Source organism: Hippopotamus amphibius, chromosome 15 (genome assembly GCF_030028045.1).
Source record: "Hippopotamus amphibius kiboko isolate mHipAmp2 chromosome 15, mHipAmp2.hap2, whole genome shotgun sequence".
Lineage (NCBI taxonomy): Eukaryota > Metazoa > Chordata > Mammalia > Artiodactyla > Hippopotamidae > Hippopotamus > Hippopotamus amphibius.
The window spans coordinates 3,207,407-3,332,818 of record NC_080200.1 but is presented as its reverse complement, the minus strand read 5'-3'; the positions used below and the strand labels follow the sequence as shown (position 1 = coordinate 3,332,818).

The window sequence follows — 125,412 nt, the reverse complement described above, 5'->3', positions numbered from 1 at the left end:
CAGCACCCCCACTAGGGCCCTTTTATCTTTTACCTCTGGGGGGTCTTCCACCCCAGTCTGGGCCCTCTACTACCAGCTCACCTGCTCCTCCCGCCTGGGCTCCAGGCAGCTGTGTCCTTGCTCTGAAAGCCTATGCCCCTCAGCAAACGGCGCACACCAGGAGGTACCGGAACGCCACCACCATCCCGAGGCAGGTAGGCTCCCACCGCCTCTGCTCACCCCCGGCCTGGCCAAGGGACTTCATTGAAGCCAAAGCCGTAGCAGCCACCAGCCCAGGACTGGGCTGTGCGGGCGGGGGTGGGGCGGCGTGGGGTGAGTATATGTCCCTTCCTGCTGCAGCGCCCTCGCCCAGCAGCGCCCCACCCCCACCCTGGGTCACGGGTGATCGAGGAGCCCAGGGCAGATGTTCTCGGGTGCCTGGGCCCAGAGGCTGCCACTGAAGGAATAAAAGGGCGCCCTCACAGGGACGGGGACCTAGGGGGCATGTGAGAAAATGTGCTCGAGGGACTTCCCTGCTGGTCCAGTGGTCAGGACTCTGTGCTGTCACTGACGAGGGCCGGGGGTTCAATCTCTGGTCGGTGAACTAAGATCCCACAAGCCACACAGTGCGGCCAAAATAGAAAAGTGCTCAACCCATGTTCAGGTCTTGGTTATGCACTCGAGGCTGGAGACCAGGGGCTGGGGTGGCAGCCACTGGACAAGGGCCCTGTCCTTCCTGGCCATGCAAGGTGGGCTGCACGTGGGAAGGTGGGGCCACAGAGGTCCAGTCCCCCCCGCTTCTGCTCCCCGGGAGATGCTGCCTCTGAACTCTAGCAGCCCAGGTCGTGTCAAGCCCCACGTCCCAGAGCCCACATGACGCCCACAAGCCCCCTTATCTGGCCACCTCCCTGATGGAGGGCTCGAAGCGCCCCCTCTTCTTAGAAATGATCAGGTGCTCCGAGCCCCAGGACGGATGGGCCAGCTCCCCCCAGAGGGTCGCCACGCTGCCAGGGGTCTCAAGGGGCCTGTGCCGGGGGAGCTGGCTGAGGCGAGACACGGGGACCAGTCCAGAAACTTCCCCGAGCCTTTCCTGCCTCGCTCCCTATCATGGATGGCCATCAGAGGGGCTGACGCTGGAAACAGTCCTTCACAGAAACCGAGCTCAGCAACAACCTCAAGTCCAACCAAACCAAAGAGGCGGGCGCCAGGCCCAGGAAGCAAAACCACACCACGGCCTCTGAGCCGGGGCAGAGGGGCTTGGCCACCGGCAGGACAGGGGACACATGGTAGAGGCCACTGTTTAACCAGCAACCGCCGTGTGCAGGGGCCTGGCTGGGCGCTGAATCCACGCGACAGGTGAGGAAAGACAAGCCCAGAGTAGGGGTGCCCCCCGCCCCACAGCGAGGACTGCCCCCAACACCCACGCTCTCTGAATGTCAAGGACAACAGACGGCCCGCAGCACCCCTGCTGGTACTTTTGGAAAGGCCTTGCTCACCCCTGTCAGCCCTGCAGGGCCGGGAGCACTGTCAGAACCAAGTTCACACTCGCTGTTGATGGTAACCTTAAAAATCCTCCGTCCCTGGACAGGCCCCTGACAGCTGCACACCAGTGACACCCAAAAACCAATAAAAGCAACTTTTTTTTTTCATTAAAAAAACCCTTTATAGTCATTTCATGTCGGTTGGAAATCACAGAAATTAGGCAGAAAAAAAACCCAGGGGGACAAACGAACAGCACAGAGTCTCCCCCACAGTTCTCCGCACCCTGGGCGCCAGGAAGGAGCCGGGTAGGCCTCGGGGTGGTGGCACGTGGCGGCAGGGCCTGGCCGCGGGCCGCCCGGCTCAGCTGTCCTCGTCGTCCAGGGACTCCGAGTCCACCCGCAGCCTCTCTCGCTCCTGCCGCTCCTTCCCGGGCCCATCCAGGTCGGGGCCCTCCCGCGTGCTGCTGGTGGGGCACAGCGCGGGGGTGAGCAGGCCCCTTCCTGTCTCCCTCCTACCACCTACACAGCCCCCGAACTCCCTCCCCAGCGGGGGCTGCAGCCCCGCTGCGCACAGGCAGGCCCGGCAGCTCCCCGTGGCGGGCGTCGGGAGGAAGCTCCCCGCCCAAAGCCCAGGCCAGCTCCGAGCCCACAGCTCCCTCCATGGGGCCTGGGGGTCGGTGTGTGGGGAAGAGGTCCCTCTGGGAGCGGCTCAGACACCAGGGTGCCTTCTCCGGAAGTCGCCCCTGCGGCCCCGGCGACACTTACTCGTCGGGTAACGGATCTTCGGAGGAGCCGCCCCCCTGCCCCTCCTCTGAGTTCTGTCCTTCTTCCGGCTCCTTGTCCTCCGTGCCCTCCCCCTTCTGGGACGTGGCCTCGCCATTCACGGAGGCTGAGAGATCTGCGGGGAGAGAGGCGCGTGGGACACGGTGGGGCAGCTGTCGGGGACCTCTCAACCCTGCCCGTGGAGAGCGAGCCGTGCGCGAGCCGTTCGGGCCCTCGACCCGCCTGTGCACCTGCACGCACCTCCGCCCGAGTCCCCGGACACACGGGGGCGGCCGGCTGGGTGTGGGCCCTCCCCTACCCCCGTCCTGGCCCCGACCGAGCAGCCTGAGGGTGGGAGGGGCCGGCACACGAATGGCCTTGGGCAGCACCGGGGAAAAGCCTGCCACGGCCGTGTCCAAATCCAAACAGACACAGGGAGAGACGCCCGCACCCCGCCCGCTGCCCCGCAGCCTCGGCTTCAGCTAAGCCCTTTTGGTGCCGGCCTGAGCGGCTGCTCCAAGCATCTCTCACCAGGACCACGTGACCCCAGCAGGAAGGAACACCCTATCCCCCACATCCACTGTCCCTGCCGCAGACACCCTTTCTCTTCTCAGCCCGCCCGTTGCCCTCCCCTCCCAGACCTCTGCGACTGCCCGTCCTGGGAACGCGCGCACCCCTGGCCGTGCACACTGCCCCCCATGCTATCTGGCTCGGAGGGTCTGGAGCCCGTGAGCAGCGCAGGGGAGTGTGGCCCAGGTGCCCGCTGCCCGGGGACACAGCCGGCCTGTGCAGCCAGTGCTGACAGAGGATGCCATCCGGGCAGTCGGGGCAGGAGCACCGGGCCGTGCCCAGTGCCCCCCCACCAGCTCCTCACCAGCGCTCGCCTCCTCCTCCGCCCTCTCCGAGGGGGCCTCCTCTCCAGCCAGCGCCTCCTCGGCCTTCTCCACCTCGGCCCTCTCCTTCTCCGCCCCAGTCCTGGTCGCCTTCTGGATGGCCTCGATCTTTGGTCCCAGGACCCGAGACTTGAGCCGGGTGTAGACCTCCGCGGCCTTCTCCATCACTTCCTTGTTGGCCTTGTAGCGGCGGATCTGGCCCACCGAGAGGCCTGGCTCAGGAGGCGCAGCCCCTTCTCCCCCTACCCGAGACCCCCACCCCCATCACCGCCACCCCAGCAGCACCTCCTGGGAGCACGGTTTCCTCCTTGCTGACCACGGGCTGCTGTGGCCAGGAGCCCAGCTCCCCCAGCAGACGCATGCCCCCCGCCACCAGCCCCTTCAACCCCTGGGCTCCCACTGTACCTTTTTCAACGTGGCCACCACGTCTGTGTTCTTCTGGAGGATCTGTGAGGTCACCTGCAGGGTCCCTAGTTCCTCTAATGCATTCAGACACCTCTTCACATCCTGCAGGGCGGGGAGGGCAGGATGGAGGGTCAGCACCTAGCTGAGGGGGCCCTAGGGGGCCCGAGAGGGCAGAGAAGGACACCCTGGGGCTCTCCCTGTGGGGGAGGGCTGAGTGGCAGGGAACCCCGGGGACAGGGGGAAGGACCCAGAACTCAAGGGGTCGCGGTGGGCCTCGCATGGCGCCACCTGGTGGGGATGCAGAGCACTGCACCCAGGAGGCCAAGCTGGGCCCTCAGCTGGTGGACGCCCACGTGAACAAGGACCCCATCCGCCCACCCTGGGGGAGCCGGTAGTTGCCTCTGTGGCCCCAGACTTGCAAGGGAACTCAAACAATGAGGGGGTGGGGGGACCAAGCCACGACCTGCACTCCGAGGAAGGTCTCACCGGATTGTCAACCTTCAGGGCGAACTTGATCTCGCTGTGCAGCTTCTGAAGCTTCTCCTCCACGGAAGGTTCTGTGGCCAGGAGAGAGGGCAGCACCCGGGCCTGAGCGGGGTCCCTGGTGACGGGAGCCGGCTCCTCCAGGGCCGTCCCTCCTCCCCTCAGCGACCTCAGGCTGCCACCAGGGCTGGGCAGCCGGACCCTCACCTTTCTTCTTCTCGACCTTCCTGTCTGGCGTGAACCCTTCTGAGCGCTTCCGGGTCCGTTCCACCTTCGCAGGCCTGTGGAGAGTAGCGCCCTTAGAGGGCCCCTGACCGATGTCCCCAGCGAGGGCCGGGGGCCTGTGGGGGGACCTAGAAGGAAACCGTCAGGAGGCCTGGGAAGCTGGGAGGAGGAGACTACAGGCTCCGCTGACCTGGTCTAGGGCAGCACCCGACAGGACCCAAGACATCAGCCTTCCTCTAGGAAGCAAATATTGTGAAAGCTCAGAACTTCTTTTTTCAAACAGGTGGCTAAGGGCTAGTTATATAAATCTCAGCACATGAGTTACTCTGCTCTGACGCTGGCAAGTGGTAGCAGGCACGTTCCTGTGGCTTCGACGCCGCACCTGCTCGGCAGCCTGGCAGCCACATTCCCAGGGGCACGTTCGTTCACTGACGGCTGGGATTCCACGCAGAATGTGGGCAGGGAGGTGGGCTCTGTGCCCCCACCTCAATGGGCCTTGGACTTAACCACTGGTCTGGGGACAGTCTCGCCCCGAGCCCTGGCGACGACGGGGGCCGAGTCATCCTCTGTGGGGGGCCATCCTGGGCGCTGTGGGATGAGGGGCAGCCCTCCCCGGCCCCCCCACCCCCCGTGTGACAACCGCAGATGTCCCCGGACACTGCCTGGTGTCCCCTGGGGGCAGGGCTGCCCCAGGGGAGAGGCCTGCTCTAGGGGGAGGACCACAGACCTGGGCAGTGGCTCCTGCACACCCTGATGGGGCCCCAAGAACCAGATATTTCAACTAGATTCAGTTGCCAAGACTGAATTTGGAAGCTGCGACCCTCCCCTGAGGTGTGGGGACCCCCGGGGGCCTGTGGGAGGAGAGGCAGCGCGGGAGCGGACCTGGCCCGGGGTTTCTCCTCAGGGCGCCCTCTCTTCTCCTTCTGGCTGGGTCTCCTCGCGGGCTCTGTGCTTTGCGGGTGCAATTTCTTGGCTGATTTCTTCACCTGCAGCGACCAAAGGGAGGGGCTGGAGCAGCAGGCAGCATGGGGCTGCCCCCGACCCCGGAGCTGTCCCCTTAGAAACACATCGCGAAGCTCCCTGCTACCACTTTTGCCGGATGGGAGCTGGTGGACAGGGCAGGATGGACCCTGAGTCCAGTCCATCCCCAAGCAGCAGCTTTGCAGGCCCTGAAAGGACCACCCAAAGTGGGGCAGCCCCACCACATCCCTCTTGCCAAGCAACACACTTCCTGTGCCAGAGAACTTGGTCCCCCTTTTATGACAAAAGGGACAGCACTGGTGAGAGAGCAGGGCATTGTCCTGCTCCCCCATCCTCTACTGAGTGGGGTCCTGGTGATGGGCCTGGGAGGTCTGATTCCTGGACTTATCCCAGCCTGCGGTAGCACATGGTACTACCTGTCACCACAAACACGCACCAGAGGCCAAACTGCTCCCACACTTGCCCCACAAGCCATCTCCACCTCAGCAGCCAGAGGGCACCTGTGTGCACCTGCCCCTCCTTGGCCCACAGCCCTCCAGGGCTCCCATCTCCCTGGGGGTAAAAGCCCAAGTCCTCCCTGTTGCCCACAAGGCCCTGCAAGACCTGCCCCGTCCCCTCCCTGCCCTCCCCTCCTCCCTCTCTCCGCCTCGCTCCTCTGTTCCAGACACATGGGCCTCCTCCACACACCAGGCCCGGTCCTGCCCCAGGGCCTTTGCACAAGCTGTGCCCTCTGCCAGGAATGCCTCTCCCCCTGGTATCTTCTCACTTCATTCAGATCCTTACTTAACATCAGCTGTTGGCCTGAAGCCTCTCAGGTCTGCCGTCTTTGGGACGGAAACCCTCTCGCCCCAGCAGCTCACGCCCTTCGTTCTCCCTGGCGCTGAACGCACCACACACTGTCCTCCGTCACCCGCTGCCTGTCTACCCCCTCCAAGCGCCAGCTCCTCAGCAGCGGGGTTCTGTCTCCCTAGCTGCTTCGCTGCCGTGCCCCCGGCACCCAGCACACAGTGGCTGCCGCGCAGACGCCGCCGGACGCACCTCTCTGTCCAGCTCGCCCTCGGGCTCCGAGTCAGAGGAGGACTGGGGGCCGCGGCTCCGGCCCTTCCGGCCCCGCTTCTTGACGGGCTCGTCGTCGTCCTTGAGCTCGTCGCCGCTGCTGCCCGCGCTGCCCCCGGGCGCCACCTCCCCGCGATCGCGCTCGCGCCGCCGCTCCTTCTCCTCCTTCTCTTGCTCCCGCAGCCGCCGCAGCTCCTCCTCCTGCTCCCGGCGCCGCCGCGCCTCCAGCTCGCGCCGGCGCTCCTCGTCGCGGCGCTTCCACTCGCTGATGCGGTCCACCTCGTCGCTGTCGCTGGGGGTGCCGGCCGGTTAGGGCCTCCGTCCCGGGCACAGCGCTCGGCCTGCCCGCCGCCTGTGCCCCCCCAGGGCCCCGCACCCACCTGTCGCTGCTTGAGCTGCTCGGCGGCCGCTCAGGCTTCGGCTTCCGCCCGCGGGGCTTGGGGGGCGGCTTCTCAGCTACGGAAGAGGAAGGGGGGGTGGCCTCTCCCGCGTCTCTCAGTGGGCGTTCCCCCACCCCCAGCAGCACCCCCCAGCCAGCCTACCTGGCTTCCTGCCCCGAGGAGGCTTCTTGACGGACACGTCTGAGTCGGAGGAGGAGGAGGAGGGGGACGAGGAGGAGGACGACGCCGACCGCGCCACGGGCACCGGCTCAGCCTTGGCCCCGTCCGATTCTGCTTTGGAGTCCGAGTCGGAAGCTGAGGGCGCCTTCTGGGGGATGCTGGGCAAGGTAAGAGCGGCCAGGGCGAGGGCGCCCCGAGAGCCCCACCTCCCTCAAATCCAGTGCAAATCGTCCTGGCCCAGAACCCCAGGGACCCCAGGCAGCCCGGACCACCTGGGCCAGGGTGAGAGCTCTCCCTGGGCTGCTCCTCCTCCCATGTAGGTGCAGGAGGCACACGCTCGAACCTGCAGACACACACACACCACGCTCACAGGCCCATACACACCCCCCACACACACAAACACTCGTACACGCGCACACTCAGACACTATGTAAACTTGTACACGCGTGCCTGTACACACACACTCTCATACATGTACAACACACTCCTACACGCACACACATACACACAGCGTACCCATGTACACCCCCCCCCCCCCCCCCCGACAGCTGCGCACGTGCATTCGCTCTCTCTCACTCACGGGGCCCCTAAGTGTGCTTTGCCCCCTTCCGACGCCAGCATCCCAGCATCCTGGTTTCCAAACCGGCCTCTAAGTCCCTCCAGGGGGCAGTGGCAGCTAGGTGGCCCCCTGCCCCGGGGAGGTGCTCTACGCACACAGCGCTCGGAAACCACAGGCAGAAGCCATGAGTGAAGGTGGAGGCGGGTGTCAGCGGGCCCCGGGGTCTCCCTGGAGCCTAGGGCCTCCCTCCTCCAAAATGGACCGACCCCAATCGCAGGCCGTGGAGAGACACTTGAGGAGTTTCCACAGGCCCGTGTGTGGGAACAAAATAAACTAAAACAGCCGTACCTTTTTCTTCCGTCCTGGAAGGGGGCCCCGCCGCGGGGCCCGGACCACGGCTTTCTTCTCGGGCGTGAAGTCCTGGGTGGAGAGAAGGGAGCCGGACGTGGGCCCCCCTCGACCGGCCACCCCTCGGCCCCATGCGTGCATCCCTCCCCCTGTGCTCCTGCCCGGCGTCCGGCCAGCTGCTCACCTGGTCACTGGTCTTCTCTGACTCGGAGGAGCTTTCCGAGTTCTCCTCCTCGGATGGAGACATGCTGGCTTGATCCAGGTCACTGGAGGCCTTTCGAGCTCGTTTTGAGACCGACATCTGGAAGGGAGCAGCCCGAACGGATCAGCAACTGAGAAAGCCCGCAAGCCCACAGAGGGGCCGTCTCCCTCCTGGGCACCCGCAGTCCCGGAAACTTTGGGGGGAGGGGGGCAGGCACCCCTCTGAGAATCTGATAAAAACCAGGGATACTGAACCTAGAAGACATGATGCTCAGTGAGAGAAGCCAGACACAGAAGGACAGATACTGTCTGATCCCACTCACAGGAGGTCCCTAGAGGAGTCAGATCCACAGAGATAGGGAGTAGATGGTGGGGAGTCCGTGTTTCATGCGGACTGAGTTGCACTTTGGGGAGATGGGAAAGTTTTGGAGATGGAGGGTGGGGTGGTTGTACAACAGTGTGAATGTGCTTCGTGCCAACGAGCTGTGCACTTAAAAATGGTTAAGATGGTACATTTCATGTTATGTGTATTTTACTACAATTAAAAAAAAATAAAGAAGACAAACCAGGACTCCTTTCCCCAGAAAAACATACATAATACGTTTCAGAACCAGACAGAGGTGGTGGTCGCACCCCACAGTGAATGTACTAAATGCCGGTGAGCTGTACATTTTAGAATGGTAAATTATTTTACGTGAATTTCACCTCAATAAAAAAAGATTTTTAAAACACACAATTCTGAATTAAGTTTCAGGGCTTCACAGGCTCCCACATGCCCACTCAAAGCCAACCTAAGAAACTGTATAAAAGGAAGAAGTGAGGAGGGAAAGAGGACTGCGCTTTGGACACAGATCTGGGCCCGCTGACACCTGGTCCTCCCCGTCAGGCCTGGGATCGGGTACAGTGCACCTCTGCCCCTGTCCCACCACAGCACAGACTCGCTGGCTCTCTTCACAGCCACTTACTGAGCAGCTCCCCTCCTCCGGGGCCTGACCAAGGCCGGGGTATGATGGGCTGCTCTGTGTTCCCCTAAAACTCACACACTGAAGCCCTGACCCCCAGGACCCCAGAATGTGACTATCTGGAGAAGGGTCTTTGAAGATGTAATCAAGGTAAAATGAGGTATTAGGGTAGCCCTGATCCAATATGACTGAGGTCTTTATAAGAAGAGAAGATTAGGACACAGACATGCACAGAGGGAGACCACGTGAGGACACAGGGGACACACAGAAAAACATCAACCAAAGAATGTCAACTAGAGAGAGTGCGCAAAGCTGACCGGAGGAAAGCCACAGCCGCCCCGCCCCCGCCCCGCCCCCCCTTACCAAAACGGGGAAAGGAACACCAAGGATGAGCTAGGGTGCTGGGTTACGAGGGAGGAGTTCGTCTAAATGTCTCCCTTTTGTGGGGGAAAGGTGTTGCAATGATGACTTATACACAATGTGAAATTGGCCGAAAAGACCCAAAAAACAAAACCTGAATACATACTAACCTACAAATAGTGGTTTATCTCTAAGGGGTAGGCTGGGGGGGGAGGGGTTGTGGGGAAGCATTCATTTTTAACATATTTCTGTTTAACTCCTCCAATGACTGTAAACAGAAACAACAGGGACTTTTAAAAAACGATGCCAGGGGGACTTCCCTGGTGGTGCAGTGGTTAAGGGGGCATGGGTTTGATCCCTGGTCCAGGGGGATCCCACATGCCGCAAGCAGCTAAGCCTGTGCACCACAACTGCTGAGCCTACGCTCTACAGCCCGTGAGCCACGGCTTCTGAGTCCGCACACCTGGGGCCTGTGCTCCAAGACGGGAGAGGCCACCGCAATGAGAAGCCCATGCGCCACAGTGAAGAGTGGCTCCCGCTCTCCACAGCTGGAGGGGGCCTGCATGTAGCAGCGGAGACCCAGCACAGCCAATAGACAGATAGATAAAAATTAAAAAAAAAAATAAAGACAAAAAAAAGCCCACAATGCTAGGGACTTCCCTGGCGGTCCAGTGGTTGAAACTCCGCGCTTCCACTGCAGGGGGCCTGGGTTCCATCCCTAGTTGCGGAACTGAGATCCTATATGCCGCATAGTGTGCCCAAAAAAAACAAAAGCAAAAACAAAACCCTGATGCCTAGTATATCATGAAAAGTTGGGGGAGAAGCTAAAGAGCCAACAGTCTTAACAATATGCTGGTTAGAATTCATCCACATCAGAGATTACTTCTCAACCACTGAAAACTGCACCTTAAAATAATATTTAAGGACAAGGCCAGGACTTCCTTGGTGGTCCAGTGGGCTAAGACTCTGCGCTCCCAATGCAGGGGGCCCGGGTTCGATGCCTGGTTGGAGAATTAGATCCCGCATGCCGCAACTAAAATCCGATGTAGCCAAATAAATAAATATTTAAAAAAAATTTAAGGACAAAGAAATGCTCATCTATTAGGTGAAAAAGCAGAAAGACATAGTGCGTGCATGATTGCCAATTCTGTACTTTACACACACACACCCCCCACCGACGTGAGGGACACACAGGGTCACAGAGAAACACATCAGGATGCTTCTAGTCCTTGGTGCAGAAACCCGCTCAGCTCAGGCATTTTTCACCAGCTTCTTTATCCTTTTCATATCTTCTTAACTTCTCTATGATGAGCGTGGCTTATCATTACAATTGGAACCAAAAGCAAACGTTATTTTCAAAAATCATAAAAAGAATGCCTTACTCTATCAAAAGAATTTGCTGCTAGACCCTGGTCCTTTCATTTTGCACCCAAATATTCGGAAGCGGTCAAAAGGCAGAAAAGGGTGCAAAAAAGGCAGGAAAGTCCAAGAGAACTTAAAACTCACATCCACACAAAAACAGGTACACAAATGTTCACAGCACACTCAGCCACGAAAAGGAGAGACACCCTGACACTAACTACAACATGGATGGACACTGAGGACACGATGCTCAGGGAGAGCAGCAGACACAGGACACACGGTGCGTGATTCTATTGATGGGAAACGTCCAGAACAGGCAAATCCAGACACAGAGAGTGGGTTCGTGGTTACTAGGGGCTGTGGGGGGACTGCCAATGTGGACGGGGTTTCTTTTTGCAGTGATGGAAAGTTCTGGATCTGACAGAGGCGATGCTGGCACCACTTTGTGAATGTACTAAAAACCGAAAGAAAAGGCTGGGGAGGGAGAGCAGGTGGCCAGATGGGACCTGTGGAGGGAGGAGGAAGGGCCCCAGCCCCCCACAGGCCAAGTGTGCCCGCCCCGCCCTACGCCCCTACCTTCAAGGCCACCGCCTTCCGCTTCAGGCCGCTGTTATCACTGCTCTTGTCCGAGTCCGAGTCGCTCTCCATCCTGTCGCTGGCGGCTGCGGTGGTCACGGCTGTGACGGCCATGACCCCCCGGTCCTCATCGTCCTCACTGCCACCTGCTGGGTCCGCTTCAGGGGCCTCGCTGTCGGAGGAGCTCACCGGCTGGGGGCGGGGACAGAGACAGCAGGTCACCACCAGGCCTGGCCCACAGGACAGCACCCACCGGCCAGGTCTCAAGTGTCAAGTGTCTGCTTGCTCTCCAAATGGGGAAACTGAGGCAGGAAGGCAAGATGGGCATGTGTGTGCTGGGCGCTGGGATTCAAGAACTGCGGGGTCTAAGGGCAAATCCTGGGCCAGTGACTTAAGTCTCTCTGTGCCTCAGTGCCCACATCTGAGCCACAGGGCCAATGCCACTTTGGCCTCGCAGGGCTGGCGAGGGTGAAACAGGTGTGGTGTGTACTGAGGACAGTGCCGAGACTGGCAGGAGGGCCATCAAGGTTTGCTTTCTGTAAAAATTATTACTATTCCAATTATTAAGGAGGAGGAAAATGACCTAGGACAGAACCTCTGGGCGTGACCTTCCAGGCACTTCTATTCCTGTTTTAGCTAAAATGCCCGCTCAGGTGGTAACAGCCACAAAAATGGCAGACACGTAGACGGCACTTCTTCCGTGCTAGCCACGTGCCAGGCTCATCTGCACACTTAATCGCCATCTGTGAACGGCCAGGTGCCAGGCACTGTGCTAGGTAGGTGAATGCAGCATGGGCCCTGCCTCCAGGGAGCTTACCATCTAGTGGGAAACTGACCATGGCCATTAAACAGACTGTGTCGGGGGGTGTGGAGAAAAGAGAACCTTCCTATACTGTAGGTGGGAATGTAAATTGGTTGCAGCCACGATGGAAAACAATATGGAGGTTCCCCCAAAAACCAAAAATAGAGCTACCATATGATCCAGCAATCCCACTCCTGGGCATATACCCAAACAAAACTCCAAATCACAAAGATACATGTACGCCAATGTTCACAGCAGCACTATTCACAATAGCCAAGACATGGAAGCCACCTAAATGTCCATCGACAGATGAATGGATAAAGAATATGTGGTACATTATACAATGGACTATTACTCAGCCATAAAAAAGAACGAAATAATGTCACTTGCAGCAACATGGATGGACCTAGAGATTGTCATACTGAGTGAAGTAAGTCAGAAAAAGACAAATATCATATGATATCACTTATATGTGGAATCTAAAATATGACACAAATGAACTTCTCTGCAAAATGGAAATAGACTCATGGACACAGAGAACAGACTTATGGTTGCCAAGGGGGAGGAGGGTGAGAGAGGGAAGGACTGGGAGTGTGGGATGAGCAGATGCAAGCTATTACATATAGGACAGATAAACAACAAGGTCCTACTGTCCAGCACAGGGAACTATATTCAATATCCTGTGATAAACCATGATGGAAAAGAATGTGACAAAGCATACATGTGTTTGTACACCTGAATCACCTGCTGTACACCAGAAACTAACACAACGTTGTAAATCAACTACACTTCAATTAAATTAAAAAAAAATAAACAGACCAGCGCCACACTGGCAACGGGCAGAAAGGAAAAGACAAGCATGTGGGCGTGAACGAACAAGGGAGAGGTGGGTACAAAGCGGTGGGATTATTCTGAAATGGGGGGCTTCTTGGAGGGCCTGACATTTTAGCCAAGGGGTCGTCCCCAGCACGCAAAGGGGTAGGGGCTGGACACGTCCCGGTGTGAGCGAAGGTCCCCTTCAGAACCAGAAAGGTGCATGTGGCTGGGGGGCAGGGAAGAGAAGGCAGTGGCAGGAGAGAGGATGCAGAGGTAGCTGGGGCCGGATCACGTGGACACTAAAGAGGGCCAGGCAGATCAGGTGGACGGACGGCCCCATGAGTGAGGCCCCAGGGCTCTCTTGGGTCCGTTTTTGAACTTGTTTTGGATATTTTATGTTTGTGGCAGAAAACTGCGTGAGCCCCGGTCGTACTCAGCCATCCGCTGCTCATCCAGTGACTGTCACAGGGCACCTACCATGCGCTGGGCCCTGTGCTGCGGCTGTGGTTGCAGGTGAACAGGACAGGGTCCCTGCCCTCAGGGCGCTCACAGTCTAACGGAGTCTAACGGGCGGAGGGGAACGACGACACACACACCCCCCCAAGTAACCAGTTACCACTCGCGAGGGGGCGCCCAGCCTAGCAGAGCATAAAACCTGACCGCGGTATTTCTCGGTACTTCTTTTCTAAATTACGGATCTTGTTTCTTTTTTTTTTTAAAGAAAGAGAGAGATTGAGATTTTTAAAAGCCACATTCTCTGGAAGCAACCCAAATGCCCACCTACTGTTGAATAAACCAAATGTGGGATAGCTTCAGAATGGGATACCAGGACTTCCCTGGTGGTCCAGTGGTTAAGACTCCACGCTCCCACTGCAGGGGCGCAGGTTCAATCCCTGGTCGGGGAACTAAGATCCCGTATGCCGCTTGCCAAAAAAAAAAAAGAATAGGATACCATTTGGCCAAAAAGAGGAACACAGCTCTGACACATGCCACCGCGTGCATGAGCCTCAAAAACCTGCTAAGGGAAAGCAGCCAGACACAAAGCATCAGATAAACGATTCCATCTACGCGAAAAGTCCATGCTACGCAAATCCACAGAACTAGAACACCGATTAGCAGCTTGCATGGGCTGCAGGGAGGGGAGAAGCAGGGGTGACTGCTAATGGGGAGGGGTTCCTCTGCGGGGTGATGGGAACATTCTGCAGTTACACAGTAGTGAGGGGTGCACAGCACTGTGGATGTACTGAAAGCCACTGCAGCATATGCTTTAAGGTGGCGGATTTTACCTCAGTCTTTCAAAAAGAACATCACCAAAAAGCCGCATTCCCTTGGTGTGATTACAGTCAGGGGTCTGTGGATGGGAGCGGGGCAGGCACACTGGCCGGGGGAAAAAAGTGAGGCGGAGCAAAGGGGTATGACGGTGCATGAGGGGGGCTCCAGGGTCACAGCAACGGGACGCACAAGCGAAGGCAGGAACGAGGAGCCGGGAGAGGTGGGAGTGTGTGAAGCCGGGCAGCCAGAGGAGGGCAGGGGGCCCGGGTCAGGGCTGGACAGAGGTTGAGCAGAGGCCTCAGCAGCACATCAAAGCAGAAAGGCAGGAAGGGATCGGAAATGTGGGAGGACAGGTGGGTGCCAGAGCCGAGCTGGGGACAGTGCGGGCGGAGGGCGTGGATGGAGGGTGCTGGGCCGGTCTGTCCGTCTCGGCTCCGAGCCCACCCTGTAGGAGGCCCCTGCTGGCCCCACCGAGAGGCCATGAGCCCAACGCAGGCTTCATGCAGATGGGCTACCCGGTATCCACCCCGAGGCCCAGGACCTCGCCGACCTGGGTGACCCAGGGCCCCCACACACAGCGATGGGGACCTGTCTGCGTGGCACGTGACAAGATTAAAAAGTGCCACAGGGGACTTCCCTGGCGGTCCAGTGGTTAGGACTCCGAGCTTCCACTGCAGGGGGCACGGGTTCCATCCCTGGTTGGAGAACATGCCGTGCTATTCGGCCAAAACAAACAAACAAACAAACAAACAAACATTTATTATCTCATGCAGATTTGGAGGGTCAGGGATCTGGGGGTTCTGGCCCAGGGTCTCTCATGAGACTGCAGTCAAGACATCAGCCAGGGCTGCTTCATCTGAAAGCTCACCTGGGACTGGAGGAGCCACCTCGACGGCAGCCCCCTCCCACGCCTACTGGCTGCAGACCTCAGCTCCTCACATGGGCCTCTCACATCACTGCCTCGGCATCCTCACCACAGCCCAATTTAGCCATGGCCAACAGTTTATAAACAAAAAAGGTAAAAAGTGCCCCATGAAGTAGGTCAAGCCCCAAACCTGAAACCCCGGGAGAGAACCATCAGGCCTTCAGGTGGATTTCCCTCACACCTCTCCTCCAGGGCATCCCATTTCTCCAGAGCACCCTTGGCGAGTGGAGAAGGGAGAGGATGTCCCCAGTTCTTCACAGGGGAAACAGCAGCTCGGAGCGTGCGTGACTAAATGGCAGGTCCAGGGCCCTCCTGATGGTCTGCGGGAGGAACGGGGGCAGCCTCATGGCAGTGAGAGCTAGCAGACACGAGGGACCATCTCTCTCCCAGTAACTCGTGGGAGCTGTCACTCTCACTCTGCAGACAAGGGAAAAGGCCACGTGATTGGGCCAGATCGCAGGGCGGCTAAGCGACAGGGCCAGGGTGCAAGCTGGCTCTGCCGGGCCCCGGAGCCTGGCCCACTGGACACAGCTACTGCCTGTTACAAACGCTGCCTCGCTTCTGTCAAGCACTTGAGCAACTGTGACCCGATCTGTGCCCCGTCAGTCAGGGCAGGGGACCAGAACGAGTGGGCATATTCCACAAGTGGGGAAACTGAGTCTCCAGGAAGGTAACTGACTTGCCCTGCATTGCGCTTTGGGGATAAAGCCGGGAACTTCGCATCTCCTGGGCTCGGCCCACAAGATCTAACTACCTGCCAGCAAAGGTTTTGGGAAATCTGATCTCCATGGAGACGTCTGGAGGACGGGAATGCTGGCGGCTCAGACAGGAAGCAGGGAAAGAAGGCCAAGAGCCAGCCAACCTGCAACCATCCCGAGACCCACTGGTTGAATTAGATGAGCGTTGGTTACTTTCACTCTTTTTTTGTTTTTTCCTGTCCACACCACGTGGCATGCGAGATCTTAGTTCCCCAACCAGGGATCAAACCCGTGCCCCAGGCAGTGGAAGCGTGGAGTCTTAACCCCTGGACCACAAGGGAAGCCCCCTCTCGCTGTCCTACTGGGTCGGGAAGGTGACTGAGGTAGAAAGGGAAGGTCAAGCCCAGCCTGGCCCCCTGGTCCCCACTACCGCGCACCCCTGTGCCGGGGGCCTGATGTGCACTGGCTCATGGCGTTCTCTGCACGGCCCTGTGAGAGCTCGTTCTACCCTGAGCCTCTGTTTCAGGTGAGAAAACTGAGGCTCTGAGAGGTGATGTCAACCCCCAATGTGCACAGTGAACAAGAGGAAGAGCCGGGCCTTGAACCCAGGTCCACGAGTCCACATAGCAGAGCTCTTAACCATGGGTCCCACTGTGTAGAGGTCACTCTCCAGGCCCGCCTGCCCCTCCAGGACCCCACCTGGCTTGTATCGGCCAGAAAAGAGTTTCAGCCTGGGAGACAGGAGGCCTGGGTTTTAGTCCCAGCTCAGCTCGAACCAGCTACTGGCACAGGTCCCTTCACCTCCTCCTCTAGCAGGTCACGAGGATGTCTCAACTGGGATCCTTCTAGGTCAATATTCTCAACCAGGGGAGATTCTGTCCCCCAGGGGGCATTTGGCGATGTCTAGAAACATTCGGATTGTCAAGATGGGTGGGGGGTGGAGAGTCCTGGCATCGAGTGGGTGGGGCCAGGGATGCTGCTCAATGGCCTACAGTGCCCAGGACGCCCCACAGAAAATGACCTGGCCATAAAAGTTGGAAAACTCTGGTCTAGGTCTCAGAGGCCTCACATTCTAGGCGATAAAGCGAACAGTGAGGGCCTCAGCGTGCTCAGCTGTAACGTGGAAAAGATGCCGCCCACCCAGCCCATCTCAGGATTCCTGGGCACAGCCGGAGCCACACTGAGATACCATTTTCCACCTCCGGGCTTGGCAGGGGGGTGTGGGAAGAGGCCCAGCCCTATGCACCTGGTGGGGGCACGTGGAGCTAAGGCGGTCGAACAGAATGAAGCGGTTCTCTGCACGATGAGGGGGACCAATTGGGGGAATAAAGCCAAGTGGAACAGTACCTGCTTCAAAAAAGCAAGTGCTGTAGGGTTTTACGTGAACAAAGAATCTTGGAAGGACACACAAGGAACTGGTAGCTGGGGTTACCCTGAGAGGAAATTGAAACAGAGCGGCTGTGAGGCAGGGCTGACCCCTCACGGTACGCCCTTTTGTAATTCGCAGTCTTGTACCAGGAGTCTGTACTCCCACTCAAAACGTAAAAATAAACTAAAAACTTATAGGATGAAAAGACAGACTGCCCGGGCACCCTCAATGTGGTGCTTCAGAACGCCTGCTGTGGCCTGTCTCCATCAGAAGCATCTAGATAACTCGGGGATGAACTACTTCAAGGTGCTCAGGCCTCAGCCCTAAACCACCACACCTACACCTCTAGGGGTGGGGCCCCGGGATATGCATTTTTAAACCGATCTTTGGTTTGGAGGTGGAGACAGGTCAGAGAACCAAACAGCAGTAACACGTTCTCACACTTACAGCTACTTTCAACTTGGGGAGTCTGTATGGGGCTGGTTTAATGTCAAGGTTACACCATTTCTGAGTTTCATTTCCTTGAGGGCAGGTATCTACGTGGTCCTTCACAGGCCGAGGGAGCGTGATAAATATTAAGCAGTGCGATGCTTCACCAGAAGGCAACAAGCTCAGGACAAGACTAACCAGAACTTGAGCTGGGGCCAGAAAAGGATCTCATGAAACTCAACTACCTTTAAGAACTTCTGATCCGTTTATCCAGGTCGGAAACGTGCAAAGCCTGGAGAGATGGCGGGGACCAAAATGGGGGGAACATCCATCTCCCGGACCCCTCATGGGAGGTAAAAGTAGGACACCATGGAAATCCCCTGGCGGTCAAGCAGTTACGGCTCCACGCTTCCACTGCTGGGGGCACAGGCTCGACCCTGGTCGAGGAACTAAGACCCCACACGTCATGGCTCAGCCAAAAAAAAAAAAAGTCAGATACCATGTGGCGCACATGCACGAAATGCAGGCCCGGCCACTTGAGAAGCAGCTGCCAAGACCTCAGCCCTGGAGTGACCTGTTGAGCGAACCCCAGGTTCTGGATGGTGAGCTCCCAGAAGGCAAGAGGTGTGTCCACTTCACCTAGGGTTCCTGGTGCATAGCCTGGTACGCGGCACCTGCACGGCAGGGGTCTCTACAGGCATGTCTGCCGGATCAGCGGGGAGATGGAGCCACAGCAAAGGCACGTGCAGACCATCTCGAGAGCCCGAGTTCTTAAGCATTTTAAGCAGGACCCGATGCTATAGAACTACTTGGTCCTTTGCTCACACACACCAGACCCTCTCCGACTCCCCTCCCCGCCCCCACCAACCACATGGGAAGCCCACCTCTGTCCTAACAGCTGAGCCTCAAGCCCTGCAGTCAATTCACTTGGCTTCACAGCCAAAGTGGAGCCCACCCCTACCGAGGCTAGGCTATTCCACCTCCCCGCGCCTCCCCTTGTCTGCATCTCACCCCAAGACACCCAGAGCAAGGCACCCCCTCTGCCATCCTTCATCAGCTTTCCACAGCTTTTTTATGTATTTAACTTCCAACTTCTCTAAATTCCCTTTTTTCTCTGAATGTTTCCAAACACTGATTTACCACTGAGATGTCATCTCCATGACTCTTAGCATTCTTTCCCACCTGAGCAAGAGCTCTCACATCTATTAACTACCGCCTTTTTCCAAGTCTGAAATCTGGCAGTAATGGGGGAAGGAAAGGGTGTTACTGAAAGAAAAAAATTTTTTTTCCTTAGAAAACAAAACGTTTCTTAGGAGCTATTACAACGCTGTCATATACTCAGGCTAATCCTAGAGCAGCGGGTCTCACTGGGGGGATCTTGCACCCCTCCACCTGACCCAGGGGACACTTGGCAACGTCTGCAGACATGTTTGTTTGGTTGTCGCAACCAGGTAGAGAAGGAGCTCCTGGCACCGAGTGGGTGGGGACCGGGGATGCCGCTCCAACTCCCATAGTGCCTGGGACGGCCCCCCACAGAGCATGATTAGGCTTCAAACGTCAGCAGTGCCCGGTGGGAGGAACCCTGTCCCAGGGGCCTCTCCTTTTTCGGTAGGACAAGCTTCGACCACCTCTGGTCCCCAATGTACTTGAGTGCCCACCTGGCCTGGGTTCTGCAGCCCCCCGCCGCCTCCCCCAGCACACACTCACCAGAGGGGCGCTGTAGCTGGCGTGGGGGTTGTTCTGGATCTCCCACAGGCCCTCATTGAAGCCTTTCCTCTTGTTGGGTTTTCCGTACTTATCCTTACACTTGTCATAAGGAAACAGGTCCTTGGGTCCCAGGAAGGCTCTGGAAGAAGGAACCACGGGCCGGGCCTGGGTGAGCCAGCCCGCCCCGGGAGGCACCAGTGGGAAACCCCCCCCACCCCCCCAGTGGGGGACACTTACGTTTCGTGTGTACCAAAGAAGAAGATGGGGTACTTGTTGGGTGGGGGCTTCACAGCACCATCAGCGATGTCATCAATCTGTAGTGAGAGGCCAGTCAGGGGGTGGTTGGGCAGCCTCACCCACTGACCCACAAAATCACCAGGAAATCAGCCAAGTTACTTGGGCAAAAGCACGCCAGGAAGGGAGCCTTCCATAAAGGAAGACTCATCACCTCCCAATTAGGCATCTGCCTTCTTCTGGGCAATGCACCCCCCCCCGCCCCCACCCCAATCCCCCCCCCGCCCCCACCCCAATGCATACCTGTCCCCTCCCCTCAGGATGCTCTCTATTCCCCCAAGGTAAGTGTTCCACCTGGGCAAAGCCAATATGGTCCTCTGAACAGCCAGGGGGTGGGGCCAAGCCCAGCTTCTACGAAGTCCCAGGACCCTCCCACGGGACCCCTCCAGCAAAGAGGCGGTCGGTGATCAGTCTCCCAGAGGCTGCAGCTGGCAGCTCCAAGGATGCAGGGGGTGGGGGGTGGGCTGCAGGAGACAGGCCCCGAGCATCCAGGAAGTCCCACCCTCTCCCTACAGGCCTATGGGCTCCAGCAGCTGTCAGTCATCTCCCCACAGGAGGCTAGCTGCCCCTTCACTTCCAATCAGGTGCTTGGAAGCGTTCTGGGCTTAGAGAGCCAGCTGGAGGGGGGGCTCGGGGAGAGGGAGAAGCTGGTACTGTGGGAGGAAGGGAAGTGTCCATAAAGTTTTATCACTCTGGTGCCCCCAAGAAAGTAAGCCTGAACAAATCAAGTTAGAGTGGGTTCTCTGGTCCCCATTAATTCCTTCCCATTTTCTTCAAAGCATGGGGGCTGCTGGAACCTTCCCTGCCCCCCTCACCCAGCTTCCTTCCTCAGTTCTCTCGGCTACTTTTCAAAGTCCTTGGGCCCTGGGCGCTGAAACCCAGACATCCATCCCAAACATCCCATTCCTGCAAAGAAGCCCCCCCAAACTCCATCACCCTAGGACCAGCCTGCCATGCCTTCCAGGACCCCGCCCCTGAGCCTGAGGCCCAGACATCTCAATGGCAGCACCAGCTGTGGACCACTCTCAGGGCTGCCTGGTTAGTGGTCCCTGAGCAGACTCCTGGCATCCTGTGGTGGCCTCTGTGCAACCAAATGTGCAGCTCTGGGTGATGCCCTTCTGCTTACTTCTACCCAGAGGGGGGCGGGGGGGTTCTGTCAGGGAGCGAGGCTGAAACCTCCAGGCACCCCACAGTACTGCCCCAGCAACTCCTGAGCTCCTTCTGTCCCAGCTGAACCTTCAGCTTCGTCCTTCTACTGCCTCTCCCTCCAAATTCCCTCAGTCCTACCATGCACATTCCACCAAATCAGTCCTGGGGTGACTTAGACCTGGGGACGCCACCATCTCCTGGCCCCTCCTCCACACTGGCCTGCCCCACCGACAGTGCCTGAAACTCCCCTCTGCAGATCTGGGACTCCCGCTCGCTCAGGCCTCCCTTCAGACCTGGACGCTTCGAATGATCTGGGTCCTCTGGATCCCAGTTTCCTCCAAAGGGGATCCCCAAAGTCCCTTTGGCCCAGCCCCCTCCCTCAGGTGCTCTCTCTTTCCAGCGTGCGTCCCAGTGGCTGCTCTCTGACACAAGCATCCCTCCACCCCAAGCCCTCCCTCCCCCGGTGCCCCAACCAGCCTTCTCCACCAGGGTCTGGTGGGGGAGTCCTCACAGGGCACCAGTCCCCAGGGTCCCCCCAACAAGTCTTATTCCAACCTCTGGTCTCTGATGCCCCACTTTTTCAGATCCAGTTCCCTCAGCTCCAGCGACCTTGTGAACACAGCCCCCGGCCCTATTTCCAGCCCTGGCCCTCCTGAGCACCTCTCAACCTTGACCTTCAACCCTTCTCCCTTCCCGGTACCCTTATCCCCGGGCCCCCCTCCTACGTGGCTCAGGACCCCCAGCCCCTCAGCACTTGGCTTCCCGTTGCCCCCACCCCGCCCCCCAAAGAGGTCCTTCAGTCCGGGGCACCTTCTTCCCATCAGGTTGAGCCCTCTCCTCAAATCCCAGATTCCTCAGCTCCCCTCACACCCACCAACCTCCTTCAAACTTCAACCCTGGCTCCTCAGAGCCTAGGTCCCTCGACCCCATGTCCCTCAGCTCTGGGACCCCCGAAGCGGGACCCCCAGGCGCGGGCCCCCCCACACCTCCGGCGCTCCGGTCCCTCAGGCCCGGGTCCCCCTCAAAGCCCCGGCGCGCGGGTCCCTCAGGCCCGGGTGCCCCAGGCCCGGGACCCTCAGACCTCCAGGCCCAGGTTCCCCCACAACCCCCGCGCCGGGGTCCCTCAGGCCGGAGACCACCAGACCTTCAGGCACGCGACTCCCTCAGGCCCGGACCCCCCCAAACCCCCGGCGCGCAGGTTCCTCAGGCCCGGAGCCCCCAGACCCCGGGAGCGCGGGTCCCTCAGGCCCGGGGCCCCTACTGCCCCACCCCCCCCAAACCCCCCGTCGCCTGGCCCATCTCCCTCGCGGCCTCACCCGGGCCGGCCAGTGCGGGTAGCCCTTCATCTTGGCGAACACCAAGTCCCCGGGCTTGAAGGCGTGCGGCATGCTGGCGGCGGGAGGCCCAGGCCGCGGGAAGCGGCAGCGGCAGCGGTGGCGGCGGCGGCTGCGGCGGAGGCGGCGGCAACGGGAGGCGAAGCCGGGGGCGGGAGCAGGGCGCCGAGGGGGCGGGGGCGACGGCCTGGGTAGCGGGTCGGAGCGTGTTTATTGGCCTGCGCGCTGCCGGAAGTCCCGCCTTCCAGCCGTCACGGGCGGGCGACGCCGTCGCTCAGGACCACGTGCGGGGGATAGAGGAGCAGGGGGACCAATGAGAAGAGGGGTTGGAGCCGAACAAGTTAACGGGATTGGATAACGGATGGAGCCGAGGGGGCGTGACCCAGAGGCCTAATGGGAGGGGACGGAGGTTAAGGGAGGTGAAAGAGGAAAGGTGGGAGGAGGGAAACAAGCGCTCAGGGAGAGAAGAGGCGGGCAGCCGGACTCCTTCAGGGCGGGGCTTAGGGTAGAGGGGCGGGCCATAAAAAAAAATACCACAGAAGGAGGGGCCTTGAGTAGTAAGCAGGCCATTGGATACCACGGAAAAAAAGGCCCAATCAATGTAGGGGGCGCGTCATTGATAGCCTCCCGCTCCTCTGAGGCGGGGCATAAGATAGAGCTGAAGGCCATTGGGTATCACGAGAGAAGCGTCAAGGTAGAGAGCGGGCATTGGCTACCACAGGAGGAAGGGCTTAAGCGGCTGTCCGCCATTGGATATAGTAAGAGACGAGGTTCAACTCAAAATACAGACGCGCCATTGCCTGCTCGGGAGGGCGGGGCTTAGGGGTAGGGCGGGCCTTGGGGGAGGTGGGGAGAATCTAAGGATAAACAGCTAAAAAATGTACAATTCTTCACTCACGACAACTTTATTGAGCACCGTGTGCCAGAATCACAAAATACCCGATATATATATTAATTCAGTCGCGAAAAATCTCTGTGACTCAGCCTCCCCACCTGTAAAACAGGACTCATAATGGTACAGCTCTTAGAGGGGAGTAAGGATTAAACGCCATCACCACCCCTAAGGCGCTGGAAAAAGTGCCTGGCAGTAGGAAATACTGGAAGCGCTTAGGTGCTGTTACCCCGCCTCTTGCAAGTATCCAGGGCAAAGAGATGTTAATTTTTTTGTAATTAGGACCCAGGGAAGGAACTCTGAGTAAAATAGGATGCTTAAGAAAGAGCTAAATAAAACAACAAGGTCCTAATATATAGCACGGGGAAGTATATTCAATATCCTGTGATAAAGCGTAAAGAAAAATAACATAAAAAAGAATATGTATATGTATAACCGAGTCACTTTGTTGTACAGCAGAGATTAACACAACATTGTCAATCAGCTATACTTCAATTTTTTTTAAATGGAAAAAAGAAAAAAAAAAAGAGCTGAATAATGGCAGAGACTTCGTTCTATCCTGGGGGAACAGAAGTATTTTCTGGAGGAAATAGTTTAACTAGAGTTCAAGGATGACTAGAAATAGACCCAGGTAGTGAGGTGGGCACTGGGAGGGCATTTAGGGCAGAGCAGATAGCAAAAGGGTCCATTAAAGATCTATCATATACCTTGTGAATATCAGTGACACTCTTGAGTTCTATTTTAACTTCTTGGGGAAAAAAAAGTGGAGGGATTTGATCGCAGCGTCCAGAGATAATACTTTAATCTCAAGAAACATCCTTATGCATGTGAAATATATCTCAAAAAGGCAGGTGTGTGGGTTTTTTTACAAAGTTAAACACAGACACCGAATGAGTCAACAATTCCAACTCTATGTATCTACCCAAGAGAAATGAAAATAAACATCCATACCAAAGCTTATCCAACTGATAGTCATAACAGCATTATTCACAAAAACAATAAAGAGGAAACAACCCAAATGTCCATCAACAAGTAAATGGATGAACCAAATAGTATATCCTGATGATAAATTTTATTGCTAAGGCTTCAGCAAGAAAAAGAAACGAAGAACTGATACACACTGCAGTAGGGATTAACCTCAAAAACATTATACTCAGTGAAAAAAGCCAGACATAAGGTCACATACTCTATGACTCGAACATCATATGACATTTCATAGAATGTCCAAAAAAGGGCAAAATTTTCAAGACAGAAAGTAGATCAGTATTTGCCTTGAGCTGAGGGTAGGAATCCAGAGTGACTATAAAGGGGTATGAGGTTTCTTTTTAGGGTGATGGAAATGTTCTAAAAGTAGATTGTGGTAATGGTCCTAGAGCTCTGTAAATATACAATAAAATTCATTGAATTGTAAAATTAATAATATGGGGCTTCCTAGGTGACTCAGTGGTTGAGAATCCGCCTGCCAATGCAGGGGACACGGATTCGATCCCTGCTCCAGGAAGATCCCACATGCCGCGGAGCAACTAAGCCTATGCGCCACAGCTATTGAGCCCATGTGCTGCAACTACTGAAGCCCATGCGCCTAGAGCCCATGCTCCGCAACAAGAGAAGCCACGACAATGAGGAGCCCGCGCACCACAACGAAGAGTAGCCCTCACTCACCGCAAGTAAAAAGAAAGCCGGCACACAGCAAAAAAGACCCAACACAGCCAATTAAATAAATAAATAAATAAATAAATAAATAAATAAATAAATAATTTTTTTTTTAAATGTGAATTTTAGGGAATTCCCTGGTGGTCCAGTGGTTAGGACTCCGTGCTTCCACTGCAGGGGGCATGGGTTCCATCCCTGGTCAGGGAACTAAGATCCTGCAGGCTGTAAGGTATGCCCTCAAAAAAAAAAAAAAAGAAAAAAAAATGGTGAATTTTAGGGTATGTAAATTATATTCTAAAAAAGCTGTTTGCTTTGTTTAATTGCATTGGGTCTTAGTTGGCTACTCCGGCTCTTCGCTGCAGCGCGTGGGTTTCTCTCTAGTTTTAAGCATGCGGGTTTTCTCTTCTCTAGCGTGGGCTCCAGGGCATGTGTGCTGGTGCCCAGGCTTAGCTGCCCTGCCGCGTGTGGGATCCTAGTTCCCCAACCAGGGATCGAACCCACATCCCCTGCATTGCAGGCCAAATTCTTCACCACTGGACCACCAGGGAATTCCCTTATTAAAGCTGTTTAAAAACAACAACAACAACAAAAAGCCCTTAGGCTGTTATGTGAAGAAAAGCTGTAGGTAAAATTACCAGATAAAATTCAGGATGCCCAATTAAATCTGAATTGTCGCTACACAACAACTACTTTTTTAGTATAAGTATGTTCCATGCAGTATTTGTGACATACCTACACTAAAAAAGTATTTATAACACCGGCTACAACATGGATGAACCCTGAGGCCATTATGCTCAGTGAAATAAACTAGTCACAAAAGGACAAATATTGTCTGATTGCACTCATAGGAGGTCTCCAGAGGAGTCAAATTCATGGAGACAGGAGGCAGATGGTGGGGACCAGAGGCTGGGGAAGGGGATGGGGAGTGAGTGTTTAATAGCAACAGTTTCCATTTGGGAAGAGAGAAAGTTCTGGAGATGGTGGGGATGGTTGCACAACAATGTGACTGTCCTTAATGCCACTGAATGGCACATCTAAAAATGGTTAAAATGGTAACTGTGTGATATGTATTTTATCCCAATAAAAATAATTAATATTGAATGCATATATCATCAAATAACAATATCTGACACATAGATCTTTTTGAAATGGTTAAGATTATAATTTTTTTTTTTCCTGCTGCTGAGCATGTGGGATCTTAGTTCTCAGACCAGGGATCAAACCCGGACCCCGGCAGTGAAAGCACCGAGTCCTAACCACTGGACCGCCAGGGATTTCCCTGTAAATTTAAATTATATATATGAAATAATAAAGTATTTGTATGTGAAATTCAGATCTAACTGGGCATTCTGTATTTTTATTTGCTAAATCTGGGCACCCTCGCATAGAGTTGCCCAATAAATGAGAACCTTGGTACAGAGGGGTCTGACCTAGGCCAAGGTACAGATGGGGACACTGAGGCCCAGAGAGGGGAGTGCCTTGCCTGAAGTCACACATCCCGTCCTTCCAAGGGCAAGAATGCCACTTCTCTCGGTCCCCACCACCAAGGCCCTCCTGATTCAGTGCAAACTTCTCCTCCACACCTTGAGCCAGTGCAGAGAACCAGAGGCTTTCTGTACAGACCTGGCTGAGCTATGTCAAGCAGCTGAAAAAAAGATCAGGCTCTGATGGAAGCCCCAGGGGCAGAGTTCCCCAAGAGGGGTTAGGAGGGCCCCGCAAAGAGGCGGGCTGAGTGGAGAGAGAATCCACCCCTTCCCGCCAAATCAGAGGCCACTGATGCCAATGGCTGGGCTGTTAAGTCATCACCTGAGGAAGTGACTTTGCTTCCTGTTCCCTGATGGATGGTGCCCGGCACCTGGCCCGAGGAGACAAGGTGCGGAAGGTGCTTCCATGCCCCCAGAACTGCATGAAATGTCTCCTTCTAATCAACAGGTGACCTGAGCGCCTACTGTGTTGTTGCAGGCTTGATCTCCAGTCACAGCCTGGGTCATCAGCTTTCAATTCTATCAATTTTTTTTTTTTTTTAACATTTGCTTATTTATTTAGGCCGCGCCCGGTCTTAGTTGCAGCCTGCGGGATCTTTAGTTGCTGCTTGTGGACTCTTAGTTGCGGCAGGCAGCTAGTTTCCTGACCAAGGATCAAACCCAAGCCCCCTGCATTGTTGTTTCTTGTTTTGTTTTTTTTACTTTTTACTTTACTTTAATTTTATTTAATTTTATTTTATTTTTTGGCTGTGTTGGATCTTTGTTGCTGCACGCAGGCTTTCTCTAGCTGCGGCAGCTGGGGGCTGCTCTTCGTTGCAATGCACAGGCTGCTTCTCATTTCGGTGGCTTCTCTTGTTGTGGAGCACAGGCTTTAGGTGCGTGGGCTTCAGTAGTTGCGGCACGCGGGCTCAGTAGCTGTGGCTCGTGGGCTCTAGAGGGCAGGCTCAGTAGTTGTGGCACACTGGGCTTAGTTGCTCCAAGGCACGTGGGATCTTCTCGGCCCAGGGATCCAACCCATGTCCCCTGCATTGGCAGGCGGATTCTTAACTGCTGTGCCACCAGGGAAGTCCCTCAATCCTATCATTAACAGATATTTACTGCACACTGACCCAAGCAGAATAATAACTAAGATTTACTGAGCAGCTACTATGTTCCACGTCACATACAGTAAGCATTTAACATGGTTAATTTCATTCCTAATGTCAGTTGTTATTTTTCATCCCTGTTTTCCAGATAAGGAAACTGAGGCAGAGGGATAGCACGTCAGGATTGGAATCTGGGAGTCTCTGACATTGCCCCAGAGTTTCTCCCTACCTGAGGTGTGATGGTATAATTCATTAATTCCTTCCAGTCTCATTCATTCTCCCCTAGGAAGGTGTTGTCAGAAATGCAGAATCACACCCCCCTCAATACCAGGGACATCAGAATCTGACTTTAAACAAGCTCCTGGGACTTCCCTGGTGGTCCAGTGGGTAAGAATTCACACTCTCAAAGCAGGGGGCCAGGGTTTGATCCCTGGTAGGGGAAATAGATCCTGCATGCATGCTACAACTGAGTCCACATGCCACAACCAAATATCCCGCATGCCACAATGAAGATCCCACGTGATGCAACTAAGACCCGGCGTAGCCTAAATAAATAAATAAATAAGCTCCCCATGGGATTTGAGTCTGCATTCTGGCTCAAGAAGTACCCACTGGGGACTTCCCTGGTGGCGCAGTGGTTAAGAATCCACCTACTAATGCAGGGGACATGGGTTTAAGCCCTGGTCCGGAAAGATCCCACATGCCACGGAGCCACAAAATCCGTGCGCCACAACCACTAAGCCTTCACTCTAGAACCTGCGAGCCACATCTACTGAAGCCCATGCACCTAGATCTGGTTGTCCACAACAAAAGAAGCCACAGCAATGAGAGGCCCACGCACTGCAAGGAAGAGTAGCTCCCGCAAGGAAGAGTAGCTCCCGCTTGAGAGAAAGCCTGTGTGCAGCAACGAAGACCCAATGCAGCCAAAGAAACAAAAACAACAACAAAAAAACAATGCAAATCTATTTTGACCATTCTGGAGCCCAAGTGGGTCTCACTGGGCTAAAATCCAATTATGGGCAGGATTGCACTCATTCCGGAGGCTCTAGGGGAGCATCAGTTTCCTTGGCTTTTCCAGTTGCTAGAAACCACCTGCATTCCTTGGCTTGTGGCTACTTCCTCCACTTTCAAAGCTGCAACAGCAAACTGAGTCCTTCTCATACTGTTGTGGTCATCACATCTCCTCTGACCCTGCTGCCTCCTTCTTATGAGGACCCTATGATTACATGGGGCCCATCTAAACCATGCGGGATCATCTCCGCACCTCAAGGTCCTTAACTTAGTTACATCTGCAGCATCTATTTTGCCACAAATGTCACCATATTCACACGTTCTCAGGATTAAGACATGGTCATTTTTAGGGAGCACAGGGATTAAAAGTATGGGCCCTGGGACTTCCCTGGTGGCACAGTGGTCAAGAATCCGCCTGCCAATGAAGGGGACACGGGTTCAATCCCTGGGCTGGGAAGATCCCACATGCCGCCCAGCTGCTAAGCCCGGGCGCCACAGCTACTGAGCCTGCACTCTAGCGCCCAAGAGCCACAACAACTGAAGCCTGCACATCTAGAGCCCGTGCTCCACAACAAGAGAAGCCACCACAATGAGAAGCCACCACAATGAGAAGCCTGCGCACCGCAATGAAGAGTAGCTCCCACTCGCCATAACTAGAGAAAGCTCGTGCACAACAAAGAAGACCCAACACAGCCAAAAAAAAAAAAAAAAAAGCACGGGCACTATAGGGTTGAAGTCCTTTTTGTCTATGACAACGCTACAGCCACATGAATACATAAAAACAACCCTGACCCCTACCTTATATCATATGCACACATAGACAGAAATCTTAAAATGAATTATATACTTAAATGTAAAAATTAAACTACAAAGCTTTTTAAAATATTTTTATTATTATTTTTTTAGTTTTGGCCAAACCCCACGGCTTGTGGAATTTTAGTTCCCTCACCAGGGATCAAACAGGGGCCATAGGCAGTGAGAGCATGGAGTCCTAACCACTAGACTTCCAGAGAATTCCACTACAAAGCTTTTTGAAGAAAACATAGGAGAGGTGGTTTTTTTTTTTTTGCAACTTTGGGATATCTTTGAACACAAAAATCAAAAGTTGTGTAAAAGCTGGGCGATCTTGAGCAAGCAATATGATTTCTCCAGAACTTAGTATTCTCATCTGTAAAATGGGATTCCCATCAGTGTTTGATTTATAAACAGAGCTGCTGTGAAGATTGTGAAGATGACACATAGAATATTGGCACTTAAAGATCGCTCAGCAAATATTACCAATGATTTTTATAAGAAGGAGGGGCTTTGGGAGTAGATTACATCCAGCATGAGAAAGGTAGTCAGGGAAGACTTCCTGGAGGAAGAGGATTACTTCAGACCGATTGGGGAGGGCTCTCTTCCAGCAGAGGTGACTGCCTGGACAAAGGTCTGGAGGTAATAAGCTATGAATAGTTTACCAGGTAGCCAAGGTAAAGAAGGCAAAGTGCATGGTGACAAGAGATGAGGCTCTTAGACCCCCAGGAGCCTCCTGATCTTGAATGCCAGAGTAGATTGATAGCACTTTACTCTCAGGGAAGAAGGGAGGGTGGTCTTGGCCATTGTCTGGCTGTATGATTTGGGGCCAGTCTCTTTATATTCATTTGAGACCATAAGGGATATGATCCTTTATTTCACAGTGCTAACCTGTAATTTTCAATATTTCAAACATTTAGAAAAGATGCAAAGGGTAGCACAAATGAACACAGTATGTTCTTCAAAAAAAAAAATAAAGATTTTTTGGGGATGTGAACCATTGTTAAAGTCTTTATTGAATTTGTTACAATATTGCTTCTGATTTATGTTTTGGTTTTTTGGTCGAGAGGCACGTGGGATCTTAGCTCCCTGACCAAGGATCGAACCTGCACCCCCTGCATTAGAAGGCAAAGTCTTAACCCCTGGACCACCGGGGAAGTCCCAGTATGTTCTTCTACCAGTTAGCTCTCGCTGCCTAACAAATTACCCCAGAATTTAGTTGCCTGAAACAACAAACATTTGGGACTTCCAGGGAATCCCCCAATTCCATTTGTTAAAAGTGAGTCAGGGACTTCCTAGGTGGCGCAGTGGTTAAGAATCCACCTGCCAATGCAGGGGGCACAGGTTCGATCCCTGCTCCAGGAAGATTCCACATGCCACAGAGCAACTAAGCCCATGCGCCACAACTACAGAGCCGGTGTTCTAGAGCCCATGAGCCACAACTATTGAGCCCATGTGCCACAACTATTGAAGCCCACGTGCCTAAAGCCTGTCCTCCACAACAAGAGAAGCCGCTACAATGAGGAGCCTGCGCACCACAATGAAGAGCAGCCCCTGCTCACAGCAACTGGAGAAAGCCCGTGTGCAGCAACAAAGACCCAACATAACCAATAAAAAAAAAAAAAAAAAAAAGAGTCAGTAAGTCCAGCCCATATTCACAGGGAGGGGAATTAGACTCCACCTTTGGAAAGTAGGAGTGTCAAAGACTTTATGGACATATTTGAAAAGCGCCACAACCCTACACCTATATTCAACAATTGTTAACATTTTTCCACATGTGCTTTATGTATGTGTGTGAATATATACATATTTGCTTTTAAACATCCGAAAGTAAGTTTCATACATCCATCATGATCCTTCACCCCTATATACTTTAGCATTTCCTAAAAATAGGAACATTATTTTATATAAGTATAAAAAGAAAATTCATATTTATGCCAAGATATTATTTCCAATTTTCTTCGTTGTTCTAAGATTTTGCAGCTTTTTTATTTTTTGAACTGGGATCAAATCAGAGTTCATGCACTGCAGGTAAAGATTATATTCCTCTAATCCCTTTTAATTAGAATCTTGTTTATTTTTCACAACATTGACTTTCCGGAGCAACCTGGTCAGTTGGCTTAGAGAATGTTTCACGTTCTGGATTTGTCTATTTCCTCATGAGGCTGTTTTTTTTATTTTTTTATTTTTATTTTTTTTGGTGGTGCCACGTGTCTTGTGGGACCCTATTTCCTGACCAGAGATTGAACTCAGGCCCTTGGCAGTGAAAGCGCTGAGTCCTAACCACTAGACAACCAGGGAATTCCCTCGTGAGGCTATTTTCTTTCTCCATCCACTGTGATTCCCATAAACTAGACCTAGAGGCTTAATTCGATTGACTTGCATTTTATTTTATTATTTTATTTTATTTTATTTTATTTTATTTTTATTTTATTTTATTTTATTTTATTTTATTTTATTTTATTTTATGTGGCCGCCCTGCCTGCCATGTGGGATCTTAGTTCCCTGACCAGGGGTCAAACCTGAGCCCCCTGCAGTGGAAACACAGAGTCTTAATCTCTGGACCACCAGGGAAGTCCCATTTATCTTGTATTTTAAAATATTATTTTCGATTGTAAAAGTCATAGAACGCCATTAAAGAAAACTTGGAAACTAGGGGGAAAAAAGGAGAAAAATCCACTGTAATTCCCCCAACCCAAATACCCAGTGTTAGAATTTGCCCTTCTTCCCTGCCTTGTTTTTCCATAGTATGATTTCTACCTACTGTGAACCAGTGGGCGGACAGTGACATCTACTGCATTTTTACTCAGTGCTCTAGTGTGGCGGGCAGACTTCAACCTGGACCCCAGTGGTCTCCATCTCCTGGCATTCACATTATTGTGAAGTCCCCTCCCATTTTGTGGGAGGGTCTCCATCTGTGTGACCAATACCAAATGACAGAAATGATGGTATGGCAAGTCTAATATTAGGCATAAAAAGAATGTGGCTTTGGGACTTCCTTTGTGGTGCAGTGGATAAGACCTCTGCACTCCCAATGCAGGGGACCCAGGTTCGATCCCTGGTCAGGGAACTAGATCCCACATGCATGCTGCAACTAAGAGTTTGCATGCCACAACTAAAAAGAACATGTGCCACAACTAGGGAGCCCTGGAGCTGCAACTAAGGAGCTGGCCTGCTGCAACTAAGACCTGGCACAACCAAATAAATAAATAAGTTAAAAAAAAAAGATTGTGACTTCCTTCTTAGGTACTCCTCTCTCTCCCTTGCTCTCACTCTCTCTTGTTACCCACACAGGTCACTCACTCTGGAGCAATCCAGCTGCCATGTTATTAGGACACTCAAACAGTGTGGAAAGGTCCATATGGGGAGGACCTCAGGCCTCTGATCTAAAGCAAGCAAGGAACTGAGGCCTGCCAACAACCATTTGAATGAGCTCAGAAGCAGCCCCTCCTTCAGTTGAACCTTCACATGAGACCATAGCCCCAGATTGACTGCAACATCATGCGAGCCTTGAGCCAGAACCACCCAGCTAAGCCACTCCTGGTTCCTGATGCACAGACATTTTTAGACAATGATTGATCTTTTAAGCTGCTAAATTTGGGGATTATTTGTTACACAGCAATTACTAACTTGTACATCTCTTCAAGGATTTTCCCCTGGCTGGTAATTTATTCCCATGACCACAGTTCCTTGTAGCTATTAACTATTCCATAGAGGGGATGATCAGATCACACACTGCTTGCTCTTAACAGAGGCTCTACTCTCCCCTTTGCTCACCCTTCTCCAGACACAGTGCTCTGTGAAATAAAGCTACCACCTCAGTGCCTTTACCTTTGCTGTTCCTTCTGCCTGGAATGCTCTTCTCCCAGATGCCCTTGTGGTTTGGCCCCTCATCTCCTTCAGAGGACTCTATTCAAATGTCAGACCTTACCAGCCTGTCTGAAAGAGAACTCCCATCGCTCGATTCCCTTCCCCTACTTTATTTCATAGAAAAGTTATCACTACCTGGCACTATATACTTGCATTTTTTTAATATGTCCCCATTTCTTTTATATATATATACGTATATTTATTATTATTACTATCATTTATTTGGCTATGCTGGATGTAGTCCCTGACCAGGAATTGAACCCAGGGCCCTTGCATTAGAAGGCGAAGTCTTAACCACTGGACCGTCAGGGAAGTTCTTATACTCGTTTAATAGCTGTGTCCCTATTTACTTATAAAGATTTTTTGATGTGGACCATTTCTAAAGTCTTTATTGGATTTCTTACAATACTGCTTCTGTTTCATGTTTTGGTTTTTTGGCCCCAAGGCATGTGGGATCTTAGCTCCACAACCAGGGATTGAACCTGCACCCCCTGCATTGGAAGACGAAGGCTTAACCACTAGACCACCAGGGAAGTCCCTGAGCCCCTATTTCACTATGAGCCCCTCGAGAGCAGGATCCTGTCTGTCTTGTTCCCTGCTGTGACTCCAGGGGCCTGATACACAGCAGATGCTCAGTAAATGTTCCGGGTATAACTGCTCTCACACTCTACCACATGGAGCAAATGCGGCGGTGAGAATTCCTATCTAAACGTGTGCACCCCTGTATGAGTGTATAAATTTTTTTTTTGGCTGGAGTATTTTAAAACATATCTGAGATATCATTTCACCCATAAATACCTCAGAAAACATCGCTGATAAAAAACTTCTTTGTAAATATAACTACCATGCCATTATCACCCTTAACAAAATCAACAATAACTACTTTATATCATTCAGTGCCCAGTCCCATTCAAACTTCCCTGGTGGTCTCAAACGTGTCCTTTTCCTGTGCCTGACCCTTATTTGATGTTACAAACTGCCTCCACCCTTCCCTCCCCTCAATCCTGTTTTCCACTTAATTTTTCTCCATAGCACTAACATCATCCACCCTACCGTAGATTTTATCATAGTTTCTGCCTCTACTACCCCCCCCACCCGTATCAAAAAAATATCATGAGTTCTTCGAGGTCAGGGAATTTTGTCTGTTTTCTTCACTGCTGGTACAGAGCCAACTGTCAAGAAATATTAAAGGAGTAAATCATGATAACGTCTGTCATTTAGTGAGAGCCTTCGAATTTCATCATCCTTACAGTCCTCCTATGAAGCAGGTACTATTCTTTTTTTTAAAATATATTTATTATTTATTGGGTCTTCGATGCTGCACACAGGCTTTCTCTAGTTGCAGCAAGTGGGAGCTACTCTTCATTGTGGTGCACAGGCTCCTCATTGTGGTGGCTTCTCTTGCCGCAGAGCATAAGCTCTAGGCGCATGGGCTTCAACAGTTGTGGCACAAAGGCTCAACAGTTGTGGCTCATGGGCTCTAGGGCGCAGGCTCAGTAGTTGTGGCGCCCCGGCTTAGTTGCTCCGCCGCATGTGGGATCTTCCTGGAGTAGGGATTGAACCCATGTCCCCTGCATTGGCAGGCGGATTATAACCACTGCGCCACCTAGGAAGTCCAAGGTACTATTCTTATTCCCATTTCATAGACAGGAAACTTAAGTTCAGGAAGGTTAAAGTCTTGGCTGCACCAGATTCTTCCTTAATCTCCGTCAACGCTCTAAGGATAATCTCCTATCTCCTTAATTTAAACCCCTTGGGGGTCCGCCATCGTGGGTCCCCAAGCCCCAGCTATGCGCGTGGTCTTAACTCTGTCCCACACTGCGTGCGAGTGGGACTACTGGGGCTGACCACGGGGTTGGGTTGTGGGGGCCCTGCACGCCCCCACATTGAGTTGGGACTTAATCATGTAACCTCTGGGGAGCGAGGGAAGGTTCTAGACGAAGAAAAAGGGCAGGGCCAGCGCCTTCTCCGTGGGGCCGTCGGCATGTCCCTCCTTCTCCTGTCACTCCTTGGGAAACTTGGTGGAAGGCGCCCAAGCACAGCCTCCCGCAGGAAGCGCCCTCGTTGCCCCGGGCAACAGAGTCCAGGAGAACCACCGAGACGCGGTCCGAGGCTGCAGAGCGGTCACTCTGCGCCAGCAAGGCGCGGCGATCTAGAGAGGCGCGCTGGGCCGATTGTCACGTGGGCTGCCCTCGCGAAGGCGGGACTTCCGGCGGCGCCGTATTTTTTTTCCGGTTGTTGGCTCCTGCCGGCCCCTCCCGTACTGGGCCCTGTGCCCCCCCCGCCCCCCGCGGCCCCGCGCCGCCGCCGCCGCCGGGCCCGCCGCCACCATGAAGAAATTCTTCCAAGAGATCAAGGCCGACATCAAGTTCAAGAGCGCGGGGCCCGGTCAGAAGCTCACGGAGTCGGTGGGGTGCGTGGCAGGCGGGGGCGAGGGGAGGCCAGGGAAGAGGAGAGGCGGGAAGGGGCGGCAAAGTCAGAGCATGGGGAGAGACCGCGGGGTGGGTGGGGGCGGGGCAGAAGGGAGGGGGTGGGCGTAAGGGGGAGGGGTGGGCGTAAGGGGGAGGGGAGGCCTCCGGGGGCGGAGAAGGAGGGGCGAGGCTCGAGGGGGCGGGGCTGCAGAAAGTGAGGGGTCCGTGCAGAGAGCCGAGGGGGTGAGGGCGGGCGGTGAGGGAGAGACCGGGGGAGCGGAGAAGGGGCCCTGAAGAGGGATCACCTAAGATCTGGGGGAATCAAGGTGACCAGAGATGGGGGACCGAACCTGGAGAGACAAGTAGAGCTGGGGTTGCAAGAAGTCGTGAGGCTTAGACTCCGTGGCGATCGCGGTCTGGGCATTGGTTCTGGAGCAGGAGGGAGGGCGGAGTGAGGATCTGGAAGGCCAGGGAGCCTGAGGCGTTGTTGGAGGGATGGTCAGGCACTTGGGAGGTGCGGGTGAACTGGGTGGCTAGGGGCGCCGCGAGGCGCTGAGGAAGGTCGGGAAGGAGAAGGGAGGCAAGTGGGCAGAGGCGAGGAGCTGGGCGAGTCTGTGACTGGAAGGAGGTGGGGGCCCTCGTGGGTGATGGCTGACTGAGTGGCCTGGAGAGTGACGTGGGAGGGGAGGGGAGGGGAGGGGAGGTGGCCTGCACTTCCAGGCCTCTGTGACTTGTCCGGGGAGGACTTGGAGAAGAGAAGGGCCAGGGGCCACACTGGAGACTCCATGGTGAGGTGTGAGGGGCCAGTGCTCTGCAGAGGGTAGTGAAGAGTTGGAGCATGTGTGGATGCCAGACTGAGGGCCGCTGGGCTGAGAAGGAGGCCGGGGCGGGGGGCCACGAGCAGAGGGAGTTCAGGAGGGGCTGGGGCTGCTGCCGGGAGCGACAGAGGGGGCTGGGGGACCCGAGGGGGTTTAGGATGGGGAGTGACTGAGAAGGTCAGCCTGGGGAGGGGTCTGTGAGGCGTAACGGAAGGGATTGTGAAGAGGGGCTGGGAGGGGGTCAGAGGAGAGGCAGGGAGGCCGGCTGGAAGGGTTGGTGAGGGCGTCGTGAGGAAGTGGGTGGGTGGGGGAGAGTGGGTGCGTGGCAAGGACATCTGGACATCTGTCACGAGGATTGGGGGTCCCCAGGGTTCTTGGGAGGGGAGCACTAAGTGGGATGAAGGAGGCCCATGAAGGTCAGATCCATTGTAAGGGAGGGAAGTGTAGGTCCTGGGAGCCTGGGGTGGGGGAGTGGGGGGTGAGGAAGGCAACTTAAGAGGAGCCCAGGGAGAGCCGCGGGCCAGACAAGGGGGTCCATTCATTTGTTCAACAAGTAGTGGGTGGAAGTGGAGGGCTGGAGCAGCTGGGACTGCGTGTGACAAGGAGGAAGTGGGGGCTGATGGTTGTGTCAGACTGGAGGCCTGCGAAGAGGGGAGGGCCGTCACATGGAGATCCGGGATTCTGTGACATGCCTGGGGCCAGACTGGAGACACAGGTGTGTGTCCAGCACTGTTATGGCTTGAAAGTCCCTGCCCACTCAGGGCTCACCTTCTAGTCGGGGGGGGGGGGGGGACAAGTAAAACAATAGTTAAGTCATGAAAGATCGGCCCTGAAGTGAAATAAACAGGGTTGAGATAGTGAGCGATGTTGGGGACTGTTAGGTGGTCTGGGAATGCCTCTCTGAGAAGGTGAGCCAAGAGCTGGATGAGGTGAGACCCAGCCGTGTGGAAATCAACGCCTGTCTGTCTGTCTGACACACACACACACACACACACACACACACACACACACACACACACACACACACACACACACACACACACACACACACACACACACACACACACACACAAAGCAGCCCCTGTCCGTCGCAGGCAGATTGCTCCAGGCAGAAGGCGCAGACAGTGCAAAAGTCCTGTGGTAGGAGGCTGGGCCTGTGTGAAGAACAGAAGGGAATGTAGATAGGAGTGAAGGAGGGAAAGGGGCAGCTTGTGAAGGGCCTGTAGGCCGCGGAGGCTGCAGGATGCTGTCGTGTATGGGATGCGGGGGCTTTGTGCAGAGGAGTGATGGGGTTTTATAAGATCCCTCTGGCTGCCCAGAGGAGCCATGAAGCGGGGGAGTGGGGGGTCTTGGAAAAATGGTGTTTTTATGGAAAGGTGGGCTAGGGTGGAGCTACATGACTTGCCTTTTCTTCAGCCTGAAACTCTCAACGGTCAGGAGGGCTGGAGAGAGGGGCCGGGACGGGCAGGAGGCTCCCAGAGGCCTGGGGACAAGAAAAGAGGGCTTCCCCTGGTGTCTGAGCAGAGCAGGAGGCACGAGGGCTGTGAACTCAGAGCCTTGGCTCCTGAGAAGGTTCTAGCACGGTTGATTCCAACTACTGGCGTCGGAGAGAGTCCTGAGGAAAGGGGAAGGGCAGGGCAAGTGAGTCAGACTCAGGCGGGAGGAAGGGCTTTTCTGCTGGAACGTCAGGGCCAGGTGGTTTTCCAACGATGTCAGGTTAGGAAGCCGCCTGTCCCGTAGAGTGATCACCCTGCCTACTTCCCAGGGTAGAGGGGAGATGAAGCCACGCTGTGCAGCTTGCGGGTCTTAGTTCCCCAACCAGGGATTGAACCTGCGTCCCCTGCAGTGGAAGCGCGAAGTCTTAACCACTGGACCGCCAGGGAATTCCCTAAACCAGATCTTTGTAACACACTCCGTGCAGGGCCTGGGTGTGGCCTGGCCTGCTGCCTGAGCTTCTGTGACCCTCTGGGGTTTGTGAAAGGGTGTCTGGAGCCCTCCCTGGGAGGAACGCTGCCGTGAGGAATAGACATGCTGAGCCGCAGGGGCTCCTGGCGCTGCCTGGCACACAGGAGGTGCTCGGTAGATGAAGCCTCTGTGTCTCACCCTCGTAGACAGTAAGGTGGGGCCTCTCGCTCAGGGAAGGGGGTGAAGAGCAACAGCCCTTGTGGACGGTAGGTGTGCTCTTACCTCGTCTGACACGTGAGGACTCTGAGGCCCAGGCCGGTGCAGGTTTTGCCCAAAGGGATGGGCAGACCGGGGCACAGAACCCCTGTCTGCCTCCTGGGGCTCCTTTCTCTGTGTTAGAACCGTCTGGTGGCTGCGGTGGCCCCTGGGGAAGCAGCATGTGTCTGTCCGCTGGGGCAGGAGCAGAAGTGGGAGTGGGACAGATGCTCTCTTGCCTGCCCCCATGTCATCTCGCCGCCCCTCTGCATCTCCTCAGGGAGAAGGCCCCCAAGGAAAAGCCCAGCCAGCAGGCGCTCCGGCAGCCCCGCCAGGGACCCACCGATGAGGCGCAGATGGCGGCGGCGGCGGCCCTGGCCCGGCTCGAGCAGAAGCAGCCCAGGGCGCGAGGCCCCACGTCGCAAGACTCCATCCGGAACCAGGGTGAGCTGCGGCCGTCTTTGGGCCACAGCCCAGGGGACGTGGCGGGAGGTGGAGCCGGCCTCTGCCCCTCTGTCCGCCAGGCTGATCCTCGGCTTCTCAGGGGTCCCAGATCCTGTGCTTGGCTCTGGTTGAAAGTAATTTCATAGCCAGCACTTTGGGGTGGGGGGTGGGGGTCTGCTGTGGCCTGGGTGGCAGGGATGTCAGGGAGGTTGCAGCGGGGAGACGGGAGCTGGGACTCAGAGGAGGAGGAGCACGTGGTCTGGCGCAGCAGCCCGGGGCATGGAGAGGTTGAGGGGCCGGGGGCACCTCCACCTGGAAGGACTAGAATTTGACCCCCGTGAGGATCCAGGCCGAGGAGGGGCGCACCAGCCCACCCGCCGACCTGTCCCTGCCTCTCCCCGCAGTGAGAAAGGAACTGCAAGCTGAAGCGACTGTCAGTGGGAGCCCAGCGGCCCCAGGGACCAACCCGGTAAGAGCATCACGAGGGCAGCACGACGCCCTGGGGCAGCCTGGGAGCCCGCAGAGGGCCCGCATGGGCTCCCTCCTGCATTTTGTCTGATGGGTGCCCAGTCCTGGGCATCTGGCGCTGGGGAGGGTGGGGAGACGCAGAAGAGACATCGGCGTGGATCTAGGTCACCTCTGGCCTCAGGGTGCGGAGGCAGGTTGGGGAACCCCATGGTTGAGGGCAGTGTTGTCTGAGTCCTGCGTGCTTGGCACCCAGTGACACCAGGTTCAGATGCTGGGGGAGGGACTGCACCTCCACTAAGTCCACTCCCTCCCCTATAACCCCACAAAGGTAGATACTGTTATAGTTCCCACTTTTCAGGAGAGAAAACTGAGGTTCAGAGAGGTGAGGCCCAGTGTCCTTGGTCATGCACCTCGAAACAAGTAGGGGCAAGACTGGAACTGCAGTCTGTCTGACTCCAAAGCTTTTGCCCTTGGTGCTGCCCTCTGCTGTCTTCCTCAGATGTAGGAGGGCGCCACAGAAACTGGTGTAATCAGGGAGGCCTTCCTGGAGGAGGCAGACCTCAAAGGAGAACTTGGCAGAAAGGGTGTTCAGAGCAGCACCACCTGTGAGGCCTCACTGAGTTTCAGAATGGAAGGGACCCTGGAGATTACCTAGGAATCGAGGCCTGGAGCGTGTCCAGGGCACGGTGACTCCTGACTCTCCCACCAAATCCCCTTCCTCACCCGGTCGGGGGGGTGGGGAGAGCAGGAGTCGCCAATCAAGTGCTCACTCCGTGTCTGGAGCTGCTCCGTGCTTTCCATTCCTTCCCTTGTTGAATTCTGAGGTGGTCCCTCAAGGACATCTTGTGGACCAGCACACAGGCTCAGTGGGGCATGGCCACAGTGTCCCACTGCTGACAGGCGGAGGGGACAGTGTTGGCACCGGAATGTCTGGCTCCCAGGGCCGCACCGTCAGGACTGTGGCACTCGACAGCTCAGGGTGGCTTCTGTCCACAGTCCAGGCTCAGACACCCTCACCCATCCTCTCAGGTGCCCGAGCCCAGAGAGGAGGGCTCGACCCACCTGGCGGTGCCCGGAGTGTACTTCACCTGCCCGCTCACAGGGGCCATCCTGAGGAAGGACCAGCGGGACGCCCGCATCAGAGAGGCCATTCTCTCGGTGAGTGCTGGCCCTGTTGCTGGAGCTGCCCCGCTGGGAGCCTGCGTGGGCCAGAGCCCCTGCAGTGTCCCCTCCTGTGTATGTTGTGTTTCTAACCTCTCTAAAGTGGGAATACTCACCTGTGGGACAGAATTCAAGATACAGAAGGGTATGTGGGGAAGAGCCGCCTCCCACCCGCCTCGTGGCGACCCTCCCTGAGGCAGCAGCTGTAAGTAGTTTAGGTCCCTTTGCAGAGAGGCTCCAAGTACTTACAAGGTACCTCCCACATGTGCTGCGTTTTTGTTTTACATGAAAGGCGATGTACCATCCAGCCTGACATGGAAACTGCTAGGATTGTATCAGTACAGAAAGAACTTCCACTTTATTTTTTTCCCTTAAAACTCTGTATTTGGAAATAATTTCAAACCTAAAGAAAACTCCCAAGAACGAAAAGAACACCGGAACATCTTTTACCCAGGGTGTGAGTGTCCTATTGCTGTTCTGACAGATTGCTACGAACTCGATGTCTCCAGATAGCACGTCTCTCCTCTTACAGTTCTGGAAGTTAGAAGTGGGACTTGGGTCTCCCCGGGCCACGGTCAAGGTGGCTGCAGGGCGGTGTGCCTTCCGGGAGCCCTAGGGGCAGTCTGGCTGTCTGTACTCTGTGGCTCCTTCTGCATCTTCGCAGCCGGCCGCGCCAGGCCAGGTCTTTCCCAGCTGCCACCTCTGCGTCTCTCTCTCTTCCCCCTTTTAAGGGCCCCCGTGATTCCGTCAGGCTCAGCTGGCTAATCCAAGCTCATCTCCCTGTTTTAAGGTCAGCAGCCTTAACCCCATCTGCCACCTTCGCGCCCCCTGCCTCGTCACTCAGCCTACTCCCAGCTTCCACAGATACCGATGTCATTCTGCCCATCTTATCCACGTTTGCCAGTGGTAGCATTTTTACGCCATGTGCGCAAGCACCCCTCTCTGTTTTCTTCTGAGTGGTTCCAAAGTCTGCGTCCTCTGTAGTGACTGCGTGATGACTCACTGCAAATTGTTCCCTGACTCTTTAACCAGCCCTGGGGGTTTTTTGTTTTTAAATATTTTTTTATGTATTTGGTTGCACCGGGTCTCAGTTGCAGCTTGCTGGCTCCTTAATTGCGACATACGAACTCTTAGTTGTGGCACGCGTGTGGGATCCAGTTCCCTTACCAGGGATCGAACCCCAGGCCCCTGCATTGGGCGCACGGAGTCTTAACCACTGCGCCACTAGGGAAGTCCCTAACCAGCCCCGTGTTAACGAGCACGCAGGAAGTCTCCAGTCTTTCACTAGCGAGGACAGGACTTATGGTGACAACCTTGTCTGTGCCTCACTTTGAGCTGTAGGCTCCATTCCAGAAGTGGCGTTGCCGGGACAAAGGACACGTGTGTAGGGCTTCGGGTAGTTGTCACCCAATGAACCTCCATACGGGGGGCTGTCCTGATTCACACCCCCACCAGCAGTGTGTGAGAAGATACCCACTCCCCGGCCCCCCACCATCATTGTGGGTCACCACACAGGTTTTGTCTTCATCCAGATGTATAGGTAGAAATAATGTCAGCATAGCTCAAATTTGCATTTCCCTTTCTGGGGTCAGGTTGGCTATGTTTTCACATGAGAACGCACCCTTTGCCCATTTTTGTGTTGGGTGGTAGTTTTTTTCTTATTTGTAGGCACTCTTTATAGATTACGAAAACTGGCTTTTGGCCTATGATTCGTGACTATTTTTCTGTAGTTTATTTTTACACTCAGCTTATGGTCACATGGCCACGTAGAAATTTTTTATCGCTGTGTAATTCAATGTGTCATTCTCACTTACGGCTTCTGGGTTTTGTGGCATACTTAGGCCTTCCCCACTTCAAGATTAAAACAGTTCTTTCATGGTTTTTCTAGTACTTTTCTGTTTTGTTTTTTGTTGTTTGTTTTAATATTTAAAGCTTTGACCCAACTAGAATTTATCCCTGTGTAGAATAGGACACATGGAGCTAGTGTTATTTATGTTTCCCAGAAAGTTACCCAGTTTTCCCCAGTCCTCGTTTATTGAAACGCTTGTCTTTTGGCCACTGTGAAATCTCATCCCAGAGTAAACCCCTGCATGGATTTGGTTCCTTTCTGGATGTTTGGTTTCTTTGTCCCTGGTCCGTTCATGGGCACTGGTCCTAATTTAAACGAGGCTGCAGGCTGCCTGGAAACATCTGAAAACAGCATTTGGAGCTGCAGCTCTTCCCCGGGGGGTGGGTGTGCTTGTCCCGAGAAGACTGGAGTTGGGGGCAGTCGGCCTGGCTCAGCTGTGTCCTGAGGACGCCCCCCCCCATCTCACTGCTGCTTTGCAGACCCGCTTTGTCTGCCCTTCCGTGCCTTTTTGTCCTACCCTGGCAACGTAACTGGCAGACTGGGCTGGGTCCCAATTTGAAGCTCCCAGGAGAGCAGGCCCAGTTCACATCAGACGTCCAAGTGACACACATGTGGCTGCTGAAGGCTCACCCCAGTGTAGTTGAGGGAAGGTGGCTGGTGGCAGCGGAGGTGGGGAGGCCCCTCATCTGCCTTCCAAGAGCTGCGGCTGCACTTCTGCGGGGCTGCCCAGGTAGATCTGAGGGGGCTGGGTCATCTGTGCTCTGATACCTCACCTCTGGGGACCCAGCTCTTCACCTCCACCATTTTTTTTTCTTTTTGGCCGCACCACGTGGCATGTGGAACTTCCCTGACCAGGGATCGAACCCGTGCCCCCCGCAGTGGAGGAAGCACGGAGTCTTAACCACTGGACCACCAGGGAGGTCCCACCCCTGCTGTTATCCGGGCAGATCAAATGAGTTTGGGGCTGACGCGGGTGCCAGCCCCGCTCGCCCTGTAACTATTGACTATCCGGGGCTGCAGAAAAACGAGACCGCACGCTGTGGCCGTGTGCAGTGGCCGTCCAGGGCATGAGCAGGTCTGCTGCCCCGTCTTGCTCCTCGCCCTAGCTGTTCCCAGCCCCTCCCCGCTGCGATGCTCTTCGCAGGGTGTCCGGGGGTGCCCAGAGGCTGGGCCGGCCGAGGGATCAGCTGTGGGCCCTGCGACCTCTCCAGAGTTCCAGCTGCAGCTCCTCCCCTCCCCAGGGAAGCAGGCGCCCCCCGAGGCACAGGGGCGTGTCTGAGGTTTCCCCACTGTTTTGCTTCCCCCGGCCATGCACCAGGCAGCTGCAGGTCACCGACCTCTTTTGCCTCCTGTCTCTGCCACCTATTTCTAGAACATCCCTCGTAGGGCTGGGGGATTAGGAGGGACGGTGGCGTCCGCGGTGGCCAACGGGTTCTGGGCATTCAGAAAGCCGCTGCGCCCTTGGTGTGGTGCTCAGCGCTGGGGTTGGGCGCCAAAGCCAGAGCAGAAGGCAAAGGTCTGTGGCACACCGACCCGAGGGGTGGCGTAACCCGGGCTGCCGACAGCCCCTCTTCCCTAGAGGCAAGGGCAGGGCCGAGGCCCAGGCTGGAGTCATCCAAAAGGCTTTTTTCCTCTCTTTTCTGCTGTCGCGTTTGCTTCGGTCCCCCATGCTGGGGCCTGCTGTGAGACCGTTCTTGCTGTTACCGCTGGTGTCACTGCTGCCACCTGAGTGCTGAGACCTGGCCACTCGGCTGGCATGGCCTCCAGGCCCCGAGGTGGATGCTTGCTTTCTTTTTTTTAAGATTGTTTTTTGATGTGGACCGTTTTTAAAAATCTTTATTGAATTTGTTACAGTATTGCCTCTGTTTTATGTTTTGGTTTTTTGGCCCCGAGGCACGTGGGATCTTAGCTCCCCAGCCAGGGGTCGAACCCACACGCCCTGCATTGGAAGGTGAAGTCTGAACCACTGGACTGCCAGGGCAGTCTCGGTGGACGCTTTCCGACTCGCTTTCCTCCCTCCTCCCAGCACTTTTCCACCGACCCAGTGGCCGCCTCCATCATGAAGATCCACACGTTCAACAAGGACCGGGAGCGGGTGAAGCTGGGAGTGGACACCATCGCCAGGTGAGTGGCTGGCCTCCTCCCACCGGGGTGCCAGCTCCTGGGCCTCCATCGTGACCTGCTGAGGGGCCCTGGAGGGAACCGGACCCTGGAGGGAACCCGGCCCTGGGAGTGAGGCCAGGCCCCACCCTTCACTCCTCCGAGCCCTCGGGGAAGGGGCTTGGCCTCCCTGGGCCTCGCTTTACTGAGCCGGGGGTTCCCAGCCCTGGCTTCCCTTTGGGATCATCAGAAAAATGTGAAGCAGGGAGGGTCTCCCCCACTGCCAACTCCTGATTGAGCAGGTCAGGGAGGGGGCCCAGAAGTCTGTGTTGCTCAGGAGGCCCCGAGCTGGCTCTGGGGACCCATCAGCTCTGGGGACCGCTATTCTGGCTCTGCCCGCTCCACCCCACCCTGGTGGCTCCTCGGTGCCCTCAAGGGGAGGCAGGACCGAGGAGGAGGCCAGTGTCAGGGGCACCAGGGCTTGGGCTCCGTGGGGCGTCCAGGGTGCGCTGGCAGCCTCCCTCGGGGTGGTTCTTGGCACACGCCACTGCGGCTCTGAGCTGCCATGCCCCGTCCACCCCAGGTACCTGGACAACATCCACCTGCATCCTGAGGAGGAGAAGTACCGGAAAATCAAGCTGCAGAACAAGGTGTTCCAGGTGAGGGCTACCACCAGTGATGGCACCTGGTGTGGCCGGCGTGGCTGGGCCCGAGGCTGGAGGTGGCAGCAGCTGGCCTGCAGACAGCCAGGGTGGCCAGAGCCGGCTGCGGAAGGGCCCCTGCAGGGATTGGGAGTTGAGGTGGGCAGAAGGTGGCAGGCGGGTAGGGCTTCGTGGGCGCACAAGCACAGTATGCGTACGTCGTGTGCTCTGCCCACCGCCCACAGCATGGTTTTTTTCTTTGAATTAGCTGGGAACACAGCACTGGAGAGAATTTCTTTTTTCTTCTGGCTGTGTTGGATTTTAGTTTTTGTGCGTGGGTTTCTGTGTAGTTGTTGCACACAGGTCTTTTCTCTCTAGTTGAGGCGTGCAGGCCCAGTAGTTGCGGTGTATGGGCTCTGTAGTTTGCGGCACGCAGCCTCTCTAGTTGAGGTGCGCAGGCCCAGTAGTTGCGGCGTGTGGGCTTAATTGCCCTGTGGCATGTGGGATCTTAGTTCCCTGACCAGGGATCGAACCTGTGTCCCCTGCATTTGAAGGCAGATTTTTTACCACTGGACCTCCAGGGAAGTCCTGGCACAGGGGAGATTTTTCACACAAATGCAGACTCCTGGTTTCGGTAGAGAAATCGCAGGGTCCTACCACCCTGGCCATGGTTACCACGCATCTGGCAGGACCCCGCCCTCTCCTGGTGGCCCCGACACACGTCCAGCATCACACAGCCCGCCTCCCCCACTTTTGGGGACTCCCACCCCCCGCTGTCCTTTGACTCGTCATCCTCCTTCACCCTGGTGTTGACCGTTCGGGTCCCAGGCCCTCTGTGACCTCAGCCCGCAGGCAGCTTCGAGGTTTCACCCGGTCCAGGGGCAGCAGCCGCTCTGAGACGGGGGACTCTGGGCCGGGAGGGCGGGATGGATTGTGAGGCTGGTGGGGCACAAGGAGGCCCCAAGGGTCGTGCGTGACCTCTGGCTCGGCTCTCAGGAGCGCATTAACTGCCTGGAAGGGACCCACGAGTTTTTTGAGGCCATCGGCTTCCAGAAGGTGCTGCTTCCGGTCCCCGACCAGGGTAAGAGTTAAAGAGAAGGGCCGTGGCTGCGTCCTGGGGCAGGGTGGGAGAGGCCCGGCTCGGGGGTCTTCCTGCCGTGGCAGAGTGACGTGCCCGTGTGTCCCAGAGAGCCCTGAGGAGTTCTACGTGCTGGGCGAGGCCGCCCTGGCGCAGCCTCAGAGCCTGGAGCGGCACAAGGAGCAGCTGCTGCACGCGGAGCCCGTGCGGGCCGCGCTGGCCCGCCAGCGCCGGGTCTTCCGGGCCTCGCCCCTGGCCTCGCAGTTCGAGCTGCCCGCGGACTTCTTCAACCTCACGGCCGAGGAGATCAAGCGGGAGCAGCGGCTGCGGGCGGAGGCGGTGGAGCGGCTGAGCGTGCTGCGCACCAAGGCCATGCGCGAGCGGGAGGAGCAGCGCGAGATGCGCAAGTACACGTACACGCTGCTGCGCGTGCGCCTCCCCGACGGCTGCCTCCTCCAGGGTGCGTGCGGGGCGCCCTGGGATCGCCGCCGCCTCCGCCTGGGTTCGGAGCAGGCCGCTCTGGTCTGAGCTCGTCCGGGGAGGGGCGGCGGCTCGGGGGGGGGGCTCCCGCGAGCCCCAGCGCCACTCTGACCGTCCCACCCCCTCAGGGACCTTCTACGCCCGGGAGCGGGTGGCGGCACTGTACGCGTTTGTCCGGGAGGCCCTGCAGAGCGACTGGCTGCCTTTTGAGCTGCTGGCCTCGGGAGGGCAGAAACTGTCGGAGGACGAGAACCTGGCCTTCAATGAGTGCGGGCTGGTGAGTGGCGGGCTCCCCGCACAGCGGATCCGGCTTCTCTCAGGCTCTTGCTCTTCCGCTGGGGATGGCATTGGGGGAAGGGGTCCTGGGGCCAGGCTCCCTGGGTGACTCCCACCTTTCCACTTACTTGCAGGGTGACCCTGAGTAACTTCTCTGGGTGTATAAAATGGGAGTGTGCCCAGCGTGTTAGAGTCCTCTGCGGTGCAGAGCCCAGGTGGTGTTCAAAACACAAGGACTTAGTAGGGAGGAGGCAGGAGGGGGCCGGAGGGTGGTGAGACCCTGATTCAGGGAGACCGGGAAGGCGGCCTGGACAGGAAGTCCCAGCTGCTGCCCAATGCTGGCTTGGCTTCAGCCAGGCCGGAGGCGTCCCAGAGCCCAGGTCATCAGAGGAGCCCCTGCTGTGAGAATGGACTGACTGCACAGGTGTGCTGGCACCGGCGGGGTGCAGCCCCGGCCGAGAGCAGCCCCAGCTCCAGCAGGAAGACTTGAACGTGAAGCAGGGGCTCTGTCACGGAAAGGCCAGCGCGAGGCTGAGGCTTCTCACCCCATTGCAGGTGCCCTCAGCCCTCCTGACCTTCTCGTGGGATGCAGCCGTGCTAGAGGACATCAGGGCCGCGGGGGCCCAGCCAGACTCGTCTACCCTGAAACCCGAGCTCCTGTCGGCCATCGAGAAGCTCTAGTGAAATAAAAGCAGGGCTGGCTGCAGCCCCCGTGGGTCTGTCTCACGCTCTCCCCCCCCCCCCCCCCCGCTTCCTCCACATTCCCCTCGTTGCGGGCCCCCCACCACTTCAGGGCCTCCCAGCCTCCTCCGGAATCGCTGGCCCTGCCTACTGTGGGCATGGGGAGGGGCGTCGGGTGGCCGTGGACACGTGCTGTGACCGCCGCCAGGAGAGGGCAGCCGCCAGCAACCTCGTTATCAGAAGCCCCGGGCACCTCCCCGGGCAGGAGAGCGGGCCTGCAGCCTGGGCCCGGGCCCCGTGTGCTGTGGCCGTCCCTGAGGTGCCTGGCGTAAGAGGGAGACGCTGGGCCTGTCAGGACACAGTTCTGTAAAATTATAAACCTGAATAAATAGGATGTTTGACTAGTTTCCTGCTGGTGAGTTGAAGCCGTGGGAGGCAGGTAGGGCTGCAGAGCTGCCAGCGAGGCTTGGCTGTGGCTCTGGTGAAATGGGACCAGGCGGACACCAGGTCGGTACCTGGGCCCAGGAGCCCCTCATGTCCCAGGCAAGCTCTTCACTTCCGGTACCTTCCTAACTGTTGTCCCCACCTGCCTGACAAGCCAGCCGTGCTGAGGGCTGCCCAGGGCCCAGGGCCTTGCAGTCCCCGCAGGACAAGCTCCCCCAGACGTCCTCATCCCTGGAACCCATGAACGCGTTACTTTACGTGACAAAGGGACTTGGCCTGTGACTAAGGATGAGATGGGAGGTTGTCCTGGGTTACGTGGTGAGTTCTAATGTGTAGAAGAAAGCAGAAGAGGTGGGGAGATGTGGAGGAAGGGGCCACGAGCCCAGGCATTCAGTTGGCCTCTAACAGCTGGAAAAGGCACAAACACGGATTCCCCCGCTGGAGCTTCTGGAAGGAACCAGCCCTGCTGAGACCTTGATTCTGACCCAGTGAGGCCCTTGTCAGACTTCTGCCCCCCAGAATCGTAAGAACAAGTTTGGTGTCTGTTACAGCAGCCACGGGGAGCTAACACAGGGAGGCCAAGGCCTGGAGGCGGGAGGCACTTGCTCCTGCTGGGAGACCCCGGCGCCCGTGCTTCTAACCATGCACCTGGACCGTGCCGTCCATTCCCCCTCACCCCCAGGCTGGCCCCTGGCTGCAGTCCCTGCTGGACCCTTGCCTTCGTGGAGGCCAGGGGTGGCTGGTCCTCTGGCCACTGTGAGATTGAAGTTTCCAGGCCCCAAACGTGATTAAAACCAAAATTCCCTGGTAACCCCGCCAGCAGCTCTGTTCTCACATGGGGGCAGGACCTGGGCCCGTCCCCCTAGGCTTCCTCATCTCCGGAACCCAGCACCTTGGCTTGATACTCTGTCCTCACGTCCCTCCCTCAACTCCTACTAGGGGTTGACTGCAGATTGTCAGGTGGCAACTAGAAGGGTTAAAAGCGAGGTGACCACTGCAGGTGGTCACATCACAGGTGGAGTCACACCTGCTCCCTGTCCCCGGGCCAGCACTCAGCTGCACCCCACCCGCAGCAGCTAGTCCTGGATGGGGCCTGGGTCCTCACCCCACAGCTGGGGTGTTTGGCAGCCCCACCCACACAGCTGGAGAGGAAGGGGACCCCTCCAGGAGGACCAGGTGTTCCCAGGAGAGGCAGGCCCGGCAGGGACCCGGCCACCACACCGTGAGCTCCCTGGGGGCGGGGGCGTGTCACCCCATTTCGGGTGTATCCACAGTCAAGGCTCAACAGCCCTCCTCCCTGAGATGCCAGCCAACTCTTGCCCCGACTCTTCCCCCTCGGGAACGGCGGCAACAAAAACCACGTGATGTGAGGGGCCAGGACGGGAGCCTGGTGGCGACTGGGTCTGTGAATTCTGCCAAAACAGCTGCGCCGGGCCCTCCGCACGCGCTCAGACGCCTCTGCGGGGCCTACCATCTACCCCGAGGTGTGGCCTGACTCAGAGGTCGGCTCTGGAAGCCAGGATGCCGCTCCTGGAGGTTGGGAATACCCGCTGCTCACCCGCCCGGGGGGCAGGAAGGATTAACGGCATGAGCGCCTGCCGAGAAGCCCTCACCTTGAACTAGGTCAGCGGGGAGGCCCAGGATTTCACAACAGAGAGATGGGACAGCGCTTCTGCAAAGCGTAAAGCTTTATACAAATGCCACAGGTCCACGCATGGGGAGGCGGCGGCGGACACGCGACAGCCCAGGGCGCCGGGCTCGGGCCCAGGGCGCCGGACACACCACGCACAGAAGCGACAGTGCTGCAAAAGACGACACACATGCCAGGTCAGGCTAGAAAATAGTTTATACACTCCATGTCAAGTCCAGGCACCGCGCTGCACCCGAGGGGCTTCAATTCATTTACAAGCATCTCATCACAGCGCCTGCCAGGGGGCCGGAGGGCACGACCAGGCACTCCCTGGGCAGGTCACCACATCACAATAATGCTTTACTAAAGGGCCGATTAATATGCAGCTGTGGGGGACAATTTTTACAAATATCAAAAAACTAACCACGCATCCTATATAAAACTTTCCAAACCTCCACGGAGGTCTGCGAAGCAGGACAAAGTGCTCTTTACACAGGAATCGGGACGTTCAAGTATCTGAGAGGCGCTGAGACTCCCCTAACCATTCTACATACATACACGGGCCAGTCAGGGCGCTCAGGAGGGGCCGCGCGGGCCGGAGGCCACGAGGCTCTCACTGGCGTCCGTTCGCACAGACCCCCCCAGCTCCGGAAGTGGTTCCACACGGGGCCTGGATGTCTGCAAGGCAAGAGAGGGAGGGGCTTCAGCCGCCACGTCTGCTGTGGGGGCGCGCTTTGGCTGTGTCCACCCCGAGCCCGTGTGCTTCCACAGCACTTTTTGGCCAGCCTTAAGTACCCTTGACCCTCCAGGGCAGGGGGAGCCTGTGGCAACGACGAGGAAGGCGGGCAAGGCCCAGTGGCTGCTCGAGCTCACCCTGCTGCGGACGGCTGGCCTCGGGCTCCCCGCCCCGGGGAAGCGTGGTTCAGAGGCTGCCCCTCACCAGGGCCCGGCGTCCCGCGCCGGACCCTCCCTCCCTGACGCCCTCCTCATCACCACCAGCCTTCAGGTCTCTGGTTTCCTAACTGTAGCTTTCAGACCAGGGCAGGCGGCCCGGGGCCTGGGCTGCAGCCCGCTGCCCCGCCACCACCACACCAGCCCGCCCAGCGCCCTCCGGGGCCTCCTCGCTCAGTCCCCATCAGTCACGAGGGGCGAGCGGGGGAGTCCCCCTAACCACGCTTCCCTTTCCTGCCAGCTTGAAGGGAAAGAGGGGGGACTCTTCTCACCCCCAACGTCAGAGATGTCCATGATCACACAGTCGCCTTCCTCCTCCTCCTCCTCCTCCGTGTCGGCCTGGAAGCCATCCAGGTCCCCGGCTCCGACCTGAACAGACAAGGCGCACAGCCGTGAGCAGCAGCAGGGACGGTGTGACCCCTCCCGCCCCTGCCTCCGTACTCCTGACCTCCTCTACCCATCTTAGCAAAAAACCCTGAGTCTGTTTGATGGGTTACGGTCAAAAGAAACCTTGGGGGAGTTCTCTCAAATGAGCTAATTACATTCAGATTTCTGAAAACTACCCCCATGGTTATTTACCTTATTACAAAAATAACTTACTGGGCTTTTTTTGGCCATGCTGCACGGCTTGGGGGATCTTAGTTCCCCGACGAGGGACCAAACCTGGGCCCTCAGCAGTGAAAGCGCCGAGTTCCAAGCCCTGGACCACCAGAGAAGTCCCTGTTTACTGTTTATGAATTACAAATCTGGGTTTCTGGTCTGGTTTGAAGGAGAGGTCGATAAAGCACACACTCTCTCTGAATTATCAGTTGGAATAGGTGGCTGAGAAGTTAGCTGGTCAGTGTTTTCTTCTCTGCCCAACAGTTCAGGCCCCTCGCATGACGCTTGAGAACTCTCTCCTCTGACTTACGCTCAGACCAGTTCTGCCCGCGGGCGCGCCACCCGCACCCTGTGGACAGGGGTTGGGAGGCGCGGGGAGGCTCTACCAAGGGTAGGATTTCCAATGAGATTCCCGAGCTGTTTTCACTGGCTTCCACCAGATGGGACACAGACAGACTGGGGAAAGCAACAGGACCGGTTTTAAATGTCGCCCATCCACACGCGGCTCGCACTCTGCACTTGGACAAAGAGCCGGCAGAGGCGGTGGAGCTGGGCTTACTTCCATGGGGAGGCCAGGTCTCATACACTCCTGGAGTTCCTCTGCTACAGGAGTCTCTGTTTGCCTGGAAAGGGGACCACGGCACACCAAGGCCGTCGGCTTTGCCCAATTCCCCAGCCTGGAGGCCAGACGGGGCTCACGCTCGCAGTCCCTGCAGCTCTAGTGCAGAAGCTCCAGGCCGGGCTCCTCGGGCTGGGAGCCGCCCAGGCAGAGACGCCGCTGGGGGCGGATGCGGGCCGCTTCCCACGACCTGTTTCAAAAGAGCTGATACAAGGAGAGGAGACTGCGCAGCTCCCCCTGTGCCGGGTAAGCGAGGGGACAGACGGGTCTCTTTAGAGCCTTCCCCAGTCGCCGGGCCTCCAGACAGGAAGCCCAGTGCAGGTGAACGAGGATTTCTAGGAGGAACTCCCGTCCCCAGCCCCGCAGGCATGTGACAGGGTTCAAGCCTCTACACTGAGGACTCAGGATGGTGTCGTGAGTCCTGCTGCGCTGATGGCCACGGGACAGCTCTCCACACTGCTGTCACCACTGCAGGCCGAGGGTGCAGGGCTGGAAAGGGAGCCTTTGGAGTTAGGAAGACACTTAACGACCATGAAGCAGTGAGACTGGAAAGGGCAAACAGAGCCGCTGCCCAAGTAAAAATAACAACATCAAGGCCGAAGAGCTGAGTCACTGTAGGGCCACACACGTACTTGGCGGCAGAACCAGCACCTGATCTCAGCCGGTTCGTCTCACTAGATCATGGTACCTTGTAACCCCGTAAGGTAGCGTGGCTACTTTCAACTCTAAACGAAGAGATTTTACAATTCCCACCAACTGGACTTGGCTGGTGACACAGTGGTTAAGAATCTGCCTGCTAACGCAGGGGACACAGGTTCGATCCCTGGTCCAGGAAGACCCTACATGCTGCGAAGCAACCAAGCCCGTGTGCCACAACTACTGAAGCCCGCACGCCTAGAGCCCGTGCTCCGTAACAAGAGAAGCCACTGCCATGAGGAGCCCGCGCACTGCAAGTAAGAGGAGCCCCTGCTCGCCACAACTAGAGAAAGCCCGTGCGCAGCAATGAAGACACAACGGCTAAATAAACAAATAAGTAAAAATAGATTTAAAAAATAGAAAAAAGTATACTTAGAAAAAGCCAATGTGCAACCATTAAAAACATAAAACAAAATAAAATAAAATTCCCACAAATTAAAAAAGCCCAACCCAATCTAAGATATTCACATATTTACAGTTTAGCCACGATTATCCCCAAGCGTGCGGGAGGATCAGTTAGTGCCTTTACCAAAACACAGGGGAAGCATCCCGCACGCCCCCAGGCCTCCCATCCTGCCCAGGAAGTCTCACCCGCGGCTCCCGCTTCACGCTGGCGCCGTGCAGTGCAGGCCCTGCTCAACACGCACACAGAGCTATCCCCCACCTGCCCTTCCGAAACAGCCAGAATTTTGTTGGTCAAGGTCTCATTGCCCCAGCCTCTCCTGCAGCTGAGCATTCCTGCCAGAGCATTCCTGTCAGAAAGACCCCGGAGGGAGTCTGCCTCCCCACCCAGCTAAACGGGAATCCTCCCCAGGGTGGGCTTGGCCACCCTCATCTTGCTGGCTGGAGGTGCAGCAGCCCTTCTGCCACCGTGAAGACGAGGCCACAAACGAAGGCAGGAGGCAGCGGGAGACAGGAGGAGCCTGGCTCCGGACACAGCGTTCACAGGCTCAGGACCTCTTGTTGCTGGAGGCAAACTCCCAAGCGTTTAAGGGACACAGGGGGCGTTGTACCCGAGGCCTGCACGGCCCCAGGGGACAAAGTGCTGTCACAGCAGGGTGTCCTGCCTCAAGTGCTCAGAGAAGGATGAGGGATGACTCCCTACCACCCGAACAGCTGGTGCTCTGAGCCTCCCTTCCCGAGATGCACCCACTGTGCTGGCCCACGCTGTGGTCCTGGGGCCTCCCCGAGAACGGGCTTTTAAATGCAGACTTTAGCACCTACGCCCAGACCCACTGTGGCCAGCACACCCAGACCCACCCGCTGCGCAGGCTTCCGTGAGTCCCGACCTCGCCGCAGAGCCTCTTCAAAGCCCGTGAAGGGGGAGAAGCCGCACTGACTGCTGTTCACTTGTGTCTCGTCGGATGCAGGGTCCGTGTCACTGACTCTCACAAATCACCCTCTCCCGCCTGGGGAGGGGGCGCCCAGTTTATTCGGAAGCATTTTCTCTTTCCTGGGAGCTCCATAAATAATGAAGCACCACTGAAATGCGGGAATCTAACGTCAAGTGCCTGCCGTGAGGAAACAGGTAATAAGGGCTAAACCATCACTTTCCCCGTAGAGAAATACAGGCCGTGCACACGCGTGAGGACAGCCACCACCAGGAGAGGAAGAGCAGACAGGGGCTCAGGAAGGCAGCTGTGTCCCTCGCGAGGACCCGAGGAGGGGCCGATGGGGGCAGGAGCCCACGAACACTGCTTGGAAAAGGCCACTAAGACCCCCGCCCAACTTTCCAGGTGGCTCCCTGGCCACTTTCAACCAGAGAAGCCGCACTTGCGGTCTTTCTAAGCTCGCCTGCTAACCACATGGACCGTGAAAACAGATTGTTTTGGGTCGAGGTCCAGGGAGAGAAGTGTTGCGGGGCTGGGCCCCCAACTCCTCACCAGGTGGACTCCCCCCACTTCCACAGGCCTCGCAGGGACAGGGGCTGAGGAGTGGCAGGAATGGCCGCCATGACCACAGCGGACCGTTCTGACGGCCCCTCTTGCTGTGACAGTTTAGGAAGCAGGTTTACATCGCACCCGAGACCGCATGGGTCTGCGGACGGCAGGCAGACGCCTAGACGTCACTCTAGGGGCCTTCCTCCCGCCTCCTCACCCCTACGGGCCACACACTAACTAACGTCAGAGGAGCAGAGGGTGGGGGAGGGGGCGCACGCTGGCTCCCCTCCGTCTCCATCACCACCCAGCCTTCAGGAGCAGCAGCAGCGCCCCCGAGGAGAGCCCGAGACGTGAGCAGAAGACCCAGCTCTCACCGCGCCTGCAGCTCACCCTTGGAAAACTGAGTCTCCCAAGACCTCTAGCTGTGTGAGATGCCTGCCTCAAGCGAGGACCCGGTGCTCACACCACACACAGCAGCTATGAGATGAGACTCATTCCAGTAAGAGCAAGAACAATCAAACACGGAGCCAGGCCAAGGCCCGGCCCCAGCCTCCAGGTATCCAGGCAGCCCTGGGGACATCACTCCAGGCGCCAGGATCCCTCAGGAAGCTCGCCCACCCCCAGGCGAGGGCAGGCTCCTCCCGACACGCGTCCCCGTGGGGCCACGCGCTTCCTCCCCCACACCTGTCAGGTTGCAACCACCTGGCTGTTTGCTCTGTGGACCCGTGTCTCCCGTAAGGCGGTGTTTCGCCCACCACCGTCCACAAGGCCTAGCAGGGGACCTGGTGCAGAGCAAGTGCTCAGTAACTGTGTTAAGTGAGTGCAAAAACTAACTACGTAGACCCCACCACGTGGGACAGTATTTGGCGCTGAAAAGAACTGAGCTACCAAGCCGAGAAAAGACAGGGAGGAAGTTAAAGGCACATGGTACGTGAAGGAAGCCAATGGAATCAGTAAAGGGGTCAGGGGCTGCCAGGGGCTGCAGGGAGGCAGGGATGAACGGGCGGGTCCCAGCGGCTTTCGGGCAGTGACGCTCTTCTGCGCGACGCTGTCACGCTCCATACGTGTCATCACACGCAGGTACAGACCCCCAGGACGCACAGCGCCAAGAGGGAGCCCTGGTGAACCGCGGAGCCCGGGTGACAGTGACCCGTGCACGCAGCCGCCTCAGCTGTACCAGCGCACGGCTCCGGCTGGGATGCTGATGGTGGGGGGAGGCCAGGAGTGCGGGGGCAGAGTCGGGGCACGCGGGCAACCCCTGTTACCCTCCCCTCAAGCCGGGTCACTTCAGGCGCCCCGACTGTGCCGCAAGTCTGAAACCGAGGTGCGCCACAGACCCCACAGCTGCCGCGGCCTCACCTGTGCGTCGTGCCGCCGCTTCTTCATGAACTGCGTGATGCACATGCTGCCCGCCGACTTCCTCTTGAGCGAGACGGGCGTGCCCTGGCCGGGCCCCGGGGCGGGCACGCCACCACTGTCCTCCCTGGCGGCCGAGGGCACCGCGGTGACGTAACTCCACTGGCAGGGGACGGGCAGGTGCTCCTGGGCAAAGCTCTTCAGCACCTGCGGGTGGACGTACCAGCACATCCTGTACTCGGGCCTCTTCTCGTACACCGAGTTCTCAGAAATAATGCGCTTGAGCCTGGCCTTGGAGGGGACGGCGGCGTCCTCGCCTGCGGGGGGCGTCGGCGGGCGGGAAGGGCCGGGGCTCGGGGGGCTGGCGGCGCGGCGCTCGGGGCTGCCGGCGTCCCTGCTGAGCAGCCCTCGGCGGCAGTGCTCCTGGAACTCCCGGATGATCACCTTGCTCCCGTTCACGTTCCCGTGCAGCAGCGGGAGCAGCTGGGCCAGGACTGCGGGGGGGGCAACACGGGGTGAGACACGGGGCGGGCCCGGCCCCTCAGTCTGTCACCCAGGCCGAAAGGCGTGGTCGGCCTCGGGGGGGCCCTTGCTTCCCTTCTGGTTTTACTGAGATATAATTCACACGGCATTGTATTTGATTTACATACAACAGGAAATGACCACTGCAACAGGTTTAGTGCAGGTGGCGTTTTATGGGTAGAGTGAAGACACAGGAACTTGGCACTTCCCTGGTGGCGCGGTGGTTAAGACTCTGCACTCCCAGTGCAGGGGGCCCAGGTTCCATCCCTGGTCAGGGAACTAGATCCCGCATGCACGCCGCAACTGAGGGTTCGTGCGCCACAACTGAGCAGCCCACCTGCCACAACTAAGGAGCTGGTGAGCCACAACTAAGAAGCCCGCCTGCCACAACTAAGACCCAGCACAACCAAATAACTAAATGTTAAAAAACAAAAACGCAAAAGTTTAAAAAAAAAAAAAAGAAGAAAAAAAAAGACACACGAACTTGCTCCTGATGAGATTCTGGAAGGCCCAACCTTCATGAGGGGGGTACTCGGGATAAACTGTCCTGCCTCACTCCATGCACCTGTTTCCTCAGTAACAGTCCTCGCGCTCCCCTGCTGAGTCAGGGTCCCTCCCCAGCTGTGAGAAGCTAGGGATGTGTGTGCCCGTCAGGGAAACGGGCTGCCCCTACGGCTCTTGTGAGTGTCACAGAAAGAACACACATGCCCGGCAAGCACTGACTTTTGTTTTTTTTGAAGAACTTCTGAGTCACCAGACCACGTGCCTAGGAAGTCCCCCGCCCCCCGCCCTGGAACTCCCTAGGCCTCGGAGCAGTGGGGAGCCGGAGCCCTCTGTTGCCGCCCGTCCCCGACACTCACTCTGCTGGTCCCTCTTCTCTCTCTTGGAGGCCTTGGGCGTCTGCTCCTCCTCGGGGGGCACGGTCTCCAGCAGGCACGCTGTGAACTGCTGCAGCATCTTCAGATCGGTGCCGCCGTCCTTGTCGGACGCCCAGATGCAGCCTATCTTCACAGGCTGGAGGACACGGAACCTCTTCCCCTTGGCCAGAAACTCATCCCACTCCTTGGCCTTCAGTTTCTGGCGCACCTTGTGATTCTCCGGGTCGGCACACTCCTTGCAGGTTAGAGAGCAGACACTCGCTCAGGGTCCCCACCACCCTGCGCCTGGGCACCAGCCTCTGGACCACTGAGAGCGCAAGCAGGGGTGGGCGGAGCTATTCGCAGAGTCCGGGCCCGCGAGGAATGGCACCTGCTGGGCTCCCAGCCACTGATGGGCGACGAAAGGGGCAGAGAGCATCCTCGGATTGAACAATAACTGGCACTTTCACCCCCTGGTGTCTGCATCTGGCCCCTTTGGCCATGACTAGAGAGTCATGGGTACTTTTACTACCCGGCCAGTAAGCCTCTTAACACCACTCTGGGCTGTCTGGTTAACATGTGATCCTGGAGCTAAAACGTCACTCTTAGACCTCTCCCACCGCACACCAGTGCCACTGTCTAAGGCAGATGCGCTTGTGGGCCTGTCGAGACCTGTCTACTTCGTTGGCTGGAGATGTACAAAGAATACAGTCCCCGCAAGTCTGGTTCTGAGATAAGTCACCCCTCCGGTGGCATGCCCCCATCAGCTTCCCCACAACCCAGCAGGCCTCTGGAGCCCAAGGAAGGGCCCCCTCAAAAGTCCCACTGTCTGGCAGAACTGAGAAAGCCATGGGGTGGGGCTGAGCCTCTGGGGCTGTGGGGAGCGAGGTCCACGCAGAATCGACTGTGGGATGGGCTCGATGTCACCCCCCCAGGTCAGCAGCCACCGAGCTCTGAACCTGTCCCCTCCCATTCACCCCTCACCTCAGTCACTCCTTCATCCTCAGACAGGTACCCGTGGGGCACGAAGAAACCGTCATCCTCGTCCTCATCCTCACCCACGTCGTCATCCTCATCCTTAAGGAGAGAAGAGTGTGTTCACGACGTGTGGAAACAACATGTGCTTCACGTAAAATTTCAACCTATGAACAGCTAAGGAAGAGAAAACCTTCTACTGTCTCGAGTGCCATTCCTACGCACACCCTGAGGAGCAGCCGAAACCCCAATAACCAGTCCCCTCGCGCTGCGGGGGAGTCAGGCAGGACGCAGGTGAGCGAGGCCCAGACGTACGGCAGCGGGAGTGGTGGGGACCTCGGTGAGGCAGGGAGTGGGCGGGCCCATCCAGAAGCGCGTGGATGCCCCCCGCTTCCACTGCCAAGCAGGTTAGTGCCACCAAATAAGGTTTTCCAAGAACAGCGGTAAATCCAGACGTTAACAGGTGCTGTCTGCGCGGGAGGCCGGCCCAGGGCTGCCGAGGCTCTCTGGCCGGAACCCGCACGCGTCCCCGGCTGTGCTCACCCCTTCGCTGTGGGAGAGGGACTCCCCCGGCTCCTCCTCTTCCCACTCCTCGTCGCTGTCCACCTCATAGTCCAGGAGGTCCTGAGGGAACAAACACGCCGCGGTCACTGCTGTCCTCAGGGGTGGAAGGGACAGGCGGAGCGCAAGCGCTAGAACACGCGGGCTCCCCGAGCCCGGGGAGAAGGGCGCACCGGGAAGGCAGCGCAGACGGCCGGGGGCAGCTGCCCGCACACTCACCCTGTCCTGGGCCCAGGGGTCCCTCGGGCGGATGACCGTCGTCCTCTTGTTCCACGTCCCCCAGTAGGCTGGCCGGTGGTTCTCGGAAAACTGCAGGAGCTTCATCCTGCCAAACCTTCTCCTCTTGGGGACGCCGTCCACTTTGCTGCTTTCCACGATCACCATGTCGCTGAGGAGAGACATCCCCGCTCAGAAGGCCCCTCTGCGGAGGGCCTGCCCGCCACCAGTGTCCCTCCTCCCAGGGCAGCGGGCCACAGGCTCTCAGAGATGGGCGGCCCCGAAGCAGCCGCACCACCTGCTCCCTGCGGGCTAACGTTTACTCCAGGGACACGCGGCGAGGAGGAGGCAGAAACCAGATTGTCGAGTTGCAGCCCCAGAGCAGGTACAGAAGCAGAGTTGTGACAAGTAAATCGGCAACTGCCGAGGGACACCCCTCTAGGGAGGCCGGCTCGGAAGCAAGACCCGTCCTGGGAGAGCCGAGCAGCCGGGACAGGCAGCCTGCTCTCCAAAGCCATGGCTTTCTGCAAGGCCACGGGACCCGGGAGACTCTGGAGGCTCCCGGGAAGCCGGAAGACAGGTCTGATGAGGCACCAAAGTCCAGGGCCTAAGGCCCAGGAGGGAGATGACCAGCCAAGGCCACGGGACTCAGCAGCAACCAGAACCCAGGGCTCTGCCTGGGCTGCCAGGGTTTTCTTGCTGTCACCAACGGGCAAACGGCAGCCTCCTCTGGCACTAACCTGTTAAAAAGGTCTGTGTTCCTGTTAGAAACCACAGTGGGGCCAGACCTGAGGGGCTGCCGGCCTTTCAGATCGTTCAGGAAGGAGAATTCATCGCTCTGCTGCTGGAGGAGCTGGTCTAACTGGTCACAGAGGTCTTGGTCGAAGGCGGTCCGACAGCAAGGGGCGAGGACCATGTGCGCTTTAATTTCAAAGGGGGCAAACTTCCCACAGGAACCGGCCAGGGTCTGAAACGGAGAAGGGACGTGACAGCACCCCCGTGTGACGGACCTGCACACGGCAGCCCTGAGGAGGGGCCGTGGACATGAGGCCTGGTGCTTTCCAGAGTCACCTGGGTAGGCAGGTCAAAGGAGACGCATGCACAGGGCTGCTTGAGGGCATTTACATGGGTTTCTAGAAAAGATGAAAACCCCAGGGCCAGAGACCGTGTCAGCAGTTGCCAGGGCTGAGGTGGAAGGAGGGGACTGATGGTGAGAGAGCTGTCTGGGGTGACAGAAACGCTTCAGTTCTTGATGATGGAGGCGACTCTGGGGCCCTGTAGGTTGTCAGAACTCCCTGAACAGTACTCCTGAAAAGGACAGATCTCACTGGATTTTTTTTTTCTCAAAAGACAATCAGACCTCGACGAGGAAATTGAGACCCAGGAGGGTGACTGTTACAAGATGACTCCACACAGAGCTGAAGCCTGATGCGAACCTGAAACATGGGTGTCTGTGTCCTAAAAATCATCCTCAGTAAACCCTGGTAGGTTTTTTTTTTTCCTGGCCGCACTGTGCGGCATGCAGGATCTTAATTCCCTGACCAGGGATCGAACCCAGGCCCCCCTTCACTGGGGGCACAGTCTTAACCACTGCACCTCCAGGTAGGTTTGTGTTCCCTTCTCGGAGCTCCCTCCGCCTGGTGAATGTCTGTGTCAGCGGATCCCAGGCTGGAGGCACGTGAGGACAACATGGGGGGTCGGGAGGAGCGTCTATGTCTCTGAGGTTGGGTGCGGTAAGAAGGCCAGCCTTTCACTCCAGCAGGAAAATGACAGCTAAGGCTGGCGCCCTCACTGTGGGTCGTATGGCAGAATCACCCAGGGAACTGTTAAAAATTCTGATGCCCAAGCCAGGCCCATCAGATTCTCTGGGATGGGATCCAGGCCCCAGTAATTTTTAAAGCTCCTTGGTGAGTCCGATGTACAGCCAAGGCCTAGAGCCAGTAGACTGTTCTCACTAACAGCTGCTGGGAACATCGGGTATCCACACGGGGAAAACACTGGGGACACGCCCCATACCATGGGCAAAAACAATTCCAGCTAAGCTAAGGAACTAAACATAAAAAACACAAGCTAAAACAAACAAACAAAAACATACCAAAACAAAACAACAAACAACCTGGAAAAAATTAGAACGTGTCTATAACCACAAGATATACAAGGCTTTGAACCAAAAGCCAATCACCATACAATAAAAATGCTGACATTAAGCCCACGTGCCTAGAGCCTGTGCTCTGCAGCAAGAGAAGCCACTGCAATGAGAAGCCCAAGCACCACAATGAAGAGTAGCCCCCGCTCTCTGCAACTAGAGAAAGCCTGCCTGCAGCAACAAAGACCCAATGCAGCCAATAAATAAATTAATTAAAAAAAAAAAAAGAAAAAGAAAAAGAAACATTTCTGGGGCTTACCTGGTGGCACAGTGGGTAAGAATCCACCTGCCACTGCAGGGGACACAGGTTCAATCCCTGGGCCAGGAAGGTCCCACATGCCGTGGAGCAACTAAGCCCACGCACAACTCCTGAGCCCACGCACCACAACTACTGAAGCCTGCGTGCCTAGAGCCCGTGCTCCTCAACAAGAGAAGCCACCACAATGAGGAGCCTGTGCACTGCAAGGAAGAGTAGCCCCCGCTGGCCACAACTAGAGAAAGCCTGCACACAGCAATGAACACTCAACGCAGCCAAAAATAAAAAATAAAATAAATAATAAATCTTAAAACAAAAAAACTGAAACATTTGTGTACGAGACACCAGCAACGAGTCAATGAAGAAGGAATGCACTGAAGGAAGTATGTGTAGTGCCCCCCACCAAGAATGAAAACCCTGATGATACAAAGAACCAGAGATCAGGGGAAAAAAGCCAATCCTATAGAAACACGGGCAAGAAACAGGAACCGGCAAGTCACAGAAAAAGAAATAAAATGATAAACAAACATGCACTGAGAATCAAAGAAAAAGGTAAAGTGAGACAAAGATGTTTTTTCACCCATCAGGTTGGCACAGTTACAAGAAAACGCGTCACATCCAGGGCTGGCAGCAGGCGCGGAGGACATATTTTCACGCCCTGTGGGGACGGGAGACTGTCCCTCAGCATCTCCTGCTGGGAGGGCACTTGGACATTAACAAACACAACTCTGTCAATGCGCGTGTTCTGGACCTGGCAGCAAGTCCACGTCCAGAGAGGCGGGTCGCTGACATCCGCTCACTGCAGTGGGGGAGAAACCGTGATGCCACCCACAACATGATACAGACGGGCCGACAGGCCAACGTGGCAAGATTCAAGATGTGGCAAAGTGAACAATGTGGTAACATAATAAATTCACAGTTTGTTACCTACATAAATACACATACAAAGGGATGTAGATGCCCAGAGAAACATCTGGAAGGACACCCTGGCATCAGAGGAGGTGGGTCACCTCTGGAGCATGCAGGGAGGGGGGACGGAGGTCAGAGGTCTCCACAGGCAGAGGCGGGTTAGAAGGTGACCGGTTGGCAGACGGGGAAGCGGAATCCTGTGAACCCCACAGGTTGTTCTATGCTCAACCTTGCCTCCTATCTTGAGCAGAAATTCCCCCAGGGTGAGGACTGGGTCTTCCTCCCTTTCACCTTCCCACACGGCTCCCAGCACAAAACTGTTCATGAAGCAACCTCGAAACACTTGGCAGCTGTAGCAAACCTGCCACTTTTTGCCTTTTTGAGCACACAGTGAATGACAAGGCGGCGAACCTCCAGCCCCTACCAGAGATCAAAGCCCCCGGGCAAGCAGAGGCCCCTCTCGATGAAAGCAGAGCACGCGGATCAGAAGACGTCTTCTTGTTTTTCAAAAGGACCAGCCTGACAAAGCCCAGAAGTAAAGCCAAAGGAAGCCGGCTGCTCACCTTGGGGGCCTGTGGAGTCTTTGGTTTCTGAAAGAACCTGGTGATTTCTGCCTTCTCAGCTTTAATGCGCTGCAATGTAAGAGAAGATGAGGACGAGGAAGAAATGAAGATAAACTATTTTAAAGCAAGCAAAAGCCCCTAGAACTGAACCCCAAGCGTTACGTTGAAAGCATTATTTTGACGTTAGCTTTCAAAACCCACAAGCGGTACCAGGCAGTCTCAAAATGTCAGCGCTGCTCTCGCGGGCTCGAGGAGCAGGATGTCGAGCCAGCAGGCAGCGGACAGGCCAGGTGAGAACAGGCCTATGTAAGCACACGTGTCAGTCCCTGGGGGCCCCCGCTTCCCACCACCTCAGGGACAATATCCGATATCCAGCAGCAATCAGGCAAAAGTCTCCGCGTCTCAAACACACAGGAAAGGTGCAAGTTCTGCAAGATCATTCCACCTTTTCTTCTTCTCTCAACCGTTTCTCCTCTTCCCTTTTCCGCTTCTCTTCCAGCTTAGCCCTATGAGACATCAAACTCAGCTTCACCAACCAGCACAAGGCCCGCGAGGACGCCCACGACGGGAAGTGTCCTGGGAGACTGAGGGGACGAGGCCGGGCTTGGGGCGGGATGGGCGGGGACGAGGGCGGGATGGGGGGGGACGAGGGCGGGGCCCCGGGGCGGGGCGGGGCGCGGGGCACGCACTCCAGGGCCTCCTGGCGCTCCTTGCGCCGCTCCTCCTTGCGCCGCTGCTTCTCCGCCTTCTCCTTCTCGTCCTTCTCCCGCTTCTCGCGCCGCTCCTTCTCCTTCAGCTCCTTCTCCTCCTCCCTCCTCCTCCTGGCCTCCTCCTTGGCGCGCTTGGCCTCCTCCCTCAACTTCTCCTTCTCCTCCTTCTCGGCCCGGAGCTTCAGCTGCCTGCCCAGGCGCTCCTCGTCCTGCACGGGAGACGGGCCACAGCTCAGCCCCGCAGACACCCGGGGGCGGCTGCGCGCCAGCGAGGCCCGCCGCTCAGCGTCCTTACAGAGGGGGCACGTTTCCCATCCATTACGTCTCCCTCCGTCGCGAGAAAGCCGAGGAGGATCAGCCGATTGCCACAGGGCCTTACCGGCGATTCAAAATACGAGGCACTGAAGACACCGTCTCCAAACGTGGGATAAGAGTCAACTTTTACTTAAAGATTAAATGAGCCCCTCTGGGCTGCCTGCGCGGTACCTGCTCTTGGGTCTAAACTGCATTTACTTATCTGCTCAGAAAGCCTGGTGACATTAAGACACAAAAACACCCACAGGTTTTGCCTCCCTACCTTCAACACAGGAACATTTTCATTCCCATCCCCCCTAAGCCATTCCAGACAACAGGGTTTCTTTTCTTTCTCTGGCAATGGGAGAGCGGGACGAGACAAGGACCAGGAAGCTGGCGAGTTAAGCCTTAAAAGGGGGGGGGACGACACACACAGACATTAGCATGTTAAAAAGTAAAAGCAAAGAATTTTTTTTAATCTTTAAAGCCATTTCTCAAAAGAAAAAATTTTTAGGTTTAAAACCATTTCTCGCAAAACCAAACCAAACAAACATTTCTCAGGGTCTGAAAAGAAGATCAGATGTTAAGAAAGGACCAAGAGTGATCTCTATGACTACGGCAGTGCTGTTTCAGCACCAGCAGGAGGAAACAGCTAGTTTCCTTAATATTCTTTAAAGTGGGAACATCTCATTTTATCACACCAGCTCCTCATTCCAAAGAATTCATATGTGGCCTGGGGCACTGGGTTATTATATAATCTTGAATTTGTATTAAACACGTTTCACCTCCTGGAACGAAGGGCATTACCTTCTAACACAGCACAGGGTAATTCTTGAGGACAGGAACCACCCAAGATGGGCTTCCCACCTTTGGCAGGAGCCCAACCGCTCAGCTTTTGGCCTGGGCCTATGAGTATGCCCCTGCGCCTAGAGAACATCCTACCCTCTGCCCTAATCAGCCTTTACTTGCCTCACAAAAGCCAGGGGCGCACGCGGGCAGAGACCTGCTAACATCCTCGCCAAGTACCCTCCGCCCGTGACATGTGCAATGCCTGAAGAAGGGGCTGGTCTGGATCGAGTCACTGAGGAACGAGACCAGCAGCGAATGCTGGTGGTGAGGAGGAGTGTCCCCACTGCTAACTACGAGGACAGGGGGCTTCTGGAATCAGGCCTAAGTCAGATCTCTTCAGCCACACACCTCCTCCACCCCCCTCCCCGCAGATGCCCATCTCTGAAAGTCCGATGAAAAATGAGGTAAACTCTAAGAAGTGCCATCAAAATCTGACCCACGAAACTCAAATGCAGCTATAAGGCCGCGGGCATAGGAGGCACCTGGTGAGCACACAGCCGACTGTGATCAGTGCCCCTTCCATGAGCTGGTGGGGGGAGAAGTCCATGGCCTTCTCTGCAATTCACCCAGCAAGGAAGAAGGCTGTGTGTGAAACGAGGTGACCCCCAGATAACAGAATGGGAGACTCAGCAGGGAACCACCAAACAATAGTCACCCATCTGGGGCAGGGGCCACCCCGGTACAGCACCTGGGAAGGGGTGGAACTTCAGTCTAGGTGCATAGGAAGCTGGGGTGCAGGGAGAGGAACTGGGTTCTTTTTAAGGCAATTTTCAACTACAATGGGGATGCCCAACTATTACGACAGTCAGTACTAATTATAATAAAAGCTTAGAAAAGACTATGTGCAAAACCTTAGGATTCAACAAAGCTGCAAGTGGTGAAACCCACAAGCACGAGGCCCAGTTACGTAAAATGAAGCAAGAATCAAAATCACGGTCAGGACAAGCAGGGGAAAGTGAAAACGGGGCCACAGACGTGCAAAGGGCTTTGCGTCCTATTTACGACAAAAGGCACAGCCGGGGGACTTTCTATTTCAGGGGAAATGTCTTACTCTTTGCAGTCTCATCTTGTTCTTCTCTGCAGAGCCTTTGACCAATTTCTTACTTATCTGAAAGGAAAGACATGGATGTGTAAACACGGGTTGTTTCAATCACTTTAACACGTTTCATGTACGGCACAGTCCTTGGGGAGGGGAAGGAGGACATACCCTGCAGAACAACAACAGCGAAGACCTTTCCAGGTGACTGGTTCTGCCAAACAGAACCAAAACGTCTCAGCTGGGTCAAAAACACCCATGGACGTGCATACGCGTGCATGTGGGGATAAAACTGGAGACCGGGAGGCAGATGACCAAAACGAAGGAGGCCAAGCTCGAAATCAGAAGCCATAACCAGGGGCCTCGGCATCAGGGAAACACAGAGTGGTGGGTCTGTAGGCAACTGGAGAGGAGGCGCCCTGGTCAAAGCGGACGGAGTCTTACAGGCACGCAGCCCGGCACTGCTGCCCCTCCAGGTTTTCCCAAGAGGCTGACAGTGGAAATTTTCTGGGTAAGTACAGGCACACCTCGCTTTATTTTGCTTCCGAGTTTCTGTGTTTTCTTCACAAGTTGAAGGTTTGTGGCAACTCTCCGTTGGGCAAGTCTGTCAGCGCCACTTTCCCAACAGCATCTGCTCCCTTTGTGTCTCTGTGTCACATTGTGATAAATTCCCACAACAGTTCAAACCTTCTCATCATTATTGTACTTGTCATGGTGAGCTGTGGCCAGTAAGCTTTGATGTTACTATTGCAAAGATTACCACTTGCCGAAGGCTCAGACAGCGGTGTTTTTTGCAGTGAAGTATTTTTTAATTATGTACTTTTTTTTTTAGACATAATGCTATTGCACACTAAACAGACTACAGTATAGTGTAAACATAACTTTCAGATGTGCTGGGCAACCAACAGGTCCATGTGACTCACTTTGCTGTGATATTAGCTTTACAGTGGTCTGGAACCAAATCTGCACTATCTCCAAGGTCTGCCTGTAAGGTTTACAAATCGACACCACGTGAGTCAAGTAAGACTCCAGCTAGACTTCTGTGGGCCACCAATCCGTACTCCTTGCCCAGCGCAGATCTGCCTCCTAGAATACGGAGTGAACGCCCAGGAAAAAAGGTCAGCTGGCCAGAGCTGGTAATTGGTCTAGAATCCCTGTGTTCTAGAGCACAGCTTTCTCTATCCGCCCTGTTTCAAACTGGGCATGGGCCACAAGGACTGACCAAGACGCACCGCTGGACTCTCCTGCTGTGCTGGCCAAATGGTCCCAGGTAGGAATACGCACAAGGAGTCCAGGCAACCAGCCTAAGCTACCTGCGGAGCAGGGAATCCTGGAAACAAGACCATTCATTAAGAGCAATGGGGAGAACTCAGGCTGGAGAGAAATACCTCCTGGGCTCATTTCAGACTTGTGGGTGCAGCCAAAAAATGAGAGGAGTTGAAAAACCAAAAAAGCCCATTTTTCCTGAAATTGATATGTCAACAAAACTATGTAAAAACTGGTTTCTCTAACTGGGAAAGCCTCGCCCTAAGACTTCCAACCAAATAAAACATACAGATTGAGACATCCTTCTCACTCGGCATGCAACGCAGTTCTTTCTAGACGAAGACCTCGCTCAGAAGAGGGCCGCGCACGGTCACATGAGAGCCTGTGATTGGCAGAGCGGTGAACCCCGCCTCACTGCGCAGGTGTAAGAGAAAGCATCTGCCTCTTCAGCATCTGCTTTGCCTGCCAAGCCTGCAGACCTCACCCCCGCAACAAAGGATTAAACAGCAGGACTTGTAAGGTGCTGTATCTCTGTCCTTGTCCTTTGCGTTCAAAGATCACAGCACTAAGTGACTGCCTGAGCGCGGCAGGAGGGCATCTGGGGAGCAAGACGCATCTGTCCAGTCTTGCCCATACTTGCGGAAAGTGAGCCGCAGAATCAGTGCCTTTCACACCCTTCCCTGTGCTGTAGTCGAGCAATGAGAGCTGGCGTGACTACCAGGAGCTGGCTTAACGACACCCAACAACCAGAGCACTTACGACTGAATGTAAAACTAGCATCTCTGTTGCTTTACTAGACACTTGGATAGACCTTACTGAACAGATATAATTTTATCTTCTTGACCTTTCGCCCAAGTATTTATAGTATAGAACTCTCTCAACATAGGGACCACACATTTTACCTACCTGGAACTCAGCTACCAAAAACAAGATCCAGGATTGCAGAATGAAGTTGAAACACACATGTCAACTGGCCCAGAGTCAAGGCAGATATAACCACGTCTGTGCAGTAAAATTCCCGCACTTTTTCGGGAGAGTCCTAGGGCCCGCTGGCCCTGATGTGATACACAAGGAGGTCTGATTTCTAAGCCCAGAGCAAGGTAGCGGCAGTAAGTGAGGGGAGGAGTGGTGGCCGTGGAAGGGCCCCACAGCGGCTGGAACCCTGACTGCAGGGGAGGGAGAGCAGGTGGAGGGGAGACACGACCCCAACTGGTCCAGGCTATGGGAGTTGTGAGCAGGCAGAAACTGACACGCCCATTCCCGGGTGCCGGCAGCCCTGCTTCACAACCCAGGGAAACTCATGACAGTTACCCTCCGTCAAGGCCAAGAATTAGAGACAACAGAAATATCCGTCAATGAGAATGACTGAGCAGACTGCAGTACATCACACCATCACAGCACCATCTGCGTATGATACAGCAGTTAAAAAGAGAGAGATCTTCCCATCCCAGGGTATGAAACAATGAAAGAGAAACATATTTACAGCATATGGCTCAGGTAAGGAAACAAAATGACACTGTGTATTCCTAGGGATCTCTCACACGTGCTCACGTGAGCACCACACAGAGAAATACAAGATGATGCTCGTGGCAACCTGGGGGACACAAAAAAGCCAAAAGTGGCTGTAATGTTTCAGTGATTTTTTTTTTTAACACACAGAGAGGGAGGGGATATGGAGAAATATGTGTAAATACAGCTGATTCACTTTGTTGTACAGCGGAAACTGGCACAACAGTGTAAAGCAATTATACTCCAATGATGATCTGAATAAAACAAAATAAAATAAAAAAATAAAACCACACAATCCTTATGGAACAAGAATCTGGAGTCATCAATAACGTAGGCTGAATTACACATCTAACTGCCAGCAAACTGGAGAAACGGTTCTATCCTAGGTGGTAAAAAGCTCTGATGACAAACAACCACACTTTGGCTAATCAGGAGACTCTGAATTAAGTAAAAAAGGTGTTCCTAAATTGTTTTTCAAAGTCAGACTCTCTGGATGCCTGGGAGTACTTTAAAAAACAAAACAAAACCAAACCAAACCAAACCAAACCAAAGCTCTCTCAGAGGGGACACCCCCCCCCCCCCCCAGAGGCCCAGCAAATGCTCAGGGGTTCCAAGTGCAAAGATTTTACAGTACCAAGTCCAGGACTAACTGAGCCCAATAAAAACCACACACAACATGGTAAAAGAAACAATCTGTAAGCCTTCAATGAGTTTCTGCCTACAGTCTGGAGAGGAGGAGGTGGTAGAGGGGGAAAACGGAAAAACAGAAGTATTCCCCACAGTAACAGAGGTCACGGAAAACTTGGGCCCACAGCAGGGAAAGGTGTGAAAGTTAGGTACCAAGCATGAAACCAACCAAGCAACCAGGAAATCCAGCACTCCTGAAAGGTGAGCAGATAAACTAGAAAGCTGAGTGTGTGAGGCTGGAGGTGGGCTGTCTCTGGCCAGGCCCTCAGGCATCTCCTGGTGATCATTCTATTTTGCTCTCGTATCTGTGGTGTCACCCAAAGTCAGGGGGCTCTACTCCCATCCTCTGGGTGACTGGGGCGATTTCCTCCCACAGGCTGGGTGGCGAGGAGGCCTTGAAGACTTCGCCACCTGCAGCATGAATTATTTGCAAAGCTGTCTTCTAGAACACCTCACAACTCCAAGCCTGTGTTCAGAGGCAGGGTTTCCTAAACTCAGCACACTTGGTTCATGTGCTCAGCTGTTTTAGGGCCATTCGGGCCAGTTGACAAGAAGTAACACTGCTTTGTGACAAAGCCCAACTGTGTGGCTTCCCAATCCTCAGGCTAGACTATGGGCATAAAAGAAAACTTAAAAAACAAACAAAAATGAAGCTATTAAGAAGAATGGAAACATGGGTACATGTTCTGTTCTCTGGGCTCACTGGCTGTCACGAGTCATGTGACAAAAGTACTTCTGCAAAACAGAAGCAGCAGTTTGGAACTGGAGAGACAGAACAGAACAAGATGGCTGATGGCCAGGGACTCAGATTTGGATTTTGAAAGTCTGAGTAACAGCTCAGATGGAAGTTTAAAAGAAATGAGTATCTCAGTCAGCCACATTTAGAAACTTAAATGGAAAAAAGACGACCCCACTCTTGATTGATGTTTTGTGAACCTAAAGAGGAAGCCATTTTACCCTTTCTCCAATCTCCTCAAGGAGGTAAAAGACAATAAGTCGAACCATCTTGAAAAATAACTAGTCCCTTAGAGACCGAATTTCAGAAAGCAATCAAGGTTGGTGGTTTATGGTCAATTTAAGCAGGCACAGTAGAAAATGAACGACCCACCCCAGGATCCAATCTTATGTGAAAACCTAATGTGAACACACACAAGTGCTACAAAACCAAATAAACCAAAGAACACTGTTCTACACGCTTTGGCGGGGGGAAGAATTCTTGACTGATTTTTATCAGTTTCACCCACAGGACCTCTAGGACAGGTGAGAACACCGTGCCCATCGGGAACCAACGACAGAAACAGGCCTTTCGAAAGCCACCCTTAAACATGGGGCCAGGACTTTCCTGTTCCCGTCACTCTGGGTGAGGTTTTCAAGATGGGTGGCCATGCCGATGAGAGCTGGCCCTACAGAATGCAACGTTTTATTCTTCCTGCCGTCCTGGGGTCTCTTCACCAATGCTTACCTACCAGCCACACAGCACTGCAAGTCCATGCTGGAACAGGAGGAGTACAAGGAGCTGAGGCTAAAGGCTCACTCGAGGGTCACAGCCGCCCGCTCACATCCATCAGTCACTCCCCTGGCTAAGGCGACTGGCACCGTAATTAGGTGCCAACAAGGCTACCAGCATGGCACCAACACACGGGTGACTCACGGAACCACCAGCACATTGCAGTGTACCCAGAATTGAACACCCCGAATGGCTTTCGAGATTGGAAAGTCACAGGACCCGGTCTGTGGCCCCACTCGCTCGGCCACTGGCCATCGGGGAGACACAGCGTCCCTGGGTGAAGAGTGAGGGGCCAGACCCGGGAGCCTCTGGATTCCGATGGCACCGACTCGGGGGAGATACTCACTCTGTGGACGGGTGTGGAGGCGAGGAGGGGACTGGCGCTGCCGTGCTGCTTCGCAGGCACAGACTGCCCCTCGGGTGAGCTGGCAGGGGAGGAGGAGCTCAGGGACGACTGGCTCAGGACAGAGTCCTCTTCGGGGCTGGACTCCGGCGTCTCGCTCTCGGAGGGCGTGGCCTGGCCTGGAGGTGTGGCGGGGGGAGACCTGGCTCGGGGCCTGGCAGCCAGGACATCCTGCAGGACGACCACAGGCACCTTCCCTTTGAAGAGGACGCCCCCAGCTCCGCTCCAGCCGTCCCGGTCCTTCTCGGAGCACATTCTCAGGCCGCTGGTCGGCTTAGGGCAACTTTGGGGTGAGCCCTTCTGCACGAGTCCCCTCCTCTCTGCGCCCCCGGAGTCGGTACCCCCTGCCTTTGTTTTGCACAGAAGGTCTGAAAGGGCCTCTTCGGGAAATGCCAGCTCATCCTTCTGACTGGCCGTTGGCAGCCCCCTGTCATCCCCAGCTTCGTCTATGACCCCATTTATGTTCTTCTGGGGGGGAGGGGCTGCGGAATTTAGTTTATCGTGGCCCACAGCGCTGTACAGTGGGTCACTCGAGTCCTCCGTCAAATCAATGATGACCACAGTCTGGCCAATACTGGTTTTGACTCGACTTCTTAAAAAGTTATCTAAGGGGCCCTTCCCGTTGACAAGTTTTGGCCTAAAATCTATGTCGGAGCCCACGTGACAGTTGTCCTCCAAGTGGTCCAAAGAGGTCTCTAAAGCGGGGACGTGACCCTGCACAGAAGCACCCTGAGTGCCCCCCGCGTCGTCCAACCCGTCGTCGGCCTTCTCCTTTGGGACGAGATTCAGGCGCTTGAACGGCAGACGAGCTGAAAGAAAAAGAGAAGGAGCCGTCTGCTGAGTGAGAGTGTGAAGGGTGACAGCCGACACTTCAGTGTTCCACGTGCTCAGACAATGACCGACCTTGCTGTGCCTGGGGTGGGGGCAATTTCTAAAGTTTAAAAAGGGGTTATCTTTTCATTACGTACTTTTCCAACATCCTAATTAAAAGCAAAAAAACCCCAAAAAACAAAAAAAAACCATAAACACTGACAAGCTTTCATAGCTGGGACACTGCAAGAATTTCAAAGGAGACATTTTCCGATCTGTCCGAGATCCAGTTCAAATTCCAAAGTTGTTTATTGTGGGTGGAAATCCCATCTGAAGATAAGTGCATCTGGTTCTGAAAAGCAGAAGAGACCCACCTGCGGAAAGATTTCGTGCTGACCCCAGCATCCCAGGCCATTAGCTTTGCTTACCAACGAAACAACTGTCCTCCCACTGCACGCCAGCCGTCTGGCTGGTTCCGAGAGCTACACGGAAACACCTCAAGAGACTGAGGAAATGCAGGTGGGTGACTTCCCAAGGAGCCAACATGTACTCAAATGTCCTAACATCTTATTTACTGTTTCCTAATGTCACAGACCAAGCAAATAAACCTGTTCTTGATCAGTTTATAAAATAATCATGCCCTCGGATTCTTCAGTTTGCCCCTAATTTTAACCTCAGAAGATGGTTGCCCTTCATGTGACGATTCCCACCAACACGAAACTTGCTCTCAGCTGTCACAGAAGGCGAACTGCTACAGGGAACCAGAGAAGCAGGCTTTGAAAACCAGACACCATCCTTTTCGATACAGTCCAGCCACTAACCTGGGCTAAGGGTAAATCCATCCCCCTTTTTACACAGAAGGATTTAGGGACACTTCCTGTAGAAAGTTGTTCAACCAGGGGCAGCTGTGCCTGCCAGGGAACACGTGGCACCGTCTGGAGACATTGGGAGGTTGTCACGACTTGCGAGATGAGGTTAGGAGCGCGGCTAAACTCTCTACGGTATACAGGACAGCCCCCCATGACAAGAAAATTACGAAACGTCAACAGTGCTGGAGGAGAGAAATCCAACTGTCAAGGCAGCCACCTTGGGATGTGCTCCTGGGGACAGCAGTGTAATGAAATGGGCTTCTCAGCTCCCAGCTGTGAGACGCAACTGTTTTCTCCCCTCCGGCCCCTTGATGCTTCTGCTGAGGACCCCAAGAGATGGCCGCTGCTCGAGGGGGATGGAAAATCGAATGGAGAGGACAGGGAAGGATATACACCAGGAACAAAGATTTAGCTCATCCCCAGAAAGTTACCTTGTATTAACTTCTTGACTGGAAAAGCTGGTCTGTCTTTGCAATCCATGGCTGTGAATAAGTTTCAAAGGACAAGTTATTAAGGGCTGGAAATAATGAAGTAGCAAATGTACACGCAGTACCTGCTCTGAACAAACTAGCTGTCCCATGGGGCTGCTTCTGTCCCCACCCCCAGCCCCAGAACCTTTGGCAACGTCTGAGGACATTTTCGGTTATCATGACTGGAGAGGGGGTTACCAGCATCTAGTGGGTCGGGGACAGGGATGCTGCTAGATACCCTGCGACGCACAGGACTGCCCCCCACGACAGAGGATTATCTGACCCCAAAATGTTAACAGGTCGAGAAATTCTGCCCTGGACACGCTCACATCTTCTTGTTTTATTTTGCTTGAGCACTTATCTCTCTGTGACTTTTGTGCTTATGTCTCCCCCCAGCAGAACGCCAGCTTTATGACAGCAGGGAGACTTGTCCCACAAGGTACCTGCAGCATGCACTTAGGGCCTGGCACATAGTGGGAAACACAGTAACAGGGACAATGAAAAGAGGACTAAGTAAAAGCCTAGATGAGAGAAAACATTGTATCGCTGATTTCACCATTAACATGAGCCCAAAACATCCTCCTCCAATCCAACCCCTCCCCACCAACAAATCTGTAAAAGTAGAATAGGGCTTATTTTCTTTTGAAACAGAGTTTACAAAAGGTAATACATCTAAAAGCATTTCGAGCTTGCCAGGCTGGAGCTGAAGTGCTGTCAAGAAATGATAAGGGAGAATGTTTTCCTGCACAGGAAAAAAAATTTTTTTTTCAAAAAAAAAAAAAAGCATAACAGTATCAAAACTGATGCAGAAATGACCATAAATAGAATGAAACCTTTGGATAAATATCTTCAAACAGCTAGAATAAGTTTAGAAACTGAAACTTGCTAGATCTGGCTTGGAAAAGTCTAGTTTAGTTACTTTGGCCAATCTTTTTTTTTTTTTTTTTTTAAGATACATACAAGTGAGTATTTTTTAAAAGCAGATCAGAGCTTTTTAAAAAACTCAACTGTCCATAGATGAAGCTGCTCTCCCCTGCTTTCAAGCTTGGAATACAAGAAAAGTACCCAGTACACTCACATTTCCTTTCTACCCATTTCAAGATAATATCATTCTCAAGTTTTCAGTTACCAAAAACATGGATTTCCCCGCCCCTCAGCTGAAGGATACATAATCTTTAGCCACTTAAATTTATTTCTAGGACAACCACAAGAACTTATTGGCAGGGCCCTGAGTCACCAGCTTTGATGCAAGTGGGACAGAGGTGACCTGGGGCCCAGAAGCAACTTCAGGTCGACATAAAAAGGGATCCCATCCAGGGATTCAGACTGTTCAAAAGTACAATTAACAAAAACCTCTATATAAACTTACCACAGCTCTTTATTCTGAGATTATATCCCTCCTAATTTGATTTGGCATTAAAATATCCTTCCGTTTTATGATAGCGTGGTCATAACAGATAGTCATAACATAATTTAAAAATTTAAATTTTTAAATGAAACATCCTTACTGGGTCAAACAACTGTCCACGACAATCAGCCCCAACTTTATGTATATGAATTCTATGTCTCTTTGAAATTCCAAAGTCTGGAAACAATTAGCACAGCGCTTCTCAACTAGGGGGCCCCTTGACAGTGCCTTGGATACATTTTTGGTTGTAGCAACTGGCAAGAAGGGGCTGCTACTGAGATCTAATGGGTGGAGGCCAGGGATGCTGCTGGACACCCTACAGCGCACAGGATGGCCCCCAACGTCAATAGTGCTGAGGCTGAGAAACCCTGAACTTGACTAGTTGATGTCCCTACCAACCCTTTAATTCATTCAGCCAGCCCGCATGTATTGGGCACCTACTATGTGCCAAGCATTGTGCCAAGCGCTAGGGGTAAAATGGGAGTCAAGCAGAGGCGACGAGCCGTCTGGTCTTCCTTGGTTCACCACCCCACGTTTGGGGGGCCTTCCAGGAGCCAGAGAGCCCCCTCCCAAGACACAGGAAGGAGAAAGACAGGTCTTCAGCACGCATATCCGGCAGCATCAAGAACCCGGGACCCCCACCATCCGGGCCTCTTACCTGGGCTGGCCCGGACCTGCAGACGCAGCTGTTCTGGTCCCCGAGCCCGTGTGACCCCGGATCTCGGTCTCCCCACTCGGCCATAGGGCCGCTGCAGGGTCCAATTTGCCCAGGGGACACAAACGCACTCGGCAACCTGCGAAGCCGGCCCTCTCGCCGCCCCCCCCCCCCCCCCCCCCGCCCCGGGCCTCGGCTTCCCCTCCTGGCCACGCACACACCCGACGCCGCAAAGAGCCCTGGAAGGACAAAATGACGCAAAAGCGCCGGAAAAAAATGGTCGCGGCTGCAACAATAACGTCAAGGAGGCTGCCCTCCGGGTCGCAAGGCCCTTCCCGGGATTGCAGGGGCTCCACGGACGGCACGCCAGGCGTGGAGCAGCGGGCCCGGGGCCGGGAGGCCCGTGCACCCCGAACCGCCGCCTCGGCCCGCACAGGCCGCGCGCCGCGCCCCCCCTTCCCCTCGGCGCGGGCCGGAACCGACCTGCGGCCGCTTCCCGGGCGCCCGGCGCCCCGCACTCCGGCTCCTCCAGCATGGCCCCGGCGGCGTCTCGAGGATCCCTCAGGCGGCGGAGGCGCGGGCTCCGCTCAGGCGGCCGCTGCTGCTCGCCCTCCCGCCCGCGCCGCTGCTGCCGCGGCCGCCGCGCTCGTATTTGGCGGGAACCGCGGCGACCCCCGCGGCCCACTCGCCGATTGGGTGAGGCCGCGTCACGTGACGACCCAACTCGGGAAGAGGGGAGCGCCGGGAGCATCCTCGCGAGAAACGAGGCTTCCATTCCTCCCAGGGCTCCCCTATTGATATTCCCGCGGAGGGCGGGGCTTCCTCTCGGTGGTCTGTCATTGGCAGGGAGCAGGTGCCCTGCGATTGGTGATGGGTGGTGTCAAGTTGACAGCCCGGCACTGTGATTGGCTGAGCTCGTGGGATATGTCTCTGGGAGGAGGGAGGGTCATGCTCTTACGTCATGGCGAAACATTCTACTTAGGGCGCCGGTGACAGCCTCAAACTGCGATGTAGCAGAAGACTAAAGATTTTTTTATCGTAATGGGACATAGCCTGAATATAGCCACAGCAGCTTAAAATTATAAACTATTTTATATGAACAATAAAAATAAGATTAATTAAATAAACCTTGGGCATCGCTTCGGAAGCATTTGAGATGCTGTATATATATTCAGAGGGAATGAATGAAATGGATATTTCTGGTTTAATCCTCAGGGTTTTGCACATGTCTCCTAGCCTGGAACACTCTTTCCACAGCTCTTTTCCTGGCTGATTTCTACCTAACTTTCAGATCGTAGATCGAAACCCCAGAGTAGCCTTTCCTCCCCAACCCCCAACAAGATGAAGTTCCTACAACTCTGTTCTCTTTCTTGGAGCAATTACAGCTTGTGTTTATTTATTAGCGTGTTATTGGTTAATGAATTCATTTCTGTCTTTGTCATTAGCTCAATGAGGATAGGAATCATTTATCACAGTATCCCCAGGACCTACTGGTGACTTACACATTAGTAGGTACCCAATAAATATTTGAGTGAATACATAAATATCATTTGAACTGTGTGATCATGTGAGTTAAGAGCTTCACACCGAACAGACCTTCAGAGTCAGCCTGTGAGCCTTAGAACAGGTTTTTTTTCAGCACCAATTTAATTTATCAAGCAGAGCAGAATTGAGGAGAGGCGAGTGAAATTTAGACCAATTTCAGAATTCTATTTATCCTGTAGATTGGATAATTAAATCAGTAGAACTGTTTGGAAATAATGTAGAAAAATAGGAGATTTGAGGACGTCACTTTAGGCAAGTCGTGTCTTACTCAAGGCCTCAGTTTCCCTGTCTAACCTGTTAGGATGTTTTCCCTTCCTTCTCTGACATTCTAGCATCTGAAATGATTTAGGCCAGTGGATCACCAATCAGGGTGCCCATCAGAATCACATGGGAGGTTTTTCAAACTATTCATAATCAGGATCTTGGGGAAAGAAGTTGGGGTGTGCATATTCTAAGGCAATCCTCTGATCTAGTCCAGTACCTTGTGTTGAGGCACTTGTAAACTTCCAGCAATCCTCTGCGCTACAAAATCACTCAACTCTGTTAGAGATTTCGGCACTGAAGTTGCAAGCACTTTAGCTCTTGTAGTTTATTGTTCTTTTTCTGATCTGAGTCAGACACATTGTCCATTGCGCAACTGGCCCCCACCCTGTTCTTCTTTTTGGATTCATTTACTCATTTTGATTCATTATTAATTTCCAACTCATTCAATAAAAGTAACAACTGATAAAAAAATCAATATCAGTAAATATGTATCAATCTGGGAAGGCTTCCTGAAGGAGGTGACATTCTAAATTGAGTTCTCTTATGCACAAGGGACGGTGGAAAGATTGGGGAAGAATGTGCAAGAGAGAAATAATGTTAGCAAAGCCCATAGGCAACAGGGATCATGAGTTTTAAAAGACGAAGAGAGTTGAAGTCAAAAAAGGTGATGGGGGCCAAATTATACAAGCTTTGTAGGCCATGTTAAGAAATTGGGAGAGTATTCTAAGGCCAGTAGATGGACTTTAAACAGGGAATTGATGGGATCTGAATTGTGTTATAGAAGCATCTTTCTGGCTGCCTTGTAGGAGATGAATTGGAGTGGACAACCTGAAGGTGGGCACACCAGAGAGGAGGCTGGTGGAATGGTCTGATCAGGGCAGAGAGGACAGTTGGGATAGTGGAAAGGAGGTACAAAGGATAACCTGATGCCTGACTTGGGCAACCGAATGGATGAACACGGGGCCGGACGGGATGGTGGTGGAAGACCACAGAAGAATTGGGTATAGCTGAGATTAGCGAACAGGTATCCGAAGATTTGTAAACGCAGCCTCTGGTGTTCTACCTGCCCCTTAGCTTCCCCAATCTCTGAGGAAAGGTCTAAGCGCCTTTCCTAGGGCGTCAGGCCCACCTCCGGGACCTGAGGGGTCGCTGCAGTCGCTACAACCGCTGCAGCCCCTCTAGGCTCACCCCGGTCCACTCAGTGGCCGAGGATGCCTTGCCGTCCTCAGGCGGAGTGCGCGTGCGCTCCCTGGCCAGCAGAGGGCGCCCGTGCGCAGACGGACCGGGGGGGGGGGGGGTGGGGGTCGTGCGCGCGTGCGCGCGCGGGGGCCGGCACCGGAAGTGTGCGGTTGCCATGTAATATCCTGGCCGCGCGGGCGCGCGAGGGGCTGAGGCGGCGCCGGGGCGGGCGCAGAGCTGGCGAGAGGGCGGAGGAGGCGGTGCCGTAGGGGCCCGCTGAGGCGCGCGGGGGGTTGGCGGCGCCCGGAAGCCTGTCGCTTGCGCGGTCCCTCCGGTTCGCTGGGTCCGGGCTGGAGGCCCGACGGCGGCAGGCAGCATGTCGGTAGCGGGGCTGAAGAAGCAGTTCTACAAGGCGAGCCAGGTGAGCGGAGGCCGAGGCGGGGGGCGAATCGCGGGGCCCAGGTTGCTCGGAGGGGGGCCAGGCCTGGCCCTGGCTCGGGAGGGGCCCGGGGGTACGGAGGGGGCGGCGTTGGCACGCGTGCCCCGCAGGGTGGGGACAGCCTAGGAGCGACGGGGACTGCGTGCGAGGTGGCCCGGGCCCTGCCCGCCACGCGGGCTCCGGTCCCCTCCAGGAGGGTGGGCAGACGCTTGAGAGCAGCGGAGATGCACCCAGGGGGTGGCCCCGGACGGGGACCCCTCCCCTCCTCTCCTTCCTTCTAGAAGGGCAGGGCGTGGGGGAGGGAGAGAAGGGGAAGAAGCAGTCCCGAGGCTGTCGGCACAGAAGTTTTGGGGCAGGGACATTTCGTGTCTAGGGCAAGTCTTAAAAAAAAAAAAAAAAAGACAACGAACGAAAATTCTTTTCAGTGGGCCGGGTACAAAGTTGAAAGGATAGAGTGAAAAGTCGGTTGCCCACTTCAGTCCCTCAGGCATACCATCCCGTCCCTCTCCCCAGAGACAGGGACTGTCACCAGCTGCCGAAGAAAAGCGCATGCCTTTCCTTTAAAAACACCCATGTAGTGGTAGCATAGTGTACATTAGAACCATGTACTTGACGGTTTTCATGAAATGTCTCTTGGAGATCGCACTTGAGCCAGAGTGCTCCACGTCGGGTCATTCACTGTTGTGGCTGCGTCCTGGGCACTGTGGGGCGTTGAGGAGCATCCCTGCACCCCCCACCCAGTTCGTACCAGAAACACCCCCCCTCCTGTGATAACCACAGATGTCTCCAGATGCCGCGGAATGTCCTTAGGGGAACCCCTTCCCTTTCCCCTCCCCCAAAGCTACAGCACTAGAGCCTACTCCTAGAGCCTTTTGAATCTTTTTAATGGGTACATGGTATTATATTCCATGCAGTCTATCATAATTTATTTAGTTGTCTATCGACGGATGTTTAGAGTGTTTCCAGTAGTTTTCTGCTGCAAATGATACTATCGTGAATAGCCAGTGACTGTCTCTGCTGGCAGGTGGGACTGGATAAGTTCCCAGAAGCGGAATGTAAGCACTCTACCTGTGATGGATAGAATAGGTGTTTTGGAAAATCCAGGCCCCCATTGCTCACAAGTGCGGTGAAAGCTGAGTGGATCCACTCTTCAGAAGACTGGGCAAATGCAAAATTGAGTTTATAATGTCGGATCCAAGAAGTCCCAGATCCCCTGATCTGCTAAGAACCTTAGGTCTGGAGTTGGTGTGGAGACTCCAGGAGGGGACGAGCAGCAGTCGTAGGAGTTGTTTGGGTCGTGCTGGCAAACCAGAACTCTGCCCACAGTGTGGAGGGGTCCAGGGGGAGGGAAGAGGGGTGAGTCCCCCATAACACACAGCTGGGACCTTTTGCCCCTCGAGGGGGAGAAGTGATGACCCCAGTGGTGGTCCACGGCTAAAGATATCTGGGGTCTGTCTCTAGACTCCAGGTTAAACCCCGGAGGAAGAGAGGCTTAATCCAGAGGGATTCTAGGATTGTTACTGAGAGTACAGCCCTTTGCCCCAGCAGCCTGGAATTAAGTGATCTGGCCCTGGGTTAGACCTTGCCCAGCAGGCCTCAGACTCCACCCCCACTCCCACCCCTGCACACTTAACCAGAGCACCCTGGAGTGCTCCTCACTGTCTTGGGCTCTGATGTAGCCCCTCCTGCAGGAACTATAGGTCTTGGAAGAGCCCCTGGGCCACTTTGTCCCTTCACATGGACAGGTCCCTGGAAGCCCTCCCCTCCTCACCCCCAGCCTTGAGGGCCTGTGCTGGTGGCCCATACTGTCCCCAGCAGACACACTGTGCCAGACAGGCCATCCCCCAGCGCCTTTCCTCTCAGGGCAGGAAGGATGGCCTGCGTTCAGATCTGTGGCGAGCGCTTGGAAACCTGGAGAGCTCAGAGCAGTGTAAGTGTAAATTGATGCCAATAAATTCGAATCAATTTATTATCTCAACATCCTGAGGCCCCGTCGCAAAGCATTGCTGCAGCGGCCACATTCGCCTCTGACAGCCGTCGTCTCGGCCTCCTGACCGATCCCGTGTTGAGTGTGGTCTCAAGAATCACCCTGGCTGTGTTCCACTGCCTTCTGCAGTAGTTTCTGTTGACCTCCGCTGTTCATCTGGACTTGTGTACCTCTTTGTGTGTTTGTTTTCTCCATCCTAGGAACACCTCTTTCACCCTCTTTCTATGCCCTCAGGATAGGGTCGTCTGTGCCAGGTAACTTTCTTGTAAAGTCATGATAATATATGTTGAGTTTTCACCATGTGAACAGGTGATATGCTTTAAACCAGTTGGTCTCAGTTGGTCTCATTTATCTGGCCCAAGGGTAAACGCTCTCCCCTTTTTAACCAAAAGGATTTGGGGGCATTTGTCTTCCTGTAGGACAGTGGTTCTCAGCCAGGGCCCGTTCCACCGTCCAGAGGACACTGGCAATGTCTGGAGGCATTTTGGGTTGTCACAACTCGGTGGTAACTAATCATATTACAGTGCACTGAGCAGCCCCGCATGACCAAGAGTCACCCAGCCCCAAATGTCAACAGTGCTGAAGTTGAGAAACCCTGTTTTATGGTTTGAGAAAAGTGAGGATAATTTTACTCAAACAAAGCAACAATCAAAAATCCCTCCTGGGCGTTCTTCTGGCAGCTACCTGCTTTTCCTAATTCTCGAAACACCGATAACCACACACACGCAGACACACACACATGAAACTCAGCATCCAGACACCAGGTCTCCCCTCCCAAGTCCTCGGAAGACCCCCACAGTGTCTTTTGGCACCTGGCATTTTTAAGAAGGTACAAGCTTGCATTGGTACCTCTCAGTTAGGAGTGCTAACCCTCCCCCTACCCGTTCACCACCCCGGGACATTTGGCAACATCTGAGACGTTGTCATTCCTTGGGGAGAGGGTGCTACTGGCACCGAGCATGTAGAGGCCGGGGATCGTGGCTAAACGTCCTACAACACACAGGGCAGCCTCCTACACGGCAAAGAATTACCTGGCCCCGAATGACAGAAGCGCCGACATTGAGAAATCTTGCTTTGAAACAGGTTCTTGATTTCGAAGGCTTGTAACAGCGTCGTTTCTAAATTGAGAAACAGAAGCCAGGTGGATGTGAGAGAGAGCCGGGAAGGTGAGGCCGTGGTGTTAGTGAAAAGTTTCTACTTCATCGACCACACCAGAAACGAACCAGCTCCTGGTGTCTGGCAGTTTACTGGCAGATTCCACGCCAGTTCGCCTCTGGTGAAAACTTTCAGGTCTTGGGTAAAGTCGGTTTGAGCTGGAGTGGGAAGTTTGTGAGTTTTTGCTTCTTGTTAGGAACTGGTCACCGACTGGCTGAGGGCCTGAGCTGACTAAAAACCGAAGAATCTATAGAGCAAAGCAGCCAAAGAAATAGGCGTGGTTTTGGTCCCCTCCAGCCTCCCAGTGTGGTGCCGCTCAAGAGCCGTCTGGTGCTCACACGCGTCTAGAATTGGGGGAGATGCTTTTATGAGTCTTTCTGGGGAACTGAGGTGGGTAACGGAACCCACTAGTGAGGTCCAGGCTCAGAAGTTCACTTGTCCTTGCGGTGCATCTGGGTGACATTAACTTCCAGGCCGACACTGGTAACTGGTTTCCTGATCATTCTTGCGGCGGGGCTGTGTGGAGATTTGAGAGTGTAACTAGGGATAGATCTGGCAGCTGCCTGGAATGCTGGCCCGATGATGTTTTTATTTTTATTTTTTTTGCCTGAAAGGAGGGAGAGAATTTGAACTGACAGATTGGTGCCATCCGAGCTAGGAGGGGATTCACAACCGCCGCATTCCGTAGCTTTGACATTTGTTGGATTCTCACGAGGCCCCGGGTTTGTGTCTAGGAGGAAACATCGAACTTCCTGGGAGAGTGGGGTGGGAGAGTGGGGTGAGAGTGAGTGGGGGGCCCAGACCCCAACCTGCTGGAGCACGCGGTAACTGGGGAAGTGTCTGACGCCCCCAGATACTGCCCGCCCTGGCCTGTTTTTCACACTTCATTTTATGGAAGCACGCTTTTGATTTCCCAGCTCAGTTCTTGGCCTCCTAAGCAATGGACATGGAGGGATCTTTGGATACAAAAGTCTGGCCCTTGTAACCCCTTAGTCTCAGCACGCGTCAAAGTGTGGAACCTGTGAGCTGGGAACGACAGGTGTCAGGCGAGGTCTGGGGAGGAGGGGGTCCCTGGCCCGGGCCCCTGAGCTGAGCAGCTGCAGGCGAACCTCCGGAAGACCTTCTGCCTTGGGGCAGCAGATGTGGGAAGGGCTTTTGGCCATTGCCGCGTCCACGTGCGACGGGAACTGGGTTAAGTCCACTCTTACAGGAAACCGCTCTGCTGACTCATTCTGTAGGAAGACCCTTGACCTAGCGGTGTCCCCGCAGGACCCTGGGCGGAGGTGACCCCATCCCGTTCCATCAGTACTCCGTCACCAGCTTGCTGGGGGGAGTGGCCACGCTGTGTTTTAGGCTGGGCTGTGGAGCTGCAGAGAGATTTGAGACTGCCTTTCCCCAGAGGAGCCAGGGGCCTCTTTAAACGCCGTCACTTCCCAGGCCTGTCTGTAAAAGCAGGTTCAGCTGACCTCCTGGGCTGGACCCACTGTTCACAACCAGGGACACGCTCTAACCCAGCTGCGTCCTGCCGTGCTCGTTGTTAACATACCAGGGCCCGGGGCTCATCCTGTTCGGGTTCTGCTGCCCGTGACTGCCGTGCGTCAGGCCTGAAGTTCACCTCTGACTCAGAATCCTGTGTGGAGTCAAGACCAGTTTATCAAAGAGGCCTGTGGGAGCTCATCGCCCTGCTTATCTGGGTGTGTTTTGAGGCAGAGCTGTAGGATACTTCATTATATTCCATGTGCCACTTAATAACAGCCTGTAAGGTTAGGGCTTCCGCAGTGTCTCCCTGTTCAGCTTCGGAAATTGGAGGCTGTCACAGTTTTGAGACCCCAGAACTGTCACTGACTTAGCAAGTGTACCAAGGAAACGGGGCTGTTTACCCACCCACCCTCCCTTTGGAGCCAGCGTCCAAGCAGCGCTTAGTGCCTTTGGGGGCCTGAGCGCCCCGCCTGCCCTTCAGGTGTCCCCTGCTCATCTCTTTGCTTCTTTCCTCAGAGGACAAACTGACGGGCTGTGACCGGGCTCTGGCATGCGTGTCCCGCGGCCTTTGACCCTGGGACGTGGGGCACAGTTAGCTCTGCCCTGGCGCCTCTCAGCCGTCTTCTCTTTGCTGCCAGTATTTTGAAACAGATCCAGGCTGGGGAAAGCTAGTTTTTACTTTGGGGCGTGCAGCCAGCTTCCTCCATAGGATTTCAGAGGCCTCTGCACATTTTGACACTGCCATTGGCCGGGGGAGTAGGGAGTGGCAGAGGAACGTCAAATTGTCTTCTGTCTCTGGTTTCCGAGGTTGCGGCGGGGGGTGGGGTGAGGTTTCTGAGGTTTAAGGAGAGCTTGATGCTGGAGCCTTCCAGCTACTGGAGGGGTGTGGAGCTTGCAGCCCATGGAGGCACCTTTACCCCCAGTGCTGAAGCCCTCTTGGCTTTCAGGTTCTCCGGGGGAGTGTCAGGGGAGCTCTCTTCTGGTTCTTTTTCAAAGCTGTCCCTGGAAAGCAGGGTGGAAGGATGTGTCAGCCTGTGGAGCAGCTGGTTCCTGTCTTCTCCCCTCCTCTCTGCACCCACCTCCTTCTTCCTCCTCCTCCTTCTTTCTCTTCTCTCCCCGCCCCCCTCCCCAGGGCTGGATGTGCAGCCGCTGCTCCGAGCACTGCAGTTTGGGTCCGATTCCCCCTCATTTCCTGTTAAGCAGTAACCAGGACTCCGCAAACTCGGGCTCCCAGAGGACGGCCTCGTCTTCCTTTTCCACTCAGCTCCTAGAAAAACCTGCTGACTGGGCCCGGGAGGGGGTCACGCGGAGACTCCCAACCACAGCAGGAAAACAGACGTGCGATTTCCTCCCAAGGACCTGACTCAGCGTCAGCTGCAGCCGCCCTGGGAAGAGCCGCTGCCTGGCTGCTCAGACTTCCACACCTGGACATTAAACCCCTCCAGGGTACCACGCCTGCCCAGGGTGTGCAACGGCCCGGCCCTGGGCTTGCAGTAAAGGCCCAGGGATGTGATGAGCTGCCCGCTGGGAGGGCTGGGGCAGTGAGGAGGACGGTGGGTCGCTGTCCCAGGATCTCAGTAAATGTCAGATGGAGGGAGTTTTCCCCGCATCGTGGGTCGTGAGAGTGCAAAACCAGGGCAGCCGTGTGCGTGCTAGAGAAGGCAGGGCTGGGGCCTGCTGAGGGGAGCGTCCCGTTCTGACCTGGGGTGCGGTTCCAGCTCCAACCTGGCATTCAGGACCTTCTGGAGCCCCTGCCCTGGTCCCAGCTTTTGATCCCACCCTCCCCCTTGTGGACAGCACACTCCAGTCTGACAGGTCTGCTCAGCCTCCTACCTTCCTCCTCCTTCCCCACCCCAGCCCAGGTCTCCCCGTCCACTTCCTGTTTGCCCTCAGAGCCCTGCTGTGTGCCTTGCTGTATCCTTGCCATCTCCCGGGTCTGCCCCCCGGAAATACTTCCCACCCTCCCTGGTGGACTCCCGCCCACGTACCACACGTCAAGCATATCCCTCACACTCAGCGTGCTCTTTTTTTTTTTTCTAACTTTTTTTGATATGGACCAGTTTTTAAGTCTTTATTGAATTTGTTATGGTATTGCTTCTGTTTTATGTTTTGGGTTTTTTTTGTTTTGTTTTGGCCACAAGGCACGTGGGATCTTAGCTCCCCAACCAGGGATCGAACCCACACGCCCTGCATTGGAAGGTGGAAGGTGGAAGGTGAAGTCTTAACCACTGGACCGCCAGGGAAGTCCCCCAGTGCAGTGCACTTTTCTTCACATTGGGCGTGAGCTCCTGCGGGAGTGGGCTGCCTGGTGGCTGGTGACGGGCCCGGGTCTCCATGGGTCGTGGCTTGCTGGCCAAGTGGTAGAAATGGTGGGCTTCTTCTCAGAGCAGGAGCAGGGCTGTCCGGTGCCAGTGCCAGTGTCTGTGCGAAGCCCGGGTGGCTGGCAAAGCCATGGAGACCTCGGTCAGGAACAGATCCAGTTGGTTTAAAAAATAAGAAATCAAAGCTCGGAGATTGTTCCCTTTGGCTTAGGATCTGTCCTGAGGGCTCCAGGCCGAGGGACCAGCATTCGACTGGGCCAGAGGGGCCTAACCTGTGTCACGGGCGGTCTCTGTCATTTCCACCCCCAGCCAGGCCTGAACTTAACCAGAGGTGCCAAGCCTGCTGGGAAAAGGAGTTCCCCCGGCTCCGCTTTCCCCAGGCCCCACCACTCTGGCCTCAGAAGCCTGCTCTCTGCCCCTGGACTTCTGACCTCTTAGACTTGGCCGACATTAGCCCTGGTCCTGTGTGCCGCCCCTGTGTGGCTTCCTTACCTGGCTGCCCCTCTGCCTTTTCTCGCATGTCCTCAGTCAGCCAGCCAGCTCTCTCCCCCTCCTCTGCTCGGCCCCACTGGTCCCCTCTGTGGACTTGGCACCCTGCCTCTGGGCCTTCTCCCTCCAGGACCCGAGTTACATCCCTGGCGCCCACCACCCCTCAAGCACCTGTCCTCCAGATCTCTGTCCCCAGTCATGACACTCCCAATCGCCCTCTAAATGGTGGGCCCCGCCCGCCCAGCTGGTACTGGAAATGCAACAAGCTCCTGGGCCCGGTGCACCCGAGGCCAGCCTCCTCACTTGCCAGCCCTGTCCTTCCCTGTCCTCACCCTGAGGCCCAGGGAGCCCCGCCACCTTCCCCGAGGCACTGTGTCTATCATACCAGCTTCTGGGACTGCACTAAATACCTCGAACCAGCCACCTAGCCTGTGGCTTGAATTAATTAGTTAACTTGACCTTCAAATAGACTCACTTCTTACATTTATTTTAAAAGGGATCTTGTCATTTCTTGCTCTAAATCATAGCAACTAGATCACCAAACACAGCAGAAACAAAGCAATGTAATTGATTCTTCCTAGATTCCTTACCTCGGGGGCTGGGGCCTGGGGCCTGGTCTCTCCTGTTGAAGAGTCGCTGAAGTCGTAAGAGCCCACCCGGACTTCCCTGGCGGTCCAGTGGTTAAGGCTCTGTGCTTCCACTCTGGGGGGTAGGGTTCGATCCCTGGTTGGAGGACTAAGATCCTGCATGCCCTGTGGCATGCCCACGGGAAAGTTTCTCCTTGCCAGAACGAGGGGTACTGAGAGAACATCGCGGCAGGAATAACTTTCTCCCTTGTCCCTGTGTTACCTCTTCTCTTGGCACCCCCTCCCCTGCCCCTCATAGTCTTCCCACAGAGCCAGGAAGTCTTGCAGACTTGAATTAAGGCTCAGAAGAGAGAGCTTTGGGGTAAGGGTGCGTATCCCGAGCGTCTGGGAGAGGCCTGACAGTAAGTGGCACCCATCAGCCTGCGTGTTTAGTCCCTGGACCCCACCTTGGCCGGTAATTCAGATCTTTGGCCAATACACCTCAGTCCAGTCCCACTTTCTCTAAAGTGGAGCAGTTGACCAATGGTTTTTCTGCTGTCCTTTTGAGTCTCAGCCCCAGGGGTGAGCAGAGATTTAGGACTCCCATTGGGAAGAAAACTGGGAACTTTCTCACTCCCAAGGAACCCCTCCCTCGTCCCCTGCAACCTGCCTCCCCAGGATGAGGCCCCTCGGCTGCCTCGGGCAGGCAGGCAGGTGTCCATCAACTCGTCAGAGCCAAGACTGTCCGAAGTCAGGCGGGCCCTTCAAGGCCAGCCTTTGTCCAGAAGAGGGCGGCCATGGGCACGGGGACGAGGGTGGGATTTCTCCATCCCCTAACCCTAACCTCCTGGCCTAGAGTCGTCCTTTTTCTCTTCTGCCTGGAGCGTTTCCCCCAAGGTTGAGAATCCTTGCTGTCCCACCAAGTCTGCTTTTCAACCTGAAGAGTCTCGGAGCTGCTGCAGCTCCCCGCTGACTGCCCGATACATCCCCGCTTGTGTGTGGTGCCCCCAGAGGCTGGCTCTGAGGTTCGTCTTCCACCCCCAGCCTTGATGCGTTTACTTCATGGCTGAGAAGCCTTAGCTGTTTCTCCCGGGCTCTCCGGGAAGTTCCTCATCACCATTCCTTTCCCGCCAGTGGACTCCAGGGCAGCTAAACGCTCTCTCCGCTCTGCCCCGGAGTACTCTGTGCCCTTGGCCTCGGGCCGAGTCTGTCTGCCGCCTCTGGACTGCCGGGTTTGGGGGCTTCTGTGGGAATTCATGGAGATGGGGGCGCGTTGGGGACCCGGGAGGCAAGTGTGCTGGTTGCGGGGAGTGGGGAGGAGGACCTTTTGCCCCATCTGGATCCAGGAGTCCCCTCAGCTCTCAGCCAAGCCTGGAGGAGAGTTGACCGCTGCGCAGGGGGGTTTGCAGTCAACTAGTTCCCCAGCCAGGCAGCACCCATGCCTTGTAAAGGGCTCGTCCCTTTTCAGGCACTTTAGTTTGTGTTGAAATGTCTTGGATGTAGAGCGAGGGGTAAAGAATGGCCAGCCGATAGCCAGGCGCCCGCGAGAGCTTGAGTAAACCGGAGCAGCGCAGAGTGGAGGGCCCCTCCCTCACACGTCACTGCACACGGATTCACCACGGAACATCCGCGGCTGTGTCTTGCAAGTTTATATCTCCTGAAAGTGGTGTCACATGGCAGCTTTTTTTTTTTTTTTTGGATGTGGACCATTTTTAAAGTCTTTATTGAATTTGTTACACTATTGTTTTTGTTTTATGTTTTGGTTTTTTTGGCCCCGAGGCATGTGGGATCTTAGCTCCCCAACCAGGGTTGGAACCCACACCCCCTGCGTTGGAAGGCGAAGTCTTACCCCCTGGACTGCAGGGAAGCCCCGCATGGCAGCTTTCTCGCCCTGCTCTTTTCGCTCAGCGCTGTGGGGCCGCTTCATCCACACTGAGCGTGTGGCTCGAGTTTGTGCCCACGGCTCCCTGCTGTCCTTCGTGTGACTGACCGCAGCACGCCGTCCCTCCCCTGGCCGCAGGCACTTAGGACATTGCTGCCGTCTTGCTCTCAGCATGGCAGTGAGCAGTCGCGTGGGTGTTCCCCTGGGCGAGGTCCAGGCGTTTCTCTAGACTCCTGCCCGTTTAATGGGACCGTGTAGGTTTTCAGCCTGACCAGCCTGGAAAAAAACCACCACCTCTTCAGTTGGCTTGACCTGAAGTCTTAATCACAGCTGGTGGGGGGGTCCCGCGTGTGAGCCCTCGTCAAGGGTGACCTTTCTGCTGGGCTCCGCTCTCCCGCCTGAGCCGGGAAGCTGGGGGCGTGGGGAGGGGGCTCCCCAGGCACAGGGTCAGCGCGGTGGGGGCACGAGTCAGGGGGAGACCCAGGGAGGCCCACATGATGAAGTTGGGCTCACATGGTCACCCAGGGCGACGGGCTCCACCTCCCGGCCCATGCCTCTGTGTAAAGAACCCGTGTTTAATATTCAGTATGGATTCACTAGCGTCGGATGCACAGCCAGCAGTACCTGAACTCACCACCGGTCCATCCTCACTGTTGGTGGGTTTGTGTTTGCAGTTTCAGCCTACTCGCTGAAATGTGTTTGTAACACCCCCCCCCTTCAGTACTCAGGGTGCTTTCGCACGTATTCGTGGACATGCCCAGAGTGGCAAAAACTTTTGAGTCTCCCAGCAGGCTCGGTCCCACTGAGGCGGAACAAGACTGTAAACCAGCGTCATTTCCACAGCCTGTTTAGTGCCGCGTGCCGCGTGTGGGTGTTGTCGCTCTCGGCCCCAGGCGTAGGGCTGAGGCGCTGGCCAGTGTCCCAGGCACAGGACGGCTGTGACGTGCTCAAGGAGGAAGGACGCAGGTTAGATGAGCTCCGCTCAGGCCGGATCAGGTGCTGGCCGTGCGTCTAGTGCTAATGAATCATCAGTGTCTGTTTAATAAGGTTTCTTCTCCTTTTTTAAAAATATTTATTTGGCTGTGCCGGGTCTTAGTTGCGGCACGCGGGATCTAGTTCCCTGACCAGGGATGGAACCCGGGCCCTCTGCATTGGGAGCATGGAGTCTTAATCACTGGACCACCAGAGGAGTCCCTAAATAAGGTTTCTTTAAATAGAAACACACATAACACGAAGTTGTGTGTCATGGGTTGTGACCAGAGGCTCACAGGACCCTAACCTCGTGTGTGACTATAGCACAGGACCACTGTGAGTAACGAGAGCTGACTATTCCCATGGCAGGAAGAACCCCCCAACCAACCAAGGTGTCCCCGCCCTCATCTGGAACCTGTGAATGTGTGACCTTACTTGGCAGAAGGGACTTTGCCTGTGGGATTAAGGACGTGGACCCGGAGGTGGGGGCCATCACCTTGGATGACCAGGTGGGCCCAGTTTCATCATAATGGCCCTTAAAAGTGGAACCTTTCCCCGCCTGGTCAGAGGGAGATGGGGCCGTGGAGGAGAGAACCAGAGGGCAGGCAGCACAACAGGCCCGCCTTGCTGGCTTTGAAGATGAAGGAAGGGGCCACAAGCCGCGGAGCGCGGGCACCTCTAGGAGCCGAAAAGGCGGGAAAGCTCTAGAGCTCCCAGAAAGGAATGCAGCCCTGCCAGCACCTTGGTCCTCGCTGGGGAGAGCCATGGCGGACTCTTGACCTCTTTCAGGCTTTTGTGTTGCTAAGGAGACTTGTGTTGTGAGTCACTGAGCCTGTGGTAATTTGTTACAGCAGCTGAGGAAACTCTTACACGTGCGTGCTGTCTTAAAGGCTTGTCTGGATAAAGATTTTCAGCGCAACGTTGAAGGGTGGTGGGGGGGGTGCGTGCACACCAGCACGTGTGTGTTTCATCCTCCCTTAGCTCTCGCCTCCGACTTAACATCTGAGGTCAGCAAGGAGATAGGACCAGGGACGTCCCTGGTGGTCCAGTGGTTAAGAATCTGCCTTCCAATGTCAGGGACACGGGGTGGATCCCTGGTCAGGGAACTAAGATCCCACATGTCATGGGGGCAACTAAACCCGTGCACCACAACTAGAGAAGCCCATGCACGGCAACTAGAGAGAAGTCTGCAATGAAGAGTCCGCACAGCCAAAAAAAAAAAAAGAATAGGACCAGTTCACTTCGCCAGGTTGACAGACAGGTGCTATGCGAAGAGCGGGCCTCCCACCAAGCCACCTTCATTTCAGTGCTCAATGGACGTCGTCACCTAGTTCCTGGAATCCCACCTTGGTGACTTACAGGCTATTGGACTGATGGGAAATCCTCCATCATTGACTTGAAAACTGGCTCTGTGTTCAGGTTTCACGCAAAAAACGCTGTTGCCCAGCTACAACTCCACGAAACACCTGCATGGCTTCCCATCGACTGTAGAAAGAGGTCGGCAGTTCTCCAGCCTAATGACACCTTTCTTCCCATCACAGAGCCTGGAGGCTCATGCCAGATTCCTGTCACTAACGATGCCCACACTTCAAAGGGAACGCCTCAGAATCATGTCCTGGGAGTTGGTTTCCAAGCTGGCCCTCAGCGCCTCTGTCCTGTGCCTTTTCTCCTTCTTGCCCCGCAAGTACAACCCATCCTTCAAAACCAAGTCCAGACACATCTCCCTGTGACTGCCCCCGGCTCCCTCCCCACAAGGAAGAAGGGGCTGCTGCTGCTTTTTTTTTTTTTTTTTTTTATAAATTTATTTATTTATTTTATTGGCTGTGGTGGGTCTTCTATGCTGTGCACAGGCTTTCTTTTTAGTTGCCGTGAGTGGAGGCTACTCTTTGTTGTGGTGCACGGGCTCCTCATTGCCGTGGCTTCTCTTGCTGCGGAGCACGGGCTCTAGGCACGTGGGCTTCAGTAGTTGCAGCACATGGGCTCAATAGTTGTGGCTCACGGGCTTAGTTGCTCCGCGGCATGTGGGATCTTCCTGGAGCAGGGCTCGAACCCGTGTCCCCTGCATTAGCAGGCAGATTCTCAACCATCGTGCCACCTAGGAAGGCCCTGCTTTTTTTTTTAATGGAGAGGAAGGAGCTCCTTATCTTAGGTCCTTGTAGTGCCTTTTTTGTGTGTGTTTATAGTATCCACCTCTTTTTCCCTCTCTCTACCTGGCAGGTATAAATAGTAGATACTCGTTGAATGAATACGGGCGACCTTTCTTGAGTAGGGAGCCAGCCTGCTGGCTTTGACTCCAGGCGCTCAGCCCCATTCTGACGGAGCAGATGAGCTCCGGGCAGGAGAGCATCCCAGACACGCACAGTGGCTTAGCGATTGAAATAGGGCAGACATGGTGACACAGGGTCCTGTGACACATGCCCTGTACAGAGAAACCAGGGATGACTCACGAGATGACCTGGACCTTGGCTTTGAACGTGGACACAAGAAGGACAAGGGAGAGGAGGACGCAGGTTTTCCCGAGCATGCAGCAGAGCGAGGCCCCCCATGCTGGGACCTCCAGTCACTGGCCTGCCCTGCTGTGTTCCTGTCCCTCCTCCGGGAGCCCAGACACTGTCCATGTGTGGGCTCAGTCCTTCCAGGGGAGCAGAGGCTGGCCTGGGTGCAGGGGGAGGCTGTGGCTACCAGACCGTCGTCATCAGGTGGAGAGAGATTTGGATATTCTCACAGCTCCTAGCTCAGGAAATGGCCGCACCGGACACGCATCACACGGTGACAACAGAGGAGCAGGACCTGGGGAACGAGAGCAGGGCTGCTTTTCTCCTGCAAAAATCAACATAAAAAGGCATTGCTGGGGAACTTCCCTGGTGGTCCAGTGGGTAAGACTCTGCGCTCCCCATTCAGGGGGCTCAGGTTCAATCCCTGGTCAAGTAACCAGATCCCGCATGCCGCAGCTAAGAGTTCAAGTGCCACGACTGGGGAGCTGGGGAGCTGGGGAGCCGCAACTAAGGAGCCCACCTGCAGCAACTGAGACCTGGCACAATCAAATAAATTTTAATTATAAGTAAATAAATAAATGTATTGCCGGGACTTCCTGGTGGTCCAGTGGGTAAGACTCTGAGCTCGCCATTCAGGGGACCCAGATTCAATCCCTGGTCGGGGAACTAGATCCCGCACACGTGCCACAATGAAGATCCTGCATGCCGCAACTAAGACCCTGCGCAGCCTAAATAAATAAACAAATATTTAAAAAGAAAAAAAATGGGGGCTTTGCTGAGAAGCGCCTTGAGTCAGCATCGCCCAGCCATCTTGGCAAATGCAGCAAGACCCCCGACTGGGGGTTTGGGGGTGGTAGGGTCTCCCATGCCCAGAGCGTAAGCGCGGCTTCCTGGGGGTGTATACTGGCACCACCCCGAAGGACGGGCAGACTGCTGACACACCCAGGTGGAGAGGGCGGGACGTGCGGGGCTTCAGAATCGTGTTAGCCAGGATCAGGGCAGAGAGCCACTCAGAGTGTTGAGGTTTGGCTGGGTGGGAGCAGGAGGAGGGGGTACCCCGGAGGCTGGCCGTAGCCTGGGCCCGGGGCTTGGTGGGGGTCCGCTACCCATCCTCTTCCTCCAAACCCTGTCGCTCTGCTTCCAAGCAGAGCTTCAGAACTGCCTCTCACAGCCGGCCGTCAGCAAGCGCACTCGGTGCCGTGAGCCCTCGAGCCTGAGCCGTGATCTCTGGGAGCTTTCGGTGCAGAGGAGGAGCTAGCACGAGCCTGCTAGCAACACAGTTTACGCAGTGTTTACGCGCGTCCCCGTGTGTGCGGAGCCACAGATCCCTCACAGGGGGTCTTCCCTCCAGAGGCCCTGGCGTTGCCAACGCCCCTGTCGTCCAGGCCGTTCGGCACATCCTGCCTCTGAGCCTGGCCCGCACGGGGACCCTGCCTCGAGCTCCCTGCACGCAGCCTCGTTCTTTCCCTGGGCCGCGCATCATGCAGGGGCCGGCAGGCTCGTCTTTGCAGGGCCATCTGTGGTTCTGGAAGCATTTTTGCTTGTTTTGGCTTGTTACTGACACACCCGGCTGGGGGTGTTCTCCTGCCGGCTCCTAAGGGCGGGGTCTCCGTTATCTCGGCAAATACCTATTGCCGTCACCTATGGGGCGTCAGGCCCCCTGCTGCTCCACGGGCCCTATCACAGCAGCTGGCAGCCAACGGGAGGTTGTGCTTGGGGACAGGGTGTGTTTGGGTGGAGAGGCGAGGCTCTCCCGGGGGCTGTTGCTGGAATGAAGGGGAGCTGTGGTGGAGGAGACGGGGCCCTGAAAACGGCTCGCCTATGTCCGTGGCCCAGGGTGGGGTCCCTGGGAACCTCTCAGTCATGTGCTCACCCACCTCCGGGTCAGGTACAGGCAGTGACATCAGGGAGCACGTGCGCCAGGTGCGCCCGCTCCGCCACTGCAGGGTGGTCGGCAGCCAGGGAGCAGGAGCACGGCTCTGGTGCCCACCCGGCCCCACAGGGCCCCATCAGTCTCCTCTTCTGTGCTGAGATTCCTTCCAGCTCCAAGCTTCCAGGGCTGGCTCTGCAGGTTAGAAAGGCAGGTAGCCCTAGACAAATGGGCCAGAGGGAGGAGCGGCCACGCAGGGCGACAGGGCGCCAGCATCCGGCACGTGTGCACGGTGCCCGTCACTGACCCTCCTTGGGGCTGGTGCCGTCCCGGGGTTGTGACCTGCCCGGCTGCTTCTGGTCGCCACGCCTGAAGCAACTGGTCTCAGTGGCCGTGAGTCACCAGGTGTCACTGCCCTGAGGTGACAGGTGAGCCCTGGAGCCAGGTGAGGGTACGTCCCTCAGCGTCTGCTCAGCGCTCCTGCCTGGAGCTCTCCCGGAGGCGCGCGCAGGCCGAGCTCTGCCCTCCCCGTGAGATGGCCCTCCATGACCACGAAGAACCTAGGTGTGCGGCCCCTCTGGCTCCAGCCCAGCCCGTTTGGGGGCCGTTTCCCTTTGGCCTTCAGAGCCTCTTTGCCTGTCAGCCTTTCTTTCCCGTCTTCTGTCTTCCCAAACTGCAGGCGCGTCCCTTTCACGGGGGGTTCCTGTCAAGAGGAGACCACCTGCTCCGGGAGTGGGGTCCTCTGGATGTGGGCCACCCTGGACACAGCTTGCTTGGATTTTTTTTTCCTTTGCAGACTTGCCCTTTGCTCTCTGGTGAGGAGCATCAGGAGGGCTTCCTTGAAGAGGCAGCTTCACATCAGTTACACCTTTCAGAGCGGACGTGGTCTTGGAGACCGGAGTTGGGGCGGGGGGACAGCGTCTGTGTTCCAGGAGGCGGGGGCTACGGGCCGTTAGATTGTTCCATCCCCCCAGCTTGTCGTTGCTGGGTACGCGTGGCCCCTCCTTGAGACCTGTGCCCTGGTGCCTGCAGCCTCTTGCAGAGTTGGCTGCGGCAGTGGTGTTGGATGCAGGGTGTGTGCGGTGCTTCCGGAGGCAGCAGCTGTGCGCCTCACAGGATCTCCAAGCCCTGTTTCCTGTCTCTTCCTGAAGGGCGGCTCAGCCCTGCCACTGGCAACAGATGAGTTTGCACGACACTTTATTTACTCCGCACGTGGGACAGACGTCTGCTGCGCCGCCCTGAGCGTTGGGTCTGTGGGCGGCAGCCCCCCACAGCACACTCCGCCCTGCGGCCAGCGGTACAGAGTGGGCGTGGCCCTGCTGGGCAGGACTCGGGGGGATTTATTACCTCATTTGTTTGTGGTTGGGTGTTTCTTTTTATAAGTTTTCATCTGAAATTGATTTTCCCAGCTGTGTGACATGCAGCCCTCCTGCCCCAGCTCTGAGATGAGAAATTAAAACGCACGAGGCCGGTTTCTATGTAGGCCTTTCGGCTCTGGCAAGAGTTGCGGATGCGATTTGTTCGTAAGAAATGAGCCTCGTGCGATCGCTGGCCTCGTGGTCTTTGGGTAAAAGCCCTCGGCAGAGCCCGGGGCGCCAGCGTGGATCAGGCCCACTGCGGAGCCCCTCATCAGCAGGCCTTGTTCCCTCCCCCTGTCCGAAGGAGGCAGAGTCCTGAGCCCCTGCCCCGGCCTGCCGCCCAGATTCCACAGCCGGGCCCTGTGGCTTTGGCCCTCGCCTCCCCCGGTAGCACTGGGGCCAGGGGCGCGCTCAGGGAGGGCGTGGACAGGACCCGTCTGATTCTCCCATGTTAGCGGCATCGTGCCTCAGGCAGGGGTCTGCGTGTGACTGGTGTCCCCCTCCCCGAGCAGCTCTGGGTCTGGAGTGCCTTTGGTATTCATTGAAAGCTCTGTGATATTCCAGGGGCTGTGGTCTCATGCCACCCTGGAGTAGTGGGAGTCGTGTGAGAGACTGGAGTTCCAGAAGGCTCAGGGCAGAGCCGGCCCTCCAGCGCAGGCCTTCCGCCTCCAGACCAGTGCACTCAGCATGGTGTAGGGCGTCGTCCTGGGTGGTCGTCCCCCACTGTCACTGTCCCTGCCCAGGAACAGCTGTGGTCCTCTTGACTGCCTGCTCCCAGGGGCTGGGACGCAGCCGCACACGCTTCCCCAACCAAGCAGGAGGGGCGGGGTTTGCAGCCAGACCTTGAGCGCTGGCCCTGTCTCCCCAGCACCCTGGCCAGTCTCTGCAAACTAGGAAGCGAACCAGGGAGGCGCAGGGCAGTCTCCAGAGCAAGGTGGTTTAAGACTTTGGGGACCCAGGTACCCCTGCTGTCTGGCTCAGTGTCACACACGCGCGTGCGCACGCACACACCCTGCACTGCCTGGCCCTGGGCAAGGCAGCTCACCTCCTGGGGCGTTAGTTACTCCATTTATAAGGTGGAGATAACTGCCCCGAGACCACAGCTGGGCCAGGTGGGTGCTGGAGGTCCCCGATGGCTCTGTCCCTTCCTCTCCCTCTCGGGGCTCTCAGGGTTGACAAAAGGGCCAGCAAGGCCACAGGTCCAAGAACAATGCAGTCTCTGCTGTGTTTTGTAGAAACATTAAAAGTTGCACATTCTGTGGCCTCTTCTCCCCTCCAGCAGTCCTGCCTCCCCCCACAAGCCAGAAGTGCTTCAACTAGAAGCCGGCATTCCACAGCTGTCCCAGCACCCAGCAGGGCCCACTTCCTCCCCCAGACTCTGCCAGATGAACTGAACGGAAGCAGGGACAGTGCTTGTTAAGTGCTTCTGCTTTCTCGTGGAGGAACTCTGCGTCTTAACGGGAATCCAAGGACCAGTCATCATTAGAGTTGAGCCTGGGCCAACCTGGGGGGCGGTGATTGGTGCCCAGAGGAAGTGGGACTTGGTGTCATGGGGCCCTGACCTCAGGCCCTGACCCCTCCACAGAGCACCAGGAGGGCACTTGCGCCTGTGGCTTCTGGCCAAACGGGTTGCGAGGGGAAACCCTGGCCAGTGCCAGCCAGCCCGGGTCCCCACGGCCGACACTCAGCTGAGCTGCACGTGGAGGTCGAGCCGGGCCGGGAGTGAGTTCCTTGTCACCCCATCTCCAGGGTCTGCTGAGTCACCTTGGGGCGAGGGAGGCACTTTCCTCAAACAGGACTGAGGCACCCGAAGAATGCGCCGTACAGCCACTGTGTCTGCTCAGCCCCTCACTCTTCCTCCAGCCTTGGGTCCTTCAGAGCTGCCGCTCCTCCGGGAGGCCAGGAGAGGGCCCCCAAAAGGAGGGGGCCTGGGTGCTCGGTCAGATGCACTGGGCTTGCTGATGGTAGAAAGCAAGATGCACGGGGTCCCTGCGCTCGGCTGCGGAAGATGAGCAGGGAACGCGTGGCAGGCAGGCGTGGGAGGCTAACAGGGAGTCAGGCCAGGCCAGGCCTCCAGCTCCCGCAGGAGATGGGGAGAAGTCCCGGGACTGCGGGAGCCTGGAGAGGGCTCTGGTCCCAGCCCTCTGAGGCTGCCGTGGGCAGGAGGGCAGCCAGGAGGGGTCCTGGGGAGAAGTGAGGAGAATCCGAGCCAGGGCAGGGCGGGCCTGGTTCAGGCGGTGGGGAGGGTTCCGGGAGTACACAGTGGCCCTCGTGGCAGATCCTGGGTCCTTTTTTTATTTTTTATTTTTAAAAAATATTTATCTGTTTATTTATTTAGGCTATGTTGGGTCTTAGTTGCGTCACGCGGGATCTTCGTTGTGGCACGTGGGCTTCTTAGTCGCCGCGTGCAGGATCTAGTTCCCTGACCAGGGGTGGAACCCCGGCTCCCTGCATGGGGAGCACAGAGTCTAACCACTGGACCACCAGGGAAGGCCTGAGATCCCGGGTGCTTAAAGCCAGTGGCACAGCCTGAGGCCCCGTGGGGACAGCAGGGTGACTGCAGTGGAGGGCTGGCGACTTTGCTGTCATTCTGGGGTGTCTGCTCCGGGTGAGCCTCCAGCTGCTGGTCCTGGCTCCAGAGAAGCCTGCAGGAGTGGAGGCTGGGGCTTTGAGATGAGGCCGTTCCCTGTTGGGAGCGCCATCCTCCAGCTCGTCACTGAGCGACTGGCCCCAGCTGCTGCGGCTGCCCCTCTGGTTCGTTCTCTCCGACGACTGGTTCCTGCCTTGCTCCCGCTGCCATGCTGTGTCCAGATCAGACTCTCGGATTAAGCCAGACATGACTTTGAGGGGATTTTTCTCATGTAACGGTTTCCCCCCTCATCTTAGCAGCATCCGGCAGGCCGCTGGGACTCACTGCCCACCAGGCCAGCCCTGGGAGGGTTTGGGCAGGCGGGGGCCGGAGGCGGGGCCAAGGACCAGTGCGGTTCAGACTGCGAGAAGCTAGGTCTGACCAGGCCCCAGGCCAGGCTTCTCTCCACAGCGACAGCCAGCCCCCCTCCGCCGCCGCCCCCCGGGGGACCCTGCGGCTGGCTGGTCCCTGCAGTCCTGGGGATCCGAGGGGTTCTGATTCTGAGCCGGCATCTCAGCCGCCAACCCCAGGCCTGAGGTGCCGCCCCTCCTGCTGAAAGAACACCTTGGACTTCAAAGCCACCGTCTTTGCGCTGCCAGAACTAGGTTCTCCCGACACCCTGTGTGGAGGGGTGTCTGTGGGTCCGCGTCTGCCTCTCTCGGCCAGATCTGGTGGGCGCGGTGCCCGAAAGGGGGTTTCCACGGGAAAAGTAACTTCAGAAGCCCTTTCCTGGTTGTGCATTTCCACTGCTCCCACTCACGGAGCTGCTTTTAAAACACTGTAGCTTTGATCCCCAGGAGGAGCGGAAGTGTGCGCCCGCAGGCACGAAGTGCACCAACAAGCTTGGGACGTTTCAGAATTCCCGGTATGCCGGCGGAAACTCTGACGTGTCGGCACACTTCCCTCTGTGGGGCTTCCCAAAGCGGGTGGTGGCTTCTTCTCCATCAGCTCACAAATATTTACTAAAGCCCCGTGACAGAGGAGGCCTCTCCTGCTGCAGAGCCCTCGGGCTTCCTGCTGGCCCGTCTCCACGGGCTGAGGAGCTGATTTCTACTGTCAGATGTGGAGTTTCATTTGGGTACAGTTAGTGTTTCTGTGGCCTCTACTTCGGTGGCACCTCTTCCTCGCCCCTCAGGTTGGTGGCCCAGCCCCACGCCTCTTGGCCTTTGCCCTCAGAGCCACGTGGGATCCAAGCTGCCTGGAATCTGAGCGCCGCCCCCGTCGGCAAACATTTCATACCCACGAGGGCCCAGGCTTTGGAAATCGTCCCAACATGAGGGCCACCGGAGATTTCCAGGCAGGGACAGACTGGAGGCTTTAGGGTGGCAGGGCACCACGCATGTTACCTCCCCAGAAGCACCCTCGGCTTGCCTTTCCAGAAAAGGCATCAGTTACCAAAGAGCGCACCCTCTGGTGTGTCTGCCAGCATCTTGAGCCCAGGGCCCAAGCAGAGAAAGGAGACTCGAGAAGGCCAGCAGCTTCGTGTGTCTGCCGGGCAGCAGGCCAGCTTGGCTCTGCCGGTGTCGTGGGCCCTCCAAGTCACGAGACGGAATGCCATAAAGGAAACTAGAAGGGGCTGTTCTGAGGTGTTTGGCAAGTGGCTCCCAGATGTTGGGAGGCCAGCAGGGGAGGGGAGTCACCGTTGGAAGGGATGTGGAGGCGAACACGTCCGTCCCTGTGTCCCTCCCTTCCATCCCCGTGCCATCCTCCCCGTGCAGGAATTTCTCAGCCCTGCTTGGGATCATCACAGTCGCCGCCTGGGGCCTCCTGTGTCTGGGCATCCTGCACACGCTCAATCTGCCTCCTCCCGACGGCCCCTGGAGCACCCGTGCCCTCCTGGCAGGTCCTACGCAGGCGCGGGGCTTCATCGTCCTCTGGTGTGGGGCATGGGGAGGGCCAGACCGGCCAGTCTGACAGCTCAGGGCGCCGCTCCCAGCTTCTCCACGTACAGCCTTGCGGTTCCGCCTCCCACCCCGGGGCTTCCTCATCTGTCGGATGCGCGTGCCGGTCCCTGCCTCATCACCGCAGAGGGGTGACCATCGATGGCAGGATGTTTGGAACGTGCCCCCACCGTGCCTGGCACGTGGAGGACAGGAACGGCAGTCCCTGTGCCGCCAAGCCTGCGGCTCACCCAGAACACCGTCTGCCCTCCTGGCCGGGCTCGGCCAGCGCTGGCCCCCGAGGCTCACCCAGCTGGGGGCGTGTCTGGCGTGTTTAAATCTCCCTTGCAGCGCTTATCACTGTGTCCCTGTTGTGCCCGACATTGTTATCTCCCTGGCCAGAGGGGCGCTCCTCGAAGCCAGCACCGCCTCTACCGTGGTGGCCAGGTGTCGGGCCTGCCCATCCCCCTCCCGACGGTGGTCGCTAACTGGAGCCAGAAGTGGTCACCCCTGAGGGCCTTGGGTCATGGGCACCTCAGCTGCGGCGCGTTCACTGGCTCAGACCCGAGGCTGACCCTTGTGGGACCACACGGCGGGGTGGCTGGGCCTGGACCCCAAGGCCCTTTCACCCCATCACCTGTCCGTGCCTTTTAGTCCAGTTCTCCAGCCAGTGCCTGCGGGTGGCCGCCCACCGCCCCAGACCTCCAGCCCTCAGCCTGGCCCCGGACTGGGCCCTCACCGCCGAGGAAGGAGGGGGATGCGGGGGCAGGGAGACGTTAGCCGGGCGGAGGGCAGGAGGGGAGTCAGGAGAGGACAGGACCTGCGCCGTTAACATGGAGCGCGGCGAGCGGTCCCCCAGCGTGTATCGTCTGGACGAGGCCGAGGACTCAGCACCACGTGTGCAGCGTCCATCCTGGACCGTGAGGCCCCGAGCAGTCCTGTTTTCTCCCCACTCCTGGCTCCTCCAGGCCAGCCTCCTCCTGTTGCTTTTTTTTTCACTTAAACTCTTAATTCATCAAAGCAATCCTCTGCCCGGGGTCACCGAGCCCGCAGATCAGCCATTTATTTTCCACGTCATATTGATCAGGTTTCCCCGCCGAGATGACTGAATGACAAGACCCCCCATTGGCGCGTCCCACTCAGCAGGATTCGCGCTTCCGCTGCCCCCGAGGGGCCGCTGCAGCCGTGCCTGCCTGGTCCGGCACAGCCGTCCGCCCCTACGCCCCTTCCCGAGGAAGGAAGCTCCTCTCGCCTCCCTGCTCTCTGCTCGACTCCTGGAGCGGCTGCCCTGCCGGCTCCTGGCACAGAGCGCCATGTGTCTGCGGGTTGTTCCATGGAGTGTTCTCTGTTTCTGTCCCACGTGTCAGGTTCCTAGCTGCTCTCCAAACATACCAATGATCTAGAATGCTGAAGCCCGCCCGTCTTTGAGAGAACAGCCCCTTCTCCCATTGGTCTTTATTACCAGTGCCCACGGGCCACTCACGTGGGTGCGGGTGCTCAGGGATGAGGCCCCGTCTCCATGCCAGGCTCACTCCCTTCCCAGGTGCCTGAGACCACACGGCTCACTGCTCCCCAGTGTGAGAGCCTGAATGGGCCGCCCTCTGCCTGCCACAGTCACAAGGGGGCTTGTCATCATAAATCCGGCCAGAGTCCAGGTGGGAGCTGGGCCCAGGTGGCCCTGCCAGAGCAGCCTGAGTGGGTCAGCACGCGGGGAAGTGAACGGATTGGCGGTCCTTCCACTTTCTCAGTGGCAGTAGCCACCTCTGCAGTCTAAGCTGCAGTTTGAACTTAGGGGGACGTGGAGCGGGAGCCCTGGAGGTGCCTGCAGGCTGAAGTGAGGGCAGGGGGTATGGTCAGATGAAACGTGGTGGGGGTTGGCTCGTGCAGTTTTCGGGAGAGGGACCACCAGAGGGCCAGGCCTCAGAGCGAGCCTCCCATGGGGGAGGGAGTGTGCTCCCTGCTGGGCCCAGCACAGGCCAGCGGTACCTCGATGGAAGATGGAGCCACCGCCTCGGGGACGGACACAGGAAGGCGCACACTCGTGTCACAGGACAGCAGTCAACACTGGTGGCTGGTCTCAGAACCACCCATGGACCCTTTTACCAGACAGATGCCTGGCCTCCTCAACAAAGACCCTGATCTGGGCCTTCATGGGACACACGGTCACTGAGCGCCACGCCAGGGCGGAAGTGAGCCAGGCATGCCGGTGGGGAGCCAGGCTGAGATCTGAGAGGCCCGGCCGACGGGCCGCAGCGAGTTCATCTCCAAAGGCCGCTGCCAGGGCTGGCTGAGCGCAGCCTCTCCCACAGCAGCTCTTCAGCCCTGGGTGTCACCTGGCAGGGGCGGGCCGGCACCTGAGCTGGTGTGCGGCTTGGCCTGGGCCCCATGTGTCCCGGGAGGCCCCGGCACGGATTTCACGGTGGCGGCCAGTGTGGGCCCGCTGCTGGTTACTCAGGCTCCCGCCCAGCCGGGTGGGCCCTGGCGGCCGGGGTGTCCACACCATCGCGGTCACAGCCCTGCGGGAGAGTGGGCAGCGGTTGCCCACCTGCTCTGCTGCTCCCCCAGCTGAGTGGTAGCTGCTCAGGCCTCAGCCAGTGGGCGGGTCCCTCTGCCCTGTGAGCCAGTGTGGGGGCGGTGCTCAGGAGATGCAGAGAGAAGTGCGGGCTTCAGCCCTTAGCCTGCGGGGCCCCTGCCAGGGCTGCGCCTCAGTTTCCTCTCCCGCAGCCTGGGAACCAACCCCATCCGGTTGTGGGGAGTGCGGGGTGCAGACGCTGCACGGGAAGGCGTTACTTCCACGGCGGTGCTGCTGCTCTTGCCGGGCCTGGGATGGTGTGTGCGGGGTCCCTGAGCAGGACTGAGCGGCAGAGTCCTGGCCCCTGGCACAGACGGGGCACTCCCCGCGCTCCAGCCTCCTCCTGGGGGCTCCCCGGGTCCCTCTGGAGCGAGGTCTGCGCCTCCCCGGAGCCCCGCCCCCGGCTGCGGTTGGCATGTGGCTTGCTTGTTCCCACTTTTCCCTTTCGGCCTTTTGTCATCCTTTCACCCATTTGTGCCAGTTCCAGACTGAGCCTCGGAGAGGAGAGTGGGGCCGATCAGCCCGAGGGCCTGGAGCTTGAAGCTCGCGGGTGGCGGTGGGGCGCTGACACGGGTAGGGCCCCAGATGTTCCCAGCAGGGCCCCCCAGGGGCCAGAGCAAGGATGGCCCCGTGCAGAGGTGCCTGTGGAGCTGTCAGGGCTCCCAGGGGAGATGAGAAGGTGACATTCCTGGGGGCCTGGAAGAGGGCTCTGCCCGTGCCCTCTCCCCTCAGAGGAAGGACGTGGTCCCTGGCAGCACAGCCTGCTCCCTGGGGGCGCCCGTGTCCCCTGCACTGAGCAGGCCCTCGGCCCGGAAGGTGTGATTTTTGAGCCCTGGAGGTTCAGCTACTCTCAGTTCACCAGAAGTGTGTTGTCTCACATCAGACACCTGACTCATTTTCCTCTGGCAACCACCAAATTTGAGAATGTTCTGTTTTACCATAATCAGAAGAAGTGAAACCGTCCCATGAAATAAAGTGGAATGCCTCAGAAACACCTAGGAGAGACCAGAGTCTTTCCTTATAAAGTCAGAAACGGGAACGCAGCCCCTGCCTGCCCTTGGAGGTCCCCCAGAGGCTGGTGCATGGTGGAGGGGGCCCTGAGCCAGCCCTGCTTCCTTCCTGTGCCCTGTCCCGCCCCGGACTCCTGGGGTACAGCTGCCGTGAGGACACTGACTTGCAGGGGCAGGCAGCTGCCCCCAGTGCTCCCTAGACCCCAGGCGGGGAGGGGCAGAGATAAAGGCCTGTGGGCTAGGCGTGCCCTGCAGTTCTGCGGTCCCCTTGGAGGGCCAGGGGCTCGGGGAGAGTAACAGCAATCACCAGTGTGCGCAGCATGGGTGTCAGGGCAGTACCCCTGGACGCACAGTCACACACAGCAACCCCCGCGAGCTTGGCCGCAGCCCTGTGTGTGTCACCTGTCATCCCCTTTACAGAGGTAAACACCAAGGCCCAGTGAAGCTGACAGCCCACGACCACACAGGTTAGGGTTAGAGTGCTCTCAGGAGCTCCGCGCATGGTCCTAACAGGTGGGCAGAGACTGCTGCTGGCCACCAGGAAATTGTGTACGCGCGCACATGCGCGTGCAAGAAGTGACATCTGGGCCCCGCAGTTGGCCCATGTGGGGCAGGTCTTCCCTCCCACTGGGCACCTGTCCACACAGCGGTCCTAATGTTCCTTCAGCCTTGGGTCCTGTCGCCTCTGAGAGGCGCCCAGGTAGACGCAGACCCTTGGTCCCTGAGACTCCTCCTCAGAGAGGCAGGAGTTCAGTGGGAAAGGGGGGCTGCAGCTCCCTGAATGAAGGGGCTTCGGTGAGCCACGGTGCCTTGCCCGGAGCTGGAGCACAGCACCGCCGCCTGGGCGTGGGCCCCGCAGCCCTGTGAGGGTGCTCCGGGCACGCTGCACAACCCTGCGGGGGCGGGGACCCTCTCGGGGGCTGTGGCGCCACCAGCACAGCCTGACCCGGCGGGCATGGCCAGGGAAGGCTTCCAGCAAGAGGGGCCCCCGGCTCTGGGTTTGCAGGAGTGTGTGGGTTTGGAGTGAGGGCCTCGTTCAGCCCCCCATGTTGCCGTTGGCCGCCATGTTCAGCATCCCCAGGAAGCCATGGCGGATGTCCTGAGCCCTCGCCCCCCTCCTCTTCCTCCGTGGATGGGGCAAGAAGGCGTCCTGGAGGCCCCTTCTTCCTCCCCTGCGGCTCACACTCTCTTCCCTCCTTTCGTCCCACAGCTGGTCAGTGAGAAGGTCGGAGGGGCTGAAGGGACCAAGCTGGATGATGACTTCAAAGAGATGGAGAAGGTAACGGGAGGGGGGGCTCTTCGGGACGGTCTAGGTGGGTCTCAGACATCCCCAGCCCTGGGCAGGCAGCGGCGGGGTCACATCATAGCCAACAGCAAGGAGGCAGGGAGGCGCCAACAGCCCCCAGAGCAGCCGGCAGTTCCTGTGTGGGCTCTGAGGCGGGCAGGGAACCGGGGCCAGGGCAGGGGCTGTCCAGGGGCTCCTGGTTTGGCCTCAGGCGCCCTGATGGTTTTGAAACCCCACACGTGGACTCTCTTTACAGAAGGTGGATGTTACCAGCAAGGCTGTGACGGAAGTGTTGGCCAGAACCATCGAGTACCTGCAGCCCAACCCAGGTAGGGGGCCAGCCAGCTGTGAGGGGTCTGCCCCCAGCTCCTCGGGTCTCTGTCAGTCGGGAATCTTCTGGTTACCGGAGCATGAAGAAGCAATGTATGGGCCTACAGAATTGGAATGCCCAGGGGTAGGCAGGTTGCGGCATGGCTGGATGCAGGCATCCAAAGGATGTCCTCAGGGCCATACGTTTCCTTGTGTTTTATCTGTCAGCTCTCATTTCTCATGGCAGCCCTAGCCTTAAATTACCCTTAGAGCTAGGGGTCCCAGCAGAAAAGAGCATCTTTTTACCCCAGTGGACTTCTTGGACCAATTTTAATCGCATGCCAGGCTCCAGCCACAAGCCTGCTTTTGAAGCAACAGGTGCGGTCTCCAAGGCGGAGAGGGAGGCAGGGACTTTTCCATGAGGAGAATCCAAATGCTGGTTCCTGTAGTGAAGGGCGGCAGCAGAAGCAGCCGCGTCCACCTGAGGCCCGTGCGGGGGACGGGCTGGAGCTGGCCAGGGTCTGTGTCGGGGCGCCTACCCCGCTTCTCTGGGGGTCTCGAGGAGCTGGTCCCCGTCATGCCCACTGCCAGTGCTCCTGCGTGAGGATGAGAGCAGAGGAGCGGAGTCTGTTCGGGAGGTTCTTCTCACATTCTGGTTCCTCAGGCCAAGGGAGCGCTTTAGAGATAAACAAGAACCCGGGCGGGGGGGGGGGGGGGGCGAGGGGGGCACCAGCAGTGCAGCCCACCCGGCCTATCCTCTTCCAGCCTCTCGGGCCAAGCTGACGATGCTCAACACGGTGTCCAAGATCCGAGGGCAGGTGAAGAACCCCGGCTACCCGCAGTCGGAGGGCCTGCTGGGCGAGTGCATGATCCGCCACGGGAAGGAGCTGGGCGGCGAGTCCAACTTTGGTGAGGCCGCAGGGAGGCTGCAGGGTGCGGGCCTGGGGGCGCGGGTGAGGCTGTGCTGCCGGCAGGCGGGCATCTCCCCTGTAGCTCGAGGGTCTTCTCCGGGGCCGGCCGGTCCCCTGGATGAGGGCAGTGGAGGCTGCTGAGGAAGGACCTGGGTGCCTTCCGAGGGGGGGAGGGCGGCTCGTGAACACCTGTCATCACACCTGTCACTACTGGCCCCTGTGGCTCCAGGTCAGATTTCAGGGTTCCTTGTTTTTTTCTCTGTTGTGGCATCAAGGTCCTTGGCTGTGGGATGTGTCTCGGCTGCGCAGGCCGAGGCCTCCTGTGACAGCTCCCCCCGCCCCGCCCCCTCTTCTCCCCAGGTGATGCCCTGTTGGATGCCGGGGAGTCCATGAAGCGCCTGGCCGAGGTGAAGGACTCCCTGGACATAGAGGTCAAGCAGAACTTCATTGACCCGCTCCAGAACCTGTGTGACAAGGACCTGAAGGAGATCCAGGTACCCTGGGCGGCCGCAGCCCCCCTCGCTCCCCCAAGCCCCGGACGGCCCGGTCCAGGCCGGGTTTTCCAGCAGGGAGGGCGGTGGGTGGCCCTCCCCGAGGTCCCGGGCACAAGGTGTGACCGTCATCCCGGCCCCAGCACCACCTGAAGAAGCTGGAGGGCCGCCGTCTGGACTTCGACTACAAGAAGAAGCGGCAGGGCAAGATCCCAGACGAGGAGCTGCGCCAGGCCATGGAGAAGTTCGAGGAGTCCAAGGAGGTGGCTGAGACCAGCATGCACAACCTCCTGGAGACTGACGTACGTGCGCCGGCCCGTGCCCCTCCCCTCCCCACCACGCTGGCCTGCTGGGGGCGGCCCCGGGATGCCCTGAAGACGGGAGCCCAGCGGTGATGCCCGCTTCCCAGGGCCAGTGGGCGGGCTCCGTGCCTTTTCAGGGCGTGAAGAGAAGGAAGGAGGAACCGGAGGACCGGAGTGGGCAGCCACCGGCCCTGAGGTTTTGGGGTCTCCCCAGGCCCTTCACCCTCCTCCAGCTGCAGCTCAGGGGTCAGGTGGGGGCCGGGCCCATGTCTGGAACAGTCTGGGAAGGCTTCCTGCAGGAGGCAGCCGGAGATGGGGGTCAAAAGGAGGGCAGCTCTTCAGCCCTGGCTGGTCCCTTGCAGATTGAGCAGGTGAGCCAGCTCTCCGCCCTGGTGGACGCCCAGCTGGACTACCACCGGCAGGCCGTGCAGATCCTGGATGAGTTGGCCGACAAGCTCAAGCGAAGGTGGGCCCGGCCCCCCAGCCTTCCCCACGGGAGCCCCGTGGCTGGGAGGCCTGGTGTGGGGGTGCTGTGGCTGCCTGGGCCCGCCCTGCAGAGCCCCTGGGACGCCCCCACCCCCCGGACAGCCCAGCCCTGCTGTGACAAGTTCCCGAGCAGCGGGGTTGCCTCCTTTTCAGAATCCCCAGCTGCATGAGTGGGGGCGGGGGGTCCCAGGAGGGAGCAGGACCTCCTCACGGTCCTCCTGGTCCCCAGAGGGGAGGCTTGGGATGTCCTGAGGGGAGAGGGTTTGCCCAGGGCTGCCCTGGGGAGCCCCTTCCTCTCCTTCCCTGTCTCCCAGAGGGGCACTTGGGGCTCCTGTGTCTCAGGGCCATCTCACAGGCAGGCAGCATCCAGGGCCTGAGAAGGGAAGCCCTGATGGGTGGTGGTTCCCGAGGATCTGTTGGACATCAGCTCCCCGCCCGCCACCACCACCAAGGAGGCTTCCCGGTTCAGTAGGACCCGGCCTATAGGCAGCCTTGGAGAAATGCCAGTCCCTTCCTCAGCGTGCCCCTGTGCATGGGGGTCCCCCTCCCGCAGCCTCCCTCCCCAGGCAGCAGCATAAACAGCTGGGGGTGGAGGCCTTGTTCCCTGAGCTCGACACGCGAGACACGCCAGGGCTTGGGAGGCAGCCCTGCAGCTGTTCACAGGCGCCCTTCCTCACGCAGGATGCGGGAAGCCTCTTCACGCCCCAAGAGGGAGTATAAGCCCAAGCCCCGGGAGCCTTTGGACCTCGGAGAGCCTGAGCAGTCCAACGGGGGCTTCCCCTGCACCACGGCCCCCAAGATCACAGGTAACAGGAAGGGGCGCCACTCTGTCCCCGGCCCCTTTGGGGGCAGCCCCCAGCCCGCCATCCATCCAACCGGAGGCCGGTCCTCTGCGAGAGGGCCCCCCCCCTCCCCACCAGCTTCCTCAGCCCAACTCTGTGCTTGTCTGCAAGCAGCTTCATCATCTTTCCGGTCTTCCGACAAGCCCACCCGGACTCCCAGCAGCAGGAGCATGCGTGAGTGTCCCCCACGGGCCCAGGCCCTGCCCCCTGCCCCCGTCTCGGTTTACAATGCTGCCGTCTAATCTGTGCCCCAAGGGCCCTTACCCTCCGCCCCTGCCCTGGCAGACGTGGAGCCTGGCCTCCCTCTGCTCTGAGTGGTGCCCTGAGAGCTGTGTGCTTCTGCTCACTGTTGCCCTGAGGCCACCCGGTGTCCCCAGCTCCTCGCAGGAGTGTTTTGGTGACCACTCAGAGCCCCCTCCCCTCCCCTCCCCTCGTCACTTGCTCCTCCTGACAGCCACAGAGGAGGGAGCGGTGGGCGGGGTGGGTCGGAGAGGCGGGGAGGGTGGCATCACCCTGTGCACCCACAGGGGCAGATGACAGCCGGGACCTCCCCCCGCCCCCAGCGCCCCTGGACCAGCCGAGCTGCAAGGCCCTGTACGACTTCGAGCCTGAGAACGACGGGGAGCTGGGCTTCCACGAGGGCGACATCATCACGCTGACCAACCAGATCGACGAGAACTGGTACGAGGGCATGCTCCACGGCCAGTCCGGCTTCTTCCCGCTCAGCTACGTGGAGGTGCTGGTGCCCCTGCCTCAGTGACCGCGTCTCCGTCCGGATCTCTGCATTCCATGGGCCCCGTGGCGGGGGGGGGGGGGGGGGGGGGTGCTCGCAGCCCGCGGGGTGCTCCCCTCTGGCCGCCAGCCCTGGGGCAGCAGGGCCTGTTTACACTAGCGCTCACCCCTGGTGGAGGGGACTCTCCTCCCCACTCCACGTGGCAGCCTTGGGGGCTGGGCAGTGTTCCTCCTTCCTGCTGCTCCGACTCGGCCCCCCAGCCCCGCCCCACCCCACCCCGAGGAGGCCCACACTAAGGTGCTCTTAGAAACACTAACTCCTCCTGCCCCTTCTCCAGGGCCTGGTCACTCCTCGGGGGCCTCCCTTCTCTCTCTTTCTGCCCCTCCCTCTCTTCCCCACCCCTCCCCTCTCCCACACACACACATCCTCTCCCACCTCCATCCTGCTCTGCCCGGAGACCTGCCCGTAACAGGATGGGACTGAACATAGGTGCAACAGGTGGTCTGGGTGAGACCCCTGGCTGAGACTCAGCAGCCTGCTTTTAAACTCCCCCCAGACATTCCCAGCCCCCTCCACGGGTCCCTAGGCCCCTGAATGCCTACAGATGCCAGCTTCTTTGAAGGGCCTCGCCCCTTCCCTCTGGCTGGGGACTCGGGGAGAGATGAGCCTGGGGTTTTCAGGGGCCAGGGCCCCTAAGGACAGGCCATCTCCCTCCTGCAGGGCACTGAGTCATAACACCTGTGCCCACTGCCCCACCCCACCCCCCCACCCCCAGCCGAGCACCCGGAGCATCTCTCTGTGGCACAAGCTGCTGTCACCAGCGCACGTACGTGCGTGTACACACACACACACACACACGGGACCATGGGCACCCAGCCTCCACTGTGTGGAAGGTCAAGCACAAAGGCTTTGATAAGTGAATGTTCCCAGACCCCTGGCTGCTGGGACCCCTGGGGGAGTCACGGGCACCTCCCTGTTCCGAGCTGGCCGCCACACCCTCTTTGGTCAGTGGCCCAGGCTGTCTCCTCCAGACCAGTAGGGCCCCAGCCCTGCACCCACTCCCCCTCTTGCCTAATCCCAAACTTGGCTAAACAGGGGAGCCCGGGCCGGTTCACATTCCCCTCCTCCGGTGATCTGGTAAAGCCCCCAAGGACACCAGGCCCTCCCTGTGCGTCCCCGAGGCCCCCTGGTTACCAGTAGGTGGAGGAGGCACAGACATCAGTCTAGGGCAGATCAAAATGTAATCCTGATGTTTTTTTAAAAAAGTATTAAATGTCTCTTTCTACATCTTCTTGCCTGGTGGTGGTACAGGGCAGGCCCTCCCGGGGGGGGGGTCTCCAGCCAGGGCGGGACCCACATGGGCACCAGCCCACAGCAAGCCCCAAAGGGACGGCTGTCACTTGTCCAGTCGCCCAAACGACCCTTCCCCACAGCCACGGCCGCACGAACCCGCGAGACACACGCCTGGGCTGCTTCTCCTTTATTATCTGAGCCCCTCACACGCCTCAGTCCCGTAGGCACAGGGCAGCACAGACAAAGGCCCTGGACCCGCTCCCTGCACCCAGAGCCGTGAGGGTGCCGCGTCTGACCAGAGGGCTCCCAGGTCCTTGGAGGCCGGTGCCCTCAGCTCCCCTGCTTGAGGACGCTGTAAACCTGCTCCAGCACGTGGCACAGGCCCTGGTCCTTGGGCATCCGGCTGGCCAGGGAGATCTGAAAGGAGCCGGCCTGTTGCCTCACGGTTGAGCCTGGCCGAGGGGCCCTCCTGCCCCAGGCACGTGGCGGCGTCCCTAAAGCCATACCTTGAGACCTGGGGGTGTCATCTTTTGGGGGTTGGGTCCCACCACACCTTCCAAGTCCCGCTCTTGTGCACCCTCCCCCCCGCGTGTGCCGAGGCCACCCCCACCCTGCACCAGGCTGGGAGGCGACCAGTGGCAGCTTTAAGCCCTGGTCACTGTTAAGTCTGAACAGAACAAGCAGACGTGGGGAGCTGTTTCTCTGCAAAGCCGAGGGGGCCGTGTCTTCTGAGAATGACACTCAGGCGGCACTAAGAGGCCACGAAGCCCCTGCCGACAGGTCCCACTAACCAGCCGCAGGGCCAGGGGGCTAGACAGACCCCCTCCCAGCACCAGCCGGCCCTTCTGGGTCAGCTGCGCTGCTGCCCACGACTCGGAACCCCTCCTGCACCTCAGTGGGCGACCCCGGGAGAAGCGGGGCCCAGAGCAGCGACTCCAGCCGGGATGTCCCAGGGGTCGTGAGGTCTGCAGAGCTTTGTTCCCATCTGCATTTCCATGGTGATCTCTACCACCCCCATTCCCCATCCCCCCCACCGTGTGACAAAACACAACTTTTCTTTGGCAGCGTTCATTTCTGACTGAAATAGTTTTGTCCAGGCCCACTTGAGAAGTCACTTGCCCTCAGGCTCCCTGTGGATATATTCTTGGGGGGCTTCCCCAAGATCTTTATAAAAGGAGGGGTTTGCACGGGACTCACTTTGAGCTTGTCGAGGTAGGTGTGCTCCTGGTTCCAAGGCTCCTGGAACCTGACGAGGTCAGGGGCGCCCTTGTAGAAGTCCACCAGCAGCATCTACGGAACGGGGGTGGGGGGGTGAGCCCCGGCTGCGGCCCTGCCCGCCCCAGGCCAGGCGTGGGATGTGGCAGCAATCATGTCCCGGCGAGTGGGACCCGTGCTGCTGTTGCCGCCCCCCGCAGGGCCGCTAGTCTAATGCAGCGCAGCACAGACAGCGTTACCCAGGTCCCCAAAAGAGACCACCGATCAGCGCCGCCCTGCCGCCCTGCCGCCCTGCAGAGATAAGGAGCTCGGCAGGAGGGGCGACAACTTCCCCAGAAGCAGGAGGCACAGTGAATGTGCTTCTTTATACCCTGCAGCCTGCAAGGCTCCCTGGTTTAGCCTCAGCCTGAGTGGTAACATCGGTGACCTAACAGGTGTGACGAACTAGCTACGTTTGTTTAAATACTCGTTGAACTGCAGGCGTTAATAAATATTTCTCCGAGTAACACCCGAGGTTCTCACGTGTCCCCACTTGGAAAATCCGTGGCAGGTGCAGAGGCCCAAGGCAGGAGCATCCCTAGCACGTTCCAGAACAGCAGGGGGGGCCCGAGGCAAGGATCTGAGACTTGATCCTTAGCGCCCGTGATTTTCAGGAATAGAAGAGGAGCCTGACCGGGCCCAGATGTGGCGCGTTCAGCCACAGCTCCCCGAGTCCTACAGTGTCGCGTCCATCCAGCTGGGCGCCCTGAGTCCCCGCCCGCGCCTCCCAGGGCCCTCACCCACCGCACCTGGGAGTGAACTCACCATCTCATGAAGGATGTCATTAGTCAGGAAGCTGTCCTGGACGTAGGCCATTTCCACATCCATGGGGATGCCATAGTCACTGGGCCTTTGCTGGCGGAGACACGAGTCGGTCACCACTAGCTACCCCCAGCCGCCTCACCAAGACGGCAGGGCGCAGCGAGACGTGCCCGGGGCTGGGAGTCAGAGAACTGATCCTGCAGGCCTGGCTCGGCACTGGGATCAGATCCAGAGCCACGTGGGACCTTGGAGGAACCCAGCAGTGCGACTAGGGAGGCAGGGTGGCATCCCCCCACCGCGCACACAGAGGAGTGGCCATTGCTCTGGACTTCCTTTCTAAAGCTGATTTCCGACCCCAAGACGGGCTTGGGGATTGAAACCAGACACGGCTCAGGAAGGATGCTATCTTGGTAGCAAACCTTTTCAACACCCCTCACACCCATTGCCTCCGGGCAATGATTATGTTCCCATTTCACAGAGGAGAGAAACAGGGCCCAGCCCTCCAAATGAGCCCGGAACCAGAGCCCTGGCTTCGTACTGCTAACAAGGCCTCCCGGCCCCGCCCACACCCACGCAGGGCCCCGCCCACACCGCCCGGCCCCGGGCCTCCCCCAGCAGCCCCGCCTACCTCAGGGGGCGGCATCACCCAGAAGGGCGAGATCTTGGACTCAGGGCCAGGGTTGCCAGGGTAGTAAGGGGCTAGGGGAGGAGAGAGAAGGGGCTGGGCCCGGGGGGCTCGGTGGCCCGGCAGGGCCCCACGCCCGCCCCCTTCCGGGGACTCACAGCAGAGCAGCGCGAGGCAGGGCTGGAAGCCGTTGCTGGAGCCCTGCAGCCGCAGCTGGTAGTCCATCTGCGCGTCGATGTCCTGCAGCGACGGCAGCGCCGGGCTGTTCGGGTGGCTGTGGTACCAGCCCACCAGGGACAGGCCCCGCAGGAGCAGGCTCTGGTAGATCTGGGGGCAGAGACGCGGCTGGGGCCAGCGCGGGACCGGGGGCTCTAGCAGCCCTAGTGCGCGCACGGCTCAGCTCAGCCAGTGTGCTTGGCTCCCACTCAGCCCCATGCGGCCGGCATTTAGTGAGCGCCTGCTGTGTACCAGGCCTGAGGACACAGCAGTGACCGAGACAGACCCTGCCCCACCCTAGGCGAGTCCAGTGGCGGGGACAGTCAACAAATACATTAAAAAGATGCTCCTATACTCCCTGGTGGTCCAGGGGTTAGGACTCCGAGCTTTCACCGCAAAGGGCCACTTCAATCCCTAGTCCCTCCCACAAGCCGCGCGTGGTGCAGCCGAAAAAGTAAAAAAGGAAACAAAAAGAAACAAACAAAAAAAATGCTCCTATCCTAAATCTAAGGCAAATGACTATTTTGCTCACTGCTCTATCCCTAGCACAAGGAACAACCTGGCACACAGTAGGCGCTCAATAAATAGATAGACGCGCGAACAGGCAAGTAGAGGCAAGCCAGAGCCTGAATAGAAAGGAAGAGGGGCTTCCCTGGTGGTTCAGGGGTTAAAACTCACATTCCCAAGGCAGGGGGGCCCCCGGTTCAGTCCCTGCTCAGGAAACTAGGTCCCCGCAGGCATCCTGCAACTAAGGAGCCCGCCTGCTGCAACTAAGATCCAGCGCAACCAAATAAATATTTTTTTAAAAGAGAAAGGAAGGGGTGGGCGGAGAAAGGTACGCACTGAATCCATGCCTATTCTGCCGGGGCTTCACCCCCCCCTCCCCCATCACGCACCCTTATATTTATCAGGCCTTTACCAGGTGCCAGGCAGGCTCAGAGGGGAAGGGGCTGGCGGCGGTTGCACAGAGGAAGTATGCCGGTGGGGGTCGGACCGGAGCTCACACACACCCATTCGCACCCTTGCTGAGCGGGCGACCCTGTGCTGGGCGCCAAGACATGGTCGCCAGGACCGCTGTGTCCGCGCCAGCCCTCCCCAGAATGCCGCGTCGCCGTGCGCCCCTCACCTCCTCTTCCACGGTGGCCGCGGTGTCCGCGTCCCCCAGCCGGCTCCGACAGGGGAAGGCTCTGAGTACCGTGAGCACTGCGCGGAGGCGGGAGAAGGCGTGGACATCGACCCCGGCCCCAAACACCCCCCTGCCCACGGGGCCCCAGATACCCACTCTGACTGTTGATGTCCCAGCGGCCCCCCAGGTACCCCACGACCTGGCTGCGGGTCAGGTGGCTGTGGAAGTCCTGGGGAGGGGAGGGACATCGGAAGACCCGCTCAGACTGCGTCGGGCCCCAAGGCCGTGCTGGGGGGCCAGGGCCCTTGCACTGTGCTGGGGTCAGCCCACCCCACTCCCTTCTTCATTCAGACACTGATTAAGTGCCTACTGTTTACCAGTAGTGAACAGAGCAGACAAGGTCTCCGCCTTCATGGAGCTGACCTTCCAGAGATCCTCTGGGCGGGGGGCGACGACGGCACCCCCTGCCCAGGCCTGGGAGCCCTTGACCCCTAAGGGACAAGGTGGAGCTGGGCACATACCAGCAGGAACAGCACGTTGCTGGAGACGGCCACGTTGAACGGCTGGAACTTGTTGATAGCTGAGAAGGATGTTACTTCCACCAGGGTGTGGGGGTTCCTGTAGCGGCCAGGAGGGTTCCCCAGCCTCAGGAACCCCCAGGCCCTTCCCCCACCTCCACGCTGACTCCCCAGCCCCGCAGGGCCAGCTCTGAGGATCCCAGGTCTTGTCCCTACCCCTGCCCTTGTTCCCCCCACGCCCGCAAGAGCTCATGTAGAGGGGGTTGGGGCTGGAGGTCCTGGCGGGCATAGGGGTGTATCTGACCTAGCGGAGTCGCGACTACCCAGCATGCAGTAGCGCACCGGCACCCGGATCTTGTTTTCCACCCTTTTCCCTGGGGGCGTGGCCTCTGCAGGTGGGGTGTAAGGAAAAAAAAAGAAAAGAAAAAGGGAGCATCAGTTTCTCCCCTGCCAGGAACTGGAAAACGAAGACCAGGCAGCCCAAGAAAGAAAAAAAAGAAAAGAAAAAAGAAAAAAAAAAAAAGCCCAAATTAACAAATCAGGCAGCTGACTTGGAAATCAGGCAGCATGTTAACAAACTGGACCCAAGAGATTTAAAAAATCAGAAGAAGGAGCTTCCCTGGTGGTACAGTGATTAAGAATCCGCCTGCCGATGCAGGGGACATGGGTTCCATCCCTGGTCTGGAAAGATCCCACATGCCACGGAGCAACTAAGTCCGTGCGCCACAACTACTATGACTACGCTCTAGAGCCCGCCACAACTAATGAGCCCATGCTCCGCAAACTACTGAAGCCCGTGTGCCCAGAGCCCATGCTCGGCAACAGGAGAAGCCACCGCAATGAGAAGCCGGCGCACGGGCAACAAGGAGTAGCTCCCGCTCTCCGCAAATACAGAAAGCCCCTGCGCAGCAATGAAGACCCAACACAGCCAATAAATAAAAATTAATAAGTAAATAAATTTAAAAAAATACAAAATCAGAAGGGTTTAGGAAATCGGGTGAGGACCATGCAGCGGGGCAAAGAAATCAGGCAGCAGGGCTAGAAATCAGGCAACGGGGCAAAGAAATCCTCGGAGGAGCAAGGAAATCAGGCAGCATGGTTAAGAAATCTGGCAGCAGATAAAGAAATTGGGCAGTGGGACCCAGAAATGTAGTAGTAGAGCTTAAGAAGTCAGGCAGTGAGAGTGAAATTAGGCAGCGGGCACTGGGAAGTCAGCTAGACATCCTGGGGGCTCTAAGGAAGGGAAAGGCCAGACTTGCCCCCAGCCTCCTCCCCCACCTGAGCTCCGTCCGCCTCCCGCCCTGCCTCCTCCCCTCCCCCACACCTCTCACCCGGGTGGACAGGCTCCGAGGGGCCCTTCGCCGGTGGTCTCCGACTCTTGTCCTCCGCGGAGGCTCCTGTCAGAACCTCCTCCTCCTCTTCCTCCATCATCAGCTCTTCCTCCTCCCCTTCGCTGGCCGGGCTCTGGCGGGGTCGGGGTTGGTGGGGTACAGCTACGGGACTATAAGCTGGAGGCTCCCTCCCCTCCCCGCAAGTTCCACCGAGACCTCTGGCTGGCCTGAGCCTTAGGTTCCTGTCGTTGCCCCGGGTGCCCACTAGAGGGAGGGAGTGAGCAGAGACAATCTAGGCTGCGGACCAGCCTGGCTGGTTCGAATCCTGCCTCAGCCGATCACAAACTGACTTCGGGCTCTAGTCTCCTCACGTGTAAAACGGCACCATGACGTCCAGCCCCACAGGGGTGGCGTAAGGGTGAAATGAGATAATGCGTGCAAAAGCATTTAGCATATGTCCTGTTGCTCCGTATACAGCAAGCACTTTGCATGGATTATTTATTGGATTTTCTCAATAACCTCTCCTGCTCTCTCCTAAAGAGGCTTGCTGAGGTGACCTCTCTGCGTCCAAACCCAGTGGCCACATCTCAGTCTCCATCCTCCGCCCCCTCTTGGTAGCGTCTGTTCCTCTCCTCCTGGGCACTCCTCAGGACCCCACCCCCTGCACTCACCCAGCTTCCCTCCCACCTCTCCCGGATGCTTCTCCTCCACCATCCCACTCCTTGGCCCAGGGCTGGGTCCTCGGGCTCTTGCCTCCCAGGCCCACACCCCTCCTGGGCGGCCTCAAACCCCGTCTACCCCCTGGACAACTGCCACAGTCCTGACTCCAGCATGGGCCTCCCCTGAACACCTGACTCGGGGTCCGGCTGTTCTTCAACGTCTCTGCGCAGAGGGTTCACACTCAACATGGCCACCCTGCACCCGACCATCCCCTCAAACCCGCTCCTCCACATCTCTGATGAGGGCAGTCCTGTCCACCCACTTGCTCAGAACAAAACATCTCCTAACACCAACATCAAATCCATTAGCAAATCTCATCAGACCCACTCTCAGAATTGACCAGAACTTGCCCACTTCTTCCCCACCCAATGGCTGGCCTGGTCTATCCCATCATCACCCTTCTGGACCTCTGCAATCACCTGCATCCTGATTTCCTGCTATTCTTCCTCCACGACCCCCAGTCTGTGCCCGCTACAGCTGGCAGCAGAGGGCGCCTGTGAGGACCAGTCAGGCCACACCCACCTCTGCCCACAGCCCTACAGGTCTCCCGTCTCCCTCAGGATAAGAGCCCAAGTGCACCCCACAGTTCACAAGGTTCTGCACAGCCTGCCCCTGTCCCCTCCCTATTGTCACCTCCTCCCTCTCTCCACCACTCACTCCTCTCCAGCCACATTGGAGCCTCACTGTTCCTCCAAAACACCAGGCACAGTTCAGCCTCAGGGCCTTTGCACATGCTGTTTTCCAGAAATCCTTCTGGCTCCCTCCTTCCCCACCTTCAGTCCTGATCAAATGTCACTTTCAGTGACACCTTCCCTGACCACCCTATTCCTCCCACCACGCCCATCCACTGCTCCTGCTCACTTCTTCCAACGTACGATAAGAGGGACTTATTTTGTTTCTCCATGAAGGCAGAGATTTTTCTCATTTTGCTCTCTGCTTTATCTCCAGCACCTGGAAGAGGGCCTGGCACACAGTTGGCATTTACTAAATGCTTGCTGAATGAATATCCCTGTGGCATGGTGTGAAGGTTAGTTTTGTAAGTCAACTTGGCTAGGTTATAGTACCCAGTTATTGAATCAAACACTAGTCTAGGTGTTGCCGTGAAGGCATTGGGTAGATGTGGTCTGCATCTACCGTAAGTTGACTTTCAATAAAGAAGATAACCCTTGATAATGTAGGTGGGCCTCATCCAATCAGATGAAAGGCCTTAAGAGCAAAAACTGAGGTTTCCTGGAAAACAAGGAATTCTGCCTCAAGACTGCAGCATCAACTCCTGCCTGAGTTTCCAGCGTGTCAGTGGCCCTACAGATATCAGACTTGCCAGCCAGGTGTGTGTGTGTGGGTGTGTGTGGGTGTGTGTGTGTGGGTGTGTGTAATACCCCTGGTACCGTTATCTTCTCTATTTTACATATGAAAAAGGCTAGGAACCCAGACAGTTCACCCAGTCAAGTTCACCGAGCTCGTGACCATTAAAGATACCTATTACTATCGGCATTCAAGACCCTCCCAGATCTGGTCCCCGCCAATGTTGCCAGACCCCTCAGCTACCAAGGCATCTGAATCTCAGCTGCATCTGCTAATAATGGTTCCCTAAGCAGCATGTGTTGCTTCATGCCTACGAGGATTGGCATATGCCATTCCTTCCTCTGGAAACCTCTTCCCTTCATCTTGCTCTGACCAACTCCTGTTCATCCCTCAAGGCCCCAGCTCCAACATCCTCTCTCTGGGCACTCCTTATCCGACAGTGAGTCAGGGAGGCTGAAGAACGCACCTCATCGGCAGCAGCTGCAGGCATATGGAGCTGGTTTCGCCGGAGCCAGGCAGCCTTGTACTTGTCCAGTTTCTGGCCCTTGTACTTGACGGAGGCCCAGCCACAGCCAGACTTCTTGGCCGGGTTCACCAGCTTCTTGCAATGGGTGGCCCAGGCACTGGGTGAGTTGAACACCTGGCCCGTTTCCTGCCACACAATCCTCCCATCGGGCTGCAGGTCTCCCACGAACTTCTTCCCCTGTAGTGAAAGTGGGCTGGCTGGGCCCAGGAGCTGGTATCCATCCAGACCCCTCCTCCGGGAAGTCCTCCCTGACCCCCAGGCTGCTTCCCAGGGTTTGGCACCCACTTCTCACTTCCTTCCAGGAGGCCTTCCAGCTTAGGTACCGTCCTGATCAGCCTGGATTGAAACTGTTCAGTTATGTGTCCGTCCCACCACCCTTCACTGGACTGTGAGCCCCAAAGGGCAGGAACAGGGTCTGTCTGGATCTCCACTGCGTCCCAAACATCAACACAGCCTGGTACACAGCAGGTGCTCAATTCACAAATTGCCCCCACTCCCAAAAAGCACAACAGCAGTAATAATAATAGAAATAACAGCAAACACAAAGCACTTACTGTGTAGCAGGCATACTGCTGAGTACTTTATTCACTGCATCCTCATGCAACCCCAAGGGAGGAAAGAAAATCCCATTTTCCAGATGGGGAAACTAGGATGCGGAGAGATTGAGCGAGGTCACACAGGCAGGAAGGCACTAGTGTCCTCTCTGAGCCTAAGTGTCTCCTTTGGGGAATGCAGTGTTTGGTGAACAGTGTTCTCTCGCCCAGAAGGGCTCGAGCCGGGTTAGGATGCTCCGTGCCTCAGTTTCCCCTCCCCACACTGCGGCTGGGCCTACAGCAAGAAAACACACTGAACTCCGGTGTCCCCGTTTTGCACCAGCCGGGATGGGATGCGGTGGGGGCGGGGGACGCTCACCAGGTAGTAGATGGACAGCACCCCGGCGCCGGGCTCCAGCAGCGCGTCTTTGAGGAGCACCCGCAGCGTGACCGCGCGCCTGGTGAGCGCGCTCCCCGGACCGCCGCAGCTCCCGGGCCCGGCCCCGCCGCCACCTCCGCCGCCCCCGCGCGCGCCGCCCGATGCCCCCGGCCGCTCGGGGTCCTCGACCTCCGCCTCGTCCTCGTCCTCATCCGGCGCCTCCTCGCCCGCGCCGCCCGCGGGGGACAGCGGCTCCGGAGCTGCGGGCAGCGACAGGCTGCAGCGGGGCCGCGCGCGCCGAGCCGGGGCGGCCCTCCCCCGGCCCCCCGCCAGGCCCGCCGTACCTGCCATGGCCGCTCCGCCCCGCGCCCCGCGCCCCGCGCGCCTCGGGCGCTTTCTTCCCGGCACGTGACGCGGCTCCGCCCCGAGGGGGGAGCGGCCCGGCTATTGGCCACCGCGGGTGGGCGGGTGGGGGCTCGGCCCGCGGGAGCGAGCAGGGAAAGCCGGGCCTCGGGCCTGCGCGCGGCGGAGTGGGGGGCGGGGGCTCAGCCCTCCCGGGCCATTCGGGAAACTGAGGCCTGAGGCCACCTTCCATGGGAGGGAGGGGTGATAACCGAGAGCTCAGGGTACCGCTGGGGAAACTGAGGCCGGGGACTTCCGCTTTCGGAGACCAATGACTCCGCTGGAGACCATCCCCACCCGAGCTGGGGGACATGGTGGGGGGGCTCAGCCCGCTACGACGAGCGAGGAAATTGAGGTCCGCGGCCACTCCTATTGGGGGACCCAGAGGCCTCGGCTGTGGGGACCGGGGGACACTGAGGGCCGGGAGAACCAGCCACACTGCCCTGGGGATACGGGCCAAGATGGGGAGGCAGGCCCGCATCGCGACTCTAAAGCGCCCAAGCCCGGTCGCAGTCTCCAAAGGGTTAACTTCCACCCTCCCCGGCGGCGCTCGATTGATTCCTGGATTGGATCACAGCGGAGCCCGCCAACCAATTATAACTGGGTCATTTCATCTTCAGCCAATAGACGGTAGAGGCTGTATTCCTTCCAACCAATCAGTGTTAAACTGCTCCACCTCGACCAGCCTCCGGGCCCCACGCATCCAATCAGTTGTAGGGTCTGGTCCTCAGCCAGCCAATCAGCTCACGGGCCAAGCCTGCCTCGCGGCCCCACCCCCCCACCCAACCCCCCGCACGCGGGGCACGTGGGCGGAGCCAGGCTAGAAGTGAATCCTACAGCTGCGTCCCTTTCTTTTGTCGCTGGCCACTGTCCCGGGACCTTTGCCCCCGAGGCGCAGGGCCACTTCCCAGCACTGGGACTCCTCAGCGCCTGGCAGGGCTGAAAGCTGCGTGCGGGGGGGAGGGGCTCCCTCAAGCTGCATGGCACCTTTGCCTGGGCTCAGCCGGAGTTGGGGGTACCCAACCCCGGTCGGAAAGAGGGGACAAGCTGTTAGGGGCGGGGGTGTCCAGCGAGGGTGATCTGGAATCAAACTGGACCTGCTTCCAAATCCTGCTCCACCACTTCCCAGCTCTGTGACGCTGGCCAAGTGTCTCCACCTCTCTGTTTCTTCCTGGGGATAATAATTCCTACTTCAGTCGTTAAAGACCAGGGCATGATAAAGAGTAACAGCTGGGGAATGTGAATGATTATTATTACTCATGAGGAAATAAAATTTGTATTCTAAGGCAGGACAAGAAAAAGTAAACAAAACTCTCAGTGTTTGTTTGGACCTTCTTCCTCCCCCTCTCCCTAATCTGCATTACACATTAACCAGAGATCCTCAAAGATGGGAAGATGGGAATGCCTACTGCACAGTAAAGGTCAATTTTTTTCCTTCTTCTAATGCTAGCAGTGTAACTTCTTAAAAGAAGAGTGTTCTTTCCCGGCTCTGTAGGGGGTCATGATGATTTACTGCTCGCTCTGTATTTACTTACCTGGACTATGTATCCTTGGTGAACTTTATGTAAAATGTCAGTGTGTCATTTTGATGTACGATCCTTTATCTCAAGGCAGTCCAGTGGTTAAGACTCTGTGCTTCCACTGTAGCGGGCGCAGGTTTGATCCCTGGTCAGGGAAGTAAATATCCTGCATGCTGTATGGCATGACATAAGTAAACAAACAAAGAAATAAACAAAATGTATATGACTGTGCCTTCAGCTTCTATGAGGCGGAACATTCTCAGCTTTCTGAGAATCTGCTTCCTGCATTATAATCCTTATTTTGCCTCAAATAAAATTCCTTTTTTTTCTTCTTAACTTGATAGTTAATTTTCGTTGACACTCCCTTTGTGTCCAGTCCAAGCCTCCTTTTGGAGTCCTCTCACCACCCACCCAGGGTCTAGCCATCAACCAGGCATCCCCCAGCCCCTTAGACTCAGCAGAACTCAAACTGGCCTCAGCTTATTCCCCCATATCCTTGCAAACATTCTCTTTGACTCTCTTCTAAAACCCCAGACTAGATCTTCAGCCTCTCCCATCCAGATCATTTCCTAGGGACTCAGCCCTCCATACTCACCCACACCAAGTCCATCTTGCACCCTGGCTGGCCCCAGAGGGATCTTTCTAAAATGCAACTATGACCACTTCCCTCCCCTGCTCTATATCCTTCTATGAATCCCTGTTGCCTTTGTTGTTGTTGTTGTTTTAAATATTTATTTATTTATTTTTGGCCGCAACAGGTCTTAGTTGCGGCACGCGGGATCGCCATTGCAGCATGCAGGCTCTTTCGTTGTGGTGCAAGGGCTTAGTTGCCCCTCAGCATGTGGGCTCTTAATTCCCCGACCAGGTATCGAACCCGCATCCCCTGCATTGGAAGGCGGATTTTTTTTCCTTGTCATTTGCCTTTTTATTTATTATTTTTTTAATTTATTTCTTTATTTATTGGCTGCGGTGGCTTGTTGCTGTGCATGGGCTTCTCAGTGCGGTGGCTTCTCTTGTTGCAGAGCATGGGCTCTAGGCGCGTGGGCTTCAGTAGTTGTGGCACGCAGGCTCAGTAGCTGTGGTGCACAGTCTTAGTTGATCTGAGGCATGTGGGGTCCTCCCGGACCAGGGCTTGAATTCCTGTCCCCTGCATTGGCAGGTGGATTCCTAACCACTGTGCCATCAGAGAAGTCCCTGGAAGGCGGATTCTTAACCACTGGACCACAAGGGAAGTCCCCTCATTGCCCTTGATAAATAAAATTAACAATAACTGCTGTGACCTTATTAACCATTAACTATTTATGGCAGGTAGTGTAATAAACATTACCAGACAGTTCAAGAAGTGAAGAGATTGCCCTGAGTCACACAGTTGTTCAGTGGATTCCAAAGGCTATTCTTTGCAATGCATATAAAGTCCAGGCAGCCCTATAACTATTAAGGAAATTGAATTTGTAATTTTAAAAGTCCCCCAAAAGGGACTAGGTATCTTCAAGATTCAAAAGTTGTTTTTTTTTTAATTAATTTTTATTGGAGTATAGTTGCTTTACAATGTTGTGTCATAAGTTCTTTAGCTACAAGTTCATTTCAGTAGCAGACCTGACAAGTATTTGAGGTCAAAACCCTATGTGCTTAAAAAAAAATGTTTCTTACCATGTTAATGAAAGTATTCAATTACTTGGAAGAAAATAATAAATAAAAAAAATAAAAGTCAAATAAATCTCCAGGCCCAGATGGAGAATTCTACAAAGGTTCAAAGAAGAATTAACACCACTTGAACATAACCTCTTCCAGAAAATTGAAGAGGGAACACTTCCCAATTCATTTTATGAAGTTAGGATCACCTGAAACAAAAACCAGATAAAGGAGAGTACAAAGGAAAAAAATTACAGGACATCCCTCATGAATCCAGACACAGAAATCCTTACCAAAATATTAGTAAATAGAGGGCTTCCCTGGTAGCACAGTGGTTAAGAATCCTCCTGCCAATGCAGGGGACATGAGTTCAACCCCTGGTCTGGGAAGATCCCACATGCCGCAGAGCAACTAAGTCCACGCGCCACAACTACAGAGCCTGTGTTCTAGAGCCCACGAGCCACAACTAATGAGCCTGTGTGCCACAACTACTGAAGCCTGAGCGCCTAGAGCCCGTGCTCTGCAACAAGAGAAGCCACTGCAATGAGAAGCCTATGCAACGCAGCGAAGAGCAGCCCCCACGCTCCACAACTATAGAAAGCCCGTGCACAGCAACAAAGACCCAATAAATAAACACAGCCAACAAGTAAAAATAAATAAATTTATTAAAAATATTAGTAAATAGAATTCAGCAATATATAAAAAAGAATTATGTCTATCATGACCAAGTGGAGTTTATTCCAGGGATGCAAGACTGGTTCAGTATTCCAAATTCAATCAGTGTTAGCCACCATATTTAAGAAGTTGTGGTAGGTAAAATAATGGTTCCCTAAACTTGTCCACATCCGAATCCCCAGGGCTTGTGCATATTTAGGCTACATGGCATAGGGGATTAAAGTTGCAGATGGAATTACGGTTGCTAATCAGCTGACTTTAAAGAGATGATCCCAGATTATCTGGTAAACCCAATATAGTAACAGGGGTCCTTAAATGTGGAAGAGAGTCAAGGACGGGTGACTGTGGAAGAAATTCAGAGTGATGTGATGTGAAATTTCTACCCTCTGTTGCTGGTTTTCTGGATGGAGGAAGGAATGTGGAAGGCATCTAGAAGTTGGAAAAGGCAAGGAATCAGATTCATTCTTTGAGCCTTCAGAAAGGAACACAGCTCTGCTGACACCCTGATTTTAGCTTTGTGAGATCTGTGTAGGACTCCTAACCTATAGAATGGTAAGATGATATATTTGTGTTATTTTAAGCATCTAAATTTGTGATAATTTATTACACTGACCACAGAAAACTAACACACAAGCCGAGGAAGAAATTTCACAAGCGCTTATCAATTCATGCAGAAAAAGCATTTGACAGAATTCAATACCCACTCATAATAAAAACTCTCAGCAAACTAGGAACAGAGGGAAACTACCTTAGCTTGGTGAAGAATCTCTACAAAACTTCAGTTAACATTGTACTTAATGGTGAAAGACTGAACACTTATCCCCTTAAGACTGGGAACGAGGCAAAGATGTCTACTGCCACCATTCTTATCCAACAGAGTTCTGGAAGTGCTAGCCAGCACAATAAGACAAGAAAAGGAAATAAAAGGCATGCAGACTGAAAAGGAGGAAGAAATGAAATTAACCCTATTTGCAGATGACATGATGGCCTGTGTACAAAATCACAAGAAACCTACCAAAAACACCCCCAGAACTGGGACTTCCTAGGTGGCGCAGTGGTAAAGAATCCGCCTGCCAATGCAGGGGACACGGGTTCGAGCCCTGCCCTGGGAAGATTCCACATGCCACGGAGCAACTAAGCCCGTGCGCCACAAAAAAAAAAAAAACAAAAAAAAACACCCCCAGAACTAAGTTAGTTCAGCAAGTTACAGATTAAGAGATCAACACACAAAAATCAATGACATGTCTGTTTGCTAGCAATGAATATGTGAAAACTGGAATTAAAAATGCAATGATGCTTATAATTGCTGAAAGAAAGAAAAGAAAAGAAAGAAAGAAAGAGAAAGAAAGAAAGAAAGAAAGGAAGGAAGGAAGGAAGGAAGGAAGGAAGGAAGGAAGGAAGGAAGGAAGGAAGGAAGAAAGAAAGAAAGAAAGAAAGAAAGAAAGAAAGAAAGAAAGAAAGAAAGAAAGAAAGGAAGGAAGAAAAAGGAAGAAGGAGAAAGAAAAAAAAGGAAATGCTTAGTTGTAAACTTAAAACAGATACAGGACTTGGATACTGAAAACTGTCCAACGCTGATGAAAGAAATCAAAAATTTAAATAAATGAAGAGAACCTGAAACTAACATAATATTGTTATACTTCAATAAGAAAGGAGGAAAGAAGGGAGGGAGGGAGGAAAGAAAGAGAAAAAGAGAGAAAGAGAGAGAGAGAAAGGGAAGGAGGGAGGGACCATGTCTGTGGGTTGGAAGACTCAACACAGTACCTAAAAGATGTCAAGTCTCCCACAACTGATATACAGGTTTAGTCCTATTCCTATCAAAATCCCTGCAAGACGGACATCCCTGCTGGTCCAGTGGATAAGACTCCATGCTCCCAATGCAGGGGGCCTGAGTTCAATCCCTAGTCAGAGAACTAGATCCCTCATGCATGCCACAACTAAAAGTTCTCATGCCTCAACTAAGAAGTCCGCATGCCTCAACGAAGATCCCGTGTGCCACAACTAAGACCCAGCACGGCCAAAATAAATATCAAAAAAAAAAAAAAAATCCCTGCAAGATTTTTTGGTAGATACAAGCAAGAGTGTTCTAACGTCCAGGCAGCCTGGACATTCCTGTGTCACTGTATGGTCTCATCCCCTCACCACTCTGAC

The 125,412-nt window shown here is 56.4% G+C and overlaps 5 protein-coding genes across 17 annotated transcripts; 2 read left to right on the top strand and 3 right to left on the bottom strand.

Annotated features, from left to right (window-relative positions):
• Positions 1–1,616: 1,616 nt before the first annotated feature.
• HDGFL2 (HDGF like 2) lies at positions 1,617–22,127 on the bottom strand. Of its 5 annotated transcripts, none has more exons than XM_057710391.1 (16): positions 21,971–22,127; positions 19,449–19,525; positions 19,212–19,350; positions 11,194–11,385; positions 7,917–8,033; positions 7,733–7,804; positions 6,808–6,973; positions 6,646–6,721; positions 6,248–6,557; positions 5,111–5,214; positions 4,211–4,284; positions 4,007–4,077; positions 3,521–3,622; positions 3,097–3,310; positions 2,226–2,358; positions 1,617–1,924 (listed from the first exon to the last, which is right to left on the bottom strand). In XM_057710391.1, exons 1-16 carry the CDS (start codon positions 22,040–22,042, stop codon positions 1,822–1,824), a joined length of 2,022 nt encoding a protein of 673 aa, XP_057566374.1. In that variant the 5' UTR covers positions 22,043–22,127; the 3' UTR covers positions 1,617–1,821. The 5 variants fall into 5 exon arrangements, with proteins under 5 accessions (XP_057566374.1, XP_057566371.1, XP_057566373.1 ...); XM_057710388.1 differs by having other exon boundaries at positions 1,643–1,924; positions 4,211–4,356; XM_057710390.1 differs by having other exon boundaries at positions 1,643–1,921; positions 4,211–4,356.
• A 12,851-nt stretch (positions 22,128–34,978) lies between these two features.
• UBXN6 (UBX domain protein 6) lies at positions 34,979–47,376 on the top strand. Of its 3 annotated transcripts, none has more exons than XM_057710032.1 (10): positions 34,979–35,188; positions 38,445–38,608; positions 39,013–39,077; positions 40,106–40,234; positions 44,113–44,210; positions 44,770–44,845; positions 45,824–45,908; positions 46,015–46,365; positions 46,514–46,662; positions 47,217–47,376. In XM_057710032.1, exons 1-10 carry the CDS (start codon positions 35,106–35,108, stop codon positions 47,340–47,342), a joined length of 1,326 nt encoding a protein of 441 aa, XP_057566015.1. In that variant the 5' UTR covers positions 34,979–35,105; the 3' UTR covers positions 47,343–47,376. The 3 variants fall into 3 exon arrangements, with proteins under 3 accessions (XP_057566015.1, XP_057566017.1, XP_057566016.1); XM_057710034.1 differs by lacking the exon at positions 34,979–35,188 and adding an exon at positions 35,913–35,974; XM_057710033.1 differs by lacking the exon at positions 34,979–35,188 and adding an exon at positions 36,533–36,719.
• Positions 47,377–49,614: 2,238 nt separating this feature from the next.
• Positions 49,615–75,691, bottom strand: CHAF1A (chromatin assembly factor 1 subunit A). 5 transcript variants are annotated; one of them, XR_009049247.1, is made up of 16 exons: positions 75,480–75,691; positions 72,895–72,945; positions 70,728–71,593; positions 65,428–65,484; positions 63,213–63,442; positions 62,969–63,029; positions 62,524–62,592; positions 59,390–59,616; positions 58,653–58,821; positions 58,416–58,496; positions 57,882–57,974; positions 56,901–57,153; positions 55,522–56,012; positions 51,527–53,793; positions 50,640–50,736; positions 50,068–50,094 (listed from the first exon to the last, which is right to left on the bottom strand). XR_009049247.1 is itself a non-coding variant. In XM_057709791.1 (15 exons), exons 1-15 carry the CDS (start codon positions 75,529–75,531, stop codon positions 50,030–50,032), a joined length of 2,859 nt encoding a protein of 952 aa, XP_057565774.1. In that variant the 5' UTR covers positions 75,532–75,691; the 3' UTR covers positions 49,615–50,029. The 5 variants fall into 5 exon arrangements, 4 of the variants coding, with proteins under 4 accessions (XP_057565774.1, XP_057565773.1, XP_057565776.1 ...); XM_057709791.1 differs by lacking the exon at positions 51,527–53,793 and having other exon boundaries at positions 49,615–50,094; positions 56,901–57,150; XM_057709790.1 differs by lacking the exon at positions 51,527–53,793 and having other exon boundaries at positions 49,615–50,094; positions 75,480–75,690.
• Positions 75,692–78,155: 2,464 nt separating this feature from the next.
• On the top strand, positions 78,156–109,734 carry SH3GL1 (SH3 domain containing GRB2 like 1, endophilin A2). Of its 2 annotated transcripts, none has more exons than XM_057709683.1 (10): positions 78,156–78,405; positions 104,299–104,367; positions 104,630–104,702; positions 105,448–105,591; positions 105,954–106,087; positions 106,228–106,386; positions 106,749–106,852; positions 107,554–107,678; positions 107,829–107,888; positions 108,278–109,734. In XM_057709683.1, exons 1-10 carry the CDS (start codon positions 78,361–78,363, stop codon positions 108,472–108,474), a joined length of 1,110 nt encoding a protein of 369 aa, XP_057565666.1. In that variant the 5' UTR covers positions 78,156–78,360; the 3' UTR covers positions 108,475–109,734. The 2 variants fall into 2 exon arrangements, with proteins under 2 accessions (XP_057565666.1, XP_057565665.1); XM_057709682.1 differs by having other exon boundaries at positions 108,242–109,734.
• Positions 109,735–109,918: 184 nt separating this feature from the next.
• Positions 109,919–119,430, bottom strand: MPND (MPN domain containing). Of its 2 annotated transcripts, none has more exons than XM_057710340.1 (13): positions 119,380–119,430; positions 119,036–119,295; positions 118,064–118,300; positions 115,573–115,705; positions 114,546–114,630; positions 114,245–114,341; positions 113,880–113,952; positions 113,724–113,800; positions 112,540–112,726; positions 112,385–112,455; positions 111,760–111,849; positions 110,938–111,030; positions 109,919–110,157 (listed from the first exon to the last, which is right to left on the bottom strand). In XM_057710340.1, the coding sequence occupies exons 1-13, from the start codon at positions 119,384–119,386 to the stop codon at positions 110,071–110,073; spliced, it is 1,497 nt and encodes a 498-aa protein (XP_057566323.1). In that variant the 5' UTR covers positions 119,387–119,430; the 3' UTR covers positions 109,919–110,070. The 2 variants fall into 2 exon arrangements, with proteins under 2 accessions (XP_057566323.1, XP_057566324.1); XM_057710341.1 differs by having other exon boundaries at positions 112,540–112,708.
• Between the last annotated feature and the right edge of the window lie 5,982 nt (positions 119,431–125,412).

Coding starts and splice junctions, on each gene's coding strand:
- MPND (XM_057710340.1), bottom strand. Junction 112,727..113,723: donor CGGCCACCGTGGAAGAGGAG/GTGAGGGGCGCA, acceptor CGCTGGCCCCAG/CCGCGTCTCTGCCCCCAGAT. Junction 110,158..110,937: donor CCTACCTCGACAAGCTCAAA/GTGAGTCCCGTG, acceptor GGCTCCTTTCAG/ATCTCCCTGGCCAGCCGGAT.
- HDGFL2 (XM_057710388.1), bottom strand. CDS start 22,042: ATGCCGCACGCCTTCAAGCCCGGGGACTTGGTGTTCGCCAAGATGAAG. Junction 19,351..19,448: donor TTCTTTGGTACACACGAAAC/GTAAGTGTCCCC, acceptor TCCTTCTTCCAG/AGCCTTCCTGGGACCCAAGG. Junction 1,925..2,225: donor GAAGATCCGTTACCCGACGA/GTAAGTGTCGCC, acceptor GTGCCCCACCAG/CAGCACGCGGGAGGGCCCCG.
- CHAF1A (XM_057709790.1), bottom strand. CDS start 75,531: ATGCTGGAGGAGCCGGAGTGCGGGGCGCCGGGCGCCCGGGAAGCGGCC. Junction 71,594..72,894: donor AGTCAAGAAGTTAATACAAG/GTAACTTTCTGG, acceptor TTTTTCTTTCAG/CTCGTCTGCCGTTCAAGCGC. Junction 62,593..62,968: donor GGTTGAGAGAAGAAGAAAAG/GTGGAATGATCT, acceptor CTTACATTGCAG/CGCATTAAAGCTGAGAAGGC.
- UBXN6 (XM_057710032.1), top strand. CDS start 35,106: ATGAAGAAATTCTTCCAAGAGATCAAGGCCGACATCAAGTTCAAGAGC. Junction 39,078..40,105: donor CGGCCCCAGGGACCAACCCG/GTAAGAGCATCA, acceptor CCATCCTCTCAG/GTGCCCGAGCCCAGAGAGGA. Junction 44,211..44,769: donor GGAGTGGACACCATCGCCAG/GTGAGTGGCTGG, acceptor CGTCCACCCCAG/GTACCTGGACAACATCCACC.
- SH3GL1 (XM_057709682.1), top strand. CDS start 78,361: ATGTCGGTAGCGGGGCTGAAGAAGCAGTTCTACAAGGCGAGCCAG. Junction 105,592..105,953: donor GGGCGGCGAGTCCAACTTTG/GTGAGGCCGCAG, acceptor TCTTCTCCCCAG/GTGATGCCCTGTTGGATGCC. Junction 107,889..108,241: donor TCCCAGCAGCAGGAGCATGC/GTGAGTGTCCCC, acceptor GTGCACCCACAG/GGGCAGATGACAGCCGGGAC.